Source organism: Pithys albifrons, chromosome 15 (assembly GCF_047495875.1).
Source record: "Pithys albifrons albifrons isolate INPA30051 chromosome 15, PitAlb_v1, whole genome shotgun sequence".
Classification (NCBI taxonomy): Eukaryota; Metazoa; Chordata; class Aves; order Passeriformes; family Thamnophilidae; genus Pithys; species Pithys albifrons.
The window spans coordinates 7,529,384-7,653,328 of NC_092472.1; the positions used below are offsets into that span (position 1 = coordinate 7,529,384).

The 123,945-nt window shown below is 42.8% G+C and overlaps 4 protein-coding genes across 6 annotated transcripts; 1 reads left to right on the forward strand and 3 right to left on the reverse strand.

Moving 5' to 3' along the window:
* Positions 1-22,721: 22,721 nt before the first annotated feature.
* Positions 22,722-37,146, reverse strand: REEP2 (receptor accessory protein 2). 2 transcript variants are annotated; one of them, XM_071569966.1, is made up of 9 exons: positions 37,077-37,146; positions 36,883-36,955; positions 31,430-31,506; positions 30,211-30,279; positions 29,886-30,006; positions 29,218-29,331; positions 28,723-28,870; positions 28,277-28,434; positions 22,722-26,358 (listed from the first exon to the last, which is right to left on the reverse strand). In XM_071569966.1, the coding sequence occupies exons 1-9, from the start codon at positions 37,106-37,108 to the stop codon at positions 26,284-26,286; spliced, it is 867 nt and encodes a 288-aa protein (XP_071426067.1). In that variant the 5' UTR covers positions 37,109-37,146; the 3' UTR covers positions 22,722-26,283. The 2 variants fall into 2 exon arrangements, with proteins under 2 accessions (XP_071426067.1, XP_071426068.1); XM_071569967.1 differs by lacking the exon at positions 30,211-30,279.
* Positions 37,147-40,128: 2,982 nt separating this feature from the next.
* KDM3B (lysine demethylase 3B) lies at positions 40,129-85,845 on the reverse strand. The gene is made up of 24 exons (XM_071570171.1): positions 85,574-85,845; positions 75,029-75,196; positions 73,660-73,773; positions 72,706-72,811; positions 71,122-71,246; positions 69,985-70,053; positions 68,486-69,067; positions 65,101-66,340; positions 64,534-64,735; positions 63,015-63,229; positions 61,999-62,151; positions 60,905-61,012; positions 60,347-60,474; positions 59,422-59,701; positions 58,208-58,464; positions 57,088-57,354; positions 50,459-50,630; positions 46,820-46,910; positions 46,604-46,734; positions 45,179-45,298; positions 44,561-44,700; positions 44,049-44,225; positions 43,367-43,501; positions 40,129-41,476 (listed from the first exon to the last, which is right to left on the reverse strand). Exons 1-24 carry the CDS (start codon positions 85,742-85,744, stop codon positions 41,396-41,398), a joined length of 5,232 nt encoding a protein of 1,743 aa, XP_071426272.1. The 5' UTR covers positions 85,745-85,845; the 3' UTR covers positions 40,129-41,395.
* Positions 85,846-87,456: 1,611 nt separating this feature from the next.
* Positions 87,457-96,890, reverse strand: LOC139678956 (C-terminal-binding protein 2-like). Of its 2 annotated transcripts, none has more exons than XM_071570250.1 (9): positions 96,731-96,890; positions 96,067-96,221; positions 95,829-95,973; positions 93,349-93,555; positions 92,530-92,744; positions 91,638-91,768; positions 91,343-91,470; positions 90,675-90,795; positions 87,457-89,645 (listed from the first exon to the last, which is right to left on the reverse strand). In XM_071570250.1, exons 1-9 carry the CDS (start codon positions 96,777-96,779, stop codon positions 89,486-89,488), a joined length of 1,311 nt encoding a protein of 436 aa, XP_071426351.1. In that variant the 5' UTR covers positions 96,780-96,890; the 3' UTR covers positions 87,457-89,485. The 2 variants fall into 2 exon arrangements, with proteins under 2 accessions (XP_071426351.1, XP_071426350.1); XM_071570249.1 differs by having other exon boundaries at positions 96,067-96,191; positions 96,731-96,878.
* An 8,504-nt stretch (positions 96,891-105,394) lies between these two features.
* On the forward strand, positions 105,395-117,311 carry LOC139679090 (GDNF family receptor alpha-4-like). The gene is made up of 8 exons (XM_071570499.1): positions 105,395-105,495; positions 109,186-109,461; positions 110,147-110,239; positions 110,662-111,007; positions 111,086-111,195; positions 112,241-112,375; positions 113,317-113,447; positions 113,754-117,311. Exons 1-8 carry the CDS (start codon positions 105,453-105,455, stop codon positions 113,886-113,888), a joined length of 1,269 nt encoding a protein of 422 aa, XP_071426600.1. The 5' UTR covers positions 105,395-105,452; the 3' UTR covers positions 113,889-117,311.
* Positions 117,312-123,945: the final 6,634 nt, after the last annotated feature.

Consider the following 123,945-nt stretch of genomic DNA (forward strand, 5'->3'; position numbering starts at 1 on the left):
GCGCAGCCCCGGGACCAGCAGCAGCCCCGGGTCCCCCAGCCCCTGCGGGAACGGGCAGGGAGCGCAGCCCCGGGACCCGCAGCGGGAACGGGCAGGGAGCGCAGCGCTGGGTCCGGCAGCAGCGCCGGGTCCGCAACCTCCGCGGACAGCGCTGGCTCCCGCAGCAGCGCCGAGTCCGCAGCAGCGCCGGGCAGGGAGCGCAGCCCTGGGCCCCGCAGCAGCGCCGGGTCCCGCAGCCCCCGCGGGCAGCGCTCGCCACGCCCGCCCGGTGCGGGGCATCCCTCCCTGCGGGCGGGCGCGCTGTTGTGTAACTCGCCGCGCTCCGCCGCCTCTGCGGGTAATACGCGGGTTGCGGGGCTCCCCTGCCCGCCCCTATGGAATATTCAGGCTCCTGCCGTGCGAGCGGCTCTAACGGAGCTGCTCAATTTAGGGCCGTGCTTTGCCGCTGTCACTGTGCGGTGCCTCCCACCCTGAGACGTTTCCACCCTAAAACCAGAGATAGATTGTGGCCACACGAAGGAAAAAAGTGGAAAGCTCCTGCTTATCTGCAGCTGGTGTGGCTCAGTGGCAGCGAATACACATCTGTTCCTTGGTGCTGGCTCTTTAGGGAGAGCAATCACACTGATTTTCAAATGTCAGTGCACCAGGCCAAACCTCTGCCTTGAAAATGTGATTCGGTGCTTTTCCTGTTCCAGCAAATACCTGCTGCAGGGCTTGTGACGTGCCACACATAATGATTACAGCCAGTCTGATTTTCACCAGCCTGCCATAGTTTGGAGCCCTGTTAGAAAAGGATAAGTAGCAGAACTTGACTTTTTCTGCAAACACCGAGTTTCTTTTGGCTTTTGAACATCTTACTGACACTGCAGAAGCCCTTGCATCTTTCTTTACCTCTTCTTTTTAATTTTGTTCTTTCTCAACATCAGAAAGAACTGCCTGATTCCCAGAGGATTTCATTCATACACTCTGCTTCAGTTGGGCCCAATATTCCATTACTGATACTGAAGTACATCATCCAGACAAGTTTGTTTGGTTTTTTCCCAATCTCAAATCACGAAGAGATGGACAAATCTATTCCTTTTCTTCTTTTCAATTACCTTAATTTTTATCAGTGTAATTCTAATTTATCAATTCATATAAGAGAAAACAAGAGACCTGCCTTAGAGTTGCAGACAGAGCAGTGTCACTGACTTGAGCCGCACAGAAATTATAGTAATAAAGAATATTTTGCAACATGCCTTCCATGAGGTTTCTGGCTTCAGGGAAGTACTGGAGAGGCAGTGGATGACTTAAAACCTTCATATTGAGCTCGGAAGTTGCCTGTTGTCATGAGTTTTCCAAACTCACGTTCTGTGTTCCATTTTCTGAAATACAATCTTAGGTGTGTAGGAATTACATTAAAGGAGTTAGGTTTTTACTGCTGGTTTTAGATCTCTTTAGTTCATTCAGACAGACATTTGTTTTGTTTTCTAGGTAGTACAATTTGAATGTCCAAATAATTTGATACTGTAGATCAGTGTTTGAAAAATAATATCTTTCAAAAATCTTATTTTTAAATAAATTTGTAACACTTCCCTTAATGCTCCTAGTGAAAGCACAGAGGTGTAAGACTTTCTCACTGGTCCAGTCAAAATTTTATTTGAAAATTTAACAATTTTAGCTGTGATTATTCAATGAATAAACATGTGCTATACTCTGGGTCTTCCTGAAATTCCATCATTATCAAACGTATTTGTTGTCTCTCAATACATTCCAGTGAGAGGAATGCTATTCCAAGGACACAGAATGAAGAATGGTATGGGGCAACACAAAAGAGAAGAGAGAATGGGATGCTAAACTCCATGAAAAAGTTAAAAATTACCTGAGATAAACCCTTGGTTTGGGTTTGTTTGCCTTCTTACTAGAGACTGATACAAGCTGTTTTATACTTAGCTCCAGTGTAACTTTCAGTGTTTAATTTTTCACTGTTTTTTCATTCAAACTGATTTGTTGTGTTATTTGGCTAGTAAAAGCATCACTGTGCCTTTATGAAATATGTTTCCACATGATTACAGCTTTATCTCTCAGATATTTTTTTTCACTGCTGCTTTCATGACCAGCTTATTTCCAGGTCTTGCCAACCTGTACTGTGACTAAAAGTCAAGTGGTCACTGTTACTGTTGGCACTGAATGAACCAAGTTCAACTCTGAGTGCAAGAAAAGTTAATCAACTTTATCTTTGTAATTTGCCTGGTGTTCTAATATAAATTTTGGTCCTATTAGATGCACTTTTCACTTCATCCACAAAGAGCTTCCTTGTATCTGGAATGCCCATTGGCTTTTGGCAAAATTCAGTTATTTTCTTTCAGAAATGTTGGGATTGCCTGCATATGTAATAATAACAGCATCAGTCATAATTTCTCTGAGTCTCTCACTAATTGTTTTTATCTTGAACTTCTAATTACCTCATTCTGTTCTCTCCTCTGTTTCCCCTGGGTACTGTTTTTAATATTCCAGACTGTAAAAAAAGTTATTAGATATCCCTTTCAAAAGTTTTACTACTCTCTAATTCTATCATTCTCTAATTATTATGTTGTATTATTCTATAAGCCTGTATAATTAGAAAAGAGGGGTTATTGCATCTTTTTAAAGAAATGCTGTAGCGTTGTTTCTACCCTCTCACTCCAAACCAAGCCATCTGATTTTAAGAACTGTGACATTTTTATGTATTGTACTGTAGGGCACTCTACAGATATATTGAACTTATTTGTAATTCATTTTTCTTTCTCTACAGTTGCATTCATTACAATAAAATTCTATCACTTTTGGATGGGGCACAGAGGCAATGGATACAAATGTGCTGATAAATGAGGAAATACTTAAATCTCAGCAGCCTTTTCAGTCCTATGAGGAGTGAAACCCAGTTTTGGAATGCATGACTTTGCTGTAGTGCCTGGGACTGAGGGCCCCGTGTTTGCTGCAGATTCTCCCATTCTGTGGTTTGTGGTTCTCTCTGCTCTGTGCACAAGCCCCCGAACTGCACTGGCTGGGGTGGTGCTGCCCATCACCTGGGAGAGGGAACTCTTCCCTGGGATTACTCTAGAGCAGGGCGTGCTATACAAAAATTAAACAGAGCAGGGATTGGTAAGAATCTGGTTGCTTGCTTGTTTTTTTCCTGATCTCAGACATTATAGATGAGCAGCAACGTCATCGATTTTTCTCAGTAAGACAGCTGAGGGCTTTCCCCTCAGGTTTTCCTGCTCTGATTTAGCAAACTCTTTTAAAATAGTTCATTTGGGATGCATGGATTAATAGCCTTCAAAAGCCAGTACGGCACTTGAAGTAGCCAAACATTTCCCTGGTGCTGAAGAGCAACTCTGCTCTGGTGAACCTTAATCCTCCAGTTGAGGTAATTTGGCTGCGGTTGCCAAGAGACAATGCTTACCTCAGTTTGCTGTTAGCCCTGTGACAAATGGTATTAGGTCTCCTATGCTATCAGGATGAGTAAGACAACTCACCATATTCAAGGCTGTCCTCTTTGTCCCTGCAGAATTTATATATGAGGAATATTAGAAAGGTAAAGGTAAGAAATTAGTGGAAGTAAAGCAGGTAACAATTACAAGCATTCAACAAGTGTTAGCAATGAACAAAGACAACAGATGCCTCTACCAGTGCTGGGATCTCCCTGCTGCTGTTACACAAGCACTCATTTTCCTCCTCTGGTAGTTCACTTCTTCAGAATAAAAATCACTGAGGCCATCTACTGTATGTGTGTGTATCTTTAGAGATGAAGGATTATTTAAGATGCCAGGCAGAGTCAGCGTACTGAAGCTAAGGCAGTCTTCTGACATTAGATTAACATTTCATTTGCAATAAGATAAAAAAATAAAAAAGGAAATACAAATTTTAAGCAGAATATACCTGTCCTTGCCTGGCAAGATCATCAACAGCAATACCACCAACAGCAATACCACAGCATCCTGGATGAACCTGTATGTGGGTTGCTATTCATATGAAAGGAAAGACCATTGGGATTTTATTCCTCAATAGGACTATAAACAACTTTCATAGACATTATAGTTACTTTCTGAATTAACCTGGTCTTGGTAGTTTGATTAATATATGAGTGATAATTATACTAATGAGAAAAAAATAAAGTAATGAGAAAAAAAATAAAGTAAAAAGAAAAAAAACCACCAAAGAAATCCCACAAAACTACATTGATTTCAAAGCCAGATTGGACAGACTTAGGATTCTTTAATCAGACCCTGTGTGTACCAGTGGCCAGAGTTCCTTATCCAGGACTTACAAAAGAAATATAAATTTTATTGTGCAGCTCATATTAATGTATAAAGATTAACTGAATGCAATGTAAGCGATGTAAAGGCAAGGGATGAGAAAATAAGTCAGAGCTTTGGTGCCTTTTCTTGAGATTTATTGTCTGCATCAGGATAATATCAGCTAGGACATCTAACAGCAAGACATGTGACACAAATTCCTCACAGTTTTAATGGCAGAGGAGACTGATTTTCAGGGAGACCAACAGAGAGGAAGCCCTGCTTTGAATCAGAGCTATTCTAGATCAGCTCAGTCAGATGGATTGTCCAGGTTACTGTACCCCAGCACTCCATCATTAACAACTACTGCCCACATGGAACTGTAGCCTCTGATGTGGGGCTCATATTCTGCAGGGGAAGTTGGGCTGGTGCTCATGACAGAAAGAAAAATGTTGTGAAAGAGCCATTTAACTGTATGTTCCTAGCCCAGTACAGGGAACACATACTGCGAGCGAAGTGTTACATAACACAACCTTGGGAACAAACACAGATCTGAGAGCAAATAAATCAACACTGTGATCAGTGACTACTAAACCAATACAATGAATGCTTGTAACAAATTCGATTTAACACGCTCCGGTCAGATCTGTCATTATCTCAACCCTTTGTGCCCCACATAGGGCACAAAAAGGGCTGTTGTGGTTTAAACTTGGCCAGCAAATAAACACACACCTCACACAGTTCCCTCCCCATCATGGGATGAGGGGGACAGTCAGGAAAAAAGTGAATACTCCTGGGTTCGGGTAAGTTTAATAATTGAAACAAAGGAAAATAATATACTACTACTACTCATAGTAACAATAATACCACTAGTAATGAAAAAGAGAGAGAGGAATAAAACCTGAGAAGCACAACCCAGTTGCTCCCCACCTGCTGGCCAATGTGCAGCCCACCCCTCAGCAGCAAGGAGCAGCTTCTGGCCCACTCCCCTACCTGACATTCTGTGGTGTGGATCCCTTTGGCCAGTTCCAGTCAGCTGTCCTGGCCACGTTCCCCACCAGCTCCTTGTGCACCTGCTCACTGGCACAGCATGGGAAACTGCAAAGTCCTTGGCTCAGGATAAGCACCACTGAGCACTGGTCTAGACTGGTGTCCACCAGCACCAGTTGTCAACATTATTCTCCTACTAAGTCCAAAATGCAGCACTGCACCAGCTACTAAGAAGAAAATGATCCCAGCTGGAACCAGGTCAGGCTCAAAGGTGTTCTTTTCTCTCAAGATTTTTTAAGTCACTAACACTAAATAAGGAAGGTGCTGCACCTGGGACAGGGTATGTACTGATACCCCCAGTATCAATACAGGCTGGGGCATGAACAGAGAGAGCAGCCCTGCTGAGAAGATCTTGTGGGCTGGTGGGTGAGAGTGGTCTAAAGGAAGGTTTCCCTGCCCATGGCAGGGGGATTGGAATTAGGTGATCTCTGAGGTCCCTTCAACCCAAACCATTCTGGGCTTCTGTGATTCAGTACTCCAGGTGGCAACTTTAGTGATTTGACAACGCAGCTTTAAATGATATTTCCTACTTTCTGTAGCACAAACAGTCCTAAAAGTTGTGTTTATTTACATGGTTTCACAAGACCACAGAGGCAAACCACGCTGACAACAAAAGGTTTGGGAGTTAGACAGCAAACCACTAGGAAACTCATCACAGAAATACCTATGAGCTCTTAACTATAATGCCTTCCTGCCTAATCTGAAATATCTATGCAGAATACTCTCCCTCTTGCTATGATAGTTCACTAGTGAACAAAAATAAACCACTGCTGCATACTCAGGATGTTATAGAAGGATGGAGGCTCACTGTTCTGAAGATTAGTCTTGCAATTTTCAAACCCCATGAGTTGGCTTTTTTTCACTCTCACTGCAGTGCTCAATAGAAAGTAACGTGAAAAAAAGAAGTGTTATTGCAGCCATCTATCTCATGTTGTCTCCAGCCTGTAACAAGAATTCAGAAGACAGGAGGTTCTTCTTGAGTGACATTGGCTGGTAACCAAATCATAGTACTGAAGGGAGATTCTAAATCCTGCAGAGACAATTAATTGGCTTCCACCTCCCAGCAGCGATGCCCCAGCCCCAGTAGCCTCTCTCTTTTACATTAGTCAGCTTCCTATCCCATGCCAGCACGTGCTCAAGTGTTGTAGGTGTAATCATGTGCACACATACAGACACCACAGTATGTCACTATATATATATGATTTTTTTTAATTGACTAACCATATCCAAAGCACATGAACTATTCAAAGACAGATCTTTAACCTACCCAGACTGTGGCAGCAAAGGGCAGCAGCAAACTGCAGAACACAACGCAGTGACTGCATCAGTCACAGTCACTTTGCAACTAAATTATATATTCCATTAGAGTACGAAACTTGGAAGAAAATAATCCCCCTTGAATTCCAGTTAGTTCTCAGAGATCAGAGGGGCTGGGCACAGTGAGGCTTAACCTCTGCTTATAACCAACTTGTCACTACAAATTCTTGAGCAGGAGCAAGAGGTCACAGATCAAGTACTGGGGACATTTCTAGTTATACGGCCTTTCCTCATGGATGTGACCAGTGTGCATCCTGTGTTTGATGGACCAGTACATGGGGGCCAGTTTCCTCACATTTCTATCCTATGCCAAATAAAAATACAGTGTCTGATACTACTATGAATCAAATGGGATTTAAAACTGCACATAATTGCCAAATATCTTTCTTGCTGTCACTTGTCTTACATGTTTTTAATGCGAGTACACCACCTATCACTATGTCTGGCAGAGAGCTTGTGAGTAAGAGCTATAATTTGGCTTTTCTATAATGTATTCTACATTGTATTTTCAGTTGGCAGATATAACACTCCTTAACACTTCTTTTTTTTTTCCTTCCAGTTTGATTTCGAGTGCTAATATACATATTGCTGCAATCACCTGGCTGAGCAGATGTGCTGAAACCACCTACAGCCCTGCACTACAATAGGTGCTCTGCTCTTACGATGTCCTTGGTTATAAATCTGTCCTTACAGAGGCCTTGCTGTCATCCTCAGTGACTGTCAAAACCTCAATAAGCTGCAGCCTTTTTTGTCCTCTGGTTTTGATATCTTTTGTTTTATTCCTAATTATAGATTAAAATTATGCAAATCACTTGCATTTCTTGTACACAGGTTTTTTTGTCTCAACCTGTTCCTCAAATGTCCATTTGTCTGTTTTTCTTTAAAAATACAGAATACAGAGCATGAGGGGCAGAGGGAGAACCCTCCTTAGGAAGGAAGCCTTAGGGAAACTAAGCTTGCAATTGCCGAGAGTGTCAGTGCTGCTGCTGGCTCAGTATCCATGGAAACCTGATTTCCCATCTTGCTGCAGGAATTAATTGAAGATCCCAACACACTTGCTCGGGGAATCACTATGATATTAACTCACATCAAGCTATCAGGCTCACTTTATTATCTCAGATACTCTTTTCATTACTTTTTATCAGAACAAAAGGTTCAATTAGCTTTCACCAACTTGAAAAAAAGGCCCTCTAAACCTTTACTTGCTCAGAATGAGGGCACAGCACAGAGGCTACGACTTGGAGATCTACATCTTTCAAGAGGAGCTTGGCCAAAATGTCAACAACAGGAGAAGGTGCACACTCAGGAGTGCTCTGTGCAAATCTCCTTTCCAACATCCTAGGCTATTTTTCACCTATACTGTATCATCTGGGGGGAAATAACTCACTATCCACCCTTCAGTGTCAGAACATAACTTTGTCTTCCACAGTCCATTCTTTCCTGAAGATATAACGTGCAAAACTTCAAAGAGAATAAGCCAAAAGGGACTTTTGCTAAGGAATATTGTTTCCAGACTTCTCTTTGAAGGCTTTTCATTAATTACAAACATAAGCATGCCAAGTTCCCTCAAGGTCTGCTTCTGGATCATACATCTCTGGTTAGCTACCTTTGAACTTTCTTTCCTCTTTATTTCCTGTTGAATTCCCTGATTGCTGTTCCCATTCCCTTTATTTCTCCCTGATCTCCAAATCATCTTCTCTGCTCTGTGTCTTTTCTGCTTGGACATTGATTTTCTCCATTTTCATCTTTCTGATATTTTGTATTTAGCAGCTGGTCCTTTTGTAACCATGACAACTCCCTCATATCAGCGAAGGATCTCAGTATTATCTGAGGAACCAGATCTCACTGAATGCCAGGGATGCTGCTTGAGCTGACGTTTAGTGTCCTGTACCCAGGGGAGGAGCTTTGTTTGGAGTTTTCTGTATTTTCTGTGAGCCAGGAAAGGCTAGTTTCTTATGTTAGCTGGTGTTCTTCAGACAATTGCCCTTCTCCATCTTTTGTTTGTAGTATCAAGACGTAGACCCTTCCCAAATGTGGACTGTTGAAGAATGTTATCACAGGAAAGATGGCAGGGATGTTACAGACTCATCATACAGTCCCAGGGTGAGATCTGTCACCTCTCAAACACTGACAGTTTATAAGAAACTGATTGGTCTCAAACTGTAATTCCAGGTGATGCAAAAGCTGCACATACTTACTACAGAATAGTTTTGGATTTATGGACAAAGAAAAACACCACTGTTTTTTCTGAATGGTAAATGCAGGCAGGGGAAAAGTGAGAAGAACATTTTGAACTGGCTTGGTGGTAACTCAAGACATGTTAGACCAACAGTTAGGAGGATGAAGAAACACCACAGACCAGTGAAGTACAAGGACACCAGTATTCTTAAAGGAAATAATTTTCCCTCCTGTATGTATTTACAAATTATGTATTGTGTTATATTTTTACTCACCACCAAGAATGAGGACTCTTATCTGTGGTTAATCCCTCCTCAATCTCAGGCTGAAATTTCCCAGCATCAGACTCTTTAGACATCTAGAGATGTAAATGCTGTCAAAGATGAGTTAGCCAGATGTAGACATTAAGAGAGAAGTTCAGGAAGAAGAGAAATTAGTGGGCAAGCACCTACATCCCACCCAGGGCAAAGCTAGACCATCTCTGTGTTTGGTTTCACCCACTGTAAAAACACCAACTCAATTGTACTTCCTGCCTCTTTCTCCTCATGTCAATAAAGACCATCAGGGGCTGGGAATCTCAAGTACTGGGATAAAATAACATCTCAGTGAAAGCACCTGCTTTATGTTCAGCTGCAGTAAGAACAAATTACTGCCAGAAACCATAACAAAGGTAATACAAATTCATCATATATTCTCTTCTGTCTGTCTTCACTCAGTTCAGACTACTTAGATTTTAAAAAGAACCTTAAAAAAAGATGAAGCTGACAGATACAATTTGAAGGGAGCTTAGGAAGAAAGGGTGAACACAGTGAAGCAATGGGGCAGCAAATGTTGAACAAACAAGCAAAAGTACTTTTCTCCTGTACTACCCAATGGAACCCAATGCTGAGTGATCCTGTATAGGCCAAAAGCATGAACAGCTACAAAATGGGCTTCATAAACAGATCCATTGGTGGCTGTTAAACACAATGTTGAGAAGCAGCCTCTGGTTAAGGAACCACCCAATAGTATATTGGGAGTGGGAGCAGGAGAGAGGAAAATCACACAGTGCTTGCTTTGTTTGTTATGCATTATCACCATCCACTACTGGAAACTCTCAGCCAAGAATTAGATGGGTTAAGGAGACTTCATCTGTCAGTTTTTACAAAGGCAAAGCTCAATAAAGTACAGAAAAATTCTCAAAAAGATCAAGGGTCTTGCTTTTACAAAAGGAATAATTAAGATGCAACATAACCATTAAAAAAAACCCACACACAAAACAGAGGATTAAATATATAATCTCTCAGAATATAAGAGAAGGAACACTGTGAAACAAAAAGGAAATATGTTTTTGCACAATACCCAACCCATGAAACTGTCATGAAATACCACGGAGACAGCCAGCCAGCAGATGCAGCAAACATTGAGCACCACATCTGGTTAGCAACATGTTTCAACCTGGATTTAATTTAAAGAGAGTGTTCTCCTCTCCCATCACTGCTCCTTCAGAGCATAATCTAAATTAAATAGTGGGTACTAGTAAACAGAAGCACCTTAACCAAGTCAGGACAGTTAACATTCCTTACCATCATCTGCCTGGGAATAAATTGGTACCATCAGAGACACAAACCTGGGCTGCCTGGACCACATAACTGAGGTAATTCCATGGTTGTCTCCTGAGGTTTTTTGAGAAGGGTTTAAAGTTTGCGGTTGGAATAACAGGAAATGGAAATTCTGTATATTTCAGATCAAAGGGCCATTTAATAATTCATTTTTATATGAGGGCCTTATGAAGCAAAAAGACAATCCTGCTTCATTATGACAGAAATTTCAAACCAATACCTTAAAATCTGGAATGTTAGTTAGAAACTCCTATTGCTACTCTATACTACACAGAGCATTCTGGTTGGCTTGTTTGCTGCAAGCCATTGCAGTACTTGTACATAAATTTGGCAAACCTCCCTCTTTTCTATGTTCATCTGTCTTTTTTTGCTGTCCTTAAGAAAGGAAGATTTAAAAATACCTTTAGCAGTGTTTTCATGTATTTAATTATATATGTGATCATATATTTAATTATATGTGACATTTAACTGACATTTATTTTTCATTTTTTTCTTGCACATCTTTAAAATGTATCTGTCTTTGCATATTTGCACTTGGCAGTGTAAACACTTGGTCAGTTATAGCTCTACCTCACTCCTCAGATCCAAATACAAGGTAATAACTACGCTCAGGTACAGCTGCTTTGAGTTAGATTTGAACCTGCAACAGTCCTGTGTTTCCAGAGGCAATGATAATCTCTGATTCTGGCATATTCCAAATTCCTCACATATTTTACTTTATAGAAGATGAACTAAATAATCCCAGAAGCTGTTTCTTGCTCATCAGGAGTTTCACTTTTCATTCAGTATTGCTGAATGAAGTTAATTGTAAGGGATTAATACATGTTCATTTTTCTTCAGATAGCAACATTTTTCTCTTGGCTAGCACATGACTTTTAAATTAATCTGTTAACTGTTTTGGGTAACCTTGAGAGCAGAACACATGCAACATCTGTCTCTAGTACATAATGATGTGGTTTTGTTGCCTTCTGCTAAGCTTTTAAGATGTACAGAAGGAGTTCATGCCTATACTTCTCAGTAGTGTAGAGGATTTATTTCACTACCCAGTGCTTCATTAGATTAATATGATCTCACAGGTGAAAAATGGACATATTCTGTTTCATATTATAGATGCAAATCACAATATGGAGAGAGGGGCTTATATTTGCCCTGAGAATTCCAAATTAATTTTCTTGTTGGTATGCACTCAAAACAACAAATAAACAGACTTTTTTTAGTAGAAAGAGATGGTCAGTTGTTTATGTTCTAAGAGCTAAAGCCCACACTTTGTGTCACTGTAAAAGGGAAATTAGAGTTGAACATTTTTATGCAGCGAGAAAAATAAAATAAATTGCAAGACCTAATTACTAATGGAAAAGGGCCATTTTTCAGTATCACAGAATACTCTGTGTTGGAAGGGACCCACAAGGATTATTGAGTCCAACAGCCCCAGTGGGTTCAGACCCACAGCCTTGGCATTGTTAGCACTGTGCTCTGACCAGCTGAGCTCATCTCAGTAGGCATGAAAATAAATGGGGAGAACAAAAATCCCTTCTAGCAGGGAAGGGCTGCCATTCAGAGGGATCTTGACAGGCCCAAGGAGCAGGTCTGGCTCTGGGGTGCCCAGTACACGACAGACATGGACCTGTTCAAGCAGGTCTAGAGGTGGCTATGGAAATGCTGAGAGGGCTGGAACACCTCTCCTAGGAGGAAAGGCTGAGACAGTTGGCATGGTTTGGCACAAGTCTTGCTTCTAAGAAAATTTGAAGACAAACATTACCTCAGAGTATTAAAAGTTAAACCAATGCTTAAAGTTAAAAATCACAATCTTTCAATAGGAAAAGTCTCCCAGTAGATAGAAGAGTGGTAGACTTACATGTTCTTCTTCATCTTGCTTGTAAAAGCTGAGGAAAGGAGTGTGATTGCACTAACACATGGTACAAATACACCAGTAGAGGCAAAGTACCCCTCCTACTTCATGATGGAAACAGCCCAAATCTGAATGGGATCCTTATCCTGATTTTGGGTTTGCTTGAACTGCTCTTTTACTGAATGCTCTGAGTTTTTATTGCAAGCTGAGCAAGACCAGTAAAATCAACCTGACTAAAAACTTGGTGCTGCTTCCTCATTAATATGCCAGGACTGTGACATTTCTATGGAAAGTCTGTGCTCCTGGGACTGATGATTCAGGGTAGAGCTGTGTGGAATTACTCCAACACTTCAGCCCTCCTCACTTCTCAAATAGCTTCATTTTACCAGTCTGTCAAGCAAAACCAAAAATAATTGTTTTGTGTGCAATTACAAGGGAAAAGATGGAAATTTCACTGCACAATGTATTAGGCAACTCATTAGAAAGCAGAAGCTGCATTTTCAAGAGCAGTGTGAAATGTATCTCCCATGTTTAATCCTTTATTTTTTTGGCAATTAGAAAGAAATCATGCCAAAATTTTAAGGTGCATAGTGAGTTATACCTAAGCTAAAAGAGAATGCAATTAAGATTTCTGTGAGGTGAATTTGATGAAAATTGCTCCTTGTTTGTCATAGTTTCATGAAAGAGATAAAGTTCTGTTTAGAACAAGGCTAGCAACTGGCAAAACAGACAAGTGAAAGAACTAGACATCTCAAAACAAGTATGAAATCACAGACTAATTCTGGTTTTCACAGTATTGCAATTTAGAGACTTGCCTCACTACAAATTAAATGGTATGCAATGCAAAAGACTCAGTTCAAGAAAATTAATGTCTCATGACAGGTCTCAAAATCCAGCAGTGTCTCCACAGGTTTGCAGCCAGGAAGACACCAATCTGTGTCCTGTGTGCAAGTGATTCTGCCAAGAGTCATCCTTTGATTCACAGTAAAATAGAACAGGAACAAAGACAAGAGAAATCATGAGATTCACTGGTGAGCAGCAGTCAAGGACCTTACAAACATTCTTCCCACAGGAGTTATTTCTTTGTAAATGTGTATTTATGAAAGTAGAGTGGGGGAGTCAAAGCCCTCTGCATTCAATACAGGGAAATCAGAACAAATTGAGAGAATTTACTGCATGAGAGGCCAGTAGTGCACTCACAGACACAAAGGAAGACACAGTATGGACTTCAAAACTTCAGTCACAGAAGCCCCCAATCCACCACAGAAAATGCCTTCTGGGAATGCTGGGCTATGTGCATTGTATGCATATTACATGGCATAAAATTACATACTTCTAGCTCCCTCACAGGCCAGTTCAGAAGGAAAGGAACAGAGCAATTTTATTAACAACTTTTACCATGTTTAATTATCTATCCAAATTTTGTGAGAAAGACTCACAAAGTTAACAGAAGTGTTGTTTCAAAGGATCTGATGGAGTACTTTAAAACCTGATGCACTTCAGAGTATTTAGAGAATCATATATTAAATCTACAAATAATGCAATTTAAGATGCATTGGAAAAGCTGATGAACATTGACATGAAAAGCCAAAGGAATCTATAAACTCCTTCTAATTTTGGGGCATAGGATGACACAGGTTAAAGGAAAACACAATAATAAATTGATCATGTCTTTAATCACCTGGAAAGAATTCTAGAAAACAAGATGTACTGAGCAGTAAGAAATTGCTGGATCAGTATTTAATATATATTATGGCAGCAAAAGATCACTGTATATAATTTTCATCTGCACAGCCTCACATGCAGGGTGGGCATTCTACTTTTAAGTAGTCTATGTTCATTACTGAACAATTCTGTAAAAACAAGGATTAAAAAGGCAAAATGCACAAAATTGCAATCAAAGTATATTTTATAAGTCAACATGTAAAGGTTTAGGTATGTAAAGTGTAGTAAAATACCATCTTTTATGTCCACAAATCCATCTGACATGCACAGTTAAGATGAATACTCTGTAGGAATGATGTCAAATTAGGATTAAATTAATAACAATGTATTCAATTACTTCTTTATTCTTCTATTTTAAGTAATTCTAAACAGGCCAGAATTTTTCAGACTTTGTAGTTCTAATTGTTTAACATCTTCCTTCGAGTCACTTCTTCAGGGTGGGTGTTTCCTTCCATCACAGGTGTGCACATCTGTGTACAGAGACCTCATCCACCTGACAGATGTTGCTCCTGGACACTGCTGTGTTGTACATGATGCTGATTGATTCTTCTCCCCCTGCTTCTGCCTTCTGCTTTCTGGCTGCAGGGAACTCTACTGTAAATCCTGGCACATGAGTTAGGTTGCTTTCTGAAAAGAATCCAAATTACTTTGGTGGGACTGTTTCTCCTCTTTCACTGCCATAACATGTAATTAATGCATTATGTAAAAATCAACTAAGGCTAAGACTGGCCTTTTCTGCAAGCTGAGTGTGGCAGCATTTGCAGTGTCTTTCACTGTGCTGATGGCAGAAGCTCCATAGCAACAGCATGTTTGCATTCCTACAGGAACCACATTGCTCCTGTACTGTCTGTCAGGAAAACTCTTTTGACATGTGTAGTCACAGTTATTTAGTTTGTGTGCTGAAGAATTTATTCTGATGAATAAAGATTTAACTCAAAAGCTGTGTTTATTTGTCCACAGTTAGCACAGGTTTCAGTGTACAGGGACAGTATTGCTTTGGTGCTGAAGAAGTGGAAGTTCTGTCTTCCTTCACCTGTAATTCTATAATACTCAAATATGTGCAAAAGCTGCTCAAAGAGTTTAAACAGAAATTCTCTGAAATAATTCTGCATTTCTCTCATAGAATTTCTGATCCTTTTCTTTACATATACCCATTGCAAAAGGTCTTTGCCCATTTAACACCATCCAGGAAAAGCTTTTTTTAAAGTACACACAAGTAAACCAAAACAGACTAGACAGAAAGTAGCCAATGTCTGGGAAGTCTAAACCCAGAACACCATGCATATACCACTACACTCCAGGTATCACTTACAGCCAGTAGACTGAAAAGCTCTAAAATGAAAATATTTTACTGGTAATCACATCATATTCAAGATATCTGTATCCTTGTTTTCATCTGATCCCTGTCCTATGTAGCCGGATGCCACTTACCATTTAGAAACTATTCTAATGGTTTCTATATGCAAGAAAGAACACAAATCATCCCCCCTAACTGGTACAAAAACACATGCCAGGTCAGGACAGGCACTTGTACTCTCATTCCATGGGAAATGAGGCTGATGAGAATTGGACAGACCTCCTACTGGATACAAAGAATGGTTTCAAAGCCTCAGGGTTATCCACATTATTAAGTAATGACAGCTCCAGTGAGGCAACATCATAAACCAGGGTGAATATTCCTAACCAGCTGAATCTCTGGGATTGAAAAGGATTAACTCCATTGCTGTGCTAACAGACTAAGCAGCCTGCCAATCATCTCTAACCTATTACTTAACAGCTCACAAATTCAGTGGTCATTTACACTGCAGCCTGTTAGGCCAGGAGAAACAGAGGCTCAGCTTCAAGAGTTGCCAATGATTCTAATAAACAGGCAAACTCAAAGTCCAAGCCCAGTGCAGCTCATTAACTGCTCCTGTAATCATTCTGCATAGGTGAGTGCTGTTGGAACAAGTGGGCATATACAGAGAGGAAAAAACTACATAATAGTTTTTGCATATGCCCAGAAATACAAACACCTTCAATTTATCATATAACTATGCCAGCTTCTGGCTGCTGAGTTTGCAAATGTCAGCTCTGAGCTGGCTGAACAGAGGCAGCAGCAAATCTTCCTTCATGAGGACATCCACAGATAGGGAGGCCTGGCAGGGGGGACAGAACTGGATGATCTTTAAGGGCCCTTCCAACTGAAACCATTCTATGATTGTTTGAATCACAGCATTGGCAGGAAACACTGTGACAGCAAAGGGGTAAACAGAGAAAGGCTTCACCTACATGAGAGTCCACTCGGGGGAGAAAAAAAAAAAGCTAGGCTGAATTTCAAAGTCAAAAAGCATTTCAACTCAATTCAAAACAGAGCAGAATCCTGTTTGCTGACTTCCTCTCTGATCCCCCTCACAACTGCTGGAGCCCCTGGCAACCCACTTTACTCACTAGCAGGGAGGACCAACTGTTGACGACAGCCACAGAAAATTCTTCTCAGAGCCCATTTTTAAATTCACACATCCTCTGTCTGTTGTCTGCACCACGGGGTTTTCAGTAAGTAGGCTGAGTTCTGCTACCTGCCCTGCAAGACAGCGATTATTTCCTGACCAAGCTAACATTTCGTGCCTAGGTATAGTAGCTGTGCAGTACTGACTAAACATTTATCCTGTACATGGACCCAGATACAGATATTCACCATTCTCTACCTTTGTTTTCCACCCTCTGTCCTCCCCAGAAATTATTTGCAGTTACAATTTAGGTAGGTCTCCTAGATGCTTAACAGTAACAATATTTAATTTTGCAGGAGCAAAAAGGTCACCTAACAAATACACCTGTGATATGAATCCAAGTCTTCAGTCAACAGCTGGGAATTGGACACAACCCAACATAGAGGCAACATTTAAGTGAGGAAACAAAGCCAGGACAAACCAGATTCTCAAAACATGCCTTATTTTTACATGGCAGAAATAGCAAGACGCTGTATTAGTTTTCATATCTTTATTCATTCAACAATGGAGAGGGAGAAAGGCAGAAGACTAAAACATGTAAGACATGAAGATAAACTGAAACAATTTAGAAGCACATTTTCAGAAGATAACAGCAATTTTTTAAAGAAAAATATTCACAGGCATCAGTAGTTTGAGGGAGAAAACTGTGTAAACTCAACTGCAAATAACAAAAAGCCATACCTGTAACTCATAAACCTGTAAGTCTATTCTAATGACACATGGAGATTTCAATTCAAATTATCCAACACGTTTATCTGTCAAAATAAACTGGAAATAAAAAGTCAATAATCTCCAGAACCTTTCTCCCCCACCCACATCAATAACTAAACTTTATCACAGCAATTTTTAGAGGTACCATCATATACTTGTGTTCAGTTATGCTTGGAGCAGCACTTACCAGAGAGATCCACATGAAACAGTAGCAAGAATATTCAAAATTTAGTCCTTAGATGATGCCTTTTTTTGTCTTGTCAGCAATCTTCAGCAAGCTGATACAGCCTGAATAGACACAGTATAATAAGCTTTTCCAAATGCTCTTTAACCCCAACAGAAGGGCTGTATTTACAGGTTTATGACCCTTATGCCTCAGGAGGGAACTTGGCCAGGAAAGCTGCTTCCAGCAGAAAGGTAAAAATAATTGAGAATGGAAATAAGGATGAGCTGCCACCTTGTGGAATGAAAGCACATCTGCATTGATAAAACCTTTTGTATTACACTCTGGGTAGAGATGGAAGATAAGCAATGGGGGTCCCTTAAATAGGAGAAAATAAATGAGAGTAAAAGAGCAAGATACAAAAGAGATAAATACATTGATTTCTTTAATATTCTTCACAAAAGAGAATGTAAAAAGATACCTAGAAAGTGTCTGGGTATCAAAGCAAGCACAACATGAGATCCAGGTTTTCTAGATTTAAGTCATAGCAGCAAGTGACCAAACTTCTAATGACTTTACAGTGATAGAATGCAAACAACTCCCTTTCCCAGGAAAACCCCATTAACCCCATCATTTAGCACCACCATGCTTCAGTGCACGGGTAAAAAGGTGACAGTGTCATGAAGAGGTAATTTTGTAATGTGTGTTTAATTCCAGACTGCCCACTGGTCATCAAACAGACTGAGCAGTATCAGAGACAGGAGCCTGGGCTGGCTGAACCAATTCAGTCTGGGCTGGCCAAACCAATTCAGTCTGGGCTGGCCTTTCCTCTGCTTTCCCCTTCCTGGGGTAACAGCCTTTGAGAGCCACAATGGCTCCATGCATCAGAAATTCCTGTGGTAAATACAGAATGCACACAGCAGCTGCCTTTTACAAAAATGAAGCCATTAAATGCAGTTTAGACTCTATTTAATTCAATATATTCAATATCCCAAATAAGCAAGTGATAGCAGCAATGTTGTAATTTCTATTCAGTTGCTAGATTCCCCAGTAGAGCCCAGGAAAATGAGAAAGCTTGGAAAATTCTGTTGTTTGGCTTTGGCTAAACTTTTATCTGCACATTTCCTTATAAACTGACATTGAGTGTTGGTAGTGGAGAGCCTTTACCTTAGAGCTCTGTGCTGGCAGAGACAGCCATTCACTAAACACAAGGCTTAGTCACAAGAGACCATTCCAACCTTCCTCAATAAAATATTAATTTCTTCTAAATCATGAGTGTTTTGCATCATGCAATACATGCTCTTGGGATGGGGTATGTCAGAGCAATCGAAACTTGTAGCTGGAATTTGGCACCTGCCTGAAAGCACTGTGTTGGTTTATCCAACTCTGATCATGAGATGGAAAAACAGAAAAATATTGATTTCCTCCCTGCTCCACCCCCAAAGTCTGACACTGAAGAATCCCCAGCTCTATTAAAAATTCTATTTCTCTTTCCTACAGCAAGCTCCTGATAGGTCCTGGATCCTTCTTCAGTCTGCAAGTCTCCTCTACGATGGTGCAAATAAAAACTCTCTTTTTTCTCAGCACTATAAAGAGTCTCACACTGTCTCATTACGTTCCTATTAGATTTCCATGTGTTTTGAGAGTGAAGATAATTCGTATCCCTCCTGCTGCTTCCTGCAGAACCTTCTGGCCTATCAGTCCTATCACTGCTCCCAGTTTTGCATTGCCTGGAAACTTGCTGAGGGCACAGTCTGTCCTATCCTCCAGGTCATTAATGAAGGAAACAGGCCCAGCCCTGGGAATCCTGCTGGGCATCCTGGCACTGATCTGTCCCCCTGGGCCTGGCCTTTCAGCCAGGCTTTTTCTCCACCACACTGTCTGTTCATTCAGCCCATACTTCATCATCACCTTTTCTATGTAAGACAATGTCAAAATCCCTTGGACCCACATGATTTTGTACAGTTAACAAAGAGAAAAAGTTGGGTTCTTTTTCTGAACTTCTTGCACCGTTAATTAGGTCATTGATTAAAAAAAGAAACCCAACAAAAAACAATCCATCAACAACAACAAACACAAACAAAAACCCCAAACCTAAACCAAACCAAAAAACAAACGAAACCAAACAAAAAAAGAAACAACCAAAAAACCCAACAAAGCTGTCTGGTTTTTAGAATGCTAACACACTGTTGCCATGGTCACAAATAGCCATAGTGACATTAGACATATCTGTATTTCTAGATTTAAACTGCTTCTATTTTCACAGAAAATAGATCCAACTGAAAGAAACTACTCATCCATCCTTACCAGGAAATACTACTAAAATTCAGAGTATAAATTAGGGCAACACACAGCAGTTGGTTAATTGCAAAAGTGAGGGGAATAAATCACAAACATTGCCATTTACAGAGCTGCTTCCTGCAGCTAGAAAATGGTTTAACATAGAACAAAAGACTTTGAGGACAGTTATTCTGTAACACTATTGTCTCAGCAAGCCTCACTGGGTAAGGGCTCAATTAGAAAGCCCAGAAAGCTCAGCCTGTTTAGTCAGAGGTTGACTGCAATAATATTTCATATTTCTCTGTTAGAGCCCCAGTTTGTTTCTCCCTCACTCCCAAGTTGGACCTTCGCTCTCACTCACAGGAAAAACTGCTGTTCACCCTGACATCATTGAACCAACTGCAATCAGAGAAGTCTCTGCTCGCTCATTTTCAGTGATTTTATGTTATAGTTACGCCCTCTGGTGGACAGAAAGAAATTCACAACCCTCCCTTGCCTTCCTGCCTTTAGACCAGCACCGTGTTGACAGAACTCTTGACGTCAAAATGCTAAATCAAACCCAAGCATTGCCACACTCACTGATTTCTGCACTTCCAAGGAACACTCTTCAGTCACCTTCACCGGGCTTGATCTGCCTCAGCCTCCCCACTTCCTTACCAGGGTCATTCAGCCAACGCTGGCCCATCCAAAGCTCAGCAAGCCTGAATTTAGACATGAATTCATGGTTGAATGTCAAAGTAAAAAAAAATTCCCTTATCTCTGCATGGCATTCACAACATTTGAGAAATAATCTAACAGAGGAGTCAAAAGTGAGGAGTCCCTCAACTCAGTGTTTTCCCAAATCAGGCAGCAGCACAAATACAGGTTTGTATTGAATACCAGGTTTGATGATTGGGATAACTTCTCTACATTTTTTTAGTCACCCAAAATTTACAACTTCCTTTCCTTGTGGTAGATTACTAAGCACTACTTGTGAAAAAGCTTTGTTCCCTTGTTTGTAAGATTTTATATGCTTGCCATCCACACTGACTTTCCTCCCAAACCTGCAGCAAAGAACATGACTGAATTCCATATCTATGTAAGTCACTAAAAAATTTATGGCAGCACTGGAAATGCATTGTACTGACTTACAAAGACAGGGATAGTTATGTATTGCAGCAGACTTGAGCTTTTGCTCCTTTAGCATTCACTTACTTTTGCAGCATTCCCACAAATGTTACCTCTAACATTATTTGTATAAATATGCAGATATGCTTGTCCAAAGGGCCTGCATTAAGCACATTTCAGCCAGAATCCACTGCAAGAAAAGGGAAATACATCAAATCATTCTGATTCCACCTGGGAATCCAGCTCTAGGCCTTGCTGCACATGTATGAATCTAGGTCATAGGACTAAATAATGGAAAAAGGTTAAATTTCAGCTCTTAATACAGTGTATTCCATGTCACCACAGCTAGCAAAATGGAAGCAGTCCTTTGCTTAATAGGAGTAAACATAAGAAGCATAACTGGTTCACAGAAGAGCAGGAGCTCAGAAACAGAGCAAGAGAGTAACAGTTTGCTTGCAAGGGGTTTAGGCAAAGAATTTGGACATACGATCAGCAGTGACCTAAATTTACCTGCAAAGTTGCAGAAAAAAACCCCACCAGTTTGCCACTGTTTCTTTTCATGCTTTTTTCTTCCCAGTTCTCATCAGAAACAGAGCACTGGAAATTTGGACACTGAATTCTGGGATTTTATGTACAGCTGTATGTATGAGCACAGCAAAGTCTCACCCAAAAATGCAGGCTGTGGCAGGGAGGGTATAATTTCCCAGACAAATGTGTCCTCTGGAGCTCCCTGCTGGTGCTTCTCTAGCATAATACATCCACTACAAAGTGAGGAGAGATACTTGATATTCATCAGGTCCTCCCTGCAGATCAGCTGCCTGCTGAGGCAAAAGTCAAGTTTTACTGTTCTGAAGTGATGAAAGGCTCAAGAATCTCAATGCATGCCACTTAAGCCCAGTTTAGAAAGGTACAACACACAGAGAGGTGTTCTAAGAGAGAAATCAGGCTCTAATCTGTAGAATGCAGTGTTTAAGTGTTGCGTGGGCTTCAGAAAGTCAGCAGCGTTTATGGGACAGCTCTGTACTGCACACAGTCCATTTTCCACTCTAATTCTACCTCACAAGACGGGTTCTTGGCTGCTATGCAGGTATTGTCTCCATTTACTATTGAAACCAACTGTTCTCTCAACTTACTCTGAATATCTCTTTGTAACAATACCTATAAGGAACATAAGACTGAGTCATGTTTACAGTGTCTTGCAATAGCATCAAATTCCAGATGAAAGAAAACCAGGAAATCTTTCTCTTCAGTAACACTAAAGCACATTCCCATACATATGGATTTCTGCACATATCAGCTCTTAAACACTAAATTCAGTACACACCAGACCACAGACAGCACACATGAACTCCTGGGCAACTGGCTCTAGGGGGGTTTTGACTGAGCAGGGAGGCTGAACCAGATGACCTCAAGGTCCCTTCCAACTCTGACAACTCTATGATTCTATGAGCTCATGCAGCTTCAGAATACTTTCCAGGTTTTTCACATATCTGACTTTGCAGGACAGCTCAGAAAGCAGCACCACAAGATGCTTCAGACAGATGGCACATTACAAATTCTTAGTGGGTAAAGCAAGAAGAGCTGTAGTACAGACCAGTTACACAGAGATGTGATTCAGCATCTCCCCAGCAAACAGTGAAGTGACAATACAATTTCCCAATTAGAATGAAGAAATACATTTTTCCCCTTAGATTTCTCCCTATATATGTAACTTTGGAAGACAGGTAGGAAAATTCAGCTCAGTCCAACAGCTGCTCTCAACATACAATGACACTTCACAGTTAACTTGTGAGCCTCCTTAATACAGCAGAGTTCTTCACAGTTATCTTACTTTCCTCCTAAGGCACTGTGTTTCCTGCTGATTAAGATGGCACAGAATAAATAACAATGACTGGAAAGTTGTGGTTCTCTAGAAATCTTGCTTTTCAAGGCTCTATATTATGAGGGAGTCATACTTCCAAAAGGGGTGTATAAAAGAAAGCACAAAAACACAAGGAATGGAACTCAATTTACTAAAATGAGGGGTGGTGAAGCTTCCCCAGAACAAGCTTTTCAGTTTTAAGACCACCAGCATCTTTCTCTCTATAGACTCTCCACCTACCAAGGAAATTAATCTAGTCTAAAAGAAATCAGTCTCAGAAATGTGAAGCTGGAGGACCAGAAACTCAAGAAAGAACAGTAAGTAACAAAGGTGTTTAGCTGAAGTGAAAAGGTTCAAAACCTGACAGTAGTCTCCCCTATATTTTCCTATTTCATACCCTCCACGGAGGATACTGCCAAGCAAGAAAACATTTTTCCCTTTTATGCAACAAATCATTCAGTTTCTCAGATAAGAAACCACATTTCACTATTATTTTCTTTACCAATAGCAGAACACTGACTTGTAGTACTATAAAGCATGAAGGTAAAACATTTCTTCTCAAAAGGCAGTTGTGGCTTCAACTTTGTATCTCGTGGTACAGGTATTTTAGGCTAATTTTTAGGCACACAAAGTTTGACACACATACCACCCCCACCCTCCCTTCAGGTATCATTCTCTCTTACTGAATTTCTCTCTGTGCCCAGGCATATTAGGAAAAGGTTATAAACACTTAGTGAACACAAGAGGTTCTAATTCTAGGTGAAGATTTAACCATTTGCTTAATTGCACAATGAAGCCCACAGATGATACTGAAGAGAAACTACATTCCAGCATTTCCTGCTGAAAACACTGAACAGAGCTGATAAAAGCATTTTATCAAAACAGCACATTCAGCGTTCTCATTAACAAGAGAATTTCTATGCAAGACAGTGCCATCCAATGCAGAACTATATCTAGAAACTCACCAAGAGGTCACGTGGGTGGTGGTGGATCTGCAGAGGCTTTGATCAAGCAAAGCACAACCTAGCAGTCACATTTGTACTAGAAGAAAATAGTGTCCATCCTAAGACATTGATCTTGCTCTGGGTAAGTTCTGCTGCTTGGCATCATCAGCTTTGTATCACACACCAGATAACAGTCCCTGACTCCACTCCAGACTCACTCTTGCAACTAAAGTCATTTAATTCCCTGTATAAACAAAAGTCAAACTGACCCATACTTACCCATGAGCTAATGACATCAAGCACCAAAATGCTAAGTAAAAACTACTTAGCACAGGACCCAGCTCAGGAAGACAAAAATTAATTCAAGTGCCAAAATAATCTCCAGAAATTTTTCCTGTGCTTCAAAGCAGAAGAGCCACTACAAAGGAGCTGATTCCAGAGAACCTTCTGGGAAGCCACTCTATGGAACCCCAGTAATTGCAGACTGTCACAACATAGGCACAAGGAAAGGGCATGAAGATCAACATAAGGGGAGACCTGGCTTCCAAATCAAGAAACATGGTCATAGAGATACTTGGTATACAGAGAATGATGGTTCTCTCTTGCTCAGTATAGTAAAGTCTAGGACAGCAATTCCTCACAACTGAATCTTCCACATAATCATGGAAGATTTTTATCCTTTGTCTGGAGAGAGGAATTTCCTTTGGAAACAGAAAGTATTCCTGCTTCAAGACATGCATTTGCATGTGCAAGTGAGACATGAATACAAAGTTTACTAATAAACTAAAAAGAACAAAATAATTGGAGTTTTTTTGTGAAACTCAAAGCCAAATCAAGGATTTTCTACTGTCTTCTGGATAAGGTTTGCAGGTAATTCAGGACAAATATTTCTGACAAGATGCAAGTTTCTGACATGGTCTGTCAAGATTTCAATTTTTGTAACCTATAAATAGAAATAAAACCAACCTAACTGGTTTCCTAAAATAACTGGTCAATTCAATAGCAAACATTTGCCACCAAGACAATGAGAAACAAGAAAAACTTGAGTCCTAGTCTTCAACTTCAAAAATTTTTGAGGTGCTACTCTCTAGGACAGAAATATTTGTGGAACAGTAGTTGCAGAAGTGCTTCTACACCTTGTCAACAGCAAAATACTTGGCTCTGTGAGGAATTCCCTGTAATTTCAGAAATGAGACAGTAAAATATATGGGCAGACAAACACCTGCACCTAGAGCTAAGAATGGTCTTCAGTAGGGAAGTAGGAGCCAGGTTCCTCTGATAACTAATTTCAGTAAAAATTAAGACTATCAAGTACTTATTCAGACAACCATATCTATAATTATAGATCTCAACAACAGGAGATGTCATAAATTCCGACTGACTCAGCTGGCATGGGCACGGGATCTCCCCTCAGCAATGGTCAAGAGATCAGTATGGCTTGGCATGATGTGAATTGTCTCTGCAGCACTGCAATTTCTCTCCCACAATACATATTCTACATTCAGTGTAGTTTTCTGTCCCAAGTGTTACATATTGCTCAAGTCTCAGGACATTGATAAACATGGCACATGGTCAGACAGAAAATCTGTGCAAGGGCTGCAGCAGGATAAAGCAAGAGGACTGATTCATCACAGTATTGTGCCCTACTCCCTGCTTTTTATCCCCCATAAATGACATCCTAGAGATTGTGAAATTCAGACATCAACTTTTGCTCAGTTCTCATGCCCTGAGGATTGATTCTCCTACAGCTAAGAGGCTCCTGAAATCCTCAAGCATGCCCACAGACTATTTTGAGATTTTCCCCAGTCATCTGTTAGAATAAAACAATTTGCCTGTAGTAAGAAAATCAGGATGACATGGAGTTCAACCATTAAGTGGCAAAGCAAGTATCCTTACCACAGAACTGCATGGGACTTGCCTCATTCTGATGCTCTCACAGGAATCAAAGTGAGCATCAGAACCCGAAATAAAATTCAAGCAGCTTCAAAAAGAGCCAAAATCTTACAGATGCCAAACTGGCCTTTTCAACAGTTAACTCTTACAGATATCTGTATCTACTCCATCATATAATGTGCATGTAATAGCACATTTACTTCAATACCCAGTTTTTCAATTATCTCCCTTCACCTTCCAGAAAAAGCAAAATAAAACCCAATCTCTTCATCTTCCAGCATGAGTAAAGGGAATCTAGCATATTCCTCCCACGAGCTGGTCCTTTATGTTCAAAAGCACCCAGCACGCATCATTTCAGTCACCTTCTCAAAGGGGATGGACATGTCAGGTATGGTGCATTCTTAAGCAATATGACTCATGGTGGGCACTTCTGACCAACACTCAGCTGCAGAAGAATACCCAGAGCAAGATAAGACATTTTAGGGAGCCACCCACCCCTGTGGAACTCCAGTGTCTAGTATTTTTCCAGCTTCTGTGCAATGGATGTCTCTAACCCTAGTCAGTTCTTCCAGTAAAGACTATCAACTAGGGTTATACAGTGGGAATTCCAAAGCAACTGGCTATGTACAGACATATCAGCATTCCCTCCAACAGAGAGATGAAAAGGAGAAAATTCCTGAGGATGTGTATCCTCTACTCCGTTTTCTGAATCCCAGCCTCCCCCTTGCCTTGGAATGAGCTCTACAAAGCAGTATCTGTTATGTACAAGAATCTCAGCTCCCTTCCTTTGGAGAGTTTCCCCTCAAAAGTGAAAGGCAAATCCCGGGACAGAGACAGTGCTGGGGAGGGGGAGGTCGCCTTAGGATGACTCGCCAGAAGCAAGAGAGCCAGCAGCTTTCTTCTTAGGGCGGGCTTTTACACTTCTTACTGGAACCTGAGGAGAGAGAAAAAGAGCCATCTTAGTCTTGTTTAACATCTAAATGTCCAACAGAAAGATGCAAGAATGCAGAGTGAAAATAGGACAAAACCAGCTACAACAAGATGACCCTGTTCACATCATCTGTTGCCTCAAAAGGCTATTTAACCATTCCTTTTTTCCTTAGCTATTAAACAAATCACTCAACTCATATCCATCCTGGAGAAGATGGAGAAGGAGTTCTAAAACAGGATAAGTAAGGTAATAAAACTGAACACAGTTGTTTCAACAGAAAGTCAGACACAGCAATATTTGTATGGGTAATATTCATGTAACACTTCACTGCCACAACTGTTCTGCTTTTTGATTTCCATCACCAAAGCAGTTCTCTGAAAGCTGTAGAAATATCTTGAACTAGTCTGCACACTTTACTCCTGTGTCTTTCATTTTAGGTATTGGCTAGAAGAGCACATTTATTTATCTATGATGCATTCAGCCCTGGCAGGAAATCTCAGGTCTCAGTCAAAGACCTCCTACAAATTTTACATCTGAACCAAAGATCAATAGTCTGAGCATAAAAACCAATAGGCCTGCAAAGGGTTTTATCAGTATTTCTGTACTCACAATAAACAACACAGAACAACTGTTTTCATCTTTTCACAATTCCACTTTAAAAGTTTCTCACCAGGAAGCCTGGACTTGAGTCTCTTGTTTCCTTCTCCTCTCTAATATACTAGAGGAGAAAGCCCAGAGGTCAACTAAGAAATAAGCCATGGGAATCTGAAGAAGATCCAGGCTACTTTAAAATGCATTTTTAGACAGATATCCATCCTTGGAGATAATCAAAAGCCAACTGGACCTGCTCCTGGGAACTGGCTCTCGATGGCCTTCCCTGAGCAGTGGGGTTGGACCAGATGAATTCAGAGATCCCCTCCAACCTCAATTATTCTGTGATTCTGTTACAAAGAGTACTTAAGCACGTGCAAAGGTGTCCTGTACGCTGCAAAATCAGGTTAATAGTACAACTTCAAATGATGCTCCAAGCAATTACTCTCCTTCAAATTATTTAATATTTAGCCTGAATAGCTCAACAATGTGAACCAGTTATAAAGCACTCCTTATCTTAGATAAAAATAATGAAATTAGATGACCAAGTTGAATCAAGCAAATAGGACCCCAAATTCACAAAAAGGGAGAAGCATTTTATCATGTAGAAATCAAACCATATGAACTGTTTGAGTCAAAGCCTGGAAAGCAGCACCTCAAAAAGCATTCTCTACAAAACACACCAACAGCTAAAAACAAACGACTGATAAGCTTAAAAGACTCTTGGACATAACTGCATTAATTCTCCTGTATGGTTTGTTTTAATAATAAGAATTCAGGTATTTCATGTCCCACTTGAATGGCTGTAAATATCTTGGATAATCACATGGACATACCAAGACAAAAGTCCAGAGGGAGGGGAGGAGTGGGGCAGCTGGGGAGTGGTGTGATTTGCCCAGATCTAATATGCAAAGTCAAGGGAGGCCTAAGAGGGTACAGAACTGCTGTATTTTGGATGAAGATAAAGTGCCAGTCCGAGGGATAAATACCACAGTACTATTAAGTATTCAGACTGTAACAGGCAGGAGAGAGGATACAGTCAACAAAACAAGTTAAAAATTATCTAATGCTTCGCCCTTCAACATAAAACCCGAATGAAAGAAAAGCTGGGTCCTGGCTGATGACAGAGGTTTCCAGGCATGCTAAAAATGCAAAAGCCAGAGACCAGCATGGCAAGCAGATAACAAGTCCTCTGATGTAGGACTCAATTAGCACAGACAATTCAACAAAATTTATAAATACAGCTTTTAAATGTGCTGAGGCTGTGAAGCCAGAGCCTCCCAAGGAAGCTCACAAATCAATGTGAATAATAATCTATACACCAGCTCACCTCAGTTTTTGTCACCTTTTTAGGAGTTTTGAGACTCTGGGTACGTTTAGGAAGTTTGTCTCCTGCATCTTCATCTGATGGGTCTGTTCTAGTGTCTGATGGGGTCCCATTAGACCTGTGTGCCACACTGCTCTCCTCTCCTGAGGAGTAACAGGAAGCTAAGGAACAAGAGAGAAAGTTTTAGCAAACACTTTAAAGAGTCACATAAAGCCTAAAATGGTCCATCCTGAAGGACCACATGAAAGGTAGATGTCAACAATCCTGAAGAAGGATAATCCAGAAGTACAGAGATGTATAGGCCATGTGAAGGCTCTGGGGAAGACAATGCAACCTCTCCCAGACAGCAGCAATCATGTACTCCTGAGACCCAAGGCATGGCAAGTCCAGGGAACCCCTCCAGGCTCACCATATGAGGCCTCACCCAATGCCCAGCAGGGGCTCTGTACCTGAGTCTTCAATGGTTTCCAGGAGATTCCCAGCAGAGGGATGCAGCTGCGGGTCACGGCTGCGCATGTGCACAGTGTCCTCATCTCGGATCAGGGTGAGGTCCTGCATGCTGAAACTCCGAAGCTTCTCGGACAAAACTCCCTGGCCCTAAGAGGACATAAAAACCAGGGTGAAGGGCATTTCACCAAGATCATCTCACATGGGATCATTAATTCAGAAGAGGAGGAAATGTGCCCTATTCCCCACTAGGGTACTCTGATGGAAACAGAAGGGAAAAAGAAAAGAATGCTCCCAAGACCAACAAGGAATGGTTAAAGCCAAATCCAATCCACTCCCCCTCCTCTTTTTGTAAGTCAAAGAATGGGATTAACTGCAAGGCAAACTGGAGGAAAGGAAAACTATACTGGTGCCAAACAAGTAGGAGTGTCCCTAGCACAGCACACAAAACTGAACTGCTGGGGAATTCCTGAATGTTACCAAAGGTGTTGCATTACCTTTGCAGCTGCAGTAACTGCTGCATTGGCAGCAAGATTTAACCCTCTCTTGCCAACTCGCATCATGGTTTCATAGCTCTTGTCACAAGCCTGAGTAATGTATTCATCAATTTCCTAGGAAGGCAATGTGGAACATGGCATTTAGCTCCTTATTATAAACATGATCAAAGTCTCCCCATTATCACCCTTTAAAATGCAAAGCTCAGCTGGACACCTTTTTTCCCAGGCTACCGCCATCAGCTGTCATTGATCACATAACAGGAGTTTCTCTGCTACTTACAGAAAGCTTGCAAATAAAACTTTTAATTACATATGTTATTTCTAAATTCTAACAACCAAAACAAAGCAGTCACTTACCCTGACAACATGAAAAAACAGATGGGCTACAGAACATGCTGCTCCTATCATGATTCAAAAAGCTTAACTACTGACAGTGACTGTAAGAGCTCATGACACTGGGTTAGCCAAACATGCTTTCTAAGCATTAGGCAAACTACTGGCTACAACTCTCAGTGAGCTGCAGTATGACATCGTTGTCAGTGTCATTCTACATCCACTGGTGTCAGCACAAGCAGGATTCACACATTTCAGTTCTTATTGTGGCATAACTGCATCAGAAGGCAGTCAGCTCCCAGAGAGGTCAGTATCTTCTAACAACAAGCAAGTACCTTCTCCTTATTGGAGAGCGTTGGGTGCACAAACTTCCTGTAGAGGACACTGGAGCCCTTGGTGTAAGGGGAGAGCAGCCAAATCACAAATGCGATTTTCAGCTCGAAATAAAAGGGAAACCTGAGAGAAAGAGGAAAGAAAAAAAAAAGAAGAAGAGATAGAAAGATGGAGAACTGGAATCAAGATCAGCACAGAGACAGATGGAGATAACTGGTAGAGAGCAGCATAGGCAGAGAGAGTGCAGGCAAGAAAAAGGCTCAGAAACAAGAGAATCAATTAATCAGGTCAGAAAAGCAGAACCCTCTTTAGAATCCTAGGACATACCTTCTTCGAGTCTCATTTAGTCTTTCATCCATAGCCATGAAAACTCCATAAACAGGGCATCTCTCAGCCCTGCAAACACACCAAATTACAATCTGATAGCTACTCTCATCATTCTGAAGTGTGTTCAGAGAGTATCCAGTGGATGTTAGTATTACATTAGTTTCCCTTCTCGTTTTCCAAAATTTTCAACTATCTTAACAATGTCATGTTCCTCCCAAGGCCAATGGCTGTTTCTGAAACTTCCTGTGGGCACTCAGGTAAGACACAAGGGCCAGTGTAAATAAAGAAGAGCAGGCAGGACATAAATTTTTTATTTCTAACCCCTACAGCACAGATTGCAACAAGTGAATGCAAACTCTCTACTGACTCTACTAGTAGTAAGAAACTTCTGCTTTCAGAGGTCCATTTTAAGTACATGAACAAGATAAAGCCCTTGTACTTTTTAGATCTTTGCTTTTCAAAGTTTATGCAGGAAGAGGCAAAACTGCTGAGCACTTTGAATTGCTATTTTGTAATAGCTATTTCATGATTCTTTAAAAAATGAAACTCTTGACTATAATTGTCTCAGAGATGTATGCAAAGCCCGAACACTGAAGCAATGAAGAAACGGAAGACACCCTGTTCCAAAGGTTCAGCTGAACCCCTGTTACAATGATTTGTCACTTTTGGAGGCCTCCATAATGCCAAGCATGACACAAGAGCACTGAAAAGAGTGAGAACCTGCTTCCCTCAGCATCAGTCTGCCCCAAACCACCCCACCCTCCCTAGAGGAAGAGACATTCCTCATGCAAACCACTCACAGCACTGACAAGCATGTGATCTGCTCCTCCACTCAACAGGCTGTCAAGGCAAAATAGTCCCTTCCTTCTACCACCTTTTTTTTTTTGGAAGAGTCTTTCAGACCACCATTTTTCAAACCTTACCCGTTCACATTAACAGCTTCTTGAAAATATTTCATGTTATGAATGGATAAAGATCCTCTTACAGATACTGTGCATTTACCCGAACTTTGCAAGCAGAGGAGATGAAAACCACTAAGACAGCAGCCACTACTCACACTATCTACAAACCTGCTGACTCTTCACAGGGATTGAAAACTCCTAAAGGAGAGACAGTTTATTTGCAGCATCCTAACACTTCTCATCTCTTCTTGAAAAAAGACAGCAAAACAAAACACAAACACCACCACGACAGTAAAAGATTCCAGCAAGGAACTCACCAAGATAGAACAATGTCTGTGAGTGTTTCTGCAGTGGTGAAAAAGGCAAACACAATCCAGTACATCATCCACTTCACCTGCAAAAGAGCAGCCACTCAATAGACATCCATCAGACACAGAAAAAAAGTGAAATTTTGTCTTCTCAGCATAAATGACTCATCATCTCCACACATTGAGATGAATTCAATAAGAAGAAGGATATACAATCAGTAATGGAGAGGGTCACATACTAAATGCTATGTTATAGTCTGGGAAAACACAGAGGATTAATGTGCTTTAAATAGATAAATGCACACAGATACACTGATGAACAACATTATAATGAAACACTGTTAAGGTCCCAAATGAGCTGGAAAGACTAATCAGTTCACTTTAAGAAGTTACACTCTTTTATATATCATGAATATTGAATAAATATATATACACAGGCATATATAAAAGTTTAAGTTTCACCTGTAGCCCTACATTTTTCTGTTGTAGAGCTTTTCCTTGGGAAAAATAAGAAAAGCAACAAACCAACAAATACATAATTTTGCTCTTAATCCATTAATAAGTCTTTGCCTTAAACATTACTCCCAGAAATTATACAAGTAATTCTTTCTTTTTTAAAAAAGGCTCACTGAGAAAGATAAAAAAGCAAAGAACATGATGCATTAACCCCAGCCTCTTCTTTAAGGTTTTCAGTATGTATATATAAAAAGCATTTTGTGCTATTCTGAACACATCTGTATATGCCTATTGTCTATCTCCCCACTTCCTCATACCTTTATCTGGAGCAGTATTTCTTTCAAAGCATTAAATAATTTTCCCCTAACAAATACACACTCACCCTCTGCTGTTCTAGTAACAGGTTTTTCAGCTACAGGCCAATTATTCCTAAGAAGGAATCAGCTGAATTATAAAAACTGCTTTAAGAGAAACTGCCAGTTTGCTACGCTGTTGAAAATTAGAAAATTAGAAAATTAGAATTAGAAATAAATGTAAGTAGTGGACAAATGGAAAGGACACCTTTACTATTAATGTCATCAAGAATGGGAAAAAAGAACTAAACCGAATCAAGGAAATTCCACATATTAAATCCACACATTAATCCATATCTTGAAATTACAGGAACAGTCATGTTCATGTAATAATGATACGCTGACAGTCTTTGTTAAAGCAAATTATATTAAAACAGGTATTTTCCCAAACTTGCATGTGTGGGAAAAGTCGGTGATTTGTTCTTGAAAGACCTTCCAAAACTTTCACAAAAATTAAAATCAATCTGCCTCTAGCCCCTCTAACATAGTGGATGGTTTAGAAGATAGTGATTAGTAATCCAAATTATTTCTACTTTATTGTGAAGTTTTTTGCACAACAAAAAGCAGCAAAACTTGTATTACATGGCTCTCTCCTGCCTTTGTTTTTCCCCCCGTGTATCATCAGTTTGGACAGGACCAGATGCCATCCAGTTGATCTAAAGCAACTCTGTGAAATGAAGGGTTAACTCTTCAGTGCAGCAAAATAAATCTTGTATGAAAAAGTGTGTCAATAATGATAAACTGAAGTTTGCAAAAAGGGATCCCAAAGGGCAAGAGATTTCAGAGAAGCTACACATCCATAAATATTACTGCAGCACTAGGCAAAATGAAGGCATTATTAATAATAAAAGCAATTAGCAGATAGATATATATGTAATAAAAAGAGGAATGTGGTTTTAAAATAAATTTCACAAATGTAGCAGAATTCTTAGATTTCCATATGCTCTTACTATAGTGCTTCCCTTACAGGCAGGGCATGTGGAGTTTCTAAATAGTTTGCAAAAGGTCTAAACACTCAAAGGAAACTGTCAAGGATAAAAAGGAAGGGACTCGAGGATCAACAGTTGGTTAAAAGAGAGGAAACAAAGGATAAAAATAAATGGCCACTTTTCACAATGAGGGAAGTTACCAGTGGAATCCCACAGGAACCAGTGTTGAGGTCTGTGGTGCTCATCTTCATGAAAGATCTGGAAAAGGTTGCGAATAGTAAGATGACAAACTGTGCAGAAGATACTTTTCTATCCAAGAGATTAGGTATGAGTTGATTTAAGAATTCAGAAAAGGATCCTGATTGATCTCCAGTTGACATTTTGTTTCTAAATGTGATTAAATACAAAGCGATGAACTTACAGCATCTGCTTTTTCCTATGAAAACTATTGTGGTTACATAAATTAGCTGATGTCACTCAGGAGGGGTCACTGCAGGCAGCCAGATGAAACCATAAGCTCAGTGCTCATTAGACTTTTTCAGTCTGCTAACAGAATGCTCTGGAGTATTAGATCATGAACTGAGAACAGAAAACACTGCTTTGTTACTGTTTAAATAAACTGTATGTTCACATCTTTGATATCGGACACAGATCTCTTGCCTTCTGGCTCCTCCTGTCACCCTTCACCCCATGCTCTGTAGCCAAAGACAAAAAGAAATACAGCCCTCAAATAAACTAGAAGGAACCAACTACTAGTTCTAGAAGTCCTGAAGTGCAGATGACCAGAGGCCAGAAGAGCAGAAAGCAGAGGGGAAGAATCACCACTTTTTTCTTATGACAGGTTACAAACACCTTCCAAAACTGAAGTTTAAACTAGGCTATCCTTTTTTTTTTCAAGCCAAAAAAAGGAGTCAGGTCTTTGCTGCTCAAGCTGATGGTCAGTAACTTCAGCTACCTGCACATACATTGTCTCCCCAGCTGGAATGGAGGACCTGAATAAATTCTGCAAATCAAAACCATAATGAGAATGTAGATTTGACAAAAGCTGAAAATTACATGTAAAAAGAAAGAAATCTGTGGTACTAGAAGCACTTTGCCACAGCCAGGCAAGGACTTGCCATAAAATTACATATCATGGTGGAGAACAGTAAGTTTGCACTGTACTCTGATGCCACTGATGGGCTGCTGGTGGTAGCTTGGTCTGTAGCACTCAAGCTTCAATACTCCATTTTAGCACAGAGACACATGTGAGACCCTTCACCAAACCCCAAACCAGAGCTGGTTCTCCAGCACTATGAGCAAGCAGCGGTACATGGCAACAGCTGCCTTTGAAAATGGGCAGCACAGCATTCAAGTTTTCTGCTGACTTTTCACATGAAGAACAGTTGGAATACACAGTGGCCCCTTTACCTGTGTTTAAAGAAACTGTTTTTCCCCTGTCTTTCCACTTACACTGAGAAGGAAGAAGCCCTTCAAAGGTAAGTGAATTAGGCAGATTGCAACAACATCTAAATGCTTATTTCTGAGATAGTCCTCTCAAAGAGAAATAATTAATATATAAAATAGGTTTTAGCACATCAAATACATTTTCTTGAACCAACTCTGGTATCTTCACTGAAACTAGAAACAAGTAAAATTTTTCTGCTGCAGCAACCCAGAACTATCGACTTCAGGAAAGCTCCACCAATGGATCACTGAACAAAACACAAAAATTAATGCCACACTTTTCCACATCAGCCCTAGAGGGGCTTACAACCAAGTGATCAGTTGATATTATTGTTAAGACAGCCTCATGATGCTCAAGTACTTAATCTCATTTCTGTTTGTGGATGCTTCATCCCTGGAAGAGTTTAAGGCCAGGCTGGACAGGCTTTGTAGTAACCTGGTCTAGTGGAAGTTTTCCCTTCCAACCCAAACCATTATGTGATTTTTCACCACCAGATTAAGCAAGTTCTGAAGCTGCTTAGGTAACATCTACCAAAAGAAAATCAGATCAATACAACATTTACATACTGCAAGGAAATAAAGCATTTATGTACCTCAACAGCACCTATCCACAAAAAATAAGCAGGTTTTTGCTGTAAATAATGCCAGTTGCTTTAAAAAAATGAGGGTTTGAGGGTTTTTTTTCCATTAAGTTCTCAATAAAACTAATTAAAACTCTGAAATCTGAGTCTGTCTTCAAGTTTAGAGTCTGTAACTGGAACACAATCATTCCATTACAGACATTCATAAGTCAGGATAACATTTCAGGTAAAAAATACACATTTCATGCAACAAATTAAGGTCACTGGCAACTGGAAGGAAAACGGCATTAATGCCAGGGAAGACCACAGTAATATGATACCACTTAATATGTAACTTTAAAGGTAACTATGAAGTCACAAGATCATGGGATTATTCATTCAGTTTCTTTGTTTCACATTTCTAATGTAACTACAAATAAACTTTGAAGTATAGTAAGATTCATCATATTACTGACTGTATCTCTAATACTCTCTCAGAACAATTTATCAGCTAGAAATGCCTCCTGAACATTCGCGTTTCAAGTCCTCTGCTGAGATGAGTATTAGAACAAAACCCAAAGCCAAACACCTCAGCCAGATGCTGTAGTTTGTAAAGCTGCTCCCTATGAGTGAGACTCTCAGCTCAGTTGGTATCTCCTTGAAAACCTGTGGGCTGAATTTTAAGCCAAAGCACATGAAAGGTCTAGTCAGTTCCAGAGGGCTGAAGCAGCGTGAGCCAAAACAGGGCTATATCCTGCAATATTTATTGCTGACAGGTCATTTGGTAAGGAGCAATCAGACTGCTGGCTGAAGCCTCAGCCGGTACCACAAAGCAATACTGATAAATGATATCCTGTTCACCCATGCTGCTTCTTCATCACGTTATTCCTTGGTCTAGATAAATGGAAAGTCATCCCACCCATAAAACAAATGGCTTTTGTCTCCGTTAATCAACTTAGAACTTCTCTAAGAAGATGACACACCACATCACAACAAAACGATTAGTGTTAAATATGGTAACAATGGTGTAGACAGAAAGAGGGAAATGATTCCATAAGGGAAAGAGAATGAAGTCTTGACCAACAGAAAACATGGATCACAAGCAAAGTTGTAGGAAACCACAAACCACATAAGATTACTCAGTCCTTTGGAAGAAAACAAAAGTAGTACAGAAAAAGCTATAAAGGAGACACAATAAGGATACAGTTACAGGCAAGAACCTGCCCTGGCCTTTCACACGCTCAGACTGCAGCAGCTGCCCCGCTTTCCCTTCCTCGCTCAGCATCTGCTGAGGAAACACTGCCCAGGTTTGCAGTGTAGAACCTCCCACTTCAGTCAGCGCCCTTCGCTCGGCAGCGTCCCCAGGGACAGCCGGGGCTGAGCCGAGCCCTGCAGGACCAGGGCCGAGCCGAGCCAAGCCTTGCGGAGCCGAGCCCTGCGGAGCCGGGGCCGAGCTGAGCCTTGCAGGGCCGAGCCTAGCCTTGCAGGGCCGGGGCTGAGCCGAGCCGAGCCGTGCGGGGCCAGGGCCGGGGCCGAGCCGTGCGGGGCCGAGGCGAGCCGTGCGGGGCTGTGGCTGAGCCGCGCGTTGCGGAGCCGAGGTTTGCCGGGCCGGGGCTGAGCCGAGCGGGGCCGAGCGCAGGTTTGCGGGGCCGGGCTGCCCCGGGGCCAGGCTGCGGGGTTTGCGCGGCGGCCGCGGGGGGCGGCGAGTCCATACTCACATATTCCTTCACGTTTTTCGTCTTCACGGCCTTGTAGGACGAGTACGCGGGGTAGAGGGTGCCGAAGACGAGCCTGCGGGGAGAACAGAGCCCTGAGCGCCCCGCGGGCGGTGCCGGGGCCGCTCCCCGGCCCTGCTCCCCCCGGCCCCGCTGCCCCCGGCCTCGCTCCCCCCAGCCCCGCTGCCCGCACTCACACCACGAGGCGGGAGATGATCCAGGACACCATGGCGATGGCGATGGCGGCGGGCGCGGCTGTGCCGGGGCAGTTCCCGCAGCACGGCGGCCCCGCCCGGCCCGGGGGAGGAGCCGAGCGGCGCAGGAGCGGCCGCAGCGCCCCGAGCATCCCCGGCGCCCCGAGCATCTACGGGTCGGGCACACGGAGCATCCCTGCGACTGTGGCACAGAATTACAGAGGAAAATTACTGAGCCGAGATCACGGGCAGGGTGGTTGACAGAGCAGTAATAGGCAGAAGCTGCCATTTTCCGAGCAGGGCCAGCTCTGCGGGGCCGAGCTGCGGCCAGGGCTCCGCGCAAAGGCTGCACCGCACCCACCCGCAGGTAACACAAACGTGCCCTGCCGAGGGTGATTGCGCTATCACATCAGAAGGATGAAGGCTGTTAGTTGTAGTTTCCAGGGTAATTCAGTGTTGCCAGATGCTCTTCCTCGAAATTTTAACCAAGAGGCCAAGGATTAACTACACAAACAAGGTGGAACTGTGTGTGTGTGTCTGTGTTTGTGTGTGTGAAACATCCTTGGTGGAGGGTCGGAATGTTACGCTTAAGCACAGTGGAGTGCCAGAAAGTGTTGTTTTTTAACAGCTCACCACGGAATACTGAAGAGAACCCTCCTCCCCAGTGAGTGCCAGAGCTCATTCCTGGCCCCCAGAGCCTGGATGAACATCACACTCAGGGATTGATTAGTCCCAGACACAGATCTGTGAATCACACTACAATGGCCATTACATAAGCAGGCTTTTAATTAAAAAAAAAAATTGGTTAGAAATCCACTGTGTTTCTAAAGCTGACCAAAAAAAAAAAAAACCCTGAAGGAAGGCACTATGGCAAAGGCACTATGGCAAAGTCTCATTACTTGCCAAATAGCCTTTATGAAAAGGAACGAGACAAAAAAAGAGCCAGAGCAAAAACAAAGAGCTGCTAGGAAAGAATTTTCTCATGAACGCATGAACTTTTGTATAATGAGCAAAGATGAAAAATACAAAACATCAGCAACTTTCCATTACATGCAAGTGTTGTGAACACAAATGTCTCTACAGGCAGTGACAAAGAACATTTTGTCACAGTCTGCTTTGGATATGAATGGCCACAAAATGATTGCATAAGGGACTGCACAATTTACACCACTGATGGGGTAACTGACCTACTAATAAGACAAAAGGAATCTGCTTTCAGACATCCAAGTCACACCAACACGCAAACCCTTGACCAAAATAATTGTATTTCTAACTGCAGAAGTTTTGTATCAGTGACCAGCATGGCAGCAGCTTTGGTACTTGAACAGCCTGTTCATACTTGGGTGAGTGAAAAAATGCAAAGAGAAGAGAGAAAATGCAGAGAGGTGGTGAGTACAACGTGTGAACACTGTGGGAGCACTAAATAACTGCAGCAGGGTAAGTGGCACATACATAAAATGTGCCTCAGTGTTTTAAGCTGTTTAATGTGCTGAGGAGCAATATGAAAACTTACAGTGCATTAGACATAAATGGTGGCAAGAACAATTTCAACATCAGCAGAGCAGGTGGTCCTATAATGTCCTAAGTGGCAGCTCACTGTTAAGTAGCATGTGGAGCTTTAGAACAACTTCAGAAAAGGTATTTCAAGCTGGCAATTTACATTCAGCAAGAAGTAGCTAAATTTCTTTCCATATCATAAAGAAGAATGAAAAATTAATTCATTAACTTACCTTTCCACAAGAAGAAACTACTGGTTTTGAAGGGCTATTTTTGGGGAAAAAAAGTCAGCTACAGGTCCAATCAAAATAGAATGATTTATTTGTAATATTTTAATTAATTTGTAAATTCTATAACTATGTAATTAAGATCTTAAGACCTATCCAGAAAAGCAATTTATCAATTGTTTTCAAATAAAGGCCGTGTGGGTATTTTTTAGCAGATATGCTACTGCCAGAATAACTCATGATGAATTTGTGTTCTACAAATGGTCCAAACAGGTGACCAAATATCTATCCATCTGTTATGGCTAAACAGTAAGGAAAAAAAATCCCTACTGATTATACATGTTAAGTCAATTTTTATAATCACTTTGGATGGGGACTTGTGGTATAAGCTCTATATGAAATATGTCTGACCTAATTTGTGGTGGGTGCTGGGGGGAGAGTGCTTATACTGACCCTTCATGCAAACCCTGGTAAGAGACAATCATAACACATGCCTGTAAATGTCTGTGACAGGCCCCAGTTTAGTTGTCATTACTCAGGAAAGATAGTTGAGTCATGACTACTGGAAATCTTAATGCTTAGCATTATAAGGAAATGCATCAATTGTATTGGAAATTACTGATGCTACTGCATTACACATGGTGAAGTTTCTGCCTTTTTGATCTTTATCCAATTCTTATGCTGATACACACACACACAAATGAGGGAAACATCTCAGCGATAATTAATCTGTATGCACAGAAATACAACAGAAGTGCACAAGAAATTCTACACAACAGAATATGGTGGAGTTGAACGGTTCATGAGTCTGGAATAACCCATTTTACCTCCAGCAGACTGAATTAGCCCATAGTCACAGGACAGCTGCAAGGGTATGAGGCAGCAAAAGCCTGTGAGTGGACTGCACCCAGTAACCAACCTGAGAAGCTGCCAGCAATGCCACATGTCAGGGAATAGAACTGCTGCTGCCATCACAGCCTCCAAGGAAAGAAACCGGGAGCCTTTACCACCCCATCCAGATCTCCAGTGGAGAGAGCTGCTCCGAACCCCAACCTGTTAGGAAGATACTTAGAGGTGCAGAGCACAGCACAGGAGATGTTTCTGATGACAAGACAGATCCACTACCCAAACAACCTCTGTGAATCAAGGATCTGCAAGGCAGCTTGGTGTGCTCCCAGCACGGAGTGGGATGCCAGGCCAAACCAGCCAAGCCCTCTGGTCAGACACAAGGCATGAAACCAGCAGGCAGTCCACACTGCCAGGGGCAGAGGCTGAGAACACCTCAAAGCCGGAAGATCAGTCCTCAAGTATGAAAGAAACTGCCCAGGCTGTTACAGTAAATGACTTTTATTTTTTAAAAAATGAAATAACCGTGAACATATTAACAGGCCTGCAAGTGGCACTACAGTACAGCTGGAGATAAGGTCGATACATTTCCCCATGTACCCAGACAATGAAAATCATTGCATCAATGCTGACATTAGTAAATTCTGAATACAGTTCTATCAAGCAGGAACATTTTACTTAAAATAGTTCTGGACAAAGTTGACACTGAAAGTTAACTTTTCCTTCACTTTGGAAAGGATAGATGTTTTCAGCTAGCACTGGTATTGGGTGAACTATTGCCTGCAGTCACCAGTGCAGGGAGAGATGTACAACATCTCCACATGAGAATAGAGTTTATACTCCTTTTTACTTCTCATTCTGAGGAACCAGGGTGGCACAGAGAAAGGGGGGAAGATAGGTGAGGTAATATGGGCAAGGGAGGTGGGATGTCGATTTCTATTCAAATTCTCCTTTGGCTGTTTTTGTGCTATTTTGGACTGCTTTCTAAAAATCACTTCTTGATTTTATTGAAAGGAAGACTAAATGTAATGCGCCTTTCCTTGAAAATCCAGGAACAATTGTGGTACTTCAAAAATACTAAAAATATCTACTTTCATGAAATATTAACTGTTTCACTACAAACCTATTTTTTCACTAAATACACAATTCTCTTATTTCTGGAGTCTCCCGGAGGATAAAAAAGTGGGTTCTCCCTTTAGTTCTGCAACTCTACAGTGTATAGAGAAACGGCTACAAGAAGGGGAGTGCAGAGAATAGCTTCATCCTTTTCCTTGGCCTGTATCTCACATGGGAAGTTCGCTTGAATTTCTGCAGTTGGGCTACTGTTGGTCACATTCTTCCAGCAGCTGCCAACTGAGTCTGCAGCAGGACAACCCACCTCCAGCACGTTCCGTCTAACTTTGTGGAGACTAACTAGGCATGAGGGAAAAAAACATCCACACTCTTTATACCATTTCTAACTCTTAATATGCAGGAACACCAAGTGGTTTCCATGTTCTTCCAATTTGCAAAAGGCCACAGGAAAGGGACATGGCACCTTTTAGAATCTGGAATTCTGCATGTAACAACAGTGCGACCTTCCTTTAGACCTTCAGTGTTGAGGCAGAAAACAGTGGCTGAAGAGTGTGTGTAATACTGACCACACCAGCTCCCAGTGAGAAGCCCCTGCTCCCGCAGAGGCAGTCATGTGCAGTCCCTGTAGATACTGTGAGCAAAAGGCTTACTTGACAGGGCATTTGGAATTAGCAATTCCTACGATCTAGCTAGTCTGGATTCATGAGCTTTCAGTGTGCCAACAGCATCTTTCACTGCATGGTAGATAATGTTCTTCACCTGCAACAGGAAAAAAAAATCATCAGCTTCTATGGACTAAGAGAGTCTTACATACCCATGCAATCAACTTTGACAGCTGAATTTATAATAGTTGGCAAGTACACACAAAGTATATATGCTTCAAGATAAACAGCACAAATTTTAACTGCCACAGATGACAAGTATTTTAGGCACCTGCGCTGATTTATTAACTCATTTTCTGGTCACCCAGCAACATGTATTTCCACATGTTATTTTCGGATCAATTCTCTTTTTTGTGAGAGCTAGGAGGACGTACACTATGAAGTCATGCATGAGTTTGTTTTGAAAAAGTCCTTGTGATCCAAGTCACTTACAGATCTACATGAATCAAACCTAAAAGGTGAATGAAAATCATATGGTTTAATCCTATAAAATGGAGGCTAGAAATTCTTCTAATTTGTGACTCTTCCAGAAAGGCGAGACCAGAAATGAGAAATCCAGTAGTCCTCAGAGCAACCTGTTTCACAGGCAGCTATTTAACAATGAAAGCTCAGTTTTATTTCTGATGTTTTTTTGGATCTAAGTTTATTTGAATTGTTTCTAGAAATTGAACAGAACAGTTTCACCTCTGAGTGAGCAGCTCAGTTGCACTCGCTCAACAAACTGCCAAGCCAAACACCACCATCTTTTCCTGATGTACATGAGCTGAGTTTTTTGTATCATTTACGTCTCATATTTGTAATACATAAAATTATAGACAGAGGTTTATATAAAAATATATTTGAAAAATGACAAAGGAAAATAGTAAAGTCTGAGACAAATACAACTGGTATTCCTTCTCACAGGAATACTGATTTGCACTTGGGGGTTGTTTGTTTTTTTTTAACAACATGCATTATTCACTTGCAACCTCTTAATTTACAGAAACACTTCCACGCCTGTATCATTGCAGCTGAAAAGGTATAGTGTCAAAAGCTGGAGAGTTGATCCTACTTCTGCTTTCCTTTAAAATCCCTTGCAAATCCATAGAAACTTAGAGCAATGTTTCACTGAATTGGTTTGAGAGGATTAGTGTGGTAAGTTCTGACATCCTTAGATGACATGCTGGAGAATGGCTGTATGTTGAGTACCCACTTTTGCAAGGACAGCCATTCTGCAGATCTCCACCCTCCTTCACTTTATCACTTTACATGCATGTGATTACTGATACACAAAAGATGCTGACAACAAAATTTGCAAACTGAGCACATACTAAAGCTTCAGAAGCATCAGGCAAAATCCAAAAAGGCCTCCTACAGCCTTCCCTCTGCAGAACTTGCTGTCTTATACAATGTACTACTTCAGAGCATATTATGTTCTGTGCATAATTATTAGTTGAAGCATTCACACTTCTTCAAACCAAAACACATTTAATTTTAGGACTAACTTAGGTTGGACATGACCTTTGAGATCATCGAATCCAACCACAAACCCAACACTGCCAAGGCCACCACTAACCCTATCCCTGATTTAAGTAAGCAAGCCTTCACTTTCAGAGCAATTTTCCTTCAGGCAGTAAAGAAGCAAATACAAGTGTGCTTTGTCAAATAAACATCTCTCTTCAAAACAAACACAGGTCTTTCCTTTTTAAGTGTTTTTTTCCTTCCACTTATGCTTTGCTGTCATTAGGAGTCAGCCTTTTAAAAACTTATTAATACCAACCCATGTGGGGTCAAGTTCTCTGGAAATGCAGAAGTCTAGTACTAATTTTTGTTTGCATAATATTGTAGACGTAAGTATTTAAAAATTAATGTACCTATCAAATAAGAACCCCCAAATTTGTGGAAAGCTATTACTCTTTCCTTCAATCACGAGCCACACATTTCTAATACTGAACAAAGCTGGCAAAACATGGGATTTATTTAGTGACTACTGACATAAAATGGTTACCTGCAGTTTATCCTCGTGGTTCGTGTGAGTATTGGACAGGTGCCTGAACTCCTGGGTCAGACGGAAGCAATGCTTCACGTGTTCTGGAGATACAAAATCTTCTGCCACTTTAATGCAGCTGTACAAATTATGGACCTAAAAAACACATATCCAATGACTGATACAGCAGGACTGAATGAACCATACAAAACAAACAAAAACCTCCAACAGCCTCCCCATATATTTAGGTTCTTCCACATTTATTTATCAGAAACAGGAACGGACAGAACTGTGTCCAGTAGTAAAACCAGAACAAAACACACGACATCTAACAGGTTCCCTGTTCCCACACACACAGTGTTCCCAAAAGCAAGTTCTCCTTCCTTTCTCCAGGCTCTTATTGAGTTTTGTTTCTCTGGCTGAAATTTCACTACACAGAAATTTTTTCCTCCATTCACCTCAGCATTTTTACCCCCCACTTTTATTTCATTTCATCACAGTATTGTACACATCGTTCAGATATATACGTAATTTTTACTAATACAGTTATTAAGATCCAATTCAAATAGTTCCTGTAAGAACTGTGTATGTAGAAAAAGGAGCCTCAGTGAGCAATATTAATTAACAGTTATTTTTAAGCTGCAGTTCTGTTGTGCCTCTGACTCAATCCTATTTGTCAATATGGCCCAGAGTTGCCCCTTACCTGGTGGGGAGCACCTGCAGGAATGAACACGGCATCGCCCAGGAACTGCACTATTGCCCAGCCTTGCACACCATACTCGTCATACAGTCGCTTACGTAAGGTCTGGTCCAAGTACCAACTTTGGTCATGAATGGGGTCGTGATCTGGAGGATTTTCTTGCCCTTGTTCTTCTCCAACCTAGAGTCAAGATATGGGGTGGGGAGAAACCATGACAGAGCACCTTGATATTGCTGGCTCACAAAATGGTCTGTTCCAAAAAACCATAACAAAACTGTTTCAAGGTAGGACATTAATTTCATTAAGGTCATTTAGGTCTTAAAATAGTGGCATGTGCATTAGGATGAAGATTCCAGACCAGGCTGAAAACCTGGGAACACAACTAATAATGTCCTCAAAGACAGCACTGGAGTATCTATGCACTTGATGTTGATAAAAATTTATGTCATTCAGCTGCAATAAAAAAGCCAGTCAGGTTAGCCTGCAGGCTCAGACCTTCTTTATAACCAACATACCTTCCGGAGAAGCTCCCGAATCTTTTCAGCATCCTTGGCAGCATAAATGTGCCACAATGCTCCAGGTTTCTCTCTTCCTTCATGGATTCGCTGCTTTGTTACATCATCAGCATCTCCCTCATCAATTGTTTTCAGAACCTCTGAAAGGGGAATCCATGTAAAAGCAATATGATTACAAAACTGTTCATTTTTGACCTACAGAAGATGAAGGAGCATTTTGAGCTACTAAACCCAGTCACACCGTGCCCTTTCTGAGCACACCAAGCTTCATCTTAACAAAATTCAGGGAATGCATCAATTGACAGCTACTCACGAAGCTCAGTCATGAATTCAAACTGAGCTACAATTATTCAAATACAAGGAGAACAAAGGATTGCAAGTTTTTCTTTCTCCTCCTTTCTTCAGGAATTACCTCATTTCTAGCAAAACTCTGCTTCTTCCACAGTTGGAAACTAATGAAGCACTACTGCACTTTTAAATATGTGCTGCAAATGCAGCAAACTGCCTTGTATACTTGAATTATGTATCATGACAAGCTTAAACAACAAATGACAGTCATCTTTCTCACACACGCAATTTATTTTTAATGTACAGAAAACAGCTTTCCTTAGGCATTACCATCATCATGGGTTCCTTCCCCAATGGGAATCCCAACATACACCATGACATTGACAGCATCAGACACATCCAAGTGCAGGTTTGTGGTACCAACTCGTCTGTCTTCTGCTGTGATTAAACCTATAATAGAGTGTAAAATAAAATCAAATTCTATGATTAATCTCTTACAGAAATAACCTTTGGTGTACAGACTCCTTCACTCAACTTATATTTGTAGTAATACATAAACCAAAATGCTGAACATCACGAAATAACAAATAAGCTCAATTTGTCTAAGCTGCAATCCCCTATTTTAACTTTTATTTGTGATGTTAAAAAAATCCAAAATAACCCCACATCTCTTTCTCAGAACTGCAATATGTTGGTTTACAACTTAAGCCTAATCCAGATTTGGTTACTGAGCTAAAACATTTCTCAAATGATGAAACAATGAAAAATCATCCATGTCCTTGGGTGAGTTGTTACTGCAGGTGTATCAATAATTAGAATGCAAAGCTTTAAAAAACACTGCACCCCTGTCTCACCAATACTCAAAGAGAACTACAGAAACTGCATTAGGGTAGGTTTGCTTCCACACACTTGCTTTGCAAGATGGCTGCAGCTTATTCCTTATCACTGTTGCTTGACATTTTTCAGTACATACAAAACCCAACTACTTTAAATGTCATTTATATTACTCTAAAGCTGTGAAACAGTATACTTTCAAGTCAATCAGTCACATTTGTTTTGAATTAAAAGTGTACAAAACCTGCTTTGACCTCAAAGTCAGTATATTCAGAACTAAAATAATCCAAGTTGACATCACCTACATTAATTGTTCATGTATCCTCCACACTCCTATATTACAATAATTAAAAGGTTTAATGCTTCACAGCCCCGTGCAGTGGGGGTATGTGTTCTGATAAAGGTTTCCTCTATTTGTATGCTGTTTACCTGCTACATAACCAACCTTAAGAGGACAAAACTATCCAATTCAGGTCGCTGAACATGGGGACAGTTTTGTTTTGCAGGTTGTCTGTGGTCTGTGCTATTACACATGGACTAAGAAAATTACAATCCCGTTTGGAAAGGTACAGATCAAAGTGACCAGAAGCCAGGTAATTTTCCTCTCAAACTATCAACTGGTCTCAGAAAGATACTGACTTTACCTTGAACTCTCTATGGGTATTATGCTTGTTGTTTGTATTAATTGTTTGCAAACTTACCTGACCATATGTACATCTCTTGGATGTACAAGGCAGAATGGGCCACATCTGACACAGAGAGGACTAACGTAAGAATAGATTGCAAGACTAAATGAAAAGGAAATGACAGCAAGCTCTTGGATAACACTGCATTTTGACCAATGCCACAGCCTTGTATTTGCCCTGAGTACAATAAAGAGTCACAAACCCCAGCATCTGCAGAACTATTATACTCACATACCATAGGCATTGTACATTTTGGGACCCAAGTCAGGACGGACAAAGTAGCTTGGCAGCCTGGAAGCCAAATTCAGTCTGCCATCTCTCTTGGTATATTCAGGAAGAGGAAGATTTTCCATCAAGTCCTCAAACCTAGAGAGCAAAGAGAGACAATGCAGGTTTTCCCCCTGTAGCACCTACAGCAGTCCTGTCAGCATTGAACCTAAGGGTTACTGACCTCGTAGGCATCATATCTCTGAAGTCCTCCCCTGGAGGCCAATCCTTTAACTTTAGTACCATTGGCTGACCATCCTCTGACCTGAGCCGCTCTGCAAGAAACAAATTAAGATTTTTTCATGTAGTATCTTCTCACCACAGCCCATTACCTTAAGCTGTAAGTCTTTTTGTACCTCTTAGAATGCACAACAAAACTGATCCTGTTTTCTCTTTGGACTTCCAAGCATTACCATAGTATGATCAAACACAGTTTAATAATTAGGGAGTTTTTATTCAACTTTATGATGGGTTTGATCCAGATTTCCTTAGTAACCAGTTGTAACTAGGGAAATGGGCATTACGTAAGTATTCCACACATGTTTTCCACGTAACAAGGGAGGATGGACTAAAGGGAGATAGGAAGTATGGGGTTTTTTCCCTTCCTTCTTCCAGTGAGGCTTGGGGAGCAGAAGGAACCCAGACGTTGGTCCCTTGTTCAGTTGGTTTTCCTCTTGGAGTTGGTGAGATTGTATCTTTGCCAGTTTCCCTCCTTTTTTTAAAGTTTTTTGATTGTATTTGTCTGTTTCGTTTTTGTCCCTCCTTATTCCTTGTTTCCCATTCCCTTTTTCCCTTTTTTTTCCCTGGGGGGCCCTAATAGTGTGTACAAATTGCACATGTAGTTGTAAATGTTAGAAAATACATGTATATTCTGATTTAATTTTCTTTTGAGTTCTTGCTTTCTTTTCAGTTTTTTTTCCCTTTGTTGGGAAGGAGGGGGGCAGGCAGTTCAGGCTGGGCAAAAGGGCTGGGCTAAACCGAGACAAAACCAAACCTTTCCAAAGCATTCTTCCTTACTTCTTTTACCAACGTTTAAGGGAGTTTCATCTTTAATTTCAAGAGGAGTGCTACTTCTATAAAAGTAAAGTTATTGGTTCGTGCTCTGAAATCAACCCTAACCTCAGTGTAAAGCAAGAAACTGTGGTACACCATGCTCAAGAAAGCTGAAGGGCAGGTGGTCACAGGGGAACACAGCCCTCAGCTTTTTAATTCTTCTTGCTGGAGGCACTCAAATTAGCAGGGTGCCAATACCAAACTCTGTTCCTCACTTTGCGAGTTGTACACGAGTCCTGACTGGTAAAAGGGAAAGCCGGAGCACAGAAAGGTGGCGCTACACCTGCAGCAGTGACGTGTGCCAGGACATCACTGACACACCAACTGCTGCTTTGCCTCAGATCCTGCAAGAACTAAGAGAGTCTTTCTGGAACTGGTAGGTGGAGCAGCTGGAACACAGTGTAATGTTTAGAGAGAAACAAAGTCCGCTCTTCTACCAGATTCTTCACAGCTCCCCATGAAACCCTTAGTTGGGAAACAGGGTGTACAGCAGCCTAACACCTTCACATCCCCCTTTCCCTGGAAATTGACATCCTCCAGCCCTTCCTACCTGACCAAGGACTGTCAGCCAAACCAAAAGCAGCTGATCTTACCTAGATGTAGCAGAGCTGCTGAGAGCATCAGAAGAGAAAGCGTATCTAAGAAATCAGAACTTGGAGACCTGTGAACCACATCTGCATTACATAGCAACAGCTACAGGAGACAGCCTTAGTTTGCAATATAAAAAATGATTGTTTTGAAATTAAAAGGAATTAGGAACTGCAGATATGAAAACCAAAGTGACTGATTTTAAAAATTTTGGTGAGGTACAGATTTTAGAGAGGCAAACGAACTGCTCAAGGACTTGAATTTAAAGATGTTTCACAACTTCCCATATTCAAGACTTGAACTCATCAAGGATATTTGTTCTAAACAAAAAGTAATGTGTAGTAAGGCTATTCAGAAAGGACAGAGTGAAGAACTGCCTGGATGAAAACAAAGATCTGACAAATTACACTAAACTGGACAAACCTCAAACAACATCTGATCAGCAAAGAAAAGCAGGCCTAATAAGGATCAAACCAAAAAAGTTAGACTTTGCAAAAGCCTACTTTGAACCCAAAAGTATTCAAAGAAACAGTACAAGGTTAGAATTAAATAAAGTGTCATATAGAATAATCTCAAAAACACCTCCAAAGTCAGTGGCTGTTCTACATCTCTTTGGTAACTTAAGGAGAGAGTGGGGGCAGCCACACATTTCAAAAATCTAAAGCTCGTGTAATGCAGAGAAGTCACTGTCATTACATAATTTGCAAACAGTTTTCCTATGAGTTAGTGTGTGAAGTCTCTGGCCTAGTAGCAAATAATACTCTTCTATATTAGGGATTGCTCATGGCTGAAAAACACTAAGTAAAATGCATTTAAAAGAAACCAGCAAGAGTGACAAGGTTTTCCAACTCAGATTATTAATATTTCTCATGTAAAATGTGGTAAAGGTTTTGTCTAAAAGAAAGGCAGAAGTTGCTTTTGCTGAAAGAAGCGTATCTGTCTGGTATGTATGGCCAGACTTCACGAATGAAGATCTGGGAAGGGCTCTCCCCACGTGGGTGTGCCCTTCAAGCCTGCAGAGACAAACTATAAATAACATTTCTCAAAGGTAACTTGACACACACAAATTCACTATTTTCATGAATGACTGCAGCATAGAAGTGAAGAGTTTGTGAACTTTCCCAAGTACTGTCAATACACATTAAGACCACACTGTTATACCCTTCTGGGCCATGTATTTCTGATGAATAAGAATAAGAAATTTAACAGTGCAAAATACACGGAACCGTATCAAAAACAAGTCAAAAGCTGGGAGTTCTCTGAATGGAAAATGACTAGGAAAGGGAATATTCTTGGTCTGTGAATTTCTCATTTCATTGATTGTTGAACAAACATTCTATTAAGTCATCCACAGTTCATTTCTGCAATCTGCACACAGCAATAAATACACAAAACATGTTACACACAACACTAAAATAAGTAACCTTGCAATGAACCGTTACAATTCTAACATCTGTAAGACCATTCTGATCTAGGTTTATACACCCTAAAATGGAGCACTCTGCTTTTCAGCAGCACTTTTATCTGCCCAGTCATATCCCCAGACATTTTAACTGGTTAGTTCCCCCATCTAGTCTTGTTTTTCTCAAAGAACTCAAGCATTAAGTACCATGTGAGACATTCATACAGCATTGCTATTCATAATTCAGAGAAACTTGTACCCACAGACGATCTACTATAAAAATAATTTGCAGTGTCAAGCTTACTTAGCTGATGTATTCCACCAAGTCCAAGTTTTAGCATGAAAAGCCTCAATCTATTTTAGCTCTGCAGGTTCCCTTTGGCTTTACAATAGAAGTTGAGGTTGGAAGGAGAGTAAGGGTAGACAAATTACTTACTGTCTTAGTAACTGATGATTAATTTCACTGAGAAAAGATTTTTAAAAAAGCCATTTCCCATGAAATGGACCATTTTTTGACATATGAAAGTAACACATGCCAACATACCATAGTACAGACAGTTCTCTTGGGCAGTCCTGCCCTAATCTTCACCAGTAAAGTATTTTCTAGAGGGTGGTGCTACATTGTAAGGAGCAATGGCTTCTTTGGAAGAGACTGATGGGTATTTGGATTTTTTTTTAATTATTATTTTTTAGGTTTTAAGAAAATAGGTGAAAAAGGAAGAGTTGAAGATAGCAAGACAGACTGCTCAGTTAAACTAGTCAGCCATAAATATTACTTACTAGATATTATCTCAAAGCCATCCCAGAAGTCACGCACTTTCACGTCTGAAATTATGGCACAGTTCCTGCAGTTCACCAAATCTACATCTTGATCTCCAAATTCCAGGCTGAAAGCTTCTGGTTTCCAAAGTTCTGACTTCAACTTCTTATGGACACCAGATACCAGCACGGGCTGAGAATACAAAGATGAATGCTTACTCCACCATAACCAAATTTCTTACACAAGCAGCCAAACTTTCTTAAGAGCCGAGACTCCTGGCTACCACCATGCAAAAGACACCACAAATCTACTTTGATCCATGTCTGGTTGTTGTGCATCATGCATCAAGCAAATAACCAGAGCCAAACTTTAGTTCCAAGCCATGTGCAGTTGCCTTAGAAGTGGTGTGGGATTAGACTGGCCAAGGCAAGTGCTTTAGGTCCCCATGGCAAGGTGTTGGCAGCAGGCTGGGCTCTGTGACATGAGGCTGGGACAGGCCCCATGGACACAGATGGCTCCACCTGGCTCCAAGAGACCCACTGCTGGCAAAGCTGAGTCCATAACTGATGCTGGTGGCACCTCTGTGATAACGAGAGAGAGTAAAAAGTGCTGCAGAGCCGCTGGTGTGCAGGGGGGTGTGAGATGGGGACACGCACACGACACACAGATGGCAGATGGGGGGCAGGGAGAGAAACAACTCTGCAGACACCAAGGTCAGTGACAGAGGAGGTGTTTGCAGCTCATGGAACAGTGTGGGGAGGCAGCTGTGTCTCTGCAGCCTGTGGAGGACCACGGTGGAGCACAGATCCACCTGCAGTCTGCAGAGGACCCTGCACTGCAGCAGAGGGAGATTCTCTGGAGGAAACTGCAGCTCATGGAGAGCCCACACTGGACAGGCTTTGGCAGAAGCTGTGGGGACAATCCTACACATAAAAAAACTGGCAAAAACTGTGCCCCTTGGGGACCCACACTGGAGCAGCCCATTCCTGAAGGACTGCAGCCCATGGACAGGACTCATGCTGGAGCAGTTCAAGAAGGATAGTATCCTGTGAGAGGAACTCCACAATGAAGCAAGGAGAAAGTGTGAGGAGGAAAGAGCAGCAGAGACAAAGTGTTATGAACTGACCACAAGCCCCATTATTCTCCAATCCCCCATGTCACTACAGGGGGTGAGGAGGTAGAAGAGTCAGGGATGAGAGAGTAAAGTTCAGCCTTCAGGAGAAAGGTGAAGTGGGGGAGATAAGGTATTTATTGCTATGTCTTTGTTTTCCACCATCCTACTCTAGTTTTAACTGGCAATAAATTAAATTACTTTATCACAAGTCAAATCTGTTTTGCCTTATCTATCTTGACCCACAAACTTTACACATTATTTTCTCCCCCTACTCTGCTGAGAACAGGAGTGAGAAAGCAGCTGGGTAGAGGTGTCTGGCAGCCACACAAGGTCAATCCACCTGTGGAAGTACAGTGGGTGTAGAATCCCACCACCTGTCCTTCGTTTTAAGCACAAATGCAACCACCATTAGAAACAGCATTTGTAGTAAAGCCTTCTCATGTGAAATTTTCATATTCTGATATGAATTGTTTAACTAGTTCACTCATTATTTATGTATAACCACAGATCATCATTAATTCCCTCGGACAAAACCAAGTAACAGAAAAGAGGCTTGCAGAAGGGGTTTTTAAGATGTTTAGGCTAACGACATATATATATATATATATATATGTATTCTACACAGAGATTCCAGTGGCCTATCCCCATAAACACTTCAGGGCATTTGCTAAACTGACAATACTTGAAAAAGTACACCAGACAATGCTCCCAACACTGGCCAAGACTTTGTAAGTTCCCCTCATCCTACCATTTCTAAAGGAGTTACTGGACTTGAGAGAAAAGGAAAAGAAGGTATGAAGTGAACTTGCAAATAGACTATTCCCACCTGAAGAGCTTTAGTAACTGCTACCTATGTTCAAGTAACAGTTTCCATGTGTGTGCAAATCTGAATTAATTTCAAGCTGTGCTCTGTACATTAATAATGACCTGAAGGTGGATTTTAGGTTGATTCACACGAAGAGCTCAGCACAACCCCGAGAAGCACAGATGTCCCTCAGTGTGGTATCAGTGCATTAGGCAAAGATACCCACAGATACATAAAAGCAACTCAAAAGTTATGCAGCTTAAAGTTACGCAGTTACACTCCAGTGTAACTAACCACTGCTTCCTTTGGACTGCCCAATGGCCTCTATCACGACTAGTTTCAATTTTAGTCCCTAAGTGAGGACAACTATTGATTTAGAAATGAACAGAGTTCATTTGTTGGACCCCAACTTCAGGGATAACAGAAACAGCCTCAGTTTTGAAATACAACACACCACAGCCATAGGTTCTAGAAGGCAGCAGTGAAACTTCAACACCAAGTCATCTCTCCACAGAAGGCTACAAGGCAGGTTAAACAGGATTCAGCCAGTATTTCTGAGCTGCTCCTCCTGAGGACCATATCCCATGGGATTCTTCCAAGCAAGTATCTGAAAAGGAGAAACTCTGCTGTCCTGAAGCCCAGGCTTGCAATCATGCTTTTTGCATTGCTCCTTTCTCTCAGAACATTGACCCAAACACAACCCTCTGATAGTCACTGCAGCCAAAACTGCCCCTTACCCTCCACATCAACAACCAGTTCTTGTGTGGAAGCACGAGGGCCAGCACAGAGCCCTTCCCCAGCTGGCTCCTTCAGCAGCCGTGTCAGGACCCTGCCACTAATGCATTCCAGAAAACTTCAGGAGTGCTTGTCACCTGTTGTGTTGTTCCTCCAGCAGGTGTCAGGGTGGTCCCACGAGGCCCAGGAAATGTGAACACTGGAATTCCTTCAGTTGTCTGAACTGGCATTATCCCTTTTCCATGATCAAGTGGTCTGTAGTAGATAGTTGCCACAACATTGCCCATATACCTCTGCTTGCTAATCCTGCCCAAAAAGCTCTTAAATGGTTCATCATCCCTCTATGCATTCCAGCTGCTCCCTCACATGCACAGCAATGCTCCCTCCTCAACTTTCCAGCCTGTCCTTCCTGAGGAGCCTCTAACCTATCCCTTCCCACAGCACAGGAGAACAGATTTCTTCTGCTTGTGTCACCCCACACTGCTTGCCTGTCAAAACAACCAGCTAATTCCTTCCTTGATCACTGGTCATTCTCTCCCTTGCTGCTCCTCCTTACTGTCCTCCTAATAAGGCTGGCTAACCTGTTGGCAAAGGTGCTTTTGCCCCACTCAGATGGAACCCCATCTCTTCCAAGCAATCCTCAAGGAGGTTCCCATGACTGTAAAACCCTGTTGCTGAAACTGGCTGTGCAAACAGTGGTTGCCATGTGGGATCTGTCCACTCCTCTGCCCCTCACTGGCAGGATTCAGAAAACCACCAGGGCTCCATGGCCTTGACTGCTCCTCCCAGAGCCAAACAGTCCCTCTTGGTACCATCCTGGTCTCCCCAGCAGGACTGTGTGTGCCAGTATGGAAATGCAGCAGAGGGAAAATGTTTAAGGGACAAACAAGCTTTAGTCATTCCAGTGTCCCAAATGTGAGGCCCTGACAAGGAGCAAACCTCCCTAAATTGACTGAGTTCTGATCTCAAATATACTCCCAGATCCCAGCAGAAAATGTAATATTAAGGAAATTAAAAGGTTTTAAGCATATTCTACAAAAATACCAGGGATCACGCATGAGGAGTAAAATAAAAGTAACTTTCAGAGGATGGGTGGAAAGCATGGCCAGGTAGGCTTTAAGCTGATGGATAAACCAGTTGTCTTCAGCACAGGAAAATAATGGCAGATTTTGATCCCTGTTGTACACATTTGACCACTTGTAAGTAGCAATTTAAAAAAAAACCTATAAACCAAACAATTTAGTAGAAGCCTTCCAGCTATTAAGCAGCAAATTTCTCATGGAAGAAAGAAAATATTCTCTCTAGTAAAGAACACAGCTAGAGTTGCAACATAAAAGGACAGCAGGCTTGCTTGTTAGACATTTCCTGCCAAATCTGCTCTCAGACTACAGGGAGAGAGAAAAGCTCCATTAACATCCAAAATTTTCAGTGTCTCAGAACAGAGAAAGCCTAGCATGACAATTCAGACAACAACAGGTTGCTATAGGATGAGAATCATGACAGTATCTCCAGATAAGCAACAACCATTTCAAGGAGACTAAAATGCTCTTGAAGAATAGCTTCAGAAAAAATTATTCTTATGATCTCTCAAGTGAATTTTGGGATAAGACAGAGTTTAACTTATTTCTGACAAATTTCTGAGGCAAGGGAGTCAAAAATATTGCTCTTTCTACACAACACTGAAAGAGAACCATTCATTATCTAAACATTAAGGAAAAAGATCTTTCTCTTAACCATGTGGGATGCCATCATAGTCAAGATCTTCATATGGCTCAGATCTAGTGTCCAGTATGCATTTATTGTGCTGGAGTAGCTAAAGAGTGGTTTTTTTCCAAATAACTTTTTCCAGCTCACAAAATAGGAAGAGGAAGGTGATTTGGTGACTGGTAGTGGAATTAACGTTCTTTCACTTCACTTTTAAAGGTGCATCTGGGATGTACAGGAAGATGTAACCAATGGAGAACTGTGACTGAGCAGTTTCTTAAAAGAATCTTTGCTTTAAAAAATTCTGTTTAAAACAGCCTTGTTGAGACAGCGATGCCTGCGTGGGTCACATGCTCTCTGTTGTGCAGGAATGAGGGAAGTTCACAGAGATTCACATTTCAACAGGAAACTCAAGGGAATGCAACACCCCTGAAGGATCCCTGAATGAGCAATGCACACGCCCCATCTGCTCCTGTTCAAGGGGTCTTCTGAATTACAAAGTCATCCAAAGGCATCAACAACACATTTTGGGGCAAAGCCTAAAACAGTGGAACACAAGGTGTCTCTGAGAATGGCACGTGTAGGCAGAGCCTCAGTGTGCTCTGCCTTGGAAGGTGATGCACCCTGCAAGCTACACATCAAGCAGAAAACGAGTCATCACATCTCTAGACTCCAAAAGGAGCCCCTCAGGACTCCCTAACAGTCAAGAACTCCATGGCCACAGGCAGCATCTTGCACCTGGTGATTAACCAGTTTCACTAGCAGAAAAACTGACAAGAACATTTTTTGTTAACATTCCCAAAACATTTAGGATCCTCCTAAGAGGGACAGCAGTATTTGCTGACAGAAAATTATGAACTATCCAGAAACTAATGAGCTCTTTACAAAGTCAGGGAGATGATGGACACCACAGCATTGCAAAACAATGATCTGAAATTCCTCATAGATTAGAAAGATGTAACAGGTTCAAAAAAAAAAAAAGAGGAGACTCCTGTGCACCCCAAAAAAATCAGAACAGGAAGATAACTACATTTGGGAGGAAAGATGGCAACGCCAGCAGCAAGCAAAGTTTCCAGTCAAACAAGGGAGGGTGTGATGCACAGTAGCTGCCTCCACCTATTAGGAGCTGGCCAAGGGGCCATAAATAGGAATGTGGCTGGAGGCACAACAGTCATCTCAGCAGTTCTCATGGCTACATGCAAGTTATGCCTGTGCACTGGGGACCCAGAGAATATGCAGTCCCGTGGGACAGGCTACACTCAACTGAAAAGTCCTCTGCTTCTGTCAGGAATGGACTCTGAGTGCCACAAGACGCACTTGCAGCCTCTTCCTCCACAACACCTCAGACATCTGCATATCTTGTGAGCAACCACACGGAAGTATGGAATGTGAGTGCCAAGAGCATTAGCACTGGAAAAACAGAACAGCTGACAACCAGATCTTCTCCAGAAAGGATGATGAGGGGCATAACTGTCTAACACCAGTGGTCTCAGTTCTGAGTAATTAGTGAAGGTAACTGTCAGAGGCAGCTGCAGAACGAAGTGCCAAGAACACAGTCTGAACACTGATGGACACCATATTCTGATAGAACTATGGGAGCATTCCTTTGCAGAAGCAGTTACTCATTTTTTAAGATTCAGTTTCTCTGACCAAGCTGATCTTACTGACTCTCTGGAGAAGCCTAAACTGCAGCACTACAGATCAAGATCTTAAAAAGTGGCTATGCTGGAAGCAGGTCTCAGGTCCAGCCTCTGACTGAAGGCCTAACTTGTTCATGGCACCTCAGACAATTCACAGGAGTGCTCAGTACATGAGTTGTGGAGTTCAAAACCAGCACTTGGGTTTCCTCGGGGTGAGCCACAGTATCAAGTACACCAAAAATGCAGATCAGATCACTGCATGCAGCACTTTTGGTTATGCACATGCTGCAGCTGGTAGGAACGGACCTTTCCCTGAGGCTGTAAAGCATCAAGTGGGGGAGATATGAGAGTGTATGCAGGAAATCAGTGGATTCACTACTGGGCTGTAGTAGAGCTCAGGTTCAGCACAAACCACACTACAAATGAAAAGACTGGCACAGCAAACGCACTCATGCTGGTAAGCTGAGAAAAGCTCAATATGCAAGAGCACACAGGCTTGAGTCAGTACAGCACAGAGTGGACAGGGCTGCTGCAGCTGAAATCTTCATTCCTCATATTCACTCAGGAGCAACTGGCCAAAGAGTGAATAGACTTGTCAATTACCAAGGTACAGACTCAAACTGCAAGGGTTGGATACCTGTCATCACCCACCTGCCCTTGTTTCCAGCATTCCCTGAAGATCTTCCAGTTGTTTTTGTTGCTGGGATCATGAAGGCAAAGGAGTCTACCATCACATAGCCAAGAGTGGGAAGTGTGTGGATCCAGCACATTTAATCCCATTACCATTTCCTTCACCTCTCTCTGGGTGTCAGCCAGATTGCTGGCTCGCTTTGCAGCATCAGATGTCTTCTTATTTTCCACCACAGAAGCAATGATATGGTCTAAGAAGTTAGGCAGGCTGGCTTTACCTTTGGCCCCCTAGAAGATGCAAATCCAGAGGTAACTTTAGTCTTGCAACAGTAAAAGTATTAACGTATATCTGCTCTCCTTCAGACTTTAGTCACAGACACCTTGGTGTCAGAGAAACATGCATCAGTAAACAACCTGCCTCAGAGACAAACATGTATCCAAGTAAGAGCAGAAACATAATCAACTACACACTACCTAGAAAAATACTATGCAAACAATCATGAAATAGAAAACTCTAATTATCTAAACTTGGCTACTTTAATAGTAAAAATGGCTCATATTTTATTTAACTTCATTAACCTCAATTCTATTTCCCCATTTTCCTCATCCCACTACTCAGGAAATGAATTCAACCGTGGGGCTCGTAAGCTGATGGATATATGTGAACACTAAATAAACACTGACAGGAGAAAGTGCTTCTTGTATGTCAACAGAACCTAAGTAGACAGCCAGGTATATTCTAGCTCAAATTCCTTTCAAGTATCCACAAGTTTGTTTATGGAACTGGTTTACCTGTAAGTTTTTGCCTTTTTTCTATGGCATGCTCTTGAAATATTTTCAAAGTTTCAAAATATAAAGTGAGCTTTTACAGGGATGCTAATCATCAATTAAACAATTTAAAGGCTGTATTTAACTCACTTTCTTGGTCTCTTGGAAACAACAGTCTCCCCACAGCAGTAGTAAACTAAAAATTAGGATAAAAATTCTCTACAACTTTGTGAGGCAGTGAGTTTTGGTGAGATTGTACTTGTTTCAACGTTCAAGAGTAAAATAATATAAAAACTTTTAGATGAAAATTGTTAGATCATCATGAATTTCTTCACTAAAACAGATAACACTGAAGGAATACAAATGTATTTACCGTAGAAGCTGCAGAAAAGACCGGAGGGAAGGGGATTGCTGTGTCTGATGGGACCTGAGGAAGCTTCCCCGGCCCTGTGTGTAGCAGATCTCTGAGGCTGGAGCCTTCAGTTTTGTTGCTAGATGTCACCGGGCCCAACAAGAGGCTATTAAACAGCTTTGGGGTTAGGGGGGAAACCTTTGTACTGGAGTTGAAGGAATCCAATCCAAAGGGTGAATGGGATTCTTTACTAAGCACTGATCTCAGGGATCCTGATTCTGCAAGGTAAACACAAACATTGAAGGTGGGGCAGGGGGAGAAAAATAAGAGGTAAAGTCCAAATGATCACAAAGTTTTCTGAAATTATTTGTTCTTGCAGTAAATAGGATATTGACAGAATCTCGTGGTAAAGGTAAATGGTCACTGGAACAGTGAATGAGGCTCCTCACTGAGAATCAGACATCAGATCCTTCAGAGATTTTACCCTTCATATGCTGTTAAGCTTTCAAATAGCACAATATATCTGATCTGAAAGGGTCTGACACACACAAACCCACAACTTTGTAACAGATTCAATTAAGAAAATATTGCTCTGAATTTGTAAATTAATGTTTTGATATTAAATATTTCAAACTTTAATGATGGTCAAAATATTACAGTGACTGAGCCCTGCAAAACTTGTGATTCATGAGCATTTAACATCAATATATAAAGCAGTTCCTGCCAGACACATGGGCAGGAGTAAATCCTCTGCTGGGCATGCTCCCTCTGACATCTAGGAATTCTATTCATTCAAACTGCTGGGTATTAAAGATGCCCAAAGCTTCCATCTGAGCCTCCAACTGGACTCTACTCTCTCAAGTCTTTGGAAGTGCACACTTCACACAGCACACAGAGGAGCTTTATTTGCTTCAATAGTTATGAAGTGACAAAGCTGCATCTGAAATTGGCTACTATCATTTTTACATCAGGATACCAGATTCTGATAAAATAAATACACAAACTGGCACTGAAATAAACTGTGAGTGACAAGACAGTATTATCTTCAGCTGTATCATCTTTCCAGCTTTGCACATTCCTAAGCCTCTAAACCAAAACTGGCTCTAGGAGGCAAAGGAAGTAAAATGGCCTGTTTCTTTCCTGTGAGAGTGCCTAGCCTTAAACAAAATACAGCAACCAGACAGCATGTTATCATGTATCTAATTCCAACCCCAAAGGGCATGTCTTCTGCTCACCTTTTGTTTCCTCCTTTGCTTTTTGCGTTGCTAAATCTGCAAGCCAGTGTAAAGCTGAGGATGGAGCTGTTTCTGGACAAAGTGGTCTGTTAGTCTTTATTTCACCAGTGTTATTGGTTGGTAATGTCTCTGTTTTAGCAGATTCTTCTATTCTGCTATCAGTTGCTTCCGATTTTGGTACGGTGTCCGTTTCTAGTTGTCCCACTCCTGCTGTCCCTGCTCCAGTGGAAAAGGTGCTTTCGTTTCCAGAGACTGATGCACTAGGATTTACAGACGGAAGCTGAAACAAACAAACAAAAAAACCAACTGCTAAATGTTGAATAAAAGGAGTTGTTCAGCTTGGGAGGCAGTTATCCAGTGCATTTGGTTTTGTCTGTTTTTCTTTGTTCATTTGCTTTAAGTGCAGAGTAGAGCTCATTTATGCTTAGCTAGCAGCAGAGTACACGAGCTTCTTATCTGTGTATTAGACCTTGCACTGTGGTGTGAATTATTCCCATGTCATCTTTTAACATGAGCCCAGGCTTTTTCCTCTCCCTGCCTTCCTTGTTTTTTTTTAATTACAGGAGGATTTTTTGTGTCAACAGCAACACAACTACTCTAGATTCCTTCACAGACCATAACAAAAAAGCACATGTTGCAAGCTACAAATAATGGTTTGTTTCAAAACACAGCATCAGTACGAATGGCTTCCTGCCCAACTTCTACATGAGAGTATTAGCCCAAATACCCACTTTGTAAATAACAGATGCAGTTCACATCCCCCAGAAACATCCCAGAAGACTTCTGCTAAGCTGAAATACTCAGAGCACAAATGGAGAAAACAAAATTTCTGTTTCACAACAGATCAGCCTAAAGGATCTAATATCTTAACACATCTTAAAAATATAAATGTCAAACAAGGTAATTTCAGCCTCAAATTACATACCTGTGATATTCCATTAGTGACAGCTGGTCTCAACACCGATTTGTTCTGCCGGTTAATACATGGACAGTTGGCTTTAATGCCCCATTTGCCTCGTGCTGCATGAACCATGTCTCCAATATTGTAAAGCGCTGGAAAATAAAGTTAAGTCTTTAATATCACATGTAAAGAAATCTAAAAGAAAGGCCTTAACTGTATCTTCAGAGGGGTGGGGTTTTTTTAGTATTATTGCAAAGTATCTTTAAGATCACATCTTGTAACAAGACATTTATCTCTCAACAGTGTGACCAGTGGTGCTAGCACTGCCTTCACAATGACACTGAGAGGGAGTCTGTTCCAGTGAAGAAGCTTTTCCTGCTCTCCAATCTCAACTTCCCCTGATGCAGCTTCATTCCATTTCCTTGTGTCCTATTGCTGGTCATCAGAGAGAGGAGCTCAGCAAGTGGAAGTCTCCTCTAAATCCACTTTACTAGAACATCACTCATCTTCATATTTTTTCCACTTGTTTGCTCAGAATAGAGACAAAATTTGGTATTTTTCCTTTCACATTTCTTGCATTACCTGTACCAGGGATGATCTGTGTTGGCATAAGATTCTCTGGTTCATGAGATTGACCCTTTGCACACTTCAGCCATGAGAAAACTTCCTCGTCACCAATCTCCTCCGTCTCTGGAATAAAGAAAAAAAATTAATTTTGTACTACAACTTTACAATACTGGGTATTTCTGCAATAATAGCTACTTTAGATTCTTTACAGTGCTGGAGATTAACCTGATGATCTCAGAAATAAGCTATAAATACAGACCACTAGAATAGGACCTACAGCAACTTTTGCCTCTTCAGATTATAAAACTACCACAGTCATTTTCCCTTCATCTCTAGTAGGTTGTTTTTAATCACCTAAAAATCTTGGCTTCTAGCCTTAATTTTTAAAATATGATACTCTTGTTCTCATGATGCTTTCTTAAGCTATCATAATGAACAGACAGCACTATTCACACTTATCAAGATCCAGTATTTTATACATCTGCTCCATACAATAATGTAACTGTCAGCAATAGCCTTACTCTTATTAACTGTAATTTGACAGCACCCACACTACCAAAGTGGCCTCAAAACACTAAAGTCCACAAAAAGCCCCAACCAGGTATCTGTTTTTTGTAAACATGATATGCCTCTATTTGTTAAAATGCAACTTACTGAACTTTTTGCTGAATTACAAGCCCTGGTGTGCCAAGGATTCAAAACCTTTCCCATCTAACTCCTTGTTAAAAACATCAGTTCTCTGCAGTGTCTGCTCACTAGTTCATCTTGCGACGGTTCCAAGCTGTTAAGAATATTACTTAATTTCTCTCTTATACTTTCTGAGGAAAAGAGAACTATCCAGTCATCTGTCTCAGTACACAGCCTATGCCTGATGATGCTGCAATTTTAATAACCACATCCTAAGCAAATAGGTAAAACACAGGTACGTAAGGAAGAGAAGAATGGACCAGCAGCGTATAAGACAGTAGTGCCCAAGTTCCAAACATGCAGCCTTCCAAGCTGACACTCCCTAATTCTCCCACAAAACCTTCAGCAACTTCCCAGAAACTATCCCAATGAAAACGAGTCAGTCCAAAGACTGCAGTGGGGTGAAAAAGCCCAGTACTCACCACTACGTGGGCGGTTCTTCCTCAGCCGGTAACAGTCCAGGCAGACCCCAAACCCACATTTCCGACAAACCCAGTGAATATTGAAGAGTGTTGTCTCACACACATCACACATCTCCCTCACACCACGTACTGCTCGCTTCCATGCCACCTTCTCTATAAAGAGAAGGAACATTACGAGTTATTGCTGTGACATTCTGCATTTCTCTCACATAATTTCAGAATATCACAGTAACATTGACAAAGAAACAATTCACAGAAACAAGACCTGAAGGCAGAGTTTAGAAATATGCTTTTTACATTCAGAGACATATTCTTTGATTTGCTAATCTTGTGACACTATTAAAATTCCCCTAAGAGTGAGTAAGGTCAGGTGGTCCCCAAATGCACACTACAGTGAAATTCAGCACCTTACAGAGTTCTGTAGTAACTGAATTTCAAGGAGAACTTATGGAATTTATAGTAAAATTACAAATCTTCTGCTAGTTTTATCCACAAATAATGTCAGCTTATAAAACCATAAAGAATGTATATTTAGTTTTACTAATCAGATGCCTGTCAACAATTCAAATTCTTAACCAACACATTTGATGACGAAGGAGAAGCTCTCTCCAAAAGGCTGCCCTTGTACGTTCCAGAAACAAAAGGGAAAAAATTAGATAGTCAGTTATCCATGTGATAGCCTAAACTGGCTACCTTTTAATGGTTTCTCTAAATCTATTCCCTTTGAAGTGGAAAACTGACAATTAGTTGTTCAGCTGAGTCCTTGTGGGCTGAACGCAGGTTCTGCTCCCTCCCTAGAAAACCCATGATGTCCCCAGAGCACAAAAGGATAGGAAAAATCCCAAATGCTGGTTCCACAATTACATACACCCCAAAGAAGTGAATATAGCCTTCTCTTTGGAAGAGCAGAAGCATTTTAACAAGAAATTATATGACATTTTCTACTCTATCCCACTGCACTGTACACACATTACACAGAGAAGATGGACAAAACACATGTCAAAAGCCCAGCTTACGATGTGGCTCCACCATCATCATTGCCTCCTTCTCTGACATAACAAGTTGGCAGAACTGGTCCCCAACATTGGCCAGGATATATTTGGAAGTTTCCAGATCGATCCCCTCTGCAGGGGAGGAGGAAGGAATCCACAGGCTCATGGCATCAGGGTCACTTTGCTGTGGGTTCAAGAAACCCTCTACTCGTAGAATACCTTTCCGGGTAAATACGAGCCTGCAGGAAATAGGATGGAATAACTGAGAAACTGGTCAGCCACCTTTAGAAAACTTACAATGCTATCTCTGTCACAACACAAACCCAGAAAGGAGGGAAAAAAGGCTTCAGCTAGAGTGCTATATTCCACAGACAGTACATTTATTATGCAAATCCCAGCAACAAGAGAATAAGGTATGCAAAGCTATGGCTGCAAATCCCACTGAAATGAATCCCCAGGTCCCAGTAAGCACTGGTGAGAAATTCTACATAGCAAGCTGTAGCATTTTCTTCTAAGTCACACTTCTCTATACTATTAACACAGAGATGACAACATTCAATTTATTTGGGCTGCTGCATGATGCTGCTTGCAAAATTCTGAATGGTTCACATTCTCCGTTTTAACTCATAAGAAAGTTTTCCTCAACTTTTCAGTTCTGGCTAGGACTGCCAGCACTTGTGCTAATAGCTCACATTACAAGATATGCAAAAATCCTTGTTACACTGCTCTCCACAGAGATGAATCACAACTGTTTTACCAGTAGCTGTTGATCCTCCTCGTCTTTGTGCGGTAAAAGGTGTAACAGTGTATTACAAAACCCTAAACGTCTCCTGCCAATATTAAAGGCTACTTCATTTTTGAGCAGAAAAAGTCTTGCCTTTAACCTCAAAGCTAGATTAATTTTTAACAAGCTTAGAAAGAGAAGCAGTATGATTACTGGATGGGTCACACATCCTAAAAATTCACTTTATATGCCCTAAAGCCAAACATTCTTCGAAAAAGATGCATAGCACTTGCTAGAATAGGCAGTTGAGGAAGATGAAGAGAAGCATGACAGATCTGTAAGAACTGCAGGAGCATGTACATAACACTGAGAGAACACAGACACAGTGTTCTGCTCCTAAAAATCAGTCCTGTACTCAACAGAAGCCAGTCAAACATCAGCCTCATGCTAGCAATTGTTTACTTACTTGCTGAGCAAATTAAAATTTTATCTTTTTTTTCAATGCCTTATGAAGGAGGGAGAGAACAGTTATTGTATACAAATTGTTACCCAGTGTAAAATTCTACCCAATAAAGCAAATTCAATTTCCTGATGCTGCACCTGGAGACTCACTCAGTATCACACAGCTTTATCTTTGAACAGCAGTTCCTCCCGCCCCAGCAAGGGAATTCCAGTCAGGTGATGCAGAGAAATGAAAACTCAAAACCTGCCTTATTGTACCCAAGCATATTAAATAAGTAAAACATAATTACTTTGTGCTTGGACATGGTCCAAGCTCTGCACACAGACTACATAGGAAGGAAGGAAGAATTTGGGCACCTCCGGAAGTGGAAGAAGCGACATGCCACAGTCGAGTCATCCTGCTCTTGCTCCTTAAATTTGCGGTACCGCTCCAGACGGCACTCCCGACATTTGTGCAGGTGTGGAGCTACGTTGATACAAGAGCCATCCTGGAGAAAAGGCTCCCCTGACTGCTTCAGCTTCCTCACCTTACTCATATCTTTCAGCACAGACTGGCCAACTGGGTGAGGCAAAGTAAAAGCAAAAATCTATTAGTTATCTGCAACACCAAAACGACACTGGCTCCAACAGTGACCTCCTCAGAGACCTCTATATTCAAACCCACGTAACACAGTAAGTCTGTTCAGAACTGCAGCATACCACACTTCTGCCCCTACAAACACAGGCTCAAACATTTCTCAAGGGAACATCTAATTCACATAAAAGAAGTATTAAGCTTTAGCCTTGTAAACATCCTGTGTGCTGCCTACTGAGTATAAATGAGGGTTACAACTGTGGTTAGTTCACGCAGTTCATCACACAGGAGATAACCCAGTATCCCACCTCCTTGTGCTTCCAAGACATCACCTGCATTCAAGCCATCACCTTTTAGGGGAGCTGTGCGGGGTCGGCCCTTTGGGGCTTGCTTCCCCTTTCCTTTACACAGCAGCAGTTCAGCATTGTGCTCCACACTGGCGCCCAGCTTTGCCATCAAGTGGTCTGGGAAACCCTTCATACAAGCCTTGACCTGCAACTGGTCTTCAGAGTCACTCAGATCTGACAGGTCACTATTTGTACTGGAGTCGGAGTCCTGTTTGGATGTTAAGCTCCGCTCATCTAGCGAGAACCTTTTCACAGCTTCAAAGGGGGCTTTGTTCTCCTGCAGAAACTCTGCCTGTGAAGAGAAAAAGCTAGGTGGATGTCTGCCAAACACATTAGAAAAGGTTTTCAGAAGAGGATTGTCCTGCTGCCCAGGCCCAATGGCTGGTTTCTCTTCAGTTGGGCTGGAGGAAAGTGTGGGCATCTCGATAGGCTGTGTCAGGTTGCTGCTTGGTGAGCTGGAGCGGCCATTCCCTACAGTGGAAGGGCTTTGAACACCTGCAGCTACTGTTGAACCAGGAGCACTGGAGACCATCTTTGAGGAGTCAGTTGTTATAAACAAGCTTTTCTTCTTAGCTAAGGAGTCTGTAGACGTGAGTGAATCCGGCCAGCCACAGCTGGCCTTGTGACCCACGGGTGTTGAGGGAGTAGAAACCCCTGTCTGAGATGAAGATGCAAAGCCACTGAAAGGACTAAGTTCTGCTTTCTCAGCAAATGCCAGGAAAGGGTTTGAGGGTTCCTCTCGTGACAGCTTTGGGGGCTGTAAAAATAAGTTTTCATGACTATCTGAGGGGCGAGTATTCAACAGACTTCGTGAAAAGGCTGGAGTAAGGGTAGGCATGGATTCCACAGGCAGCTTCCGCTCCACAGAACTACCAGACTGGCTTCCTGGTTTAGTGTCCACTGAAAGCATTTTACCTTTACAGATCCCAGCACCCACACCCTCTGTACACTGCTTGAATGAGTCCCGACTGGAGACATCTTCAGTCAAGCTCTCTGAAATGACTGTGAAATAGTTACTGGTGGGAAGATTTTGAGACATGCACTGAAAAAACAAGTTCTTGGATGGATCAGAATCTTTCTGAGCCTCTTGTCCAGTACTACAGCCAAAAGGAAATCCAGAAGACTTGCTTTCTGGAGGCATCACTCCATTTGATTGGCTCCTTCCAGCCCCAAATACCAAGGACTGGGAAGCACTTGGAAGAGACACTCCAAATCCAGAAGCCAAAAGTGAATTTCGGGAATTCTGAAACAAAATTAATAAGCATTAGCCTATTGTTGATTGTTGTTTGATTCAAGAATGCTTTGGTTCATCTAATTGTACAATTAGCTTATCCATCTGGAATAGAAACTTCCAGCAGACTTATTTACATGAAGAAACTTTATAGAGATTCCTACACACAAGCTATTGAAACAAAGTGAGACACAAGACAAGGCAAACAATAAAACTGCTGCTCATTCAAATCTACAAGAATGGAACCCTAATTGAAACTGCTTTTGAATAACCTCCCTCAAGACCATCCTGAGAAGCTTCTCCTACTCAGGCAGCAGCCTTGAAATCAGTAACTTAGTTTGGAAGTTAATGAAACAAAGCAAGTCCTCTAACAGCTAAAACAAACTACTCCTGGTCCCAGCAAGCCAGGTCTAGATAGAGCCTATGACACAGTGCCTTGAGGGGATTGCTCAGCTGAGGTTACAGCACAAAGGGCTTTACTTTTAGGATCATTAAATACAGGAAAGTTTTCCAGCTGTGACATAGAATACTCACTTGCTCTCTTCTCAATTGATACTTGTTCAGACTTACCAATTCTGACAGTCCCACTGTAACTGATTATAGGCTGTCACTAAATCCTCAGAGTCATTTAGCCCAGTTCTACTCCTTTTCTTTTTCACTTAGAAATCTGCTCATGATTCATACACTTTTATTTCTAGGTCATGTTAAATACAACCACAGACTCTGTGCAACACATCCTTGGTCACTGAACACCAACTCTACTGCATATCCATGGTCAGCTTGCTCCTCCTTACCCATCTCCCGCTGCAGTAACTTTAACAACATGTTAGCAGTTCTTCCAGGTATAGAATTTCAGATACTTCTTTTCAGAGACAAAAGTAATTTTAAAAAACTGAGTTCTAACAGTTCTAAAAAATATGAGTATGAATGCAAATCAAGCTTGTTAAGTAATCTCAGGGACCAAATCACATTATGGCAAAGTGGACAGTCTGAAGCAATAACAACACAAGAACTACCTACAACACTGATTTATGTCAGGTTCCCCCTCTCAAGGAAAATACAGTTTACACGTGATTTGGGGTTGGAGAGAGGGAAAGAAGAAGAGGTGATACCAAAATATCTCAGTACAATTAAAGTTCTTCCTTAATACCACTAACAATAGAACACATTTTTTATAGTTTACCTACAAAATGTGAAGTTGGTTCCCAACTCTGAAATTTAATTTTTTTTAGAGGGGATGAGGCAGATAGAAGAGAGAAGAGGTTGTATTATGTTATATCATGTTCATTATGCAATGCTTTTGTCTTCAACAATTCTACTTGTCCTTTACATCTTACCATCTACGAATCTATCCTGATGTCAACATCTAATTTTTACACCCACTTGATTAGCTAATACAAAAGACAGTGATTACAATAATCCATTTAACCTCCTGACTGAGTGGGGGTTTGTTTTTGTTTTTATAAGCCTTCATTAGATTTCTTAAAAAGTCTTCTACTTTAACAGAGTTTCTCTGCTAGCTTTTCCACTCTTATCCTTGAAAACAAAGACGTAGCTCAAAGGTCTTCAAGCTGCCTCCAGACTGAGCTACTCATTATAATTTATTCTAAAGGTACTCATCTCAAATATTCTAATTATTTGTTTTTAGTCCTTGATACATTTGTCTACTATACAGATAACACAGCTGTAACACACCAGCTGGGCATCTATAAAAGGTCCCCTAAATGCAGCCTCACTGTTTATCTGGTTTTGAGGCTTTTTTTTTTTAAGTAACTTGAATGTTCAACTCAGTGCACATTCTCATGCAGATTTGTTTATATAAAGGCAAGAGATTGTAAGTAGGTTATCTTCCATATGACACAACAAAATTAATTAAGTACACTGCATAATGTGACTTTAAAACTGCATCTCTCAGATTAAGGCTGAATCAGCATACATGTACACAGATGTCTCAGCAATCCTTCACCAAATATCCTAATTTTGCTTTGAGACATTTCTTAGATGAGATAACAGGTTTTCTTTGGGAGGAGAGGGACTCATCAAAAACCAGCAGTTTCCTCAATCCCATGGATGTGCATTGTAACAGGAGTACGATGCAGAACATCTGCTGCAAACACACAAACGTTCCTTGAACACGCTGGATCTTGAGTCACTCACCTCTCCCTGGGCTTGTGATCGGACTGTTTTCAGTTTCTCCTGTCCAGTAACAGCTGGCAAACTGGTGTCAGAGATTCTCACTGTTGTTGGTGTCAAAGCAGTTGTAGTACCTGCAGCTGCAGAAGTCACTGTGCCTTGCCCAACCTGTTCCAGTGATTTTCCAGCCTCTTTACACCCAGATCCAACTAGCAACGTTTGTCCAGCCACAGAGGAAAAAGGAGTGAAGGGCATTGGTGTGTCCCCACCAACTGGCTCATCCTGCACTACCAGTGTTCGGCCATTCTCTTTGGTGTAAGTAGCAAAGCGAATATTGCGATTAATCTGAGGAATGAATGAAGGCAACTGCTTGGCCCTTGGATCCAGTCCTGTTTCGCCACTGGAGACACCTTTCCAAGGACCTCTGCTTGCCTCACCTCCGTCACTACCATTGCTATCCACCTCACCCCTCTCCTTCAGCTTCTTTGTTGCAGGATCACATCCAGAATCTGAAGCATTTTTCCTCCTCCTTCCATCCTTTCCCTCCAGGCTTTCTTTCTTCTTTTTCCCTTTAGATGATGATTTAGCTGCTTTTAGGCCCCCTCCCTGTAACAGACAAAACCATGCAATCACTAAACAGAACAGTCAGGATACCCATTCAAAAACCATTTTTCTGTTAGAACAGAATCCATTACACTGCTCTGAAGCTTAGGAATGTTCTATCATAAATTGAGACATCTAAGGAGAGAATACTGAGTGAGCACAGAACACAAGCAGAAGTGCAGCCTTGTCTGTTTTGTACTAAAATAGGATCTGCACAAGAAAATTTTGAGCTACTTTGCTGTTGCATGTGCATCATGGCAAATTCTGAGAAACATTCAATACTCCAACAAATCTTCATAATGCATGAATATTATTTGGACACTCATTTTTGCTCCAAGAGTAATCCCCACAGTTCTTTTGAAGGGCACGCTTTCTGTTCACTACACAAAGCCTACAATATTTAACTACAGCAGACAGCTTGCCCTATAGGCTAGAGTAAAAATACAGGTTCAAATGTTATCATGGAACCTCTCAGATGAAGAAATATAATGCCACAAGTGTACAAGCCTCTTTACAAGGCATACAAACCAGATGGCAATTTCTGGAAATGCCTGAAAAGATCAGTGAAGCAGCACAGTGATCCCATCAGAAAAAGGCAAGCAGACATTCTTTATCAGAGAACTACACCTTAAAATGGATCACAACCACAGTGGTTACTGACTCTCTTCCAAGATCCATAATAAACTGAGTAAAACAGGCCTGAACGAAAGGAGAGGATTGTTTAAAGAAAGCTACGACCATCCTCAAAATGGAAAACAAAATTTTCCTGTTCCACCTTCAAGAGGATAATTATTAAAATAATCAAAAGTCCACAGTGAACACACCATCATTTTTCAGTTGTTTCCATGTTTTAGATGTTTCATATCTAAATTTTTATGAAGTTTAACACAGTATATACAATAACTGAACTGCTGTACTACCTCACTTGGAGAAGTGTTGTCCATCACCACGTGAATCAGCCGAGGATCCACCGACTTGATCTCACCACTCTAATTTTTTATGCAGATTGATAATGAGGAGGTAGGAGAAAGAAAAGAGGAGGTTAATTTTTAATCAGACTGTATAGCAGCAAAATAAGAGACCTAAACACACAATTACTGTGCAGACTCTCTCCTATTTACCTTTTCCATTTCACTTTCTTTGGAGTACCACAGCCTTCCAGTTTACCTTCTATCCTTTTGCTCTTTATTGCAAAAACTTTCAGATTTGATTCCTACCACTGTTTCCTTGTGTATCTGTTCAACTGAGCATTTTCAGAGGCATTCATTGCATTAAACACATCTCTTCTTACATCTGATTTAGTATCGTTCTCTGCACATTCAGTCTGCTAGATGTAGAAAAGACAACTACAAGAGGCACATCGATGTATCCTGACTATCCTCATCAGTGTCTCCCCAAAAAAACAATGAATACCCAATCTCTGTAACTGTGCTTGGAGGGTATCATTTATTTCACAGTAAATACACAAGAAGTTGGTGCTTCTGAACACGTATCTGCTGACAGCACAAGAACAGGTCACTGGTAGGACTGAACTACCTGTCAGACCACAGAGAAGCCTGTAATAAAACCCAGGTAATCCCAGGAGTGCACAGACCCTCTGTGCTGTTCACAGGTTTACTGATAAGAACAGTGCAAAAACAAATAGTCAAAGCTAAAATATTTAAGTCAAATTTATTTTGACTAAGTCTTCATCTGCTATAGTTGTTTCAAACTACTTGTACAGTATGTCAGAAGGAAACCAAGAGAAGGCACAGGAAGACCACAAGGTAAGACATCCAGAGGGCAACTTTCTGTGCTCCCCATCCAGAGAATCACTTCCAATAGTTTTTCATACAACACTCATTCCCAAAGGAATTCTTACAGCTTTTTTTGGAAAGTCATCATAACAGGAAAAAAAAATTAGAAAAATTCTATGAATCACAATATGAGTAATGACTCCTTTTAAAACAAGTACCAAAGAACTAAAAGAACAACTTTTGGTGAAGGTGTCATTCCCCATATATAGATATTGAGGAGTGGCATTTTAGGAACACCAAAGCAGTGCTTCATATTTTTACCTCAGTCACAGACACCTCCATAAGACGACTTATTGGGTCTTGATGGCTCACAACACCACAGAGCCAGCTATTTTCCTCCTCTGGTTGGTAAACCTTAACTCTTTGGCCTTGGACACTGTAAGGACCTGGAAAAGAAGGAATTTGAGTACGTTTTCCAGACAAGCTGTGTCATACTAGTTAAGTCATGCAATAAAATAGTTCTTTGCACTTAATTAGGGCTTGAAGTGTCAACTTTCAGGTGAGTCAGTGTCACCTCCTGCTGCAAATCTTGTGTAAGCAAGAATTCTATCCTAAAAACTCAATAGGCCCTCAATGCTGTAACTCAAAGCTACTGTGAAGACAAAGAAACAGTTTACAAGTATCAAAAAAACCAAACAAACAAAAACACAAACAAAAACCCCCCAAACGAACTAAAAAAAACACCAACAAAGAGAAAAAGATCAAAATAACCTCACCCCTTTGACAAAGTCAAGCTCCTTGCAAACGAAACCCTTTTGCTTTCTAACCTATGGCTTAGTAATTAGCATCAATCCAGTGGCCAACACTGGCTGGAATTCTGGCAGTCCAGATGTGCCAAATCCCAGCAGAAATGCCATACAGTTCACAGCAGAAACACATATTTGCAGACCTAATACAACCAAACCAACTGGTCTCAGACCTTGCACACAGGTAATGGATCCTCTCTGGAAAGCTTTCCTCTGACCCTGCCCCACTCTCACATCAGCGTGCAGAGCTTTCCTCCTACCCCAGGTCCAGACAAAAAACCCCTCTGCTAACGTTAGATCATCAAAATCCACATGATCCCACAACCTGCATGTGATACATCCAGAATCAGGCTCTTCAGAAGAAGGCTTCAAACTGGACAATTCTAAAGTTACTTGCTCATGAAGAATTATTGTCCTCACAGAATTTCTATGGATACACCAAAAGGCACCAAATTCCAATGAGGAATTATTTCTTCCTTCAAATGTAAAACAGTGGCCTATCCCTAGGGTGGCCTCTGGCACCTGAACTCTGGATAGGAAATTGTTTTAGCATTTGACCAAGAACACCCAAATCTGACAACAAAAGCCACAATTCAGGCTTTAGCCCTAGAACAGGATTCAGACAACAGATAAGCATTAACTCTGTGCTGATCAGCCACGTCCACACCATATTTTCAACTTAAACAATTCATGTACTAATTATCAAAATGCCAAAATTTGAACTGACATTGCAAAAGAAAGTTTTTGAGGATCAACAACTACAGAAGAACTTCACTTCTAAATTTCCAGAATTATAGAACAGAACCATAAGCAGGACCAAAACTTTAAAGATTCAAATCTAAAACTTAAAATAAGGGAAGTTTTAAATACATGGACATTGTCCTATTTTAACTAGTGACCATGCCCAGTATGTATTTCTGGTTGTATCTCAGCAACTGCTTACCTGTATCTGTGACAAAATGACGCTTCTTCATAAAGAACTTGCAAAATACAGAATATTGAATCAAACAGTAACAGTACTATCACTACCTTCCTTCACAAATCCCTGCATAGTCTAACTGTTCCACAACAAAGTAGCTCTGAGATAGAAATTTCTCACCTCTGCTAAATATCTCCTGAAGCTTCTGGTCGCTGATTAGTGTATTGACAGAATCTCTTAATGAAGGTTGTTCCTGCAGAATCTGATTTTGACTCTCTGTTCCCATCTGCCAACAACAAACAGTCTTAACACAAAAGTATAGTCTTTTAAGGTAATAGAATAATTAGTTTTTAAGGGACAGCTCTTCTTGGACTGCTGTCAGAGACTGACAAACCAAAAAAAAAAAAGTGTAATTAAGGACAACATTACTGAACACGCCAGGACGAATAACAGGATTAGCTGGGCAAAAGCTGTTGCACAACTCCCACTGCAATTATCAGCTACTCAACGTTTGACAATCAGCTCTCCAACTGAACGATCCAGAGAGAAACTGGGACTTTCTGAATGCAAATGGAGGGGGTGGGGTGGGGTGGTGTGTCTCTGTGTGTCTGGCCAAACTTCACGAACGAAGATTTGGGAAGGGCTCTCCCCACATGGGTGAGCCCTTCCAGCCTGTGCAGTGGATGTTTTAGGTGAGGCACAGCATGCACAGAACTGGCCCCATTGTTTAAGTCCCAAGGTCCATCTGCCACGGCCAAGCGAGCTTGGACGGTGACAGTGAAGTCCTCGGGACTGTCACAGCACCCGGTACTGACCGGGACTGACCCTGCTGAGCATCCGAGATGTGACGGGATGGGACGGCAGGGAGGCTTGAACTGCCAGAGGACGGTCCCACTGAGACTCGAACTGACGTCCTTGGGATTCAGAGTCCAGAATGCTCTCCATTATACCACGGGACCGGGAGGGCAGTGTAAGGACTTGGAAATGCAGGGCAGCAAATACAAACACATGACAGAGCACGTGGCAGTAAAAGGAAAAAGACAAGGGAATGTTTGTGGAACACTAAGAAAAAAATAATTCTGACAAGTACAGGACAACGTTAAATTTACATGTTAACTGAACAAGTTCAAATACCTGAAATAAACGTAATCCACTGGCATCGGACAGGAAACGTAAATGTCTGTCCAGAAGAAACTCTACTGGGACCACAGAGCCCAACCCCAGCTTATCAACCAGAGGAGTGAAGGTCTGTAAGAAACAACAAAGAAAAAGGTTATCAAAATGACTGAGCACACGAACAAGCCAACACCAGTCGATTTCACGTGCTATTTAGATTCAGAAATAATAAAAAGCTTTATTTCTCAATTTGTACTGCCCACTGCCTGAGTCTTAAAGCAAAGTATTAGTCATTCCGTCTAAGCCAATAATTTTTGCATACTACAAGCAAGAATTACAGACAATTGTCTCCACTTTTTCATTAGATCTTAAAGGAGAAATGCAAACACCTGTTGTGCTACTACACGATTTTAACACACAAGTATTCACTACATTTTCCCCTTAGCAGCTCTCATCAAGTTTGTTTACACTCCATCCTCCTGTACACAACAGTATAAATATAAAAATTTATTTTCTCAGTTTATGTACAACACTTTCCTAAAAGTGGACAGGACTACGAGAGAGAGAGAGAAAGACAATAAGGATGAATACACATTCTTAAGTGGTATCTCTTAAAAAAACACAAACCACAATCGCCCAAACAAAACAACATACCATCCCTTTGTAATGCAAAGCAGGATATGTGTAATCCGGTGCTTTGACTGACTCCGGGCTGCATTCCCAGGCACTTATCTGGGTGTGCCGCTGTACCCAGAGACACCTTCAGCGCTCACGGGGCTGTCCAGAGCACAGAGCATGGAAACACTTTCCAGCAAGCCTACAGATAAAGCTTGAGTTGAAGAGGAATTGCTCTGGGATCAGCACACAATCAGAGTGCAAACTGTGGTAACACCCACAGATCACTCAGATTGTGACAGACGGGAATCACTTGAAAGAACTGATCCTGTATAAAAACGGTTTCCCAGATGAAACCAACTGGAATTCACTTGGAGACAAGTTGGAAATAACTTAAAGGAAAACTTTACCTATGGCAAACCCACTATTATCTGCAGAATCTCTGCTGTAAAAGCCTGGTTTTCTTCTGCCCTAAGCCATATGCAATAAAGAAACCCTCAGAGGAAGATGCAGTGCTGAACATGCTGCTGTGAGCCCAAGTGTCCATTTAAAACACCAATACATTCATATTGCACCAAGGCACAAGATCCTTGACTAGAAAAGAAAAACATTTCGATGCACCCATGCACAAAATGTATTAAAAAGCAGAGAGTAGGATCCCAAGCAGTCCAAGAACTGCAGGAGAAAAGAAACAAAAGAAAGGCCAAATAATCAAAATTCAATAGCATGGAAATAAGGGAAGGATTCCCACATATTTAGGTCAAACACTCACCAGTGCAGGCCACTGTGCCAGTGAGACTCGGGTCCCCTGAAGCAGAACTGGATCATTTCGAGGTGCCCAAACCAGTGATCCTTCCAGCAGCAACACTATAACTTCTTCAGCATGGACTTTCACCCAGGCATGTTGGTTCCAGTTACAGCCATCGAATTCCACAAAGATCTGATAAAAAAAATTAAGAAGGTGTTTCATCTCTTTTCAGACATTGAATAGAAAACAATATTCCTACAATCCCTATGGAAAAGGAGACAGCAGCTTTAGTCAGAAAAATCAGGATAAGTACTGTAATGTTTACACTGAGAACACCAGATTTACACAGCTATCAAATATTACAAAAGAAATGGGAATCAAATTCATAGCCATTACTAACCTATAAAACATTATCCCAAAACACGCATTACTGGCTCCAAACGCTGCATTTTTGTATACAATGTCAAAGGTGTGAAAATTCTTCATCCCAAAATACAACTGATAATCCCATGCAAGCCTGTTTCACAGTGGGATTTTTTAGAGGTTTTCTACACTCTTGGCACTTCAACATCCTGGATCAGTACAAACTGACATTCATAGCCTGGAAAGCTTGTGTTTATGGAATCCACTTTAATCACATGCTTGTGCTGCCTTGTACATTATCAAACTTCCTCAACAAATGCAAATATTTTGGATGGCATAAGATTCCCCAGAATTAACTACTCACTAGACTTTTCATTACTTAATTTACAAGTATTAACAATATAAACCTCCTTATTCCGAGGTTTCATCCTCTTTTTTACTTCCATGAAGGACAAATGTTACAGCCATATGAAATTACATGGCAAGAACGCTAAGAACGAACACAGGTTACGAAGCACATTCCATGTCCTGACAACTGGAGCTACTAAATGTTAAAACACAGACACATTCCCATCCTTCATCTCCACAACCAGCTTTCACTGTCACAGGTATAAATGTCACAGCAATCCAGTTTGCCTCAAGCCACGAACCTCAGCCTTGTAATACGACACTACTCAAAACTGAAGTACCATTTCGTTTACAAAACAAAGTGAAGGACAAGCAGATTTACACTGAGCCTCCAGCTCCAAGGAGTCCACGTAATTCAATCCAAATACAAAAGGCAGATTGCAGGCCCCAATACCTCTGTCCCCTCCCTGTGAGATTTGGCCATTATGCAAATCAGATCATTAGTCAAAGCAAAGCACTCTCCAAAATTCAGATTTGAGAAGTCTTCAAGTAGCATGGTGCTTTATTCTCCCAATACACAACAGGTGACAAATACTTACATTTCTAATTCTGTATGCAAAGTTCTTCAATAAGTAACTCACAAACCAGCACCCTGAGAAACTTATGGAAGGTTCTTTGTAGCCACTTTATATAGTTAATATGCTTTAGGAGTTTAGATGGGTAAAACCCCTTAGATGAGCTTAGATGAAGCTCAGCAGCAGCTGTTGCTGCCTGGTCCCATCGCCTCCCTTCGAACTGGCAGCCAGCCGACCCCCCTGAGGGCACAGTTAGGGAATACCTGGCACTAAACACACACAAGGAATTGTTTGTTAACCTCCCGCAATCTTCCTCTATGTTTCTGCTTCAGGGTCCAGTGAAGCACAGAATCGACTGGGCTGGAAAAGCCCTCCGGGATCATCAAGTCCAACCCTTGGTCCAACTCCAGTCCCTTTACCAGATCATGGCACTCAGTGCCACGGTCAATCTCAGTTTAAAAACCTCCAGGGATGGGGAATCCACCCCCTCTCTAGCCAGGCCATTCTAATGCCTGATTCCTCTCTCTGGAAAGAATTTTTTTCTGATCTCCAACTTCAATTTCCCCTGGCAGAGCTTGAGCCCGTGCCCCCTTGTCCTATTGCTGAGTGCCTGGGAGAAGAGACTCAACCCACACCTGGCCAGAACTTCCCTTCAGGCATCACGCTGTGACAGGAAGGGTAATTATTCCTTTTTTTCTAGTAGCTAGCTACTATATTGACTTAACCGTAACATCAGGCCAAACTCTTCACTCAAGTCTTCATCACCAAGTTTTTTTCTTACGCATTAAGTGCAGGAACATAAAGTACTGGACTATTGTCTCTCCTGCACTGCAGTCTTTCTGCTTTTCTCCACTTTAACCACCGAGCAGCTGAACACTTGAGAGATAGGAGCTGATTTGGATGGGTTTGGTTTCCATCAAAGAAGAAAATTACTGTGCTCAGTATCTCTTTCTCAAACAAATACTTCCCAAGCCAAATTCGGGATCTGACAGTAGCTTCGCTGGTCACCTGTGCCTGCAGGGCCACCACGAGCCCACCAGAGGAACTTGCTCCCAACTGGCAGCACACCCGACACAGCAGCTCCTCACACCAGCCCTGCCTCAAGCCAGTCCTGTAACACCCCTCACATTTGAAACGAATCCAGTAATTGCAGTGCATTTCACACCAGACAGAGCCAAGTATGTTAATCATTACACTTTGCTTTTTAAGAGGAACTTTATTTCAGAAAATGTTTGCATTCCTGCAGAACTTCCTGCCATATGACACTACCTCACTCACAGCAAGAGACAGACAGGGTGTCTTTTGAAGCAGCACCAGCCGATTTGGTACACTGAGAACTCATTCACCACTCCCCAGACCTATCCTTCAACAGGGACAACCTTTTCCCTTAATTTACACTAAAATAAACAATTCTGAAATTTCTCTGCTATTAGTAACTTGTAACACTTGAGCTATTGGAAAGTGTGAGTTTGACAGAATAGACTTGTTCAGGAAACATATACATATTTGTGTTAAATTCTGTGCTTTCTGGTGCCATGTTGCACCTTTGCCTGATGTCGCCTGCATCCCAAAGCATCATAAAAAATGACTTTAAGGAAATAATAGCAAGACAATCTTTTCTGACTGTTGGTTCATTTTGTGGCTATTTGGACTGGAGATGATGGCATCTTCTACTCTGCAAAACAAATCACTTCAGAAGTCCAAGTAGGCTCTTCTTAATCCCAAGTATTCTGCAACCCAGTTATTAGCAAAAAAAGTATGAGGATCTCCAGATCAGAATTCTGAAGGGAAAAAAACCACCTTACATTGTGGGCTGGATATCCAGACTTTTAAAATAATTTAAAATTGTTACCTTATAATTGGCAAGTAGTAAATACAAAACTTGTACTTAAAAAAAAAGGAAGAAGGAACCTGATAACCATCAGTCTGTTATGGCAGTACCAGTTGTTTGCCAAATCTCAGCATAAGTGAGGGATGGGTTAGAGGCGTGCAAAGAAAAAAGAATAGCAATAAATGGGAGGAATGAAAAGAGAAAGTTTTAACTACATAGTTTACACATGATATGAAGAACTTTCTTCCACTGCATCTAACCTGAACTGGAGCATCCAAAGCATTAAATGGCACTCCACAGAAAATGAAGAAGGCTGGAATTTATGAAAGGCTAAAGGGAAAGGTAAAAGCAGGATGGAAATTACAATGGAAATACCGGAGCAGCAGAATTATTACTGCAACATAATTAATACTGTCACTGATAATGCTGGCATAAGAAGTACCAAGTTTCTTTACACTCATTCCTAGTCTCAAGTCCAGCAGTACTTTATGCAGACCAGCCAAAATCCTGAGGAGCTTTTGTCAGTTCTTACATGCACAGCCACTGAACACTCCCTATTCCAACTGCAGATTCTGGTTTGACTCACTCTTTTCCCTTTGCTTTTCAAGTTTGGCATCTTCCTTGAAAAACATTACGGTAAAGCAATAATACATCTCTTTTTTGCCAAGTAATACAGATTAAATTGGATAAATTGAAGAATTTATTTTAGGTTATTGGATGATAGACCACAGGACTACAGTTAAAAGAAATTCAATCTCAACAAAAAGCTGTAACCTGGAGTTTAATGAGACATCCTCAATAATCTGAAAATAAGAAACCAGAGCTATTTTTTGCAAGTAACAAATTATGCTGTTCTTTTAGAGGGATGTCTCAGAAACTGTCAAGTCTCTCTCCAGACTCACCCACTTCAATGTCATTTAGCACACTCAGCAGCTCCAACAAATGGAATTCATCTCTGAGAACAATCATCAGTGCCAGAACAAACAAGGTGGACATCAACACAAGCAGGACTTTTTGGAAGAAATTCAGAAAGATGGTGTTGTGGTCTGATAAGCATGCAGAAACTGCAAAGAAAACTCGACAAGAAAACCTCCCCCTTTTCCTTTGTGTTTTGCAAATGGAAACACCATCTAGTGCAGGTGGGATACTCCAAAAGGACTCCCAAGAGCGAGCACTGGCAGCAAAGCAGCAGCACCACCTCAGAACAGCAGAACTGGCAACATTCCAAAATAAAACATACCTAGAAAACCACAGAAGAAAATAAACCTGCAACTGACTGAAAAGATGCCTTGATTAGATAGAGCATCTAACCAAAAGAAGGCACAAATTATTAGGTGCAGGTACCAGCAGCTTCACAGCGAAAGCAGGAAGCACAAGTAACTGGGGTCACAAGGAGAGCGACCTCGGGACAGTAACTGTGAGTTACAACAAAACTGAGTTTTGTTGCCATTCTGTAGTCAGCAACTGAAACAGGAGACGACTCAGAGAGTACTCCAACAGTACTGAGAGAAGTTACTATATGAGCACATGTATTTTATGACCACAGTAAAAAGCTATTCAGCAACCAAAGGCGAACATGACAAACTTCCTGCAGACAGACTTTGCCAGGGGACAGTAACTGCAGCCTTCCAAGAGCTGGATCTGAATACTCCTATTAATTGAACATACAAGAACATGATTTGTCATATCAGTATAAATAGAACTTGATGCAATTACCACTAAATATAAGGAACATGGGTAACTCTAGTAAGAGATTTGTTGAAGATAGTTCTAAGCAGTAAGCCTACATGAGCTGCAATTTTCCAAAGTCAGGTAACTATTGTTCACTAAGTCTGAACCAGGGCATATTAAAACTTTGATTTTGCTGCAACAAACACCACACAGAAGGAACGACTGACCCTCCAAAGCCAATCCAATACTTACAAGCCAATGAGCTCTAAAGTATTAAGTATCAGATGAGCAAAGACTTAATTTACAGCCCTTCACTGATTAAATACACAGCAGTCCTGCTGTGTTTGATTTTATAGCTAAGCATCATTTCAGAAAACTCTCACCTAGCACCATAATGACAGAAGGCTTAACAATTTTCATTCTTCCACAGCTGCCCAAGGACATCTACACCTGACCAGGGCAAGGCTGGACAGGGCAGAGGTGGGGACTGTGTGGACCTCTGCCCCTGCCCAGGGCACCTGCTCTGTCACTGACACAAACATAACACACACTTTGGTTGGACCTGGCGGGACACCAGGAATCCCCCAAGGCCACTCCAACAATTCCCTCCTCAACTGGACAGAGGGACAATGTAAGGAAAGGCTCATGAGCTGAGACAACAGCAGGAAGAGATTCCCACCAATTACCATCCCAGGCAAAACAGACTAAACTTGGGGAAATCTGCTGAATTTATTACCAATTAAAACCAGAGCAGGACAATGAGAAGTAATTCCAAATCTTAAAAACACCTTATTCCCACCCCTCCAGCAGTGCAGGGAGACAAGAATGGGGATTACAGTCAGTTCATTGTTCCTGTGGCTGCTTCCTCCTCATGAAGAGGAGTCCTATCCCTGCTCCAGTGTGGAGTCTGTCCCATGGGAGACAGTGCTCCACAACCTTCTCCAATATGAGTCCTTCCCACGGGCTGCAGTTCTTCACAAACTGCTCTAACATGTGTCCCTTTCCATGGGTTCTCCCTCAGGAGCAGGCTGCTCCACTGTGTCCCCCACAGAGTCACAAGTCTGGCCACTAAACCTGCTCCAGTGTGGGTTCCTCTCTTCTTGGGCACACAGGTCCCACCAGGAGCCGCTCCAGCACAGGTTTACCACAGGGTCACAGCCCCCCTCAGGCCTCCACCTTCTCCAGTGTGGGGTTCTGCATGGGCTGCAGGTGGATCTCAGTATCCCTGTGATTCTCCATGGGCTGCAGGTGGATCTCTGTATCCCTGTGATTCCCAGTGGGCTGCAGGTGGATCTCAGTATCCCTGTGATTCTACATGGGCTGCAGGTGGATCTCTGTATCCCCGTGATTCCCAATGGGCTGCAGGTGGATCTCTGTATCCCTGTGATTCTCCAAGGGCTGCAGGGAATCTCAGCTCCAGCGCTTGGAGCACCTCCTGCCCCTCCTTCTCCACTGACCTTGGTGTCTGCAGAGTTGTTTTCTCACATATTCTCACTTCTCTGGCCACAATTTTCTTCAGTGCAATAACATTTTTTCCCTTTCTCAGGCATGCTAACCCAGAGCACACTGTCACTGCTGCTCTGATGGGCAGTGTGGTCAGACACAGGTCTGTCCTGGAGAACCTGGCATTGAATCCAGGGGACACGGGAGGAGCTTCCAGCTGCTTTGGGAAGGCACCCCTGTGTAACCCACTCCTCATTCTCCAAAACCTTGCCATGCAAATACAATACAAATATTCAGACTGCTGTATTAAAGGCAGCATTTCTCTGTTTTAGAAGCTTCCTTTCTCTAGAGCTTCCATATTTCTACCTAGACATCTCCAAATACACCTATTTTGTGCAAAACCAGTGGATTTAGAATGGTACTGAAATTACTGCACACATGCAGATCATTGTAGCACATTCTCAATAGTGTGACACTTCCTAAAATAGCAGAAACACTGTATAAAAGCCACACACTGAACAAAGTGGGAACTTCTATAACCCCCAGATATAAAGCAGTGAAGCTGAAACTCCTGCACAAGGACAGTGATTGCTACCAGGTATCAAGAAATTATAACAAGTCTCCTCAAATATGGCAAAGTTGAGGTGGGGAAAAAAACGAACCAAACCAAACCAATAACCCAAGACAGAAACCTGGAGTGTCTCAGAGGTTACCAGAAGCATGGAGGACAGAAGGGTGAGACTCAGCAGACATGGACCCAGTGCTGCACAAGGACAACTGTGCAAAGGGTTTAGCCAAACATGTGCAGGCTAATAAGCCTCTTCTGACCACTGCCACACAAATTTTGTTAACTCACCTCTACATTATCCCCACTTTGTGGTGAGATCAACCCAACCAGTTCCTCCCACAGCCACCACCTGCCCTGCCCTCAGTATTTGGTGAACACAACACTGGACACCTGAGGTGGGACAGGACTGGGAAGGGTTGTTGGCCTGAGCCTCACCCCACTCCTCATCTGTACCTTGACAACCACATCCCATCTGCTAAGATTCTTTTGAGAATGTTCCAAGTCACACTGAGTTTCCTCTACTGCAGTTACACTGCCAGAGAAGTAAAGACCTTTGATTTTTAATAAATCATGTAAACTTATACAAGCTACACACACAGAGGTGTTCCATTTGCCTCAAACCATCCCTGCTCCTCCCATTTCACCAGCACAACTGGTTAGAGAATACCTCATGACCCCACCAAGCCCTGAGAAAAGTAATCAGTAGAACTACAGAAGACATTCCTACCACATGAATGCGTATTTTTCAGTGTGGATGTCTGTCTTTCACACATGGGAAGACAGAAAGGTCTTCAGAAGAAACCCTGTAGCATAACAAGGATTCACAGTACTGTGTACTTAGGCCACCAATAAAGTATCAGAGAGTAGGCAGAGAAAATGTACAGCCACTACTTTTGCAGCCAGCTCTCCTTCACAGAAATGTATTTTAATTGCAAAGCAAGTAAAAATGTATTTGAAAAAACATTCAACATTCCATTTGTTCTCAAAAACCTATTTTATAACAAGCAGCATTAAATATATGCCTGCTGCTCTCACCAACACCCATCCAGCCCTGTGTTCTGCCTTCAACAGCAGCAACAGGATACATGAGTTACAGAGTGAGGCAAAGCCTGCACCACTTCTGGGGTCCCTTCTCTTGCACTCTTTCAATACCCAAACACATGCAAGTGCAAGGAGAATGATTCAGCAAAATGATCACCTCTGCAGGGCGAAAGGAAATGGAGCACAGTGGCACAGAAAGCAACCTGAATATCCCCAGCTTGCTGTGAACCTTCCCACCACTTCCACAGAGTCCCAGTGTCAACTCCCTGTCTGAAAACTCCTCCTTCCATATCCATTACAGTTTGAAAGCCTCTACCAGCTCCCCATTGAGTCCCAGAGAGAACTGAAATTCTTCAGGAGATACATATGCACAACAGGCAAGAACCTCCACACACCTCGGCCCAAGGGACAGGACAGGCACATTTTCCCCACATGCTTCTACACTGCCAAGATGACTCTCAGGTAGACTACAAAAAAAAGCTTAAGAGCACATAAACCTAAATCCAGCCTTGCAGGGTTCCAATATCCCTCATCTACTACACACAGCCTCCAGACAGGAAGATATTCTTTCTTAATGTGACCTAGTTAGAAAAACTAGTTGAAATACCCTGATACTTAAAATTAACTCAAAGAGTTCTGATACTTGCAAGGTCAATTAAGCTTATTCCACAATCTAGGTAATTTCTAAATACCAGCTTTACTCAATTAAATCCCTTATGAGTAAAACACTTTAGATGACATCTTTTTGTTAAACTGTATAATCCACATACCATGTACAAGAAAAAATGCCTTTAGAATACATTCAATTATGTATGGTAAGAAATAGGCAAAAATGCAAGACATAAAAAACTTGGATAAGACGTAAGAAAACCTTGTCTACGCCTGAGTTTTCTGCCTTAAAAAGAGCAGACATTCAACTGCACGTTTGTATTTCTATAGGCCCTACATCAGACTACAGGTTGGCAAGTGAAACCCTTTCAGGAAAGAAAGCACAGACTTAAGAAAGCCAAAGAGTAGAAAAGATGTTTTTCTCAGCCTTTTCACATCTAGTCCACATTATTACTTAATCTTAGCAGAGCATTTCCTAAACAGTGCTTGACTACTTGTTGTCAACTCATCACTTCTGACAGAATGAGCTTAAAAAGAACTTTTTTCTGATAGTACATCATTACCAACACAGCAGCGTTCATTATGCATGGAAGGGGCCATGAAAACACAGAATGTTTTATACTACTCTAAACCCTGCCTCGAGTATTTCACACATTTCACTTTCTAGAGTTCTTGTACAGATTTCCAGACTATAGAAACAGCTGCATCAGTGGAACTGTGCTAAGGAGAAGGCTGTTGATGAGTCGGGAGACCTGCAGTGCGGAATGAAGGTAAGGAATTCACCCACCAAAAGATCTCACTCTTCCCATGCCATCTACCAAGCACAGAAATTGAGTTTCACTTTCTGAGTGTAGTCTAATAGATGTCACAAGGCCAGACAGCAATGACTAACCAGGAAACAAGTGACCACCTTCTACTGAGCAGAGATTCACAACAAACCAAACCAACCAACCAAATACCCCCAAAACAACAAAAAAAAGCAACACTCCATCATTCTCTCCACCAAAACAGTAACCAAGATCAGGCACGTGGAAAATTCATTACATCATACTCATATTTGCAGTGGATGATTCCATAATGCAAGAGCAGGGATGACACACATGTCCAATGTAGTTTGCTACAAGAGCAGCTCTCCAGCTGGGTCTCAGCCCCACTGCATTTTCACAGTTCAGAGAGTTTCAAATATTGTCAGATTTTCCTTTTCAAGGACCCCCTTCTGCACAGGTTTTCCCTTCCTCCTCCTTGAACAGGTACAGCAGCTGGAGCACATCCCCACAGCTCTCAGCTGCAGACACGGGTGCTGGGCCCCCTTACAGACCCAAACCCAGCACTGCTCTTTGCTCACAGCCCTGGGTGCAGCTCTAGAACACGGCCCAAGAAAGCACCACCAAGACTGTGGGACGTCAAGGAAACTTCTCAAAGTTGGAACTCTGCAAACAAGCCCAAAGAACTTACTGTAACATCTGATTTTTTTAAAAGCTGACCATAAAGACAACTAAAACTCTTCACCTACACAGAGCCTCGTTCCCCTAGCAGGGGTCGTTGTGACTGACACAGCGCCTCGAAGCACAACCACCTACAGAGACTGCGGGTAGAACTCACATGAGCAAAGAGAAACAGCACCAACACTTTTCTTTTCAGGATCTCCACCCAAGCGTTTCACTGAGCTATACCAGAAATAGCCCAAACAAATGCTAAAGAATGTTTAAACACACCACACAAAGCCCAAATTTGCACAACTGAAACCAAAACCTACGACAGAATTAAACTGATGATCCTCACTCAAAATTATACCCTCAATGTGTATTTTCATGTATCATTTGTAGCCTTATCAAGCCTCCCAGGGGAGGGGAAACCAAAACAAACCAAATCAAACCCCAACCAACACCGAAGAGGTTACACGCAGGCGGATCAGCACCAGCAGTGTCCCAGGCGTGTTTGTTTCACATCCCAGTTGGTGCCCACCGACGCTCCGACTGCCGGAGCCCCGCCACGGCCGCTCCGCCGCCCCAGGCCGGGCCCGGCGCTGCCGGTCCCGGAGCGGGCCCGGCGCTGCCCCAAGGGCTCGGCCTGGCCCTTCCCGCGGCCCCACACCCCGCCCCGCCCCGGCCGGGCCTCACCGCCAGGTCCTGCGGCACCGCTCCGCTCATGGCCCGCACGGTGCCGCTCCGCCAGGCCCGAGCGGGCAGCGCAGGCCCCGGCTCCGGCCCCGCCGCCTCGCCCTCGCCCGGCCCCGCCGCCAGCAGCAGCAGGAGCCGCTTCCCCACGGGGGAGGCCGCCGCGTCCGCCATCCCCGCCGGGCAGAGGAGCCGCCGCCGCCGCCCAGACACCGGTACCGACACCGACAGAGGCTCCTGCCCCGCGCTGGGCCCGAGCGCCGCCCGCCCGTCCCGGCGTGCACCGCGAGCAGCCCGGCCCACAACGCCCCGCGCCGGACGGGCGGGACCGGGACAGGAACGGGAACAGGGACAGGGATGAGGAGAGGGGCGGTGTGCGGGGAACTGGGATGGGGAGCGGGACAGGGACCGGGAGGTGTGAGGGGAACCGGCACCGGGGTCAGGGGAATCGGGACAGGAGCCGGGGCAGTGAGAAGGGAATCGAGACCGGGACCGGGGCGGTGAGAGCGGAACCGGGATGGGGATGGAGGCCGGGGACGGGACAGGGCGGTGTGAGGGGGACTGGGACCGGGACCGCGGTCAGGGAAACCGGGACAGGGACTGGGACCGGGGCGATGTGAGGAGAACCGGGCCAGGAGCCGGGACCGGGGCAGTATGAGGGGAACCGGGACAGGAGCCGGGGCGCTGGGAGGCACCGCCGGGACAGGGACCGGGATAGGGATCGGGACCGGGGCGGTGTGAGGGGAACCGGGATAGGAGCCTCCCCGCGGCCGGGCCTCTCTTGAACACCAAATTCAACACCTGGAATTATCGCAGAAATTAAAGAGTTTTAACCCAAATTTCGAGGTGAACCAAGAGAAGCACCATCGCGCCCCCGGCTGGGCTGGAGATCCCACGGCTCGCATGAGGAACCGCACTGGGCTGGGTGCGTGGCTTCCCAGTGAGGCAGATTTTGGAAAGGTGTGTATTTAGGAAGCACTTAAGATACAAAATCGTTCTGTTAATGCATTCGGCTCTCATGATAAGCTGATACATTTTGAGCAGTTCCCCTGCTGCATAGTGCAATGCCCTAAACCTGCCCCTTTTTAACATGAAATACTTCAGAATCCTACAGTCAGAAAAACAATGTGTGATTTTACATGTTTCTGCTTGTGCAAAAATTGTACAACCATACAAAAGATTCCAAGTGGTTCTATGTCCCACTCCCATTCCACCAGCTCAGGCTCACCTGGCCACGATAAAATCCACCAAACCAGGGATTGCCTAATTGTCATTAATGACCGACCCTGGGAGCATAGGCCATAATTAACTTCAATTAATGACATTAACTTCAATTTGTTAAATACTTAACTTTCCTATGCTAATTCTGTTGTACCAAGTTCTATTACAAGTTAGAAAAGTTAGTTTCATGGGCTAATTCTGTTTTCCTGTAAAGAGTGAAAAACAGCTCCTGCTGTTAAAACTACACACCTAAATGGCTGCTAAACCAGATACCACAATCCCAGCTCATGAGAGGTCAGGTAAGTCACCACCAGCCACGATCCAAAGGTGTCCCTAAACACTGAAGATGGTTGCTTCTCCAGTCTGCCACCTTCATAAGTTTTGACTGATGATCAGTGCTCCAGAATCCAAAGAAAGTTAATTTGCCAGAGTGGCTGACTCAGGGTTTCTCTGATTTGAGAGAAGCAGGACTGATGAAGACACTCACCTGTACAGGTATTCAGCCCTCCTCCCCTTCAATATTATTTCTAAGCCCACCCTTTCCACGGACAGCAGCCATGTTCTTTGGAGAATTTTATTGAAATATATCCAAGAAGTAATCAAATATTTTCCAATGAGTCAGGAGAGAGCCGAAGTGAGAAAAACATCTGTACAGAGAACAGTGCTGTAAGTTTTTCTTTACATGCTTTATTTCAATGTTTCACAGTTTAGTCATTGTCTACAAAAATATATTTCTGAAACTCTGAGTCCTCTATAAAAAAAGCTGGTCAGCAGCAGTGACCCTGACAAACAGAATGTACCTTAGGACAGTGTCAACATTTTCTGCTGTGGCTTTAATCAAGGGGAAAATTGCCTTCACATCCAATCACAAGCCTACATAGTGTTGGACAGAACAGAGGCATTATCAGTGCTGTCAGATTCAACTCCTTAGTACCCATAACTGGAAGTATTTTTTATAACATCAATTATTTAATTCCTATGCTTACTAGTCACCAGTGTATCTAGCCACCAAAAATAAGAACTGAGAAACTCAAGTGTCCCCCAAATGAGATGTTTCTACTCTTCCTCTGCTCAGTTATTTGACTGGTCTACAGAGATACCTGCAGTTAAGAAAAAAAAAATAAATTGCCTCTTTTAAAAAAATAAATCTATTTTGCATTGTGCTCTAGAAAAGACATGATCATTGTACTCTGATTCTCAAAGCACATAATTAGAAGCCCCTTTTACCACAAAATAATCTCAGACCCTGAACCCCTAAGCAGGGCAGAAATTTTCAGCAGCAAATAAGAGTAGTTTTGACAGACTGCTTCCCTAATGTGGTAATAGACAAAGGATGAGCTCTCTGAAAACTTTTCCACACCTGCCTGTCAAAAGAGCTTTCTGAGCTGGCAGCTTGTGAAATCTAGATTTCCTTGAGATTAGAGAATTCAGGAAAAGTGCTGCTGGTTATTTTAGGTACATCTGCAATCAATGGGCTTCTGAGCTCTAGGCCTTTGTTCAGAAAAAGTTCTCCTGTAACTCATGCCTACCACCAGTCCCAGTCTGATCTGCTAAACCTGAGGAGCCAAGGAGGTATATGAATTTTAAGTAGAATCAGCATCATCCAGGAAAACACAGAAGCCAAGAACCTTCACTGAGAACAAATACCTTATCAAAAAAGACAACTCAGCACTAGAAAACTAGTATCATCTCACTAATGCTAAACAGTTAAAGTGTAAAATCTGTAAGAAAACACCTAACTTTATTTCTTGACCATTCTCCTTTCTTGAATTGCTGGGGTGATTGGAGTGGGGTGGAGGAGAAAGGAAAGAATCACTTCACTGTGTTAGTAGTAAGCCATTATATAGAAGGCAGTGTTGGAGAAAAATTTAAAGCCAAGAAAAAAAACCTGAAAACCCAGTGATTCCAAAAGCTTTCCTCAGCTTCCCAAACCCAACAGCCTAAACAAAGTATTTTGTCCATACTTCAAGCTGTTTTTCCAGTTTTTCCCATCTGTTCAGTTTCCAGTCATGGACACACAACAAAGAATCAAGGGAGGTAGAGAAACCCACACACAGGGTATGCCTCCTATATAACACTGACTTTATCAACATGATCAATTAGACATTGTGAGGTCTTCTGCACAGAAAAGCTAAAGTGTAACAAGATGAAATTAAAGGAAAACTAGAATTAAAGAAAAATCTTGTCACGTGCAACCTCTTTTGCTGAAGATTCCACACCCCACAAACAAATGATTCATATACAATCATTTGTGAAATGGAGAAGACTTGACAGCAACACTCCTACCTTCGCTTCAGCTGACAAGCTGAGAGTGTTCTCTCTCGCCTTCTCCAAGTTACAGACTCCAGGGTGAACTATTCTGAAGCCTCGCCAACACTGTGGCCATCAGAACACATTGTAACCCCTTCCAAATTATTTACAAGACTGGCTTTGAGACTGTGACAATCTCGCAATGCATCTTTTTCCTTCTCTGGGGCATGGCAGCAGTGACCTTGCCTCCCCTTGACTTAACAAGTGAGTTTTCACACTAAAGGGTTACAAAATAAAGGCAAGAACTAAAGTTTGTCGGTAATGAAATGCATTCTGCCAGCCTGTATGAACAGGAAACAGTCTTTGCAGGGTGTTAAAGGTCCCTAGGAGGAGATACCCTCCTACTTTTTTCTGCTGCCCAGGGGGAGGAGAGAAAAGATGCTGCTACTGGTCAGTAGGAATCTCTCTGTCTGCATCCACTTTGCTTGTTTCTCCTGGCGCAGAGTAAGAAACAGGAGGAATCCCATGAGCTACAATCCCTTCCACTACTGGTGGTTCTGGTGGTAGCCCAGGGGGGGCTACTCCTACTACTCCTGAAGGAAACCTAAAACCAACAGAAACAGAGAAATTACAACCTTGTCTAACAGTTACTCAAGAAGAAAGGAGCCATGTCCTTAGACACCTCAGACACAAATCCCTCTCTGTAACAGAAATGCTCTGAGATAGAACACAGGAAAAGTCTCCAGAGCTGAAGAGCAGCAGTGATACCCTACTGACAAATGACACCTGTTTGCAGACAGAGATAGTCTCAGGTCACATACTTAGCACTCGGATAAAGGTACAAAGTTTACTTCCAGTGGACAAAAGTGTGAGGCACTGTATGAAGGCACCTGGAGGGCTGGGAATTCCCTCCCCATCAGCAGGAGGAGCATAAGCTGCAGTTATTCTTCACTGGGCTCCAAGACAGAAAAACTAAGGAGCTGAACTAATAAAACAGCTACATCCAAGATGAAAATCAGGAGAGTGACACTCATGAATTGCTAATGAACTATTTTTCCATTACTTCCATTCTGCCTCCTTGTGCCTTCTTCATAAATACATCTGAACCTCTGCAGGTCTCTCACAAAAGGGAAGAATATCACCTACTTTGCAGATGGGAGAAAAACAGAAGGGAAGCAGCCTGCCCACAGTCACTTGGCAGGTCTGTAACAGATAAATAAACTGAAATACACTCTATTTAGACCACTGGACAATGTCTCAACAATAATCCATATTTGGGCTACAGTTAAGAACAATGCTTTGTTTGTATAGCCCTAATTATATGCACAACTTCTAAATGTTAAGTTCCAGACCTTTTCTGGGGCATCCAGCAGGCTTTCTTACATTAAGGCATCTCTTGCAAGGATTTGCAAAAATTGCCTAGTATGCAGCTGGAACTAAATATGAGCAAGTACATGTTAAATCCTAGTACAGCTCTAGAAATGCTGCTGTTGTGGTTTGTGACAGAGCTCATACACAGACTATACAGGAACAGAGACATACCTGCTTGCAGGTGCAAGTGCTTCTCAAACACAAAGAGGGATATTGGTCTAGTTCAGCAGGAAGATATGCCTAGAAAACGTACATATCTCACCTGAAAGCTGCAGCTCCATTGAGTTCTGGGTGGACAGTTGCAGGATCAATACCAGACCACTGAGTTGCTAACAGCAAGTACTCCTTATTAACACAGTTCCTCAAAGCATCAGGTATGAGACCTGCAAGAGCACCAAGAATGACAAAAAACCCCAGGACATAGGTTGGGAGGGGCTTGTTCCTTGCAGAATTTAGACAGAAGAGTAGAAAGGAAATGGGCAACATCTTTTTCATCTCCCTCCACAGGATAATACTGGGCAGGGGAGACTCCTCTGAGCACCTCGTCTCCAGAGAAGACAAGAAACTGAACCTTCAATCTCACTTCTGTGATCTTGTGAAAATTATTGGCAACAACCTGTAAGTGCTGAGCCTCACCCTTTTCAAGGGACAGTACTTCAGGAAAAACACACACAGTGTAACTGTCAAAGGAATTATTGCTAAGGATTTGAAAGATGTAGGTAAAAGTCTTTCCCAGTGATGGAAAGAGCCACTCCAGCATTACATACATGATTCTCAGAAGGTAAAGATATAATTATGAACTTACACTCCAGTTCCAGAAAGCAGTTACTGAGTCCAAGTTTTCTGAACAATCAGCACAATCCTTGCAGTGAACTAACAAAAGAACACTCATTCAGCAGCAGCTGCCGAGCACACAATCTCCTTCATTACCTGTGATAGCTCTGCGGATCTCTTTAGCTGCATCTTCTCTGGATTCAATGGAAGCCTGTTCACTGTACCAGGAAGTGTGAGGGGTGCAGATAATGTTGGGTGCATTTTTTAAGGGCCCCTGAGCAAAACTGGAGAGGAAAGAAAAAAATAAAAGTGTTTTCTCTCCAGAAGTGATAACCCCATTTGGTCTCCTGGGCATCACTGTAACCCAAATAACCAAAAAAATCCAAAAGAATCATCCAGTTTAGGTGATGCAAATCCCCAGCCAGCAGCAAGCGTGCAGACACAGGGTTACCTGAAAGGCTCAGACTCGTGCACATCCAGTGCTGTTCCTCTGATTCTCCCCTCTTTCAAGGCTTGTGCCAAGGCGCTCTCATCTACAAGCCCTCCCCGGGCTGTGTTCACCAAGTAGCAGCCTTGACGCATCTGGAAGAAGAAAAACATGAAGTGCATTGAGCATAGGACTTTTCACAGAAGCAAAGTGAGTCTTGGGAAGTCTACTGGAAATGAGCAGGAGTCTGCAGTGATTAGATGAGGCCTGGAGGAACTAGGAGTGCTGTCACTGCAAAGCTAACCACAGGGGAATGGCCTGCCAGCAATGCTTGAGAAATTTGCTTTAAAAGTGAACAAACCAACCCACAAGGCACCAAGGGCAAAAGTGGAACTCTCAAATTTTGCACTCCATCCTACTGCATTACAAAAGAAAGAGGACATAAATCAAGTATTCAGCCACACAAAACTGGACTACAGCGCCCAGATGTCTCTCATAAAAGCACTGGAAAACATTCATACACCAGTGGAGTGTAGCCTGAGACTGACTTTGCAGTGGGTTTGGCAGAGCTGCATCAAAAAAGGTAAACAGTCCCAGCCACACCACATCTGGCTCTAACCAGCACAGTAAATTACACATTTTAAAGATACTCTGAAATGACTGCAGCACCTAAAACAGTCTTTATAAATGATACTACTTAGCAAGAAAAGCCAGTCGTAGTCTTCTCTTAATATGAAATTCTATAGAGCACAAACCACAGGCAGCCAGATCCACACACTCCCAGCCTACCAAGGCAGCAGGAGGCACACAACAGAGGCAGCAGGATTCACACACTCTCAGCCTCTGTGAAAGCAGCAGTTTCTGTTTGCATTCATTCCCACAGTGCTCCTTGGGGGAAATCAAGCTCCTGCTGCACCTGTTTGATAGTGGAGTCATTGATGAGGTGATGGTTATGTTCATTCAGGTTGCAGTGCAATGTGATGCAATCACTGTTCATTAGTAGATCCTGCAGAGTTCCTACTCGTTGTAAACCCAAGGATCGCTCCACTCCATCCGGCAGGTAGGGATCATAGAAAATCACGTTGAAGCCAAAGCACTTGGCTCGCAGAGCCACTGCCTGTCCAACGCGGCCTTCACAAAAGAAAACCCACAATCATCAAAGGAAAGGTAAAACAAACTTTAAAGACAAGATACTGAGGGAGACTGGAAGCCTACACTGGAGTTACTGCCAGGCCCCTGGAAACCCCCGGGATTGCCACAGGGATCCAGAGGAGGCTCTTCGGTGCTGACCCTATGTGGCTAATTCTACTTTCCCCATGCAATAACCAACCAGAGCTTAGTCTAGAAGGAGCTCTGTTTTCAAATAAAATCTAGACCCTGAGTTAGAGGGAGTAATAATCTGACTAAAAGAACTCAGAGAATGAATTGGTAGCTTTCAGGAGGCTTTGCACTGATAGAAAGCCCAGCACACAGGGAAACAGTCACTGACAAGAGCTGTATGAACATTCCCATTTTTCTAACCATTCAAAATCAAAAAAGGAATCCCCAATCCCACGCCATACACCCAGCTCTTGAAGACACCCAGCCTGACAGAACAGGGTACTAACATTCCTTAGGAGTCAGTGTGTTTCACAAAGAACAGTTGTAAAATTATCACTTTTCTTCAGTGTCTGACTCTTAGGTTCCCCAAAACTTCCACAGCTCTCTTTTCAGCTCAACAATGGCCATCACTTACCCAGTCCAATGATGCCCAAAGTCTCCCCACGGATACGCGCAGCACCTCGAGCCACCTCTCGGATCTCCTCCACAGTCGAGGCTCGGTTCCCTTCCCGCAGAGCCTGGTGCAGCCAAGTGACTCGGCGATAGAGGTTCAGGATGTGGCAGAGGGTGGAGTCAGCAGTCTCCTCTACTGAGGAGGAAGGGATGTTGCAAACTGCAATGCCTACAAAGCCACAGAGGTCATATAAGATCTCCAGCATCACAATACTAAACCAACATGAAGCTCTTTAGGCACAAATGCTGAAAGATAATCCAGTTTTCCAAAACTACTGCCAAAAAACCAGAAGATTCATTTCAGGAGCTCATTCTACAACACAGATGTGACCAGCCAGCTTGTCAATCTCCCAGGAAACACCATTCCCTCCTTATAAATATCCAACTGATTGACAGACCAGAAAAAAAAACACCTGAACAGGCCAAAATGAGAAAACTGGGTCATACAAGTGATGCAAGAAACTGACTGTTTGAGGAGATCTGCATTCAAAAAGATGCACTCCTTCCACAGATAGCCCTGACAGATTAACTGGCAGACTGCAGAATTCAGACAGATGGCTGAGCTCCTTCATGCATCACAGTCCAGATGCTCACTGCAAGCATCAGCCTCCCCAGGAGCAACAATAAGTAACGAACTCATTAAACGCAGACAGAAGCCACAGGAGCCTCTCCAAATCCATTTGAAGTTATATTTAAAAACATCACAACACTACCATATTGGAATAAAATATAACAAGGACCATAAAACCCATGGCTAGAACTATTGTGAAATACCACTTTACTGCTGCTACCCTTCACTCAACAAACCAGCCAAGAAATAAAAATAATGACTAGATGAGAAAATGGTCTTTCCCCAAAGGTTACCTTACCCACTTGTCAATCCAAGGCAACTCTTCTGCCTCAAAGGTCCACCACCTAGTTAAAAACTAGGAGTAAAATCTAGGCCATGGTTGAAGGCATCACTTGGTAAGCCTATTCAGGCGACACATTTGACTTAACCCAGACCATGCTTTGCCATGAGAATTAGGAGAGCAACAGCCACAGACAATCCCAGATATCTGGCTCCTTTTCTCTATCAAATCATTTCCAATTGTACCCTAATCCCACACAGACAACTTGGAGGACATGAGGAGGGGTAAAGGAAAGACCAGCTTCTCTTAATCTCAGTGGTTACCACCTCATTCAACTCTAGGTAAGGCCTTTGCATCCATCTGTTACACACCAGACACAAATTTGTGTTAACATACAATATTATGCCTAAATGTAGGAAAGCACAAACACACAAAACAGTCCTTTAGTCTGAAGATTCAGAGCACACTAGAACCAGTATTTTACCTCAGAATGAATTAAAGGGCCTGGCTAAGCATGAAAATAACCATTAATTGTCTATGAAAAAGCAAGTTTGGCCCTGCATAAGGGTTATCATACTATTGCTCCAAAGCAAAAGTGGCAAGAAACAGCCTGATGGTGAAAGAAGTTTCACTGATCTCACCTTGGATTAATGAGTGTGAGAAAGCTTTGAATCCGAATGAATCCAAGATACGGATGGTGACTTTAAGCAGAGAAACCAAAGACTAGATTAGGTTCCAAATTCAGCCCAAATATATAACAGCTGGATGAAAGCCAAAGACCTTGCCAGGAGCTCTTGAGACTATTCTGTGGAATCATCTGGATGAGAAGGCCCAATTCAAGCACCAGCCAAATACACACTCTTCATTTATTTGCAATTTGTCTGTTCTTACAGATCTGAAAATTGTAAGGCCTACTTCAATTTTATATACAAATATCTATATTTGATTGAAGATTAATTTGACCTGCATTACATTAAGGAAGGCTTAAAATCTGTGACACTTAAAAAACTTAAAAAAGAAGGGGCAGGGTAGTTAAGTGATCCGTCTCACACTGGAGACTACAAGGCCCAGAAGTCTCACTGCCATGCATTTCACAGGTAGCAGTTTTCTGTCACCTGACCCAGAGGCTCTCCACATGCCAAGGGCTCTACAAGGATCACTAATAAAGTTTTGAACCAGAATCTACCTGCACATACAAAATTACAGGGAAACTCATCAAGCATTTCCAGTGAGTTTATCCTGCATCAGTGTTTGAAGCTTTCAGACATCAGAGTTTGCTCAATGCTCACAAAAACCCCGAAGCTGTCTCACCAGAAGTTACCTAGACACAATATTCAGGTTCCTGGATCCCAAACAGCAACAAAGACACAAACATCTATAGCAGACCAATCTGAGAACAGAGAATTTTTCTTTCAAGCCACCTACTAGCCCCAATAGTGGTCAGCTTCCTAAAGATGCCTGATACTGAGCAGTAACAAATTTTCACAGAAAAGTTTTTAAATGTACTCAGCTATAAAGCACAAAACCATGTGCAGTGTTCCACTCCATGTTCAGTTCTGATTGCAACAGACACCTGATGGTGCCCTCATACCTAATTCTGCAGCAGATTTGATGTCAACGTTGTCGTAGCCACTGCCAATGCACACAATGACCCTGAGGGCTTTGAATTTCAACAGATCCTGACGAGAAAGGGTAATGGTGTGATATATCAGAGCTGCTACTGCCTCATTCAGCACCTATAACAAAAAACAGTCCGAATCAGTATCTGGGGTTTGGTTACGTAAGAGGCAGAGCTCCACTCCTGAATGCTTACACGTTTTCTTGCCCACCTTTTCATGGATTTCCTGAGTTGACTGAGCATCACAAAATGCCACTGTAGCAACATCCTTCAAGATGGGCATCTCCACAGTGCAATCTCGTCCATCCAGGAGCGCAACCAGTGGCCGTGCTGGCACTAAAAAATTCCCAATAGGAGGCCGTATGCCTATTAAGGAAGTCAGCAGGAGTGATTACATGAAAGACAAATTCTGGAACCCTTGTTTGTTCTGGAACCCTAGTGTATCACTAATTGTACTTCAAAACGGATCACGCAAAGCAAAAGACATAAAACAGGAAACAAACACAGGGAAAAGCAGCTAGGAAGAAAACTACAACCACTTCTGCCACCACTAAATAAAGGAAAACAAAGTATGTGTTATCAGTGATGAGATAATAGAAGCATTCTACTCAGAAACACATCATCTTACTCCAGGCTCCTGAAAAGAGTTAGAGAAGTCCCTCCAAGCCCCTGCCCATTACGCTGCCCAGCCCTCCATCGCAGCACGCCCAGATACTCTTTCCTCCTGAAGTGGAGCAGAACTTGTGCGTTCAGGGGGCTCCGGCAGTCCCTGGCGGCTGCCCCTTTCTCTGGGCCGGGGCAGGGCCGGCGGGGCGCAGCTCTGTACCGGCCCCGGGCGGGCGCTCGGGGCACCGGGGCCGCCCGCCCCGCCTCACCTTCGCAGATCCGGTCCAGCCGCTGCCGCTTCACTTTGTGCCGGTCCATGGGCCGGGCGGCGCCGCGCAGGGGCAGGGGCAGGGCCCGGGACCGGGGCCGGTCACCGGTCACCGCCGCCCGCGCCGCGCCGGGGGGAAGCGGAAGGGCCGCGCCGGGCCGGGCCGGGCCCGCCGACACTGCGGCTTCCGCTTCCGGCCCGCGGAGCAGGAGCGGCCCCGGGCGCGGCGGGGCAGGACGGGCCGGGGCCGTTCGGTGCCCAGGTCTCCGGGTCTCGGCCGGCCCCGGGGCCGCAGGGAGCCGACCGGGGAGGGCGGGTACGAAAGCCTGGGGGGCGGATCCTGGGATGTGGCTTCAGGTCTTCCCAGGAAACTCCCTGCGCACGAGACAAAACGGGGAGCCGTTCCCGGCAGCGCGGAGTCCGCGTGGCTTCTTTACAGCCGCGCCTCGCACGCCGATCCCGCCGGGAATGGGAGCGCTCTGCGGGCAGCACCGCACCGGCACCGCCACAGAAGTGCTGTACAGTTTTCTGGAGAACAAATCCAAGCTATTTGTTACACAAACATTCCTGGTACCCGATCTGAAATCCATACAATTAATCTACTTCCACAGAGCCCTTTTCTTCAATACCTTCTGTATTCCATTCAGATACGTCACAGTATGTCTTAACAAATCTGTGTGCCTTCCTCCGCGCTGGGGATTGGTGGGCAAAAGGCAACACGGGATAATGGGAACTGCCCGCTGGGGACCTGGTGTTGGGAGGAATGGGTTAAACGGAGAAGACAAGAAGGACTGTAAACCTGCAGCTGGGAATAGCTCTCGCTAAGTCAGTGTGAACAGCTGCTGATCCCCTGGCATGGATAAAGCGCATTTCAGTGTAATAGAGCAACTCTTATTTGCTCCTGGGAAAAAAAAAAAAAGGCATGAAATAGGGGTGATGACCATAGGGTTAAAAAAGAAAGTACTGTTTTTCTGCTAGAATTCTGCTAGGTGCAAGAGGAAAATGAATTGCAGTCTACAGTTGTGTGTCTTACCTTCGTCATGCCATGCGAACCACATCTGAACGCTGCAATTCTGGAACCCGTACGACGCCATTCACCAGCACTTACCGGCGCCACCGAATCGGCGCGACCTCTGGGGACAGCAGAGCCCGACCCGCTTGTGCCCCAAAAACTGCGTGTGCCCAAACCCCGCCTGTGCCCCAAAACTGCGTGTGCCGCCGAAACCGCGCGCGTCCTCAACCCGCCACGTGCCCAATTCCCGCCTGTTCCCAATTCCCGCGCACGCGCAGACCGCGCCCGGCTGCTGCGAGCGGCGCGAACCGACAGGGGGCGCTGTGCGGCAACGAGGCCCGGGGGCGGCGGCACCGCCCGGCACAGGGACGGGACGGGAGCGCTCCATGGACGGGGACGGGAGCGCTCCATGGATAGGGATGGGAGCACCCCCAGGAAAAGGGTCACATCCCCCCCAGGAGAGGGGTCACACGTTGCGGGACAGGGGTCGGAGCCCTCCCGAGAGATGGCACAAACGGGAACTGCAGAGCCCCGTGGAATATCGAATGTTCTTGAGCCTCCGAAGACCTGCATGGGGGGTTGTTCCCCCCAGGGCAGTAGTTGTGCTGCAGACTGAAGCACAGTGGCTCCTGCATGTGTGTGCTCAAGAACAGATGATGCTGTACAGCTCTGTGTCACTCCCACCTCTCCTCCCTCTCCAGCCGTGCCACTGAGCATGGCCATGGGGGAGTAGGTAGCTAGGAAATCTTCCATTTTATTACAAATTATCTAAATCATTGGGGTAAAAGAGGTGCATGGGCATAGCTGTGATAGGGCCTCAGCTATTGGCACAGCTTCCCTTCAGCATTAATTAGTAAAAATTAAAAAATACCCAAACCACCACAACAGTGTCTATAGACAGCTACTAAAAAAAAATGGGCAGCCTTACCCATTTGGTTTGCACACAAAACCTCAGAGACAGGCCTTTTCACACATTAGCCAAACAGCCTTAGCGTTCTGGAGCGCAATTGCCCTTTACATTTATGCTGGCTGACCTTCATGTCAGTATAAAAACCCCAGTTAAAATCTCTCTGAGCACAGTGAGGTATCCTCAACTGTCAACACTCTTGCTGAAAGCTCTCAAGGCAAGTACTTTGTTGGCTGTTTAAAAACAACAGAAGGGACAGGAGGGAAGAGACAGCCAAAGCCTGAGAACAGAAATTGGAAATTCTAGAACACTTGTTGCCAGGGGCAGAACTAGTATAGACAGCCTTGTCCATCTGGATGCCACAGCTCTGCACTGTGGTCCAGAGTCCTGCCATGTATCCTGGAATCACAGAGACAGAGAGTAGGCTGAGTTGGAATGGACCCATCAGGATCATTGAGTTCAACTCCTGACCCTGCACAGGACACCCCAACAAGCCCACCTTGACAATGCCTGAGCATTGTCCACATACTTCTTGAACTCAGACAGACTTGGTGCCATGACCACTTCTCTGGGGAGCCTGTTTCAGTGCTCAACCACCCTTTGGGTGAAAATACTTTTCCTGATATCTGACCTAAACCTCTCTTGACAGCTCCAGCCATTTCCTCCAGTCCTGTCACTGGTCACAAGAGTAAAGAGATCAGTGTCTGCCCCTCCCCTGCCCCTAGGAAGGGTGTTGAAGAGCTCAGTGAGGTCTCCCCTCAATCTCCTCTTTTCCAGGCTGAACAAACCAGGTGCCCTCAGTCACTCCTCATACAGCTTCCCCTCCCGACCCTTCACCATCCTCATGGCTCTCCTTTGGATGCCCTCTAATACCTTAATGTCTTTCTTATATTATGGTGCCCCAAACTGCCCCCAGAACTCAAGGTAAGGCCCCCCAGTGCAATGCAGAGGGGGACAATCCCGTCCCTTGCCCAGCTGTGGATGCTGTGCCTGATGGTCCCAGGACACGGCTGGCCCTCCTGGCTGCCAGGGAACACTGTTGACTAAGTAGGAGCGGCTCAGCTCGTACCTGGGTCTTTCCTGGTAGTCTCTAAAGCACCTAATGCTGCTGATAAGATGTAAAGTAAACAGCCCTCGTGCTGCTGCCCTGCCATGTACCCATCTCTTTTACAAAGTAAAGAGGAGGAAATGTACAAGAGTGACTAAAATAAGAACCTGTTGCCTCTGGTTCTGTGTTCCACAGCACTGAAAGGCAATGAAGGTGGCAGCAGAGCCGGACCACTGATCTTTGTGGCCTAATGTGCCTTTGAGTCTTGTGGCTTGAATGCACAGAAGCCTAGTCCATTTCACTGTGGAAAGCAGCTGTAGGGCTGCTGCTGCATCAAGGGGTAATAATTGAATCCATGTTCTGTAACTTGATTGTTTTTATACATGTTTAAGTACCTTGCCAGCCTATGGTAACAGTAAAATCTTGGGTTTGGTTCCTGTCCTGGTTTCAGCCCAGATCAGTGGGAAGGGGACATGGCCAATACCCTGATGTTATTCAATACCACCTTACGTCATTTCCAGGGCTGGGGAAAGGGACTCTGTCCCCTTTGGAGATGAAGGGGTTTCTTCTGGTGGGGGAAAGTGTGGTCAGGAAAAGCCTGTTGCTCTTGTCGTGGACTTTCCATGTAAATAATTTTTGGAAGGAAGAGAGTGAGTGAGCAGTGGTGTGGTTTCAGTGGGAGCATTAAACTGGGGAATACCATTCCTAAGCCATGATAGTTCCATTATTTTTCTGTTATCATGTTCAATATACATGCCTCTGAACACTTACAACCCCTAATGCCTGGGTCTGTCTTGCCGCTGGCAGAGCCACTGTCCTGCAAGCTAATTCAGCTTCACTTGAGGCAAAGAGGGACAATATACCAGGATAAGAACAATGGGCTCACAGTGCATCTCTTAAATGTCTTTGCATCAAAATATAGTGCAATGCATTAATAAAGCTACTTCCTTTTTTATGTTCTTGCCTCTGAAAAAGTTTAGGCAACACAATAGAGCTGTGCTGTCTAAGGTGCGGCTCCTTTCTTCTCTTGAAGAAATATTTTTGCTTTCCTTTTACAAATAGTTTTTCTTCTGACATGCTCTTATCTTGGATTGCTTCTGTCATCCAAGCATGTGCAGACTAACCACTGCCTTGATTAGTTGGTGGGAAGAGACTTACAGAGCCTCTAATCCAACACCTCTACACTAGGCAGTACTACCACCAACACACGAGCAAGTCAGCTGTGGCTTTTTCTGCAAGTTTGGATACAGACTCCAGTATATCTCTAGATAACCTATTCTAGCACTGCACCAGCTTCTTAGTGAATTTTTTTTTCACAGCATCCAGTCTGAACAACCCAAGCTGCAATTTGTGGCCATCATCACTTCTTGTAGCACCTTCCATTTGGGTTTGCTGCCTTTGCATCTCACCTTGAAGTAGCTCTAGGCTGATAGCAGATGATCTCCGAAATTCCTCTTTGCCAAACAAACAAGCCCAGCTCTGTTAATCTCTTTAGGTCACATGTTACCATGTTGGTAACCCTCCACTGGGCCATCTTTAGTTCCTTCACATCCCTCTTGAACTTCAGGGGCAGGAAACTGTGCACAACAGTCCACATGTGTCCACACCCTGCTAAGCAGACAGGAATAACTTCCTTCAGTCTCTGGCCATGTTCTTCCTAACACATTGTGGTGTGTGGGTTGTCTTATTCACAGTCAGATCTTACTGGTATCCATGGCAACTTCCAGGTCCTTCCAGTGAGGCTGCTCCCCAGCCACTCAGTCCTCAGCCGGGAAAGATGCATGGGGTCACTCTGCCCTGTTACAGAACTCCATTCTCCTTTCTAAATATCACAAGGCAGCTGCTGACCCAGTCCTTTCATTTCTCAAAGTCCCTCTGGATTCAAGCTCTTATTCAGCATGTCAATTGCTCACCCTGAATTTTTATCGTCCTAAATTTCCTAGTTCCTTTTTCCTGTGGGACGACTTAGAGACAGTTATTCTCATCAAAGATACAGTCTACCCATTGAGCTGTATGATTGTACCTATCTAGACAGACACCTAAATGTCTCTGACCTTCCTGCTGTGAACCACAATGAGGCTAAAATACAAGAGCAGCTTTGAATTCTTTATTCACAGGAACAAAAGAATAAAAATATCTAAGCCAGAAGTGGCCAAGTACCCCAGGTACTGAAGCAGAAAACTGTGGAGTAGCTGCTATGGGTGTCAAACCCCTGAACTTCCTTTGACAATGAGCAGCCAGAGCAGTTTAGGGCACTAGCACTCCTGCTAGAAAATGGACAAGGTTTTTATTTGGTTTTCTATAAATATAGACATGAACTTCTGTCAGGTTGTTTGCCTTAGGTTAATATTTCTGTAATGTACAGCTGTTACTATAAGCTGTGAAAGTCTGCTGTCTGTCTCTAGCCCTGTGAAGAGCAGAATGTGGTGCTGTAAATATTAGCCCAGGCAGAGACTGTTTGCTCACCCCTCCTCTGTGCTGCCTCCCGTAGTGGTACTGACAGTGCTCCTGACAAACAGCCCAGGCTCAGCATCTCTTGCACTGCTCAGTAACACGCTCTGGTTTTGATTCAAGAGGGTTGTAATGACTAAATCCTGAAAAAACAGCAGAAGCACCAGTGAAATTAATACTATACAAAATAAGGTATGACCAAGTAACCAAGCACATACTGCAAACAACATACTTTTGTGGTCAAACTCCCTCTTCATTGGCTGTGGCAGTTGTGGGTGTGGAGAAGAAATGTCTAGCACATCACTGGAACTGCTACTTGCTTTAATACAGTGATTTAATACAGCAATTTCAGAGGACAACTAATGATTTGTGCTCTCAAAAGGACTCCCCAGTAATGGGAAGGATTGTCCACTGCCATTGATCTGAACAGAAGAGGAACCGTCCTGCAGATACTGCAGGGACCTTTCTGCCACCAAAGACAAGAACAACAAATGAGCAAACAGCACCAGCATGGGGAATGGATTTCCTGTTTCACACAGAACCCTGGGTGCACCTCACAATCTTTTTTGGTAAATCAAAATACTGGCAAAGATATGACAAAAATTTATTTACTATGAGCCTTAATCACCTATAGAATTATAGAATCATGTAATCATTTAGGTTTTAAAAGACCTTTAAGAGCATGGAACCCCAATTATTAACCTGGCCACTGCCACGACCACCACTGTCCCATGCCCCCAAGTGCCCCATTTAAATGTCTTTAAAATCCCTCCAGGGATGGGGACTCCCCCACTGCCCTGGGCAGCCTGTGCCAGGGATGGACAGTGGTTTCTATGAAGAAATTTTTCCCAGTATCCAATCTAAACCTCTCCTGGCACAGCTTGAGGGCATTTTCTCCTGTCCTTGTTCCCTGGGAGCACAGCCTGACCACCCACCGGCTCCACTCTCCTGTAAGGGAATTGTAGAGAGTGAGAAGGTCCCCCTTGAGCCTCCTTTTCTCCAGGCTGAGCACCCCCAGCTCCCTTAGATGTTTCCAGAGCATTCCCTGGGGTTATGACCTAAGGGCAGAACCCAGCACTTGGCCTTTTTGAACCTCATGCAATTGGCCTCAGCCCACAGATCCAGCCTGTCCAGAACCCTCTGTAGAGCCTTCCTACCCCACTACTGCCACCCAGCTCGGTGTCATCTGTCATCACAGGACCTTATATGAACCTGCAAAGAGCAATAAAGATAGCATGAAGTATATAACTGGTGCTAAAAGCTGAGGAAATCAGAACAGAGTGGATCAGTGTTTATGTAACTGTTTGAGAAGGTCAAAGGCCTGGACCTTGCATGGAATTAAGAGCAACTGATTCCTGAGATGTTATATGTTACACTGGTAGATGACCCTCACAGGTCAGAGCTGGCCTATACAATTTCAAATGAAAAGAACGATGAAAGCTTTGGTTGTGAGAGATTGGTCATTATCCAACTCTCTGAGACCTGTAATGAGGTTACAGTGCTGGTGGGCATGTGTGTGGGGAGGGAGGAGTAACCAAATAGCCCGCTGTGTCATGGGTCCTAGGGAAAGAGACATAGAAGTCTGCAAAATCAAGAAAGGGACCCTTCCAATACAGTCATAGGCTGTGCTGACTATTGAAGAACAGTGAATTGGCCAACCCTTTGCCAGACATTAGGTTAGAGTTCCTCTACTTGGTCACTTGCTAAGGGAACCTGAAAACACTGTTCCAGCACTCAATTTGGAAAGGAGGATTTTCCCTTTCTTTTTTTATCTGCTGCAGAGCATAATCAAAGCTGAGTTAGTGAATCATCTCAGAGGTCTTTGGGTGATGATTTATAATCACGGAATCAGAAAAACACTCAGGAAAGAAACTTGAAAGATCCTCTACACTGTTCTCTTTTACTAAGCTGGACTGACCTGTGTACAGCTGTTCTTAAAGGTCCTGAGTACATATGATCTCTTATTTTATTTCTCTCCCCACGGAAGTTGTTATCTATTGTAGAAAAAATTGTATTGGTCCTTGACAAATCCATTTGGGAGACAAATAGCAGGTTGATATTTTCCTGGAGCTTGAAAATTCATTGTTTATATTCCTGCCTTTCTCAAGGCACATACACTTTTCTCTTTTCCAGGCTTTTCTCACATGTGATGTTGGTTACCACTTGGGCTACTGAGTTTACTGAAATCCATCTTTGCTTTGGGGAAGCATAAAAACAGCAAAATTGAAACAACATACTAAGAATCACAGACTGACAACCACTGCCATCCACACTGCCCTTTACATTAATATTCTTGAAAAGCTACACCTGTCACTTCTTCAGTCTAACTACTCTGTTTCCTTCTCCTGAATGGTAACTGCAAACACTTCATTTGAAAGTTAAAAAGGCTCTGTCCCATCAACCACTTTCCTTAAGCTCCTCCAACAATTAAACTTTGATTAGACTTCAACACATGGTGAGAATGGTTTTCCTCTCGTCCTTAAGCATGAAGCAGAGCCTCCAGTGTTTGGGGACAGGTTTTTCCCAATCAGCTCTGCCACAGCAGTCCCCCGCAGGAAGCAGGAGGAATAACCTTTTTCAAAACTGAATTGGATTATGGATTATGGATACTTAATGCATTTGCACCATTATTTCCCTTTCTGCTGGGCTTTTTGGGCAGGTAGGGTAGGTCTTTCTACCCCTGCAAACAATCCACCTTCATTTCCATATACTAATGTTTGATGTGCATGTGTTGGACTGTCACTTTTTCACACTGGTTAATGTGATCTTAGGATGCAAACTAATTGGAAGGATCGGTTCAAAAGAAGCACAGGTGCCGAAAAGCCGGGTGGGCTCTCAAAAATGCATCTGTCGCCTGGGTGCAGACAAGCAGCTTAGTCAAGGCACAGACAGCAACAGGTAAGAAACTGAAACAACACCCTTCACAACAAAGCTAAAAGGAAGAAGCCAGAACTTTAGTCATCCTTTCTGCAGACCCAAGAAGCAGAAGAGGAATCTACACAAATGCCAGTCAGCATCTGTCCTCTGCAAGAACACTCCCTCTGGTTGAGACTGTCCTTCAACCAGGTGCGCCCCCGAGGGTGCGCTGTCACGGATCTGCCCTCGGTACGCGGGTGCTATGAATGAATAAACGCTCCTTTCGAGGCATCCCGGCGGCTCCCCGGGGTGGGCCGGGCCGGGCCGGGCCGAGGGCGGTGCTCGCCACCCGCACCCCGACGGGGCGGGCCGGGCCCGGCAGACCCGAGGCGGGGCCGCGGGCGGCGTGTGAGCTGCGTGCCCGTCGCTCGGAGCCACCGACCGCCGGCATGGGGCCGGCGCTGCTACTGGGGCTGCTCCTCTCCCGAGCCGGTAACAGCGCCCGGGGCGGGCAGGGCAGGGCGGCGCGTCCCCATCCCCATTCCGCTCCCCGTCCCTATCTCCGTCCTCCGCCCTCATCCCCATCTCCGTCCCCCGTCCCCATCCCCGTCCCCATCTCCGACCCTGTCAGCATCCCCGTCTCTCTGCCGGCGGGCGGGCAGCGGCACCGCCCGCACTCCGGTCCCGCTGCGGGCGGCACGGGCGGTGCGGGGGTCGCGGCCGTTCGGGGAACCCGGTCTTGCTCACGGTGCTTCCCCCGGGGCTCCCCCCAGATTGCCCCGGGCGCAGGTGGCGGGTCGGATTTGACGTTTCCCACCGGGAAAGGCGGCTGGTGCTCTGCCCCGAGCGGGGAGCCGCCAGTGTGGCTGTGGCCAAACTGGAAGGACGTTCTGGGGAGGGGAAGGTTGCGCTGGGGCGAGGCGGGAGGAGCGCGGGGCGATGCGGGTCCCGTGCGAGATGCGCCTGAGCGGGTCCGGCTGCGCCGCTCTCGCTGGCTCCGCCGAGGGCAGATTTTGGTACCTGCCCCCCCGTGCATTTGCCCTCTGGAATGCTTCAGGCCCGTAGTTTTCCGAGTCGAGGCTCAGTTTGCCGAGACCAAGGAGCTCCTGCCGAGATGCAGGTGATGGTTCTACTCTGCCAAATCACAAGAGCCGAGTATTGAAATTATTCCTCTTTCCAGTTCACATCTCTTGTGCAGCCTTCATGGCTGATGTGACTAGAAGCACAGCAATTACAAACTGCTCTGAAGCATTCCTAGTCCCTGGCTGTGTGATGTTACTGCTTTCAGCAAAAGCTGCAGCTGCAGGATATCACAATGACTGTTAAAAATGGGCTGTTGCACTTAAACTCAGCAGCCACATGATTACGATAGATTTCCCCCAGTTTTCCATGTCCAAATGCCAATGATTCTTTGGAAACTGTTTACAGAAGGGTTTCCCTTCTGTAATCGTCCTCTCTTTCAATACCATGGTGCACCACGGGCAACAAAATATACATATCTATATGACAGGACATTGAGTGAAAAGGGAGAATAAAGATATTTAGTATTACCTATGCATTTTTCTAAGGTATAAATAGTAATAATAATAATCCATTAATTGGCTATTACCTTTCACCTTTTTTTTTTTTCCCAAACTGCAGCAGGGATTCCCATACACGTGTCTTTAACGTGTTCTGCAATCTCAACCATGGGTCTAGGAAAGGATTAGCTTTATCTTTCTTTCACATTGTTATCTGGAATACTAAGAAAAAAAATGAAATAACTTGTCAGGTTTCAGGGCTTACAACAATGCACAGCTATTAAATGATGTCTGTAGAGGAGAACAATTCAAGTTTGAGGTTTACAGCAACTTCACCTGAACTCACTGTGCCGAGTCCAAAGGATTTATGACAAGAGGTTTTTTAGGGAGCTTAAAAAGTCATCGAGTCTCTATGTAAGAGCCAGATGAACTACAGAGTACAGTAAGCTGATAGGAAAATGAAGAAACACGTACAAGTGAGACAGAGGAACCTCTATAGTGTTACTGGGCTGCAGGAAAAGTAGAAAGTTTGAGAAGCAGACTACTGCTTACAGCAAATAAACTGATGAAGCCAGCAAAAGTGAAGGAAGTGAGGAAACAAATTAGATGGTGAAGATGGTACATCAGCAATATGAACTGTACCAATATTGTTTTCTAATCTATAGTGAAGGCAGACTGAAATTGTACTATTGCACCTGCTGAACAAAGAACAATACGTAAGGTGACGTACCCAGAGAACGTTACAGGCAGATGGAAGGCTCAGCATAGTAATTTCTTAAAACTAGCCAAACAATATTGATCTGAAGGAAAGAAACATACTAGTTTATTTTTAAATTATTTTAGCAAACTGGCTTGTTCCAAGACTTCATTGTACTTGTAGTGTAAACACAGATTCATATACTGCAGAAATGAAGAAGGATTACAGGCTGAATTCACCTACCTGTGACAACATAATCACAGAATTGTAGAAAGACTTGGGCTGGAAGGGACCTTAAAGCCCATCCAGTTCCAACCCCTGCGCTGGGCAGGGACACCTTCTATTAGACCAGCCTGCTCCAAGCGCTGCCCAACCTGGCTTTGAACTCTTCCAGAGATGGGGCTGCTACAGCTGCTGTGGGCAACCTGTGCCAGGGCCTCCCCACCTGCTCAGTAAAGAACTTCTTCCTAACACCTAATCTGTATCTCACTGCTATTTTAAAATTGTTCCCCCTTGCCTTATCACTATCTGCCTTTATAAAAAGCTACTCTCCCTCTTTTTTTATAAACTTCCTTTAGACTCTGGTAGAGGCTCTAAGGTCTTACCAGAGCCTTCTCTTCTCCAGGCTAATCACCCCCAGCTCTAACAGCCTAACTTTAGAGCAGAGGGGCTACAGCCCTTAGAGGATCTTTGTGGCTTCCTCTGGACCTCCTCTAACAGGTCCATGTCTTTCTTGTGCTGAGGACCCCAGAGTTGGACACAGCACTGCAGATGGGATGTCACAAGGACAGAGCAGAGAGGCAAAATCTCCTCCCTCAACCTGCTGAATTTGATGCAGCCCAGGACATGTTTGGCTTTCTGGGCTGCAAGTGCACATGGTTAGCTCACCCATGAGAATCCCAAAGCCCTTCTCTGCAGGGCTGCTCTCGATGAGTTCGTCTTCCAGCCTGGACTCTTGTCTGGGACTGCCCTGACCAGGTGCAGCACCTGCACTTGGACTTGTTGAAGGTCATGAGGTTCTTGTAGGCCCCCTTCCCAAGATTTTTCAAGTCCCTCTGGATGGCAGGGTTAGGTATCACCTCTTCGGAAACAGTCTATATAAAAATAAAATCAAAACACTGAAAAAAATATTCTAGCTTTAAAGCTTATGTTGTTAATCTAAGATTATTTAATGCTTCCACATAAGATGGCACGTGTGTGTATATGTATATAATCAACACATCTATCACGTAAATCCATGTACACATGGAGATACAGTCAAGGGTTTACAATCAGCCAACAGGTGAAAGCTGGCAGCCAAGCCTTCATCTGCATTTTTGGCAGGGAATTCAGGCACTAGGTTCTGTATACTTAAATTGACTGTCTATCAGCACTTCTAGATGAAGCTACTTGTATCTTATGTTAAAGATTCTTTTTCTTATGCAAAAAATACATATTCCTAAATTTTTCAAGCTCAGTAAAGTGGATGTTTTTAACACCCTATAAATGGCTTTCTCTGTACATCTCTTAATGACCAGCATATACTTTAGTAATTGCAGCAGCTCTGACTCACAGCACACAGTATGGTGTTACTATGTGTTTATTGCACTGCGGTTTTCACTGCCCAGATAGAAGAGCTTCTTCAAAGCAAGCCTCAGCAACCCCGAGATTTCACAGGGATTTACTGCTCCATAAAATACAGAGCCAACTTCAAAGAGTTAAGGGCAATTATAAAAAGATTTTATTAAACAAAATTATTTTTGAGACTTTCATTTAACCTTTTGTTCCTTCTTTCATAATACTCATTCTTTTGTTTCTAAGTGGAGATAGGTCTTGTTCCTTACCACTCCAGATGAGAACCTCAAAGAGCTTTGACTCTCATGGGGAATTCTTGCTGCAGAGAGGATCCCTGCAGAACAACAAGAGGGTGCTTGTGTGGCATTCATCCTGATCAGGGTCCTAACAATCTTTTCCCTACTTGACCAGGAGACCTCCTGGCTCTGCCCAGGAGTGACTGTGTTGTGGCAGAGCAGCTGTGCCTCTCAGACTCCACCTGCAATGCCACGTACAGGATCCTGGAAAACTGTGCCCTGGCCAAGACTCGCCTCCTTCCACTGGATCACGAAAGCAGGGTCAGATGTTTGAATGCAGAGTTTGACCTTGGGAACAGCTCTCTGCTGCACTGCAAGTGTCACCGGCGCATGAAGAGACAGGAGCACTGCTTACGTGTTTTCTGGACCGTTCACTCCAGTGTGACAGATGGTGAGATGAAATAATATGAATTTACAAGGTACTCGTAAGGCTTACTCCTGCCCCCCATCTGAAAACAACTGTGAAAAGTCACTTCCCAACACTGCAGGTATTGCTTTGGAACCTCATCTCCTATTAAAGAGAACTCATTACTGCTGTGTTTGATAAGCAGAAAAAACTGGTCTGGTCTGGGACCAGCACTTCAAATACACCAGGGACTCCAAGAGACAGACAGCTACTCTGAGACACTTAGATTTAGTACTGTAAAAAATCCCTCCAAATGGTCCTATGTGTCTATCCCTGAAAACAGTCATGTGATTATTACACAGTGCCATGGCATCCCCAAGCCTGCTGCTGCTTTCTTTAGTGGGATGCTCCTACTTGACCTCCCACTAAAGCCTGTCTGTGCTGCTCAGCTCCTCACTTGCACTGAGGCTGAAAAATCCAAATGACATAGACCAAATTCCAGACAGACAAAATCTAATGCTGGTTTTAACACAGTAATACCTTTGCATTTCCAGCAGACCCATTCTTGACTTTGGGATTTGAACAAGACAGCATCTCTGAACTCCAGCCTGAAGAAAAAGCCAGGCATAAATAAGAAAAATACCCATTTAAGAATAAATAAATACATAAGCAAGCAAGCTGGTCATAAAGCATTTTTCCCATTCCATAAAATATCTCGTATCTTGCCTAGGTTATTTCAATTTGGAGACCTCTCCCTATGAGAATCCAGCAAATGAAGAACACTGGAAGACAGATTACAATAAACTGGCGGCTCTGGTATCAGGTAAGATTTGTGATGGTTACATGATATAATGCTGCCTTCTGTTATCTTTTCAGGGCTGAAGATTGTCAAGAACAATTTGGGGTAATGGCCCCTTTAATCAGAGGAATGCCTGCTCTGGATACTTGCCTAAATTTGTTCCCACTATCAAGTGTAAATATAGCCATAGATCCAGGCCCATGACAGTGGGAATAATCCACAATGACCCATTTTCTGAAACAAGCACCTTACCATGAACCCATAAAAATACTCTTTTGTAACTAATATAACTACAGTGTGATACTGCAGGCACATAGAAGGACTGATTTGCTTTGTTCTTTTTGATGTTCCAAATCTGACCATCAAGAAAGGGCTACTCCTGTTTCCACACAGTATCTCTTCTGGAGATTTGCTTCATGGTTTCTGTGTTTCTTTTGGCATTATAGGCTCCCAATTGGCAGGAGATGCAACAAATCCATGCCTGAAAGAAACTCATGTCTGTAACCTGAGCAAGAAGTGTGTCCGTCTGCGCACAGACTACGCCTCCATCTGCACCAGGGGAGCGGGGAGTGAGGATGTGTGTGATCAGCGCAAATGCCACAAGGGGCTAAGGAATTTCTTTGAGAAAGTCCCTGAGGATTTCACCAAAAGGATCCTGTTCTGTCCATGTCAAGATGAATTTTGTGGAGAAAGACGCCGGAAAACTATTGTTCCTGATTGTTCCTTCCAGTCTAACACCAAACCCAATTGCCTGTGGCTGCTGGACACCTGCTTAGAGGATCATATCTGCAAGTAGGTCCAGCGGCAGCAGATGTTGGCCAAGAGAAGAAAACAACATAGACACTGATGGTCTCGTTTTCCTTCCTACAGATCCCGACTGGCTGACTTCCAACAAAACTGTCAACCTGCAGACACGTCTCCAGATGGCTGCTCTCTGCACAACCATGCTGCATGCCTGCAGGCTTACATGGGGATGATTGGTAAGTGATATCCACAGGAACATACAGGGTGGATGCTTTCAGGCCACAAACTTGCAGGCATGCACTGATGCTGTAAAGGACCATCCTGTTCTCCTGCAGGAGGCAGTGCTCAATATTCCAGTGAATTTGTCTTACTAATTCATGCCAGTGCCCTCCCTTGCCTCTGAGGTAAATGCAGCCCAAAGAGAGCTCTTCCATGGCATTTATTGCTGTACTTTGTCCTATTCTCTGTTGTCAAATCAGCAGCACTTGGCCTGAGATTTCTCAACACCTGTTTGCATCATCAGGTGGTACAAAGTTTTCTAAGGGCTTCGTCAACAGGGTTTCCTGGGCTTGTGTGAACGAAATCATTCTTGATGCAGGAGTTACATCCCTTCACAGCAGTGATTAAACACTGCATTCCATCACTGCCCAACTTTTATACTCCTGATGGTTTGTTACTATTGTGCACACTGTGTTCTCAGGGCCAGCCAGAACATAGTCCTGCCAGCTGTTTGAAGGAAGGTCTTTGGTTTGAGTTATTGCCAACCAACCTGCTAATACTTTTTCAGAGTGGCTCAAAAGAGGAGCTGTAAAGAACAGCAGTATCTCAGCAGCTGTTAATCTAGACTATACCTTCAATTTTCCCACATGTCTCTGCTGGTTTTGTGCTAGATGAACACTGGGTGAATGGCACGTGGTGGGTGTGCAGTATTTGGTTGGCAAAAGGCACCTGGCCAGTTACACAAGGAGCAAGAGTGCCTTTTGTTGCCATATGCCAGTACCCCAGCTGAGTCCCCGCAGGGGAGTTCACATCCTTGAATGTAACGCTTGCACTGGCTTCAGTTCTCAGTACACCACACCATCAGAGTGGGGAGCAGCCTTCGCACTTTCTCACAGCCCAGCAAACTTCAGGTAGGTTCATCAGGCCTGGGTCACCTGCCTGGGAGTCCTGACCTCACCTGGTAACACTCTTGTCACAGTGGAAGGCTTCTCCCTCCAGGGCAGCATTCCCTTTAGTATAACATGATTCATGACGTTTCTTTCGTCTGGGGGTTTGGAACAGGCACACCCATGACGCCCAACTATGTCAGTAACTCCAGTGTGGAGGTCTCCCTGTGGTGTTCGTGTGAGAGCAGCGGCAACCAGAAGGAGAAGTGTGACCAGATACTTGGCATGTTTGAGAGCAACAAATGCCTTGGTAAGCATCAATCTCATCACAGAGAAACAGCTCAGCACAGGGAAATTCAGATCCTGTGGTTTCAAGATCCTTCTTTGCACTGCTGCAATGTTTCTGTGATCTTCTCTGCAACCTATGGGACCAGCCTGGATCCGCTCTCAGAAATGTTTCTCTATCTTTTGGGGAACACTTCTGTTCATCTGAAACATCATGAAGCTATTGACAAACACCATTCAAATGAAGGCACTGCAAAAACTTCACAAGGGGAGGTCAGACGTGCTGAATCCATAGGTTGCTGAGTAACCACATCTGTGAGGATTATGGGTCGGGATTTCCCTCTTTGTCCTTGTTCCTGTACTCCTTTGGCCCTCACTTCCTTGGTCAAGATAAGAAGCTCCTAAGGCAGCCTTTTATTAGATTCAACAGCATATCAGTTACAAAAATCCTATTACATGCAACTGTGTAATCCTAAATCTGTGGGTTTTTAATCTCCCTAGCATTTTAGCAACATACCTTAATGAGATTTAAATATTTTATGTTTGTAAAAGCTTCCAAAGGATATAAAAGAAACCAGCATAATTACATAAATTATTAATATTTAAACCTACCTCCTGCAGTATAGAAAAGCCTTACATCCAGCACTATAGATACATCTACAATCTAAACATCCCATCCAAGATACTACAAATCAGCCCCTTACAAAATACACAATTGGGAAAGTCACAGAGGGACCCAAAAGTCCTCAAGTACAGTGTAAAAACTTGTGCAGTCTGCTCAATCTCACAAGCAAACCCACAGACTGACGGGCCATTCACTGAACAGAGAATACGTATTTTCTAAATCAAGGCCACACAGCCTGTGAGTGCCTTCCATAAAATAGCTTCCCTAGACTTCTGTTCACTAGACTCCAAGACTAGCACAAGAAAAGCACAATAAGACTCTTGTTTTACTTCTGTTTGCAGAAACTGCCATTTGGTCTCAAATGCACCTGAAGCAGACAGCTCTAGAAAGACAGGAAGACTTACTTTATTCATCTTCCATAAGCTTCCAAGGAGACAGTGCTAGCACATCTCTTGCTTCAGAAATGTCCCAGGTATGAATTGGTTTGTTGCCTTCACAAAGCAGTGAGTCAAGTGGCCTAGAGACAGTAGTTGAAAAACCTCGGATGTGGAAATGTGTGACTTTGGACACCAAAGCAAGGGATGCCATGTGCATGCGGAATGCTGGACCACTCAGCCTTAAGCTGTTCCTTCCACAGACAAACAGAAATAGGAGGCCATGGCCTGGCCACAGGAGTTTCAATAATCTCACATTAGTGCTCAGAATTGGAGGCTCTGCAACCAGAAGTTTGAGCATAAATGTGCCTAACTGGGATTCATCCCTCCTTTTTGTCTCCTAGGCGGCTGAAGGGAAGATGCAGCGAGACAGCTCTGAACACAGCAGTATGCCTTTGGCCTCCTCTGTACATTCTGGAGCTGCTACTTCTTGGCCTTCTCTGGCTCTGTTCCTGCCCCTGTTGCTGAGCCCACATTAACTTGGCATGAATGGAATCTTTCCTTCCCATATTATTAATATTATTCCATATCCAGGCACGTCCCACTACTGATTTACCTTCGGGAAATGGAAGGCTTTCAAACAAGAGGAATGGAACAGCCTTAACCCACAGTGACACTAGAAAGCTCCCATCTACTTGTGCCTCACTTTTGCTCCATCAGTTTGCACTGAGCTCTGCAGATACAGTTCTCACCATTGCTTCTGCATGAACACATTGTGAGTAACAATCAGTCTCATGTTCCAGCGTAATAGCTTTAAACAAAGGTCTGAGTTCTGTCAGAACTTGTGCAAGGTTTGGTTTCTGACTGCAGGGATGACCTGACACAGTATATCTGACCACCTCACCTTCTGGGCTCAGGCCTACAATCATTGAATGGTTTGGGTTGGAAAGAACCCTAAAGACCATCTTGTTCCAAACCCCTGCCATGGGCAGGGACACCTTCCACTAGACCAGGTTGCTCCAAGCCCCATCCAACCTGTCCTTGAACACTGCCAGGGATGGGGCGTCCACAGCTTCCCTGGGCAACCTGTGCCAGGGCCTCACCACCATCACAGGGAAGAATTTCTTCCTAATACACAATCTAGACATACCTTCTTTCAGTTTAAAACCATTGCCCCATGTCCTGTAACTACAGGCCCTGGTGTATCTGCCGTTATCATCCCCCTTTATGTAGTGAAAGGCCACAATGGGATCTCCACAGAGCCATCTCCTCTCCAGGCCAAATCATGTCAACTGTCTCAGCCTTTCCTCCTAGGAGAGGTGTTCCAGCCCTCTCATCATTTCCATGGCCTCCTCTGGACCTGCTTGAACAGGTCCATGTCTGCCATGTACTGGGTACCCCAGAGCCAGATGTGAACTCCGAGTGGAGAGGTGGGGTTGGGTAGAAGGGAAGAATCACCTCTAAACTTGCTGGCCATACTGTTCATGCAGCCCAGGCTGCAAGATGGTTTTCCGGGCTGGAAGTGCCCATTACTGGCTCACATCCAATTTTTTATCTACCTATATCCCCCCCCAAGCCCTTTTCTGCAGGGCTGCTCTCAATCCATTCACCTCCCACTCTGTGTTAATACTGGGGGCTGTCCCAAACCTCGTGTGGGATCTTGCATTGGATTTGTTGAACTTAATGAGGTTTGTGTGGATCCACTACTCAAGCCTGTGAAGGCACAGAGTAGAGCATATCATCCTAAAGACTAGAAGTCTATGCTCCAGGGAGGGGTTGCAAGAAAAGCTCAATAAACATACACATGAAGTTCCTGGTAAACACTATTTCTGGATTAGTTTCAGTTCCCTTTTCAAATCCATTCTTTTAAGTATAAGAAAAAGACCATTTCAGATCAAGGACACTATGATAGAGTTTATATTCTTGCTCCATTCTGTTTTGTCCCTTGCAACATATATATATAATGCATTATCACAGCTTGTAACACACTTGGGTTCTGTTGTTCAAATGGACTTCCGTGCTCAACTCCAGTAATTTTAGTTACATCTGGCAGAAGATGATCTTGCTTGGCCTCAGGATGTACCTTCTCAGCAACCCTTAGAGAATGCATATAGCTCATTGAAAATGTATCAATCACAAAACCCCCAGGACATTCAGTTGCAAAAATCTTGTATATTCTGCACATATTCAAGTTGCCATTGTCCCCTTCCAGCTGCCTGCCCCATCTCCTCCTCCTCTGCCAAGCGCTGCTTCATGGCCTGTTTATTCTGAGTGTAAATGTGTGCACTGTGTAACTGCTGTTAGTTTGTACTGTGTTTGCCTGTTAAAATGTGGTGTTAAGTGAATATTGATTTCTAAGCATAGGTTAACAGTCTGCAATCAATTATGTGCAAGACTTGCCTCATCAGCCAGCCTACACTTTTGAATAGCCAGAAACTCAGCTCCTCAAAACAGCTCCTTCATGCACACATATAGTGCCCATTGCTCATCCTGAGAGGCAACAGATCTGAACAATACTATGCACACCCTAACAAGCTTGCAATCCTGAGCAGAGGCAGAACAGGTGAGTATTCTTTTTATCCTGTGCTTTATCTGTTGCCAGGGAAGCACCAGCTATTAATGTGCTGTGGCTCCCAGTCACTGTCAGACACCTTATTACACATTCTTACATCGTCGCATGTATCAGTAATTATCCTTCTGCAGTGGTAATATTTCCATTTCCAATTACAGTCTTCTGTTTACTTCCTAGGCAGGTAGAACAATGAAATCACTGCATGGAGCAGAATGATCTCCTCTGTCCCAGAGAGAAGCAGTATCTTATTTGCATGCAGTAGGAACAAATCCCATGTCTTTTTAATAAAGAGGAGTACTAATGCTGGTATTTCTCATCACCTACTGAAATATGGCTAATTGGAGCAAGAGATAACATTATTTCCACATGTTTGCTACCATTCTCTAATAGAAGCAGAGCCCATGTAACCATAATATAATATCCACATTAGATCATCCTCCTTATGTTGGGACTAGAAATGTGTCAAGGCTCTTGACTGTAATGTAATAGCATCTGTCATCCCCAGAATTTAATGGAGAGCGACAGTGAACAAGAAAATGTTGTTCTTTCAAATGTTCCACATCAGAGAGAATATTTGCGAGTATAATGGAGTAGATTCCCTGAGCCATCTGTACCACATGCACTGATACACAATGTACTGCATTGATCATTTACTCATCTGCCTGTGATCTTTCCTCTTTCCCCACTGTAGTGGTCTAAGACAGGTTGATATGGAAAAAGGAATTAGCATTTTGTCATTCATGTTTAGAGCACTGTGGACCTTTAGCTCTTCACCCCTAATAAGAAGGTTATTGTTTTTTTTCAAGTGTCCTGCATCCCTTTCGCATGCACGTTTATACACACAGCTGCCTCTTAGGCTTGTTCATCAATAACTGCAAGCAAAATTCACCTCTAACTACACCTGCATTCACAGGTAGTCACACTGCTGGGAGTACAAACCCATTTTCACTTAGACTTTTCTAGTACACAATCTCCAAATACCACAGTTTTTGTACTACACACCATATATGCATGCACAAATATAGCTGCTACTAGAAATATCATATCAGTATCAGTTCAGTTCTGTTGGCACCACCAATGTGGCAAGACTGACACAGTTACCTAAACCCATTCAGAACAGTTCTTACTAACTATACTACAGGCAATTTACTACCCTCCCTCAGCTTCTGTTCCCAGAAAGTGTAATACAACATCCTGTGAGCATCTGCAGTCTCACAAAAGGTAATCCACAAAATAAAAAAATAATCCAATAAAGATTCTCTATCCAGTCTTAACACTGAGCTCTCAGCAAGCATATACAAGGAAGGAACCTTCTAATTGTTATAATGTAGATTATTTTTTAAAGAGTAAAATAATGTGAAGTCTCACTAATAAAATTTATCTTGCAACTCTAGAAGTCTCCTGCCTTCCTTTGCATTTAATAGAAGCGACACTGCTTGTCTCCACTGCTGGAGGCATTATGGGAAAGAAATTGAAAGAACAGAGCCAGAATCTCTTATAAAGCAATCTTAACAACTTTTACAGACATGACTCACTGTCAGGTACTTCAGATGTGGCTTCTAGAATTCTGATAGAGCTTTAAATCCCTTAACGTGGTCTAATGTAGCATTTGCAAAGGGCATTCATATAGTCCTCCAGCGGGGAGCTCAGACAACTGTGTTAAATGTGTTAAATAAATGGTTTCTTGTTGCAAGTGGAAGAAGAAACACACATCTTGCCTGAGGTCATAAGCAAGGTGATGCCAGAGATAAGCCTTGAATTTGGAAGTCCAAAGTTATTGTGTCCTTGCCTCATTAAAATCATTCCCACTGCCTCCAAGAAATGCCCATGTTTCAGTAAGAATCAAGTGGCTGCAGTTTTCCTTTTAAAAGGGGGAACAATATGTTATCGTAGATGAGGGAAAGCTAAGCCTTGCTTCAAATTGATTCCTGGTTATAGATCCCTTGCACACCTCTCCAAATCTGCTGACAAAGGGTAGCTTTCAGTTGATATGAAAATGCTACAGGCTCAGCATTTGCAAAGAATGAAAGTGTCTTTTTCACTACATCCTAAAAATCGTGTCACTATTTACCAAAATGGTAGGCAACTTTATGCAAGAAAAAAAAAAGGAGAATTGCCAAAAGTAATCTTTGAGGTATCCATGAACCAGACAAAGCTTTTGGGAACAACAGTGGAGAAGGAGGAAGCCAACCAGCTTTGCTGAGCTCCGCAGCATCGTTCAGCACTGCTGTGGAATCACAACCTACAGCAATTCCACAGCTGTTGCTTCCCCAGTCGAAACAGGTCCTGGTAAATATGATCAGAGACTAATCACTTCTACCCCAGGGACTCTGTGGCTGAACCTTTCTTCATTTGAGGGAGGGTCGGTTGAGGCTGAGGTTGGTTAGTCTCTAATGGAAGCTCTTCTGATAGGTGATTAGCTCTCCTCCAGGAAGTGACTTGGTGTTTGGGTTTCTTGCAAACCCCAGGGTTAGCAGAGGTCAAGGGATGCTGCACTTTCTCCAAGTGCCTTCATGAAAATAGCCCCACATACTTTCCATTTACAGCTGATCACCTCCATTATCCCCAGGCTAGGAGGAGATGATCAGCAATTGTTAAGTGCTTGAATCAGACTAATAGCTCACTGCTAATTCCCCCAGTAATGGGAATCTAAATTCCTGGTAAACAAACTGACTGCTTTTCACACACAGGGATGAATGCCAAAAACCTAATATTAGAGCTCTGGAACTAAAGCTTTTAGAGCAATCCTGTCCACTCAAAGATGTTTAATGACATTATGTACTAAATAATTAGAAAATGAAGGCCCACTTGGAATCAGTGGGTTACTGTCTAATTAAGATGACAAAGAGGCTCTACCCTTTTTTAAACAAGTTTATACTAAAACGGTGTACCTGATAAATGGTGCTGATAACTGTCTTTACCTTTGGGCAGAACAAGCAGGCATTAAGCTAGCACAAAATAACTGTGTGATTTTTGGCTCATCTTTCTTCCCATTGGTCCCTCCTGTTTTCCTGTAAGGCATGTGATTCAGTTGTCCCTTCCCCCCCCCATCAGATGACAACATTTATTAAGCAACATTCAAATCACTTATCCTCATGGAGAGAAAATCATCTTTGCTTTATTTTATGGCCAGAATCACAACGTTCTCACCACAAGATGCTTGAAGAGCCAAGAGGTGTGGGCTGGAGCCTCTAGAAGCACTTTGCAAGAATTGTTAGTGAGCTTGAGAGCACAGGAGAAGATTATTTATGCACAGAGAAGACTGTAAAAAGACTGAGAAATGTTCTACTGATAATATGGCTGAATTAAAATTAATTAGTAAATCATATGACATCCTTATCTCCATGACTGAAGAGACATGGGTTTGAAGGGTGGACTAATCAGTGGATAAGGAATTGGCAGCCAGAGAGTTGTGGTCAATGGCTCTGTGTCCAGGAAGGGAAAACAAAGTGCCACTGTACTCTCCTCCATTTCACTCTTCCCCCCCCCCCAACCAGTCTAACACTTAAATTACTTTTTCTTCTATTCACGTTGGCCATTAGATACTGTCACTATAGGTCAGTGAGCCCCAGTGCAAGAAACTGAAATTTCTTTACCATTTGCACGCAGTTATTTGTCCTCCAGCTTTCCAAACCATCAGCTTTTTCTTTTTTTTTTTCCTCTCCCTAAAGAATCTTTTGATTAACTGAAGTCAATTTTGCTAAGTGCTAGTTGCTCTAAGAAGCTTGTTTTGTCAGTGATCCCCAGGGCTCCATTATGTTTTCAGGGCTACAAAACAGGAATTGCTCTGTCTTTCTGTAGAAATGTGAGATTAGCAGATAATTCTTCCAACCTCAAACTCTTTGGATTTCACACCCATCATTCCAAATCAGAGCATGTGCAGAAATTAGCTGAGAGATTTCCCATCTTTTTTCTCAATTTCAAACCATTTTAGTGCAAAATTTTGTAATGCACAAGGAATCCAGGTCCACATTACACAACAGATTGCTATTCTAGTTCCATCTGGGAGCTGCAGTGGTATCACAACAGGAGCACTGTTGTGCACAGAACATTCTTAATACGCAAATATAAATCGCAGTGTAAATGGGACTAATAAGGAACCAAAGATCACAGAGCAAAGGCCAGTTTTAAGGACATTTTCAGCACAGAAAGGCCCTTACACAGAGGAAGATTATGACTCATCATGAAGCAATTTACTAAAATGTTGGGAGTAATATCTGAGCTGTTTTATTCACACTGTGTAGGATGTAACATTCCCGCTACAAGGTTGAAATGCCAACCCCAGGGTCTCAAGGGTGGCCTGTCCTCTCAAGCACCATCTTCCATCCGGTAAATCAGGCACAATAAAATAGTAACAAAATGGAAAAGATGGTGAGTTGATCAATTTACTGGATTATTTTTCATTTGGTTTTGATTGATCTCAGTTAGCAGATGTCATCAGGAGTCCTACTATTATCCATGATAGCATAGTATTACTCAGGTATCCACCTGAGTCTGTATTTTAATCCAGATTTTCAAGCATGTGCTTTTCAATTTATATTCCAGTTGCCTCTGTTAAGGTATTTCCAAGACTGAGTCTAATACCCTGTTTTATTTTTATTTCTTCAGATGTCTTTTGTAGTTTAGTTCTGATTATATCTTCAATCAGCAATGGCACATAGACATAAATAAAAATGGTTTGCACACTTGCTAAAGTGATAATTCACTCCTGCTTTTGGGTTAAAAGTTCATATCATCTTATGTGATGGAAAAAATACAAGCACCACTTTTCAAAGTAAAGCTCCATCCTGTCCCATCTTGCCATCACACCACTCAGCCAAGTAAGGCACATGACATGTCAAAGGTTGCACAGTCCTCTGCACAGGAGAAATCTCCAGTTCTCCCCACAGGCAAACTCCACGTCAGCAGAAGCATCAACTGAAGTGCCTCTAACGTGTCAAGACTTTCTGACATGTCAGGACACTTCCCTGCAAGGACAGCAAAGCCCAAAAATCTGTTCCAATAGAACACCTCTTCTGTTCTTCCGTTCCCAGCTCTCAAATAAAGCCAGAGGCCTGAGAGAGAAATGAAAAGATCCATTCTTCGGTGTGTGAGTTACAGAGTAATGGTTTTTGGAGAAAAGACAAACTGAACTGTGGATTTGCATCAATCATGCTGTGATAAGCTCGTTTTAGGCTGTGTCATCTCTACCCTGCTGTCCTCATCCCCAGCAGAAATGGGGCTTTCTGTCTAACAGGAGACTGCAGAAATTCTCCATGAAGCTGTTTTTATCTCCCAACTGCTCTGCCAACCACTTCAAGTTGGCTTCAGGATTCACAGAATCACAAAATCAGTCACATTGGAAGGGACCACAGTGGGTCACCTGATCCCACCTCCCAACTCAAGTAGGATCATTCCAGAGCACACGGCACAGGATTGTGTCCAGATTGTTCGGGAATAACTCCAGTGAGGGAGACTCTCAAATAGTATTCAGTGACAAACCCCAGCAACATTTTAAACATAGAGCAGGAGAAAGCAGCTTCCTGCAGTGCCTGTCATAGAAGCTTCTACAGAGGCAAAAACGTAACAGAATTCCAACTTCATGTAATTTTTCCTGAGACTCACAGCCTTCTCCCAAAGGAAATGAGCAAACATATGTGGTAACAACACACATAATGAACTCAAACAGCTCCTCATGATCAATTTCTTCAAACTAGTGTCTTTAACTTGTTAAGTGATGTAAAAAAACATGCATTTTATTTTTCAGATGTTGAAATCAAAATTTCCCATCTGAGAACTTGTGGTTTGTAATTTTGGCAATATGGTTTCATAAGAAGATTGCCCCTTCCAATCTAGCAATGTTTTTAGTTTGATTTAAGTCCTTTTTACATCTGATGGTTTTTTCATGACCTAAAACAGACAAAATGACCCATTTATCCTCAGGTTTTCATGGCCCATCAATTTACACCTTTCTTGGCAGCCACAAATCAGTCAAAGGAGCTAATAATCCATGGGGAAGGAATGATCAGAAAAGCATCCAGTCTGTGAACCAGCTCTGGACAGGCTTCCCAGCAACATAAGTCATGGACACACAGGCAGAAATGTAGACAGCAGAAAGATAAACTTGCTTTACAAGGTATTTAAAAGCAAAGTCAATCCTTTATATGGTTCAGACTGAGCTAATCTGGACAACATCTAAAATAAAAGGACACATTTCATAACACAAACAAGTGGATGGCTTCAAGCAGGGAGCTCTTTTTCAGCATACTGCAGATGTCAGTTAATTAAAGTAGAAGGTTATATCATTAGCAGCCAAATCGATATAAAAGGAATTAAGAGGTTGAATAGCAAGCTCCCCTGCTTTCCAGCACAGCACCCGGGGCCGTATTTAGCTAAAATTCAATACACATTAGCGAACAATCACTGTAGTCTTGTATGGGGATGTCTTCTTGAAATACTTTAATTGGACTCTCTAGTGTTATCAGTGCTAAACAAGATGTCAGATTAACGTGGAAGCCTTACCAAATGGGACCAGCAGCCCACAGGCTGGAGAAGCCACATTTACTTCTATTAAAACCTCACTGGTTTTCCAACATATATTAATAGTATTATTTTCACAGTTACCTTAAGAAAGAGTGACTGAAAAGCATCTTTACATACAGGTGCTCCATCCTGTACAACTCAGCCACTCCATACTGGCAACAGAAGATCCATCCCTTCTTACCATCTCAATCCCAGGCTCTATTACTCAAGAACCCGTCAGTCACACCAGACAGAGAGTTTTTACCCTGAATTTAACACCTCTGCAGAGAACACAAACCTACATTGAAATTGGCAAGTGTAAAATACTCAACTGACAACTCCTGTAACTGGTAAGATTTGATATGGCAACATTACATGAAGCACACACTTCTCATGTCTTGGCTCCCTAACCAGGAAGTGATTTTCACTGTGTTGAATTTGACCTTTGTTTTAAAGGTAGCACACAGAAGCTACACTACAAATTTCCTGCACAACAGAGTGGATGCTGCAAAACAAAGCCAAATCTTTCCTCTGAAATGTTTTATCTAACAAGATCAGAAACAAGTAGATCTACAAGAGGACAGTATGGAAAGACATGAGGGTCGTGTTCACATTACACAGATGTGTGCAACGTAGGGCTTTGACAGTTCAAGTAGAATAGAAGGTAACATTCACTATAACTAAAATGCCACAGAATACTTAGTTTAAATATTTTCTGACAGAAATTTAAACTCCACAGCTGACTAGGAACAGGCAGTACTGCAGCCAGTACTGACTGGCACTATAATATGACAAGAGTGGTTACAGCATTCATGAGCTAAGGGAGACAGGAACCTGTAAGACAAACAACCACAGTGAAATGGAAATTTCATTATTCCTGTATGGATAGGTAAGCAGGACACCACGGGACATTGATGATCTTGGAGGTCTTTTCCAACCCAATCGATTCTATGATTCTATGATTCTTATAGACTGAGACTGAGAAGCACATTAACTTTTTATTGTTTAAAGGTTGTTTCAAGACCTATATTCTCAAAATACATGCATCTCTACCTCTCCTACATCCTCCCCAATCCTGGGAATTTATTGAAGGACCTTATTATATCATTTATTTTCTCATATTTCACTTCAGCATAAAAAGGAGGGTGATAATTGACAACTCTTCCCTCTCCTTTTCTCACACCACATCTCCATTCCTTCATGCATAAAACAGGACAGAAAGTTTGCCTCAATATTTTAGTGTCTTCAACCAAAAGCCCTTTTGAAAGTGGTAACTGCTTGTGCAAAAGTACTCACACTACAGCACAAGTTGTAATTTTGGATTACAACTAGTACTACTACACACTTTCAGTTGGTATAATACACTGCACACAAAATTTTTGGATGCCACAGTCTATCCAAACTTTACACAAATCTGTCCTATTGTCCCACTCTGTACAATTCTTAATGATTTCTACAAGACTGCCATTTCAAAATACATGCCCTTTCACAGAGTATCTTTCACCAGCCTTAATTTAACTGTG

Excerpts from the sequence above, each read along its gene's own strand:
- REEP2 (XM_071569966.1), bottom strand. The coding sequence starts at position 37,108 with ATGGTGTCCTGGATCATCTCCCGCCTCGTGGT. Across the intron at positions 36,956-37,076 it reads ATCATCTCCCGCCTCGTGGT|GCTCGTCTTCGGCACCCTCT; the intron begins GTGAGTGCGGGC and ends TTCTCCCCGCAG. Across the intron at positions 28,871-29,217 it reads CAGTTACTGCAGCTGCAAAG|GGCCAGGGAGTTTTGTCCGA; the intron begins GTAATGCAACAC and ends ATGTCCTCTTAG.
- KDM3B (XM_071570171.1), bottom strand. The coding sequence starts at position 85,744 with ATGGCGGACGCGGCGGCCTCCCCCGTGGGGAAGCGGCTCCTGCTGCTG. Across the intron at positions 50,631-57,087 it reads AATGCTGGAAACAAGGGCAG|CCCGTGCTGGTATCTGGTGT; the intron begins GTGGGTGATGAC and ends TTGTATTCTCAG. Across the intron at positions 45,299-46,603 it reads CAAAATGTACAATGCCTATG|GTTTAATCACAGCAGAAGAC; the intron begins GTATGTGAGTAT and ends ACTCTATTATAG.
- LOC139678956 (XM_071570250.1), bottom strand. The coding sequence starts at position 96,779 with ATGGACCGGCACAAAGTGAAGCGGCAGCGGCTGGACCGGATCTGCGAA. Across the intron at positions 91,471-91,637 it reads CACGAGTCTGAGCCTTTCAG|TTTTGCTCAGGGGCCCTTAA; the intron begins GTAACCCTGTGT and ends TTTCCTCTCCAG. Across the intron at positions 90,796-91,342 it reads GATCCGCAGAGCTATCACAG|GTCTCATACCTGATGCTTTG; the intron begins GTAATGAAGGAG and ends GTGCTCTTGCAG.
- LOC139679090 (XM_071570499.1), top strand. The coding sequence starts at position 105,453 with ATGGGGCCGGCGCTGCTACTGGGGCTGCTCCTCTCCCGAGCCG. Across the intron at positions 111,008-111,085 it reads TTAGAGGATCATATCTGCAA|ATCCCGACTGGCTGACTTCC; the intron begins GTAGGTCCAGCG and ends TCCTTCCTACAG. Across the intron at positions 112,376-113,316 it reads TGAGAGCAACAAATGCCTTG|AAACTGCCATTTGGTCTCAA; the intron begins GTAAGCATCAAT and ends TTCTGTTTGCAG.